General features: G+C 44.7%; 4 protein-coding genes across 12 annotated transcripts in view; 2 read left to right on the top strand and 2 right to left on the bottom strand.

Moving 5' to 3' along the window:
* Window positions 1-29,928: 29,928 nt before the first annotated feature.
* On the bottom strand, window positions 29,929-108,439 carry SLC4A8 (solute carrier family 4 member 8). 4 transcript variants are annotated; one of them, XM_082741360.1, is made up of 26 exons: window positions 108,213-108,419; window positions 101,233-101,459; window positions 95,499-95,580; window positions 83,860-84,006; window positions 83,347-83,482; window positions 81,477-81,637; window positions 78,402-78,590; window positions 77,454-77,545; window positions 76,374-76,531; window positions 75,394-75,481; window positions 74,127-74,273; window positions 73,419-73,519; window positions 66,711-66,885; window positions 65,976-66,109; window positions 64,939-65,184; window positions 60,025-60,130; window positions 59,287-59,448; window positions 56,262-56,375; window positions 52,760-52,921; window positions 51,600-51,851; window positions 48,345-48,413; window positions 46,474-46,647; window positions 43,874-44,011; window positions 38,790-38,881; window positions 36,663-36,758; window positions 29,929-35,300 (listed from the first exon to the last, which is right to left on the bottom strand). In XM_082741360.1, exons 2-26 carry the CDS (start codon window positions 101,245-101,247, stop codon window positions 35,288-35,290), a joined length of 3,249 nt encoding a protein of 1,082 aa, XP_082597486.1. In that variant the 5' UTR covers window positions 101,248-101,459; window positions 108,213-108,419; the 3' UTR covers window positions 29,929-35,287. The 4 variants fall into 4 exon arrangements, with proteins under 4 accessions (XP_082597486.1, XP_082597484.1, XP_082597487.1 ...); XM_082741358.1 differs by lacking the exon at window positions 101,233-101,459 and having other exon boundaries at window positions 108,213-108,439; XM_082741361.1 differs by lacking the exons at window positions 101,233-101,459; window positions 108,213-108,419 and adding an exon at window positions 107,931-108,013.
* Window positions 90,723-91,777, top strand: LOC309869751 (histone H3.3A). The gene has a single exon (XM_082741369.1). It carries the CDS (start codon window positions 90,834-90,836, stop codon window positions 91,242-91,244), a length of 411 nt encoding a protein of 136 aa, XP_082597495.1. The 5' UTR covers window positions 90,723-90,833; the 3' UTR covers window positions 91,245-91,777.
* A 25,698-nt stretch (window positions 108,440-134,137) lies between the features above and the next one.
* LOC309869750 (uncharacterized protein) lies at window positions 134,138-143,701 on the bottom strand. The gene is made up of 2 exons (XM_082741368.1): window positions 143,627-143,701; window positions 134,138-138,081 (listed from the first exon to the last, which is right to left on the bottom strand). The coding sequence occupies exons 1-2, from the start codon at window positions 143,679-143,681 to the stop codon at window positions 137,285-137,287; spliced, it is 852 nt and encodes a 283-aa protein (XP_082597494.1). The 5' UTR covers window positions 143,682-143,701; the 3' UTR covers window positions 134,138-137,284.
* Window positions 137,935-144,179, top strand: part of GALNT6 (polypeptide N-acetylgalactosaminyltransferase 6) — a 35,692-nt gene continuing 29,447 nt past the window's right edge. For 2 of the 6 annotated variants that reach the window (XM_082741364.1, XM_082741362.1), the window contains exon 1: window positions 137,935-138,080. The gene's annotated coding sequence lies outside the window, so the exon portion shown is untranslated. Of the gene's footprint in view, window positions 138,081-139,052; window positions 139,141-140,684; window positions 140,832-143,624; window positions 143,701-144,179 lie in introns of those variants that run through there. The other 4 variants (XM_082741363.1, XM_082741367.1, XM_082741365.1 and 1 more) reach the window with 4 other exon arrangements.

Here is a 144,179-nt window from a genome sequence, read left to right as displayed (position 1 = left end):
TGTGTATATGAACCACATCTTCTTTTTCCATTCATCTGTTGAATGGAAGCTCTGTTCCACAGTTTGGCTATTATGGACATTGTTGCTATGAACATTGAGGTGCATATGGCTCTTCTTTTCACTACATTTGTATCTTTGGAGTAAATACCCAGTAGTGCAATTGTGGGGTCATAGGTTGGCTCGATGTTTAATTTTTTGAGGAAGCTCCACACTGTTTTCCAGAGTGGCTGCACCAGCTTACATTCCCATCAACAGTGTAAGAGGGTTCCCCTTTCTCCACATCCTCTCCAACACTTGCTGTTTCTTGTCTTGTTAATTTTTGCCATTCTAACTGATGTAAGGTGGCATCTCAATGTGGTTTTGATTTGAATTTCCCTGATGGCTAATGATGAGGAACATTTTTTCATGTGTCTTTTAGCCATTTGTATGTCTTCTTTGGAGAGGTGTCTGTTCATAATGATTTTAATACAACAGTGTTGTCTCCTGAGCTATTTGGACTAGTGTTGCTATAAACATGTTCCAATGTGTGCTTTCATGTACATAGGAATGCATTTCTGTTTGGTGTATATCTAGAAGGGATGTAGTGGATCAGAGGGTATTTGTGGTTCAATTCTAGTAGGAACTGCCAGATGCCTTTCATTTGTGACAGAGTTGTAGAACAAAAGCAAAAGGATGGTTTTTAAAATAACTGAAACTTTGTCCTTACTTTGTACCATACAGAAAACCCAATTCCAGGTGAATTTCAAATCTGAATGTAAATAAAAGAATGCTAAAGCTTCTACAAGATAATATAGGAAAATATGCAGAAAATAATATAGAAAACACTTCACTTTTTAAAGGCTTTCTGATCATTAATGCAACAAACACATTTTGCTTGATTCTTCCATTGAGTAAACTGCATGGAAACATGGAGAGTTAATGTTTTTCAAAAATACCAGGTAACCCTACATTTAACAGACTTCAGGGGATTATTCTGGTTGCTCTCCTCTTCTTCCTCCATATGTAAATGACTGAAACACTTCCCTGGCCTGACACTTTTTCCAGTCCTTACATTCATTGAATTGGATTCCCTTCCAGGGTATTTTCCAGCACCAGCAGACATCAGATGTTCCAATGGAGACCCTGGTTAACATTTCTGTTTCCACGGCTGCTCTATCAGGGGAAGAGGTTTAGTCTTTGTTCTTTTTTTTTTTTTTTTAATTTTTTATTTTTTATAATCATATATTTTTATCCCCAGGGGTACAGGTCTGTGAATCACCAGGTTTACATACTTCACAGCACTCACCAAAGCACATACCCTCCCCAATGTCCATAATCCCACCCCCTTCTCCCAAACCCCCTCCCCCCAGCAACCCTCAGTTTGTTTTGTGAGATTAAGAGTCACTTATGGTTTGTCTCCCTCCCAATCCCATCTTGTTTCATTTATTCTTCTCCTACCCACTTAAGCCCCCATGTTGCATCACCACTTCCTCATATCAGGGAGATCATATGATAGTTGTCTTTCTCTGCTTGACTTCTTTCGCTAAGCATGATACGCCCTAGTTCCATCCAATTGCACTATTGGGTATTTACCCTAAAGATACAAACGTAGTGATCCAAAGGGGCACGTGCACCCAAATGTTTATAGCAGCAATGTCCACAATAGCCAAACTATGGAAAGAACCTAGATGTCTATCAACAGATGAATGGATCAAGAAGATGTGGTATATATACTCTTTGTTCTTGTCACAGTTGGATTGCAGTCTAGGACTGGAATGGTGGCCCCTAGAAGGACACCCAGGATCCAACCCAGTTCCTTCTATCTTAATGCTTGGCCCTTTGTACGGAGCCTCCCGGACCTCATGTTCCAAGATGGTGCATCACATCAACTACTTTGTGAGCAGCAGGATGGAGGAAGGGAACAGGAAAGTCTGCCCCCTCTCTTTAAGGGTACAACCTAAGAAATGCTCAGAACACTACTTCTCATAATAGCCCACACACCAGAGCTTTGTCATATGACGGTGTGAAACTGCAAGGGAGAATAAAAAGTTATCTTACGTCTGGAAGACCATGAGCCCTGGCAAAGAAGAAGGGAAGAACAGATGTTGGGGAGCAACTGGCACTTCCTGTCCTCCCTGCACCCCCATCCTGCGAGGCTCTGCTGAAATTCTACCACTTTTACAAACTTCCCCTGCAGCCTACTCTGCCTTTTAGAGAGCATGGCCCTCTGGGCCCTTTGTATCTCCCTCTCCCACTCCCCCTGCTTGTGTTCCCTCTTTTGTGGTCTCTGCCAAGTGAATACATAAAATCTTTTAAAAAAATAAGATAAAATATTATGGAGAGTATATTAAAAAGACACAAGAATCAGCTTTATGAGGTTTCTACAGGCAAAATCTGGGACATCAAAATTTTGAACATCAAAATACTCAGGGAGAGTTGTATATTATAGTCCTTTGAATAAAATAAAAATCCACAAGTCCATAGTGATGGAAAAAAAAACAGATAAGCAGATAAATAAATACTGACTTATAAATATGGAGACTCGGGGCGCCTGGGTGGCTCAGTGGATTAAGCCGCTGCCTTCGGCTCAGGTCATGATCTCAGTGTCCTGGGATCGAGCCCCGCATCGGGCTCTTTGCTCAGCGGGAGCCTGCTTCTCTCTCTCTCTGCCTGACTCTCCGCCTACTTGTGATTTCTCTCACTGTCAAATAAATAAATAAAATCTTTAAAAAAAATAAAAATAAAAATAAAATAAAATAAAAAAAATAAATAAATAAATATGGAGACTCCTTTTTTTTTTTTTTTTTTTTTTTTTAAGAGAGAGAGCATGGGGGGTGAGGTATAGAGGGAGAGGGAGAGAGAAGATATTAAGCAGACTCCTGACTCAGCACAGGGCCTAACCCAGGCCTTGATCCCAAGATTCTGAGATCATGAAATCATGACCTGACCTGAATCCAAGACCTCATCCAAAACCAAGAATTGGGTACTCAAACCACTGAGCCCCCCGGGCACCCCATAGAGACTCTGAACTATAGAGAACAAATTGATGGTTACCAGGGTGGAGGAGGGGTGGGAATGGGTGAAAACAGATGGTGGGGATTAAGGAGAGTAATTGCATGAGCACCAGGTGATGTGTGGAAGTGATGAATCACTGTATTGTACACCTCAGATAACACTGTATGTTCACTAACTGTAACTAAAATAAAAAGTTTTAAAAATACTCATTAATAAATATGGAAGGAACGAAGTTTTAAAAGTAACCCTCTTGCAACCATCATAGTAAGAATCAATTCAGGCAAGATTCATCAATGCATGTAAATTCAATGGGGATGGGTTTGATGAATGACTAATTATTTACATAGTCTCAAAATTTCTACCTACCCATTAGTTATTAATTACAAGAGATAAAATAGTCAAAACACACTGGAGAAACCGGACAACACAGTAAGTGATCACATTCACATCACCAATAAGGGGCAGATGAATTTCACAAACTTTCAGATATGATTTCCCTAATAAGAGTAGCTAACTTATGTATTATTCTAGCCAAATATGCACAACCTAAATCCAGTCACCAGGAAATATTATCAAAACCCACAGTGAAGGACATTCTATAAAATATCTGGTCTGTATTCTTCAAAAGTATTAACGACTAGAAAGATGAAGACAGATTGAAGGACTGTTCCAGAATCAAGGTGACCAAAAAGGCATGACAACCAAGTGAAATACTGATACCCAGATCGATCCTGCATAGGGAAAAAAATTGCTAAGAACATTACTGTCAACTGCAAAAATCAGAATGTGTATTATAGATTAGATCAAAGTAATATATCAATGTTAAATTTCTTTAATTTGGGGACACCTGGGTGGTGCAGTCGGTTAAGTGTCCAACTCTCTGTTTCAGCTCAGGTTGTGATCTTGGGGTCCTGAGATCAAGCCCCAAGTTAGGTTCGGTGCTGAGTGTGGTGAGTGCGGAATCTGCTTTCCCTCTCCCTCTCTCCCTTCCTCTCTCCTGCCATGCTGGAGCACACATTGTCGTGCTTTTGCTCTCTCTCTCTGATAGATAAATAAATAAATCTTTTAAAAAATTCCTTCAATTTGATCACTATGGTATGGAACCAGAAGAGCATATCCATATTTAGGAAATACACTGTAAAGTATTTAGGAGTAAAGGAACATGATGTATGCAACATCCTCTCAAACTGTTTAGAAAAATACTATGTGTATATATATGTACATATGCATACATATATGCCTATAATATATACATACATAGATAAATGTAGCTGTATACATAGCTATGTATATAATATATACATATATAGATAAATACACAATCTGTGTATTTATGAATTAAGTATTAATTATTTATGAATTAAGAATTAAGTATTCTGGGGCGCCTGGGTGGCTCAGTGGTTTGGGCTGCTGCCTTCGGCTCGGGTCATGATCTCAGGGTCCTGGGATCGAGCCCCGCATCGGGCTCCCCGCTCCGCAGGAAGCCTGCTTCTCTCTCTCTCTCTCTCTCTCTCTCTGCCTGCCTCTCTGCCTACTTGTGATCTCTGTCTGTCAAATAAATAAATAAAATCGTAAAAAAAAAAAAAAAAGAATTAAGTATTCTGGGACGCCTGGGTGGCTCAGTTGGTTAAGCACCTGCCTTCGGCTCAGGTCATGATCCCAGCGTCCTGGGATCGAGTCCCACATCAGGCTCCTTGCTCAGCAGGGAGCCTGCTTCTCCCTCTGCCTCTGCCTGCCATTCTGTCTGCCTGTGCTCGCTCTCCCCCACCCCCTCTGATAAATAAATAAAAATCTTTAAAAAAAAAAAAAAAGAATTAAGTATTCTGAGTTCCTTGTACCATTGTTGCAACTTGAATGTAAGTTTGAAATTTTTTCAAATAAAATGTCTTTTAGACCTCAAAAAATAAGATATAATGGCAAGCCAAGGCCACTGCAAATCCAAGTGGCACAGGAGTAGAACTTAAGGGCCAGCGAGAGGCCTGTGAGCACAGAGATCGCTGTGGACTCCTTGAGGGGACGTGGAGGCGGGGGCTCTGAGGGAGAGCAGTGTTTGGGCGGGGGAGAGGGCATGGGGACTTCTGAGGCCTGGGCTCCCCCAGCGAGGTTGACCATTTCTGCTTCTTGTGTGGCGAAGTCAGGAGAACCTGGGTTGCAACAATCTGGGAACAACTGTCTTGCTTTCTCTTTAGTTGTTCCCTTTAGTTGCTGGGCTGGACATGGGGTCTCAATCTGGGGCCTGCACTTGAATGGGGAAAAATATCTTTTTCTGATTAGCACCTGAAAATCAGCAGTATCTCCAGCTATAAATGTAGGCAACAAGTCTGATAGAAATCACAGCTTTGTCAGGTCACCTGCAAATATCTAGAAATATCTAGAAATACTTAGGTTCATTGCCCCTTGCAACCAAGGCTTCCGGATCTGAACAGCTCAGAACTGACCCCCTTGAGGGCTTGGGCTGTTTTCTGTTTCCCGGGCACACGGTGTGACACCTGATAGGGGTTCAGAATTGTTTGTTGAAGTGAGTTGATTTCCATACCTCTGTTAATGTCTCACTCTCTGGAAATCCAAAGACCCAAAAAGATATTTAAAAAACAAAACAACTTTTTGGAAACAGAGGTTATTTTGTTCCTCTCTTGACTCCCCAGAAAGGCCACCACTTGATCTCTTCTATCCACCATTGTGTCTCCCCTTGGCTTGCCAAATTCCTGCCAAAGTCACGTGGGGAGATACCAGTCACTGGGGAAGATGCCCTTCTTTGATGTCAATGTCAGACGTCCTGTTTCCCTGTGACAATTGTCCTTTCGGACAGGTGTTTAATTTCCTAACTTGGGGAGCTCATTCCCATGCTGGGCATGCATTCTTAGCAGTCGTGTGGCTGGTGGCCCAACAAGACAGCTGGGTGGACTCTCTCCCATGGGGCTGGTGGCCCTAAGCTGGGGACACCTGGAGCAAAGGTCACTAGAAAAATATTTTACTATTACAAGGGAAGAAAATCTCTGGGTAAGTGTAGAGCAAAAGCACTCAATAAAGCGACTTCTGTGGTCAGTGTATGGGTTACCCACCAGACAATAAGCCACCCCAAACTCAGTAGCTTCAAACACCAGCAGTTTATTATTTCTCAGTCATTCTGTGGGTTACAAGGGTAGTTCTTAGGCTGGTCTTTCCTGGCACTGCTCCCGCAACTAGATTCTGGCTGGAAGGCACAGGGTGGTTGGGGGGTCGGTTGAGTCAGGTGGAGTATCAGATAGCTGGGCTGGTCTCTCCCCTAGCTCTCCTGTCCTGGGTGTCCTCTCAGCATCATGGCCTCAGGGCAGAATCCCAAGAGGACCAAAGTGAGAGCGGCTAAGTCTCGGGAGCCTGGCTTAGAAGTCACACATCCTCTGCCATGTTCTATTGGCCAAAACAAATAAGAAAGCCAGCCTAGATTCAAGGGGTGGAGGAAAAGCCTCCATTTCTTGGCGGAAAGAGCAGAAAGAGTCTGTGGCCGTTTTCAATCCACCACAAGATGGGAACAAAGTAGAACCCCCAAACATTATAAAAGAAAGTGTCAGCATTGGGGCGCCTGGGGTTTGGGCTCAAGTCATGATCTCAGGGTGATGGTGCTACACTCAGCATGGAGTCCGCTTAGGACTCTCTTTCTCCCTCTCCCTCTCCTCCCTGCATTCTCTCTCTCTTGTTCAAATAAATAAATAAAATCCTTAAAAAAGAAAATGTCAGTATAGAGATAAAGAATGGATAGGGACACATATGGATTAAAAGTTGGTTTTGGGGTTTTTTTGGCTGTGGGGCACCTGGGTTATTTTATTTTTCTTTTATTTTTAAATTTTATTTATTTATTTGACACAAAGAGAGCACACAAGGAGGGGAGCAGCAGGCAGAGGGAGAGGGAGAAGCAGACTCCCCGCTGAGCAAAGAGCCCAACCTGGAACTTGATCCCAGATCCCCAGAATTATGACCCAAGCTGAAGGTAGATGCTTAACCAACTGAGCCACCCAGGTGCCCCTTTATTTCATTTCTTGAAATGAGAAAGTCAAGAGAAGAAACAGGAGGATGTTGGAAAGAGTTCAGAGCATATCACTGAAACACAACAGAAGGAGCTAGGGCTGTTGGTGCTGGAGAAGAGAAGGGGGGTGGGGGATTGATTTAAAATGTCTACAAGACTAGTATGTGTTATTAGACTGGGTTGTGTGTTACCAGAGACTAGAACTAGAACCCGTGGGTAGGCATTCCAGGGAAGCAGATTTTCCTTAAATTAAGAGATGGACATGAATAAAACTAACCACCGTGAGACATAAGAAGCCGCTTTTCTCTGGGGTATGCAGGCAGACATTGATGACCACTGTTCTAGAACGTGGAAGCTATTCATGCATCTGGCAGGGCCTCTGGGATGCCTCTCCTTGTGTTGTTACCTCGGGCTTCTGTGATGTGGGGATTATCAACTGTCAGTCCATCAGACCATTTCCAGAGTCTCCCTTTCCCCAGCCACTCCCTGGGGTCTGCAAAACCCCCAAATGTTAGCTAGGTGGCACAACCCAGTACCTATCCTTCCTGGAAGCCCCTGACACTTTTGCTTTTTCACTTCAGTTGTGTTCTAAGATTTCTTTCTGATCTTTTTCAAGGGGTGGAAAAGATTTGTCTTCCCCTGTCCAGGAGGGGTCTGTTTCTTGAGGCCCAGAAACAACAGACAACACTGATTCTTCTGTTCCGTTCCATTGTGGGATCATCATTGCCTTGGCAAAGTAGCCCTCTATCCCGCTTCACCTGGTACCTGGCTCACAGTTACCACCAGGAGGACCACTGACAGCGAACAGTGTCACATGGCCCTTCTACTTTGCTTTCCTTAAGAATGCCCAAGTTCAAAAATTTAAAAGAAAGAAAGAAAGAAAGAAAGAAAGAAAGAAAGAAAGAAAGAAAGAAAGAAAGAAAGAGAGGGGCGGGGGGCACCTGGGTGGCTCAGTTGTTAAGCGTCTGCCTTTGGCTCAGGTCATGATCTCAGGGACCTTAAGTTGAGCCCTGCATTGGGCTTGGTGAGAAGCCTGCTTCTCCCTCTCTCACTCCCCCTGCTTGTGTTCCTTCTCTCGATGTGTTTCGCTCTGTGAAATAAGTAAATAAAATCTTATTTAAAAAAAAAAGAAGAATGCCCAAGTTCTTCACCTAGAGACTCGTACTGCCACTGAAGCCCAGGGAGAGAGGAAGGTAGGCGCCCTCTGATTTAGGGACCCACTCCCACTGCCCAAACAACACGTTGGCGTTTTCTCTGGGCCAAGGCTTCTGTGTATTATCTCGCTTAATCTTAATAATACAGTCCCGTGTGGTAGGCACAGAGGAGAAAATGCAAGCAAAGAGAAGTCAGGTAACCCAGCTCAAGATCACAGGTGCCAAGGGGCAGAAGGGAACCCCGGACAAGTGCACCCCCTCACCCCATCACCTATTCTGCCCATCCTCCCACCACGTCCATTCTCTACAGTTAGAATCTATTTCTTGGTTTGCCCCCCTCTCTCTCTTTTTGCTTTGGTAGCAGAAAGAGAAATGAAGGTACCCATCCTAATTATAATTGCACCAGAAACAATAAGATACCCAGGAGGAAACTTAACCAAAGAGGTGAAAGCCCTATATTCTGAAAATTTAAAAATGCTGATGAAAGAAATTGAAGTTGACACAAAGAAATGCAAAGACATTCCATGCTTGTGGATTGGAAGAACAAATATTGTTAAAAGGTCTACACTACTCAAAGCGACCTACACATTTAATGTAATCTTTTCTCTCTTCTTAAAACTGGCCTCTGGTTGCCTTCACTGACAATCAAGGACAAGCCAAAAGGGTGGTATCTGAGTTCCAGACCCTGACCTTTTTATTTAAAAAAGATTTTAATACATTTATGTATTCAGTTATTTAAAGAGAGCATGAGCATGCGAGGGACGCCTGGGTGGCTCAGTCTGTTAAGGGTCTGCCTTTGGCTCAGGTCATGATCCTGGGGTCCTGGGATCAAGCCCCACATCGGGCTCCCTGCTCAGCAGGGAGCTTGCTTCTCCCTCTGCCTGCTCTGCCTGCTGCTCCCCCTGCTGGTCTCTCTCTCTCTCTCTCCCTTTCTAACAAAGAAATAAAATCTTTTTAAAAATAAATAAATAAAGAGAGCATGCGATGGGAAGAGCAGAAGGAGGGAGAGAGAGCAGACTCCGAGCTGAGCTCCGAGCCTGACGTGGGGCTCCATCTCATGACCCTGTTTTCATGACCTGAGCCAACATCTAGAGTCGGGTGCTCAACTAACTGAGCCACCCAGGCGCCCCCAGAAACAGACTTCGAAAGGACTGACATCTTGGTCTCTCAGAGCAGTGGCTGCCGAATGAGAAATCCGACACCCTGCTGGAAAGACCACATGGGGGAGGGGGGGGCTGCGAATATATGGAGAGAGGGAAGGGCCCAGCTGCGCCCAGCCTTCCAGCTGACTCTTCAATGCACCAGATGTGTGCATGAAGCCATCTCGGACCCTTCGGACCCGTGCATTTGCCAGCTGAATACCACCGAGTCACCTCAGGTGATGCCACGTGGACACAAGAATCATCCAGCCAAGTCTGGATTCCCATTTTAGGAAAGCTTGCCATATAATAAAATGGTTGCCACAACGCTTCAAGAGAGTCTGTTACAGAGAAACAGATACCGGGAGTAGTAGCGAGGCTTGGAGATGACCCCACGCCATCTGGTTTCAGAGCACATCCACTTACGTTCCAGGCTACTCAGGTGATGTCAGCAGCCATCCTCAGGCCAACAACGCAAATTCAAACCACCCATCGGCATCTTTCACGTTTTTCTCAAACTCCTGAACTGGGCCTACCTTACCAGGCTGTGACTCTGTGGCTTCTGTTTGGGGGCTCTGCCCACAGCTCTCTCCACAGTTCCAGACATATCTCACAGGTGCCGATACGGGGGAAGCCTTGACAGACTCTAGAACGGCAGCAGGGGACACATAATGCCAGCGAAGATCCAGGGTCAGAGCAGAAGAGAGTCCCTCACAAATGCCCAGAAGGAAAGGGAGCCAAGACATCTGGATGTTAAGCCTCCTCTGCAGAGATCCAACAGATCACACCCCCCAAAAGAACAGGGTCAAGTAGCAAAACACAAAATGTACAGCAGGCCTTGAGCATCCCCACTAAGAGATGACAAGATAAGAGAAAGAGCTGGAGACAGGCAGCCTTGACAAGTTCTGCTGGATTCCTGCTGTGCAACCTTAAGAAAGTTACTTAACTTTTCTGACCACCAAGAAATCTGCCTGACACACTGTTGAGGACATAGTAGGAACTCAGTAGGTGTTTGTTTTCCTTGATCCTTACCCAGGGGTTCAGAATATCACTTCATTCTTTTTATTTCTCAAACATTTCATAGTCTCTGATCATTGAGCATTTGCCGTAACTTAAAGGGAGTAGGGGAGAAGGGGAGAGAGAGAAGGGAAAAAGGTGAAATTGGAACCATATCCCTTTTGGCAGCTAAGCAAGGCAACTTACTCCCCAGTGACAGCGACGAGCTGGGCCTCAGACCTTCACCGGGCTGCCGGCCGGGCTCTGAGGCTACCAGCTCTGCCCAGCCGCCTTCTGGGAGTGCGTGGAGGTAGGTGGAGGCTCACAGCTGCTCCTGCTCGGGCCTCCCATCTCTGGCCACGGTTGCCCTGGACTTGGGTTGAGCAGGCCACTGGGCCATGCGCCCTGTCAGGGGATGCCTGCTCTGACGTGGTCTGCTTTGTTGTGCTGCTGCTGTGTCAGAAAGACTCCTAGAGATCGGGGGAGGGGGAGGGGGCTCCTGGCAGCTGCAGGGGAGCCAGGCCCTGACTCGGGTCTGGGCTCTTGCTGCTGCAGCTAACAGCAAATGGCGGCTGTGGGCCCCACCATCTGTCGGGGCGGGCCGGAAGGAGGAGGGGCCCCGGGAGCTCCTTCTTGTTCCATCTTTTTAAGGGCAAGAATTTGCGAGTGGCTTCCATCGTCTCTTACAAATCGTTGGCTAGAACCTTGTCACAGCTGCCTCTGGCTGCAAAATGCCAGAGGACGTGGGTTTACCTGGGTGACCTCTGTCATTTTGGAGGAAGGGAGGATGGATTTGGGGGGACAGCAAGAGTCTGCTCCTCCGCACTCCCCCCCTTCCTGCTCATGTCTAACATCAAAGCATAAATGTGCAAATTTTTGCTGGCGAAAAACAACAACAAAGTGGTATATGGCAGAGCAGGACTTTAAAAATATAAAGATCGGCTGCTGGGAGTGCCAGAAAGCAAGGAGGTGCTCAGAAAACAGAAGGGTATCAAAGAGACACGGGAACCAACTTGAAAAATCTCCCAGTGGCCAAAGCTGGAACACTGTGCAACAAAACAAATGGGTGTGGGTTTGGATTACAATCCAAAATATAGAATACGCTTACGTCCCTATTGATATAAATTAATGATTCAGCAAGTAGATGGAGGACAAAGGACAAATCTTCCTTATAGAAAAATTCTGAATAATATCAGTAGACACTCCACCCTTAGGAGGTAAAGCTGATTTTCCACCCCCCATACTACCCCCCCAACCCCGAGTGTGGGCTGAACTTAGTGACTCACATCCAACAAATACCATATGTAAAGGGAAAAACAGTCACTTCAGAGTGGAGGAACTTGGCAAACAGAACTTAAACCAAATAATCAAGGTTACCATCCCATCAACATCCCATACCTCCAACAGGATGTGATAAAGAGGGCACTTGACCTCTGTGGGATTCTTCCTAAGACTTATAACAACACTCTGATCAGGAGAAAAACACCAGATGAACCCTCCAAGTCTCTGGGGGGTTTGTAGATGGAGGGACGGTCTACAAAACACCGTATACCAATACTCCTTAAAATTGTCAAGGTCATGAAAAGCAAGGAGAGCCTGAAACTAGCCCAGACCAGAGATGCTAAGGCAACAGGACACCAACATGCAACACAGCATCCTGGGGGCATCCTGGACCTGGAAAACTGCAAAAATGACGGATAGTGATGTACCACTATTGGTTTCTTAGTTTTCACAAATCTGCTGTGGGTAATGCAAGATGCTAACATTGCCGGAAACTGGGCGAGAGGCATATGGGAACTGTCTGTACTTTATCTTTACAACTTTTCTATAAATTGTCTTTTCTAAAATTATTCCTAAATAAAAAGTTGGTCACCATGTATGTGTACAGCTGACCCTTGAACATGGATTTGAACCTTGTGGCTCTGCTTATAAGGGAATTTTTTTGGATACATATAGTATATACTGTAAATATATTTTCTCTTCCTTATGATTTTCTTAGTAAGATTTGGTTTTCTCTAGCTGGCTTTATGGTGAGAAGACAGTATATAATACATAGGATATATACATATGTGTTAATCAACTATGTTATCAGTAAGGCTTCTAGTCAACCATACACCAGTAGTAGTTAACTTTTAAGTATTTTGTTATACCTGGATAGGGGTTGGCACCCCTAAACCCTGTGTTGTTGAGGGGTCAACCGTATATGTATATTATATAGATTTGTGTGTGTGTGTGAAGACGATCCAGCTCCAGATTAAGTAACTTCACATCGGTGGCTTTCAAACTTTCTGACTAGGAAACCTAGTGTAAGAAATATTGTGTATGTTATGACTTGATGAATGTACACATATGTATTTGGAACAAATATTTCCCACGACGATACTTACTGGAGGTCTCATGGTGCCCTCTGATGTTTTCCTTCCTGTTGTACTGCATTTCGGTGTTTTACATGTCGATCTTCCCACACTACTGAGCCCAGGGCTCCGCTCACATGACCAGTCCCCAACCTCATTTCCCGCCAAGCCCAGCACTTGGTCACGTGTGCTGTCACTCTTCCCTGGGACACTTTCTTATGCAGATACTGGAACAGTTCAGTCCCTTCTCTGGCTACACTATCTAAAGTCATCTCCCCCCCTAATCCTGTCAGTCTCTGTCCCCCTTCCCTGCTTTCTGTGTCTCTGTAGCAGGGATCGTAACCCAGGATCACATCACATCTATTTGCCATGCATTTGCGTGTAGTCTTTCTCCCAGACTAGAAACTCAGTGCCATGAAACAGGCACTCGATCTATTTTGCTCACTGCTGTGTCCTCCTGCCTGATACAGAGCAGCTCCTGAATAAAAATCACTTTGTTGCATTCTCTAGGTTTTTATTTTTATTTTTTTAAAGATTTTATTTATTTCGGAGAGAGAGAAAGAAAGGGAGAACAGAGGGAAAGTGAGAAGCGGACTCCCTGCCTAGTGGAGATCTCAATGCGGGACTCTATCCCAGGACCCTGGGATCATGACCTGAGCCAAAGGCAGACGCTTCACCGACTGAGCCACCCAAAGGCCCCCTAGGTTTTTAGATGCAAACAGAAAAAACACTACGAAGCCTTGGATTTTCTTCTTTCCTCCCTTAACTATGGACTTAAGCCCCACCTCTCTGATCTGGTGTATCAGAGTCCAGCTCCTTGCAGCCCCACTGTGACCAGGCTCTCCAACCCCCCACTGCCTGCTCTGCCTTTATTGAATCCCTGGCCTCTCCTTGCTCCATGAGGCTATCCTTCCAGACTTCTTGGCAATCTTTTCCATCTCTAGCAAGAGTAAGAAAAGAAAGAAAGGAGGAGGAAGATGACAAGGAGGCAAAGGAGAAGGATCCTCATCACTGTCTCTCTTGCAAATTAAAAAATGCTCATTCTTGACCATCAGGCCTCTCTGGGACTCACTCCCGCATCTTCTGTGTCCTGTAGTCTATGTTGTTTCGGCATAAAATGACTTGAGCTTTTTTTTTTTTTTTCTTAAGATTTTACTTATTTGTATGAGAGAGAGAGAGTAAGAGAGAGAGAGCATGAGAGGGGGAAGGTCAGAGGGAGAAGCAGACTCCCTGCCAAGTGGGGAGCCTGATGTGGGACCCGATCCCAGGACTCCAGGATCGTGACCAGTCGCTCAAGTAACTGAGCCAGACAAGTGCCCTGACTTGGGTTCTTTTTAACTACATTCTGTAGCTCAGTGTTTTCTGACTAGATGGAAAGTTCTTCTGCCTCCTGAAGGGCTCTACATGTTTCTCCCTTCTTCGGACCATTTTTGGGGGAGAGCTGCTAGTACTTTCTTCCCAATTATGGGTTTTGAGAAGGAGATTCGGGGCACCTGAGTGACTCACTCAGCTGGACATCTGACTCTTGATTTCAGCTCAGGTTGTGGTCTCAGGGTCCTGAGATAGAGCCCCCCTCCCCCATGCTCCTCACTCAGCAGGGAGTCTGCTTGAGAGTCCCTCTCTCTCTCTCTGTCTGCTCCTCCCCACTCTTTAAAATAAATAAATAAATCTTTTTAAAAAGGAGGATATTTAACTGTTAAGTAGAAAGGACAAGGAACATGGTGGTGTAAGAAATTAATAGCTATGGAAACGGGGAAGGGGGAGAGCATGTATCCAGTTTTTGTTTGTAAATGCAGGTAAGAAATTGATGACACTTGGAAACAGGGAAACTTCTCAGTCATCTATTCCAAGCATTTAATCGTTCAGTTAGTTGTAAGGGATGGGCCCATACAGGTGGACGAGAAGGTAAATTTGCCTTTAGAGAAACCAGCAGCTTCTCTGAAGCTTTAGAGAAGCCGGCAGCAGGCAAAGCCTGTGATGTCATCGGGAGGGAAATTGAAGGGGGTGAATGAAATCGATCTTTGATAGGGCCATTTAAAAACTTTGTAAGCCCTAGGAGCTCCTACTTTTATTATGTCAAATATATTAAAAAGTGCTCATATCCTACAATAAATACAATTTTGCCCTGGAAATTTGAAAGGAGTTTTTATGATTTTGCTTTGGAAATTCTTTGGTTATGAGTAATATTTGATTTGCAATTGGTGACGAGTTCTAAGGAGTCACTGTCTCTACTCAGGAATCCTACCCAGAAAGTGAGAAAATCTAACCCACAAGTCCTTTTCATATAGAATAAATACTTAAAAGGCTAAATTTAGCAATTAATGATATTGACATAATGTTATGTTTTACTGACATGTAATTAAGTATTTATTAATTTTGTTTTACTGTTTTCTTTTGGCATTTTGTTTTTTTTTTTTAAAGATTTTATTTATTTATTTGTCAGAGAGAGAGCGAGAGCGAGCACAGGCAGACAGAGTGCAAGGCAGAGTCAGAGGGAGAAGCAGGCTCCCTGCGGAGCAAGGAGCCCGATGTGGGACTCAATCCCAGGACGCTGGGATCATGACCTGAGCCGAAGGCAGCTGCTTAACCAACTGAGCCACCCAGGCGTCCCTCTTTTGGCATTTTGATCCAATGATCTCATGTTACCATGATGCAATGGCCCCGCTGACATGTGTCCCACTCCTGTCTCTCCCGGGGTGAGTGCCTAGGAGCACTTTCTGCTTCCCTCTAATGCCCCAACCTCTCCCCAGCCTTACCCAGGCAACTGTCTTCAGAGGTGCCCTACGCTCAATGCTCTCCTCTGTTATTCATTACCCTCTTCCTTTCTTCCCCTCTTTGCCATCAGAAAACATCTCCCATAACACCATGGCTCTGAGCTCCTGGCTCTGTTAGTGTGCTAATGCCGTAAGTGGTTAATGACGCACAGAGCAAGCAACATGTTTACATTTTTTCATAGATATGTTTTAACTGGGTCTTTTTTGGAGATGCATTTGAATTCAAGTGACTGTCTTTTTTTTTTTTTTTAAGATTTTACTTATTTGTCGGGGCAGAGGGAGAGAGCATGAGCAGGGAAAGCAGCAGGAAGAGGAAGAAGCAAACTCCCCGCAAAGCAGGGAGCCCAAACTGGGACTTGATCCTAGGACTCTGGGATCATCACCTGAGCTGAAGGCAGATGCTTAACTGACTGAGCCACTCAGGCATCCCTCAAGAATCTGTCTTTTTTGTTTTTTTGTCTGTTTGTTTGTTTAAAGATTTTATTTATTTACTTGACAGACACAGATCACAAGTAGGCAGAGAGGCAGGCAGAGAGAGAGAGGAGGAAGCAGACTCCCCATGGAACAGAGAGCCTGATGTGGGGCTCCATCCCAAGACCCTGGGATCATGACCTGAGCCGAAGGCAGAGGCTTTAACCCACTGAGCCACCCAGGCGCCCCCAAGAGTCTGTCTTTAATGGTGTAAATTCAGGGTTTAGTTGTCAGAGACATTTCTGGCAATCACTCCTTTGGGAGTAAACTTCAACAAAAAAAAAAAAAAAAAAATCCTTCCCCCATGGGGAAATTAATCAGGGAAATAACATATAAACTGTATAACCATTATATGACATAAGACAGCACCTTACAAACACCTGTCTCTGCAAGATAGACAGGTAGAGAAGTGTAAATTAAGGTCTGGTGAGAGCTTACAGGAAAGAACTTGCTTCTGGCTGCAAGAACCAGGGGAGGCTTCCCAGAGGAGAGGACGTTTAAGTTGGACCCTGAAGGATGAGTAGGATGTGAGTAGAATTCTGTAATCTCCTTCGGCTCCATCCCACCAGACATGAGTCTCTCCAGCAGAGGGCAGGCTGAGCAAAGGTGGGACAGATAGTCTGGACACATTTCTTGGTCTCCATGCCCTGAACCCTCTGGACAGCTTTCTAGGCTTGCTGTAAAGGGTGAGTCCTCTCTGTGTGAGTTTTGAAATTATTTTCCCCAAGTCTGGGCTCCAGATTTAGACCCTTGGTTTTGCCTGGAATTGATACTGTGTTTCCATTTTCCATTAGTTTCCCGGACTTCGGGGCAATTTGAACCCTGGCACGACTCCTCCTTGGGCACTAGCAATGTCCTTTCTAGACAACCCAGACCAGGCAGGTTTGGGCAGTTCAGGCTGGGGGCAGGGAGAAGAATGCTTTTCCAGGCTGCCGTGGAAACAGTTCAGCTTTTCTTCCCCACTTCTCACTCTGTCCCATCTTCCAAAGCACTGTGACCCAGAGTGCAGGTTGCTTTGGTATTTGAATTGTCTCTCTGTTTTTGGTCAGATGGGACAAAGCTTCATGTGCAAGCTCAAATATTATGTCGAGGAGCCCGGTCAAGGACATGTCGTGAAGGTGGGCCTTTCTTGGGACTGTGCAGGGATTTTTCCCTTTTTCACACCTATACCAGGAAGCAGACCCTCGGCATGGACCCAGCTGAGCCTGCTCTGTAATTTGTCTACTTGGTGTAGATCCGACTTCTCCTTAAATGTCGTCATACCAATTAGCATATAGTTCTGGGTTAATGCTGCCTCAGAGTCGGGCCATGTGTTCATTTAACAAAGTTAATGAGCATCTCTTGTGCACTTTCTTGGGAATATGAAAATGGACATGATAGAGTGGGGTCCTGTCTTCAAGGCGTTTATGGTCCAGTCTCATTACAGAGCATTTGGGGACTGGCATGTATAGGATTCTTCCAGGACAACCCATTCCACAGGCAGGCAGGGGAAAGAGAGGATCATGGAGTAAAGATAACAGACGTGTGGGTGAGAAGCTCCTACGTAGGGTCAGCTCCGCCCTTTGAACCCACTGCTGCAGACCCGGAGGGACCTCCTGTGGCTTGCCTGGGGCACTGGAGAGCTGCTTGAGCAAGGCTGCCTTCTGAGAGAAAGAGCAACCAGGGAACATCAATGCTGAGCCCGTGTTTATGCATCAAACATGTATGCGGCAGCTACTGTGAGCCAAGCACGGCTTCAGGCACTTTCTAGATATCAGCCCACTACTACCCCTCGATGCAGCTGGAAGCTCCCAGCTCCCTGATGCCCGGTGCACTGTATGTCTCGGGGAGAGCAGCAGACAGCACTCGCTCTGCCCCCGAAGCGCTTCCAGATCAAGATTTCCTATTCTCACGTGCCCACCAGCTTAGTCCTCCATGCCAGGCTCACATCATCCTTGGCCTCTCTCTAACTGGTCCCTTTGCATCTGTCCTTAGGGAACCCCTCTCTTTGCCGAATATACTTCCCTATATTCTTTTCTGCACTATTATTTTATTAGAATTATTATATAATTAGAATTATTATTTTCTACTTAATGCTTCTGGCACTTTCTTCCACAGAAGCCAGGCTTTCCCCAGATACCCTGATTCCCAGCTCAGGTAATCACTGAGCCAGGGACAGAATCGGTCTGAAGTCTGAGACAGCAGTGATTCAGATGGAATTGGTCTGAAGTGTGAAGCTAGGGCAGAGATGAAGGGGGAAACAGGGATTCAGCGGCGGGTCACAAGGTCCCAGAGTCACATTTCAGTGGGTGAGGAGAGGTGAGGAACTCTAAGACACATGCCAAAGGATGATGGACCAAGGGGGTGACGGGAGGAATTGCAGGCACTTGGAAAACCCAGAGCCACTGTTAGCCTGTAGGGTATCTTTGTACAAATCTGAAAAAGGTGTTCTTACTCCCGCCCAAACACAGCGGTGTTAGGGCGCAGTTGTGCGCGTTAGCGTAGCGAGTGGAGTTCCAACTCGCATTCCCCCTTTCAGTGGGCACCTTCCAGAGCCTCAGATTGGCCCTGGGGAGTCCCAGGGCAGTAGAGGTAGCCCCGTTTCTGTTCTCCTCCCCAGGAGAGACCAGCAGACCCTATGAAGGGGGGGCTGGTAAACTTGTCCACACCCAGTACCCCATTCCAGGAGGCAGGGCAGACACAGCGGTGGAATTTAGGCTGCCATTGTTTTCAGAGTCTGGTGGCCCTCAGAGCGGTGCCCTGCAAGGGTTCTACCAGGAAAGGAAGACCTTGGGGCCACGTCCCAGAACTAGCAAGAATGAAGAAGGTGTAGGGTTCCAGCCTAATGCTGGGGTCCCATGGCTGCTGGGAGCCAAGAATAAGGGAGCCAGGCTGGCAGATCCCCATGTCATTACTTTTGGTCTCCCCCTTCCCCTGCTCAGCCCACCCTCCTTGGGACCTAAGCCCCACACCGCCAGCTCCTCAGATTCTCTTACTCTACAGCCTTTCTGTCTCTCTGGACTCAGCATCGGCTCCGCTCATACCCGGTCAATGTTTGTGGATTAAACGCTCAGACCCGTTCTCTCTGTGGATGGCATTGCATGATATTTACATACTGCAAAATCAACTATAAATACAGATCATGTACGTCATGTTGTAGTAGAGTAATTTCAAATGTATTATAAAGCAATAGGGACAGAGATGACCTTAAACTCATTGAAATGCAGCATCTTCTCTTTTCAGAGAAGGAAACTGATGCCCAAGTAGGGAAATGTCTTAGCCAGGGTCACGCAGCTGGTGAGCGGCAGAGCTTGGACAGAGAGCTGGGGTGACAGCAAGACGGGGAGTAGAGTCCGGGCCTGGCATGCAGGGAGAAGACTCACTAGTGTTCCACGCCAGGCCCTTGTCTGTGTCTCGGGTGACTGAAGTGCAGAAGCACAAGGGACAGTGCTGAGTATGAAATAATAGAAAATGCATATTGGTTTCTGCCCCCAGTTCTTGGCACAGAGCTCTTAAAACCTTATCATTTCTGGAGCCAGAGAAGCAACTGACACACTTCTCCTAAATCCCTTGGAATTTCCCAGGTGATTGGAGCATGTTTTGTTTCTAATGAGTTGACTCTGGTGGGTCCTGGAGGGCTCCTGGATGGGGGGTGGTCACCAGAGAGACTGAGCCACGATTAGAAGCTGGGATCTTTCAGCCCCACACCCATCCTCTAGAACGGGGAGTGGGGCTGGAAATGGAATTAATAATTGATCGTGGCTAAGTGATGAAGCCTCCATAAAAATCCCCAAAGTACAGGTTCATAGAACTTCCAGGCTGTGAACACATTCATCTCCTGGGAGGGGGGCACCCCTCAAATCCATAGGGACATTAGCTGCACATGGCTAATGGACAGTCTCTTCCAGACCTTACCCTGTGGCTGTTCCTTTGTATCCTTCAAAATAAATTGGCGATAGTAAGTAAACTGCTTTCCCGGTTCTAGAAGCTACTCTAGCAAATTATCAAACCTGAAAGAGGAGCTCATGGGAGCCTCTGGTTTATAGCCAAGTTGGACAGAAGTTGTGGGTAACCTGGGGACCCACTACTTGACCAGTGGCATCTGAGGTGTGTGTTGGGAACGGGGGGTTGGGGGCAGTCCTGTGGGACTGAGCCCTTAACCATGGTGTCTGTGCTAACTCCAGGCATTCCGAATTGTTGTTGTGGAAAACCCGCACATCTAGTGTCCGGAGCATTGCGACTTTGAATAGAAAAACAGAAGAGCTTTCCCTATTCACCAACATGCTTGGTACTGGCCAGAAAGTAGCCTCTCTTCTCTGTCATGTGAATCTCAAGAGAGAAGGGGGAAGCTGCCCTCCGATAAAATGATAGGTGGGGTGGGAGGGTGTTCTCTGAAACATGAAGACATCCCTCAGAATCTGGGCACAGATTTTCTAGATTTCAAAATATTTCTTGAGCTTGCCATTGACCTGCACCTGCACTGTGCTCAAACTGCGGGTAAAACGCTGACTGCTATCAGCTTCTCCAGCCTGGAGAAAACTTGTGCTTTTTGGTAAAGTTTCTGTTCAAGTCCTGGGGGCTAATGCAGGATCTGGGATACCCTACCTGTTTTGGAGGAGGTGATCAGTCTGGTGGTATCACTGAGCCAGAGATCCTGCAGTCCTGCCCACGGAGGCTAAACCATCTCAACTGGACCAAAATCAAGAGGTCCCAAACCATGACCCACACAGCAAATGGGCACGCGCGCCCCCTGCTGGGGGCATATCAGTTGGTATGCTTGGGGAAAGCAGTTGTATCAAGAGTCTTAAAAATTGCAAGTGTGCCTGGGGTCTCAGTGGGTTAAGCCTCTGCCTTCAGCTCAGGTCGTGATCTTGGGGTCCTGGGATCGAGCCCCGCGATTGAGCCCCGCATTGGCCTCTCTGCTCAGCGGGGACAGTCCCTCTCTCTCTGCCTACTTGTGATCCCTCTCTGTCAAATAAATAAATAAATAAATAATTTTTTAAATATTTTTTTTATTCATTTGACAGAGATCGATCACAAGTAGGCAGAGAGACAGGCAGAGAGAGAAGGGCAAGCAGGCTCCCCGCTGAGCAGAGAGGCTGATCCCAGGACACTGAGACCACCACCGCAGCCAAAGGCAGAGGCCTAACCCACTGTGCCACCCAGGCGCCCCAAATAAATAAAATCTTAAAAAAAAAAAAAAGAGTCTTACAAATCGCTATACCATTTAAGCTAATAATTTCCTTTGTCAAATCTATTCTAAACAAATAATGTGACATACAGAAAAAATTATGCAAAACATGTATGTCACAGCTTTGATAGTATTAGGTAAAAAATTAACAACATATTTGTCTAGCAGTAGGGAATTGGTTACATAATCATAAATATATCTGTGGTAAGGGATTATCCAGATTATCCAGTCATCAACTGACTTTCTCATTATGTAATAGTGGTAAAAACAAAACAAAAACAAGTTCAAATTGTACATACAGCATGATTTTAGTAGTATGAAAAGAACCATGCTCAGAAAAGACTGGAAGGAGATATATAACAGTGTTAGCAATGGTTCCCTTCAGTGGCAGAGTTATGGATTTATTGAGTTTTTGTCTTTTCGTCCTCGTTTATTTTATCTGTCTTTTCATACTATTGCACTTGATTGTAGTGAGCAGAATCATCAGATGGCCCCTGGGATTCCCGCCCCCGGTATCCACATTTTTGTACAATCCCCTGTCTTTGAGTGTGGGTAGAAGCCGTGAGATTAGGGGCAAGTGATTCTGACCAACGAACTATTGCACAAGTGAGGGGATGTCACTCTGTGATTATGTGACATTACACAGAGAAGTTTAAGAATTGCTCAGATGTATTTAAAGTTGACTAATCAGTTGGCTTTAAGGTAATCAGAAGGGAAGTTGCTCTGGGTGGGCCTGACCTAATCAGGTGAGCTCTTTCAAAAGAGTTCTAGAGGGACGAGCTGCTTTCCTGCAGGACTTAAAGGCACAGTGCATCATGTTGTAAAGTGCCTGTGGAGATGAGTAGCATCTAGGAGCTGAGGGCCACCGTGAACAGCAAGGGACTCGATTCTCCCAACCATTTGAATGATCTTGGAGGAAGACGATCTTGGAGGAGGAGCTGAGCCTCAGATGAGACAGAAACCTTGACCAACACTCCAGTTACAGCCTGTGAAGGCCCTGGGCCGAGGACCAGATGGCTGTGCCCAGACTCCTGATCCACAGAAACTGAGTTAAGAAACGTTATTTAAGTCACTAAAGTTGTAGTAACTCGTTACACGGCAATTGTAAGTGAATATATTTATACTCCTATGTGACGTTATCATTTTCTGTATCTTCTAAATATTTGGTACCAGCGTTGTCAAATGGGGCTTTCTGCAATGATGGAAATGCTATCTTCTGTGTTGTCCAGTGCACTCGTTGCTGGCTGCGTATGGCTAGGGAGCACCTGAGAAGTGGGAGGTGTGACTGAGGGACTGAATTTTTAAATTTTTAATTTTAATTACGTTTAAATAGCCGCACATGGCAAATGGACAGCATCTTTGACAATACAGTTCTGTGATTTCCTTTCGTGGTATATTTTTAAGATCTGACTCATGAAACAAACTGCAGGTAAGTGTCCACTCTGAAAAGACAGGGTGTGAAATTGTACGGACCTGGGCAGGAGGCAGCAAGGAAAGCATTAGCGGGCCCTAGAGCCCATTCAGAACATTCATTCTCATCTCTAAAAAAGAAAATAGGAATGATTGCTCACAGGAAGCTTTGAGGATCAAATAAGACGCTGTCTGCAAAGAGACTGCTGTGAAGAAGGCTGCTGGGGCCGATCGGTTCCCTCCAGTGCAGGACAAGCCGAGTGGAAAAAGAGCTGCTCTCTGGGGAACTCGAACTCTTTCTGACCCAGATGGCCCAAGCAAAGGAGAAAGGAAGGACAGGCTCTGTTCCTGCCGTGGATCCCCAGGGGCTGTTCTTGTGTGCTCCTGCTCATTCCAGCCCAGACACACCTGGGCTTCCCAACCTAAGGAACTGGCAGAAATCCTTTCTGGATTCACTCTTCTGGCTGAGTGTAAGGGAATTTGGGCCCTTCCCTAAATGGTATCACGCCACTCCAAGGTAGCTCATGGCCCTGGGAACCTGGGGTCCGGGTGGTAAGAATGCCTTCCTATGAATATGCCCAGCCTCCCTGGGTGGGGGGCAAGCAGGGGACAGGATACAGAGTAGAAAAAAACACGTTTAGTATTATGAAATAATTTCATATCTGGATAACAAGCGTCAGTTTAAAAGGCTTAAGAAAGGCTCCTTCAGAGGTTCTGGGTGATAGATCAATGAAGCAGAAAAAGAAAAGTGCTTCAGAGTCACATCTGACACCTAATAGCTGGGCGATCTTGGGGAAATTACTAAGCATCTTGGAGCTTCGGTTTCTTTATCTATAAAATAGGAATAATTATCCCTACTATACAGGGCACCCGAAGGTATGTTTCACTTGAAACTGCCTACAGCCCAACAGCATCCATCTACCTCACCCGGCTTTAATTCTCCTGTGAGGCCAAGAGCAGGAGGTAGAGGGGAGGGGAGCTGGAGGCAGGAGAGGGCCCTGCTGGGCTTGCACTGTGAGCGTCCACGGGAGCAGGAACCAAGTGAGACCTGGAGCTGGAGGTTGAAGAGGATGAGGCCCCTTGGTGTTCTCAGAGACATGACAGCCCTTGGCATGTTTGCCCCGTGTGAGGGGAGCCATGGGTGGGGAGAATGAGGTTGGCAGTGTGGGGAGATGTGGTGCTGGAGGAGAAGGGGATGGGCAGGACGAGACTGGAACCAGGTAAATGGACGTGCTGGATCAGTGTGGTCAATGCACATGGATGTGATTTTGAGGGGCACCTGGGTGGCTGCCTTCAGTTCCGGTCATGTTCCCAGTGTCCTGGGGTCAAATCCCAGATTAGGCTCCCTGCTCGGCAAGAAACCTGCTTCTCTCTCTCCTACTCCCCATGCTTGTGTTCCCTCTCTTGCTGTCTCTCTCTCTGCCAAATAAATAAATAAAATCTTGGGGGAAAAAAATGATGTGGATTTCAGCATGAATGTGCTTTGGATTCAGAAAGACCTAGGTCAGAATCCTAGCTCTGCCATCTACAGGTTATACGTCATCAGGCAAATTATTTAACTTTCTTAACCTCAGTTTCCAGACCTGTAAAAAAGGAATAACAATGCTTGCCTCAAAGAGCTGTTGTGAGAGTTCAATGAACAGTACATTTAAAGGACTTGGCCCACCATTTGACATATGCTAAGCACTCAAGGTATGATAGCTTCTTACGTTAGGGGATACTTCATGAGCCCAGATGCCTGCTCTACCCATCCCTCCTGCTAGGAGCAACTCCCACTCATGGCCTCTGCTGCCTGCATGACCTTGATATTGCACATCACTGGTCGGACCAGGGTCAGGAATTGGTAGTAGAGGGCAACGTGTTCCATCCTCTTCTTTGGGGAGACATGGGCTTCCAGGGAGGTGCCACCTTGTAACAAACTCTCTTCTTCTGGCACACTGGAAGACCCAAAGCAACCAGCCAGCTTTGGGAATCCATCGGCAGAGGGTGCCTTGACGCTGGGAGAAAGGGCTCCTTAGCCTGGCTCAGGATGGATAGCCCGGCTCAGCATTGCTGCCCAGAGGGCCCTGGTGGGCCAAGGCCATCAGCACATTGCAGGGGTGCAGCATGGATGGGCACAGCATGTCGGCAGCAGCAGATGACGGAGGCAGCAGCGGTGGCAGGGTCTCGCTCAGCAGTAGGCATGGCACAGAGAGCTGGAACCAGGGCGTGGGATACAGAGGTTAACACTGAGGTCACCAAGTTCACAAGCAGACAGAACTGGGCTCTGGGACCTTTTAAGAGAGCCTGGAGGTCCTATCATAGCAGGTGGGGAGGGAGGGCAGGGGACAGTCAGAAAAGTCTCCTCTTATGTCATTCTGGAACCTGATTTTTTTTTAACCCAGACCCAGACCTATGTAACCTGGGACCCAGATAACCCAAAGATGCAGCGGGGACTCCCAGGGCTGAGGCCCCAGCCTCATGCTCAGCCTCAGAAGCAGACAACCGCCTCCCACTCACTCTCCTCCCTGCACCGTTCCCTCTGTCTACTCGACTCAGACATCTGTTCCCCACCCACTCCTTCATCACCCCCCTCCCATCGCCCAGCCTCCTCCCAGGTAACGTCGTCTGTCTGCAGCTTGCGCCCTGTCCCTGTGGCAGCATCGCAGGCCCTCGTGTCCACCCTCCCACACCTGCAGCTCTCTTGCACATGGTCCCCCTTCACCCAGCGCTGGGCAGCAATCACCATCCTGCCCCGCTACAGCTCCTGGGGCAGTGAGTTTCAGTCTTGGGCAGCTTTCCCTCTAAGTCCTATCACTGAGCCCAAATCAGCCTCCTTGGAAGAGAGGTTGTCCTGCTTGTGTCCTCTGAAGCTCAGTCAGGCACATCCTCTTTGTCCCACATGACAGCTTTTCTCTCAGACATGTGACTTTAGAGAGGTGTTCACCCAGCCTGTGTCCCCCTGTCCCCAGTCAGTGATTTCTGTTCCTTGAGTTCATCTCCCTGATCTGCCCTTCCTCCGTCACCACTGCCCTGGCCCTGGTCTGGAGCCTCAGTGCCTTGGGCCTGGAGCCCTTCCTTGCTGCCAAAGCAAGCAGGATGAAGTCCTCCACACCACAGCACACGGGCATTTCCCTCTTGATAGGAAGCCTATAGGAACCCCTCGCTCCTTACCCCAGGCATTTAAGGTCTTCTTGCCTGTGTCTCCAATTTTCCGTACAATTGCTTCGGTACACAAAACCCTTCACTGAAGCAGACCAGCCAAATTTGCCATCTGCAGAACACTCCATCAGTACTCCTGCCTCTGGGATCCGGTCTACACCCTCTTCTTTCCCTCTTCCATACTGTTCCGTCTTTGGAGGCATCCCTGGCTTCCCAGGCTCTGCAAGGGTGCCTTCCTTGTCCCACAGAACCCATGGTCCTCACCACTGTGCTTTACATGTGCTGCCTTGTTTTCTAGACGGGGCCAATCGTAGGTCCTCTGAGAACTTTTATAACCACACAACCTTCCTAGGACAATGATGAGACAAGCCCAGCTGCCAGTCTCCCCGAGCCTCTTTCCCATGTCTTCCAACGTCCCTCTCAAGGGCATGCTTTGGGCATCTCTGTTTTCTAGCAGCGTCTGAAGAGGGCACGGTCCTCTCCTTGGGACCGGGTACACGGAAACCACAGCTTGCTTGCACCAAATGCAGGCCGGGGGCTGCAGGAAACTCCACCCAGACGATCTTACCACCAGCAGCTGTTTATGCCAGTTCCTGGTAGAGCTGATCAGTTCCAACCCTTCACATCTTCACAACGCACCCTGTAAACTTTCCTGGGATTGCCCAGGAGTGGTTACAACTGCCCTTGGTCATTCGTTTAAAAAAAACTTGTGTCCCTGGCCACGTTGAGGCACTCTAGCCGGAACACTGAGTTCATCTTCTCAACCACCATTTACAAGTGATGTAACTGTTATGTCTCTAATTTCCTATTTCTCGAATGCTTTTTTCAGTAAGCCTGCTTACTTTTCTGTACTCGTGAAGGTGTGGGTTTTAGACGCGGAGCGCATGGACAGGAACCTTCTGCATCTGGCAGAGTGGAAACTGAGGGCACAAGGCTCAAAATCAGCTCTAGAATCATAGAGCCCGAAGTTACTAGAAAACTTTTGATTTTGCCTGGATAGTCGAGACCTGGGCATCTTCTCTTTATCCACTGCATCTATTAAGGAAATTGGGTGATTATAATTCATTCTGTAAGTTCTGAGGGTGGGAGGAGGCATTGGAGACTATGGTAATATTAAAGACATAGCCATTACCCTTAGGGGCTTGGGAACATCCTGGTCACTCTTGTCTCTCCTCTCTGGACCTAGGGAGTTTGTACCCAAATAAGACTGATCAAGCATTTTGATCACTGGGCAAATACCGCAAAACCCCAGATGAAAGGCTCAGGTGGGAGTTGGACTAGAGAACAAGGCTTAGGTTAGGATGCCCAGTGAAGCCTCTTTCTTCCTAGGAGTTAATACCTATAAAACACACAGACAAAGGTTACAGTGCTGGGACTCCTTTACCCTTGGTCCCAGGACACCATTCTACCACCAAGCTGCCCAGCCAAGGCCTGGAGGAGCAAGTAGAGAGAGGGCCAGCCTCCCCCTGCTTGGGAATTCATTTGGCCCTCCCCACTGGCCCTATGAAGTGGGTGGCATTATGGCTGCCATTCTGCAGCAAAGAAACTGAGGCACAGATGAAGCAAGTTGCCCAAGGTCACACAGCTCTCAAGGCGGAGCTAGGACTTGAACCCAGGCAGCCTTGTTCCTGGTTTAGCTGTGTGGACACTGCTGCCTGCTAAGAGCCTTGGTCACACCCCCTTAGTCTCCTGCCAGCAGCTCTGTGCTTCCCTCCATCCATGAACAGTGGACCAGGGAGACCATGGGGACTGTGCTCAGCTAGGGACATCTGGGGCAGTAGGGAAGAAGGGAGTGGTGCACTAGCTTGCACTTTTTTTCTTGCAAACATGTGCCTGTGTGTCCTTGTTATGAAACACAACCACTGGGTAAGAGGGGTGAATTTGTGGCCAGGTCTGTAACCTAGGGATCAGCCTCTGGACATCACTAAGATGTCCAACATGTCAATTCCTGTGTCTCCATGGCCCTTGTCTCCTTCTAAGAGGGACTGACAAGTCACAGTCTCCGCTGAAGGGACACCCCTTGACTGTCATACCTTTTACTGCTTGCATTTCATGCCCTCCCGGTTGGCCCAGGTGTGGCTCCAGGCTGAGAGACCCCGATCAATAAGCCGGTCAGGGACCTACACTGTGGCTGGCCAAGGGACCAATCACGTTCTCGATCTTGAGAATCCGATTTTGGAACCAGAGAGGCAGTGAGGGTGAATGAATGTGGAGGTGGCTAATGCTGTGGCAGGTCAGGCACAGAGACACTAATGTGGCCGAAGGGCTATGGCACGGAAGAGCATTTACACCATCAAGGCTGAGGAGCAGCTGGCCGGAAGTGGCTCAGACACTGAAGAGCAGAGTCAGGCCAAGGGGACGCAGCATTTCAGTGGGTCCTCCACATGCCTGTGTGTAAGAACCAACCGGAGACAATGTAACAAATATTAGTGCCCACACTTGTCTGCAGAGACTTGATTTAGTTGGTGTAGAGTGGGGACCAGGCACCAGCAGGTTCAACATCTCCCCTGAATGAAGCTCTGGTCAAGGTGGGTGGAGAACCACTGACCTTTGGCGAGGTTCTGGCTGCTGCTGTGCCGGGTTCCTGCTGCGCTCAGGGCCGCTGGTTCGGCTGCTCCCGTGTCTGCAGCCCATACCTGGGATATTTAATCACTTCTAGCTCCTGCCTTATTCCCTGCTAGCAGAATCCTAGTTCTGTACAAGAATTAGAGCACCAGTACAGTGAGGGAAGATGGACCCACCCCCAAGAACAAAACCTCATTGATCCAAGCCGAACAAGGTCATCCCTTCCTTGTTTCCCCATGTTACAGATGGGAGGTGGCTCAGTTCTCCACTGACATCACTGGGGTGGGGGTGGGAGGTTCTCTGGGAATCATTTTCCCCTTCAAAAGAAATGCCCTTCTCTCTTCCTGCATTCAGCTAATGTGATGCCTGGAGCTTCTGGAGCCATCTTGTGACAGCTAGGAGGGGAAAACCCAGGGAGCTGCATAAACTGTGACCAGAGTCCTGGAGTCCTGATGTGATGATGGCTGCCGAACTTACTGCTCCAGGAACCCCTCCCACCAGATGCCTCGTTGCTTAACTGTGTGCTCACTGCATGCCAGGTACCATTCTAAGTACTTTCCACCTATTATTTTTTTTTTAATTTATTTATTTATCAGAGAGAGAGGGAGAGAGAGCGAGCACAGGCAGACAGAATGGCAGGCAGAGGCAGAGGGAGAAGCAGGCTCCCTGCGGAGCAAGGAGCCCGATGTGGGACTCGATCCCAAGACGCCGGGATCATGACCTGAGCCGAAGGCAGCTGCTTAACCAACTGAGCCACCCAGGCGTCCCTTTTCCGCCTATTATTTAATGGGATCCTTCAGAGCCCCGAGGCCAGTCCTCTGGACGTGAGAGTGCTCAGTGCTCCCCCACATCAGAACCAGCCCGTGCCCGCATGAACAGCTTTATAGTCCACTACCGCCAACTAAATACAACCTAAACATGTTTTTCTGAGACAAAGTGGCATTTCATGTCTACGATCAGGATATTTGAAAAAAATAGCCCAAAGATAACAAAAGTCCTCAGAGCTAGTGAGTTCTAGGTCTACAGCCCAGCCGGGCCTGGTTCTCCTTGATAAAATATCCACACTGCGGTCCATGTTCAGGGTGTTTTCGGGTGATGACTTTCTAGGAACTCCATGAGGCTTGCTGACTGCCTCTCCCTGCGCCCCTGCCTTCCCTGCTCACTGGCCTCTTCACTCTTACTCCATTCCCTCTCTCTTCCCCTTTTCTCCAACCTTCCAAGAGACGGATTTGGGAAGAAGATAAATAGGCAACCCCCCCCAACCCCGCCAAACCCAAGATACTCCTGGCTGAGCAATTTTTAAAATCTAGATTTTTATTTTTAAGGGAGGAGTAACTTATTTTAAAATTTATTTTTAAGTAATCTTTACATTCAGCATGGGGCTTGAACTCATGACCCTGAGATGAAGCATCACATGCTCTCCCAACTGAGCCAGCCAGGGGCCCCTGAAATTTGGGCTTCTAGGCAGTAGAGAGTCCTTCAGTGTTAGCAATGGCTCTCAATAGTCTGGTTGTATCTCCAAAATGGGCTCTTTTCCTGCTGTCCTGAACCCCCACCCAGACAGACATCTATGCAGTCCCTCTCTTTGGCAAGGACTGTGCAGCGCAGTACATGTGCCCCTCTCAGGGCAAGCCCAGCGGACAGCCCACTCCTCCTCCCAACAGTCTTCATGACTCCTCTTCACTCTTCTTCCATGTTCTGAAGCTGATCCGCATTGGCTCGGCCCCTGGGTTCAAGCTCAAAAAATACCACAGGTGTGAACAGTTTACACAGACTTTATTTGTCCCCTTGAGCACAGGAAGGTCTGGGCAGGCAGAGGCGCCTCAGTCACCTCCCCTGGTTCGCAGATGCGGACCGTGAGACTCGGTGGCAAGGGAGAGGGTCCTGTTCCTACCACAGATTGCTATGGGATTCTCACAACACGTTTGTTTTCGGTTCTATTTACACCGTGAAGTGTGGAGAGGGTACATTTCTTACACTAAAAATATATATTTTGGAATCTCTAAAACAAAAATATCTCTATCTCTACATGAGACCTACTAGAAAGAAGAACATAGAAAACCAGGGAAATGTACCAGCACCTCAAGCTGCCCCCTTCTGTGGGAAGGTGCTCTGCTCTCCACCTGACACCTTTAGCTTCGGGCAGCCATAGCTCACCAATCACATAGATGGACACAGATCCACGTGAGGGAGGCTTATCATCTTGGAGGAGTGAATATTGGAGGAAGGAGTGGGGAGGAGGGTTTTGGCCTCTTTTGCAAACGGAGTAATTGCACATTCAGTTTGGTACTTCTGTCTCCTACATTGTTGCGTGTGTGAGAACCTGCCCGCTGGCGTCAGTCGCGAACCTGCTAAGAGAAGCCCAAGATCTGCTGATGTCTGTGGGGCGTGGAAGAGTGCCCCGAAGGGTGGGGGGTCTGTCTCTCTCAGGAAATGTCAATGCCATCAGCTAGAAGAAAAAGTTCTGTGTTCTCCAACGCTGAAAGTGGGTTAGACTTAAGAAAAATGCTATCTTTTCTTTTCAGAAGATCAGAAACCATTCCATTCCCTTTAAGCACAGAATGTCCTAAAGGAATTATGCCTGTGGATGAATCATTCTGCTTTCTGACTTTTCCTGTTGAAGAGATCCACATAACGCTCCTTTCCCTTTCTCATGCTTCACGCAGGGATATGGACCCTTCACACCTCTTTCGGTTATGAAAATTAGCCTCCTTTCCAGTAAAGAAGTGTTAACTGAGTCAACCGCCCATTCTCTATGATTAAGGTACGAGAACAAGGGCACCAAATCAAAAGAACCTAAAAGAACAGGTTTGATAGAAAAAGCACTTTGATTTGATTTTGGGGTCTCTTTTCCTGTTGACCCTGAAAGATGGATGAGCTGGGGACTAAGTCCCAGCTTATTTCAAGATTTCAATATTTCAGTATTTCAAGAATCCTTAGTCCCTCACACCAAGTCAGGAATAATCACCAAAAAGTCCCCTTCCCAAGGAGCCCCAGAACGGTCCATCCTCCTCACCCCTCTCACCACCCCTAACTGGTGGTAATTTTGAGGACCCCTGACCAAGAACAGTCAGCTCTCCGAGGAGAACGTGAAAGGCCAGGCAGAAAGGAGAAGAAAGACTGCTGGAGGAAGCTGAGTCAGTAAAAGGGGCGGAACTTGGAGGAGGTCTCATTTGGCCGGTCGGGGCCCGCAGGAAGGATTTTTACGTCATGCAGGTCTGACAGCTGCAACCCAAAGAAAGTCAGGAAGGCCGAGAACATTCAATGCAGGGTTCCTGAATGTCCTGCCAGGATGTGGCTTGGAAACCTGAGAAGTCTGAAGAAAATGCGGTGACAAATAGAAAGATTGCTTTAAAGTCCTAGGAAGAGGTGCAAATACTGTTGCAGAAGAAGACATTTAGAGAAGCTGATACAGTAGCAGAGAGAACAGAGTGGATGGGACTTCTGATGCCAATTAAAAGGAAAGCCGGGAGCCCAGGAGTCACACCTTCTCCTATGTCTCAGGAAAACGTAGAGCTCAGGACATGGACAGTGAAGTCGATAGAGAAGATGCAGGAAGAACTGCTGATTTCTCCACTAAGAGGGAAGTCTAGAGATATGAGTAAATCGAAAATTAAGTAAAAGTGGGAATTATCTTCTTTGGATGACCAGAAAGCACAGATTCCTAAAATCAGAGACCTCTTGAAAGTCACAGCTGTCATAGCCTGAGATGTCAGCCCCGCCTGAGACTTTTGAGCATTTACCAGATTTTTATCAAACATTTATGACTAGTTTAAAAGCCAGTTGCATCCCAAACAAAGAGAAAGAGCAACTATTCATGTCATCTTTTGGAATAAATGGTTCCTTACTTCTCTATTGCAAAGGCAAATTTCTATAACTAAGGAGGTGCAGACAGGAGCCGTACGCGTAAAGACCAGATCTCCTGATGATCCCATCATCAGAAGTTGAAAATCACATATCGTCACAAAGGGCTAGTCTGGGTTTTACGCAATTGAACAGATCTGGCAAGTTCATGGCATACCGCTGGTCTCCCCCTTCTCTCTGGACCAACCCTTCCCCTCAAAGTCATGAGCTAGAAGTAACGCAACCACCCCACAACACCCACTCTTACCACTAGAACCAGCTTTTCACCTACTATCACTTTCTTAACCTCCTGGCCTCCTTCCCTTCCTACCTTGACGCAACCAGCCCGTCAGGGCACTGGCCTGCCAACATTCCCACAATCTCTACGCCTAAGTCAGTTTCTTCTTAACAACGAGTTTAAACACCTTTTCCTATAGACTAATCTGCCTATATTTGTCGTCAAGCTATTCTATCAGAGAACTCTGAGAAACCCTAGTTAGGAGAACGATGGTATTTTTTAATGTCCCCCCAGCTTAGGTACACAAAGCTACTTAATAGCAGCAAGGACATCTATGGACACACTTGCATTTGTCGATGATCATACATGCACACACACACACACACACACACACACACACTCATATTCACCTCCACTCACGGTTCCCTACCCCAAACACTGCCCAGCTTGCTTCTGCCACCATGGCCACCAGCCGTGAGCAAGGAAGCATTCGGGTAGGATGGGGGTTGAGCATTTGGTGGGAGTTGGGAAAAGAGAGACAAGAAGAGTAGGGAATGGTTTCCACCACAGAGATGCAGCAGAAATGAGGCTCGCTACTGTTTGAGAAAAGATGTAATGGCCTTAACGGATTGGCACGGGCTTCCAAATTAAATAACATTCCTATGGCGCAGGAACCTGGAGGGTCTGGTTCTAGAAGGACCAGATGTATACACGTGGTCCAGTGATTGACTGCACACAGTTAACAAGGACAGGTTTTCTGTTCTCGAGAGGCCTAGCGTATATAAGGCATCAGGAGACACCGATCATTAGGAGATTTTTCTGAGTGATGTTGTCACCTAACTTGTTGTACAATGGGCTTTTCTGCACCACATTCCTCACAGCTGTGCTGAGGCTCAGGGAACAGGAGAAGCAGTCACCAACCTGTCTCTACAGTGATGGCCAGAAATGATAGGAGGGGCAGGTTGGAAGAGGAAAGCAGGAGTGCTCTCAGGGAACAAGGAAGACAAAGAAAGAGGCAAGCTCAAGGAAGCAGCCGAAGAGAGACAGGGCAAGTCAGCAGGAAAGCTTTTCCCGCTGACAGGTTGCCTTTTGATTTTTCTACATTAAGTAGGTAAATGGGTACAATCATTACATTTCGCCCAAAGTGATAAAATGTGAAGCTTTGGCTCACAGAGATTTTAATGCCCATATAGTTCAAAGATGCGTGCCTGTTCCTGTCTGCACCATATAAAGGGAAGCCAAGGCTATCCCTGAAACAGCCTTGTGAGCAGAAATCAGGCAAGCCAGGAACAATACCACAATTTCAAGGGATGTGGTTTTAACGTTTGAAAGCAACATGGCGCCCAACCCACAGGCAGCGGCTACGCCACGCATACCTGCTTGTTTACAGCCGGCATCCGTTCTGAGTGGTTGGCGTCCATCCTGTGCCAGCTGTTTAGTAGTCTGACAATCGTCTGCGTATTGAAATAGGCATGGTTCTGGGGGATGGGGCAATGTTAAAGAAATGCAGGATTCCTTCAATTTCAAAGGACTTCAGAGTAAGACTAGACTACACTGATTTATTTTAAGAGTCGAAGGAATGCAAAATTCCACAAAGTTTTGTCACCAACTCTTCACCTACAAAAGGAGAGCAACCCGTAGGAACATACCACTGAACAAAGATTTTCCAAGATGGAAAACTGATGTGATCGAATTCCCTGGGTACCAACACGCTGACTTGTCACATTCTGCGCACAAAAGAAAGGAAAACCTAGACACACTTGATATTCATCACGTTAGAGAAGAGAAAAAACTATAAATATAGTTTTCAACTAAATACCAAAATTAATTTCACCACTTATGGTTCATTTCCCAGTGTGGCTTTTTACATCTGAGAGCCCAAACACTTGTCAATCAAAAGAAATTCACAATGATGAAGAAACCACCCGGTTGAAGGTGGTTTGGGTCCATTGAGTTGAGGATGGTTTGCTACTAAGGCAGCTAAGGAGACATTACGTAAGCATTTGGATCTCTCCTGGAGTAGAATCAGAATGTATCCTTAAGAGACAGCAGCAAAATATGGATGTTTCCACATGTCCAATAAAAACACCGTATCTCCCTTTCTACTCACAAACAACTATTATCGAACCTTTCTCAGATGTCTAGAAAGCAGACACTAGGACAAATCTTCAGGCTAGGAAGCCCTTCCTGGTGTCTAAACCAACTCCTTCTGGAACAACTGAAGCTTGTTCTCTTAGTCCATCCTCAATGAAACCAAGAGAAGCTACTTGTCCTCACTTATCATTGCTGATCTTCCCCCCAAGCTTTCTCCTGTCTGAGCTGAACAACTCCAGTGTCCCTCATGGCCCTGTCATCACCCACGGTTCTTGCCGAGTTATGTAGGCTGCTGCTAGGAAGCGACACAGATGTGTCTGGGGCAGAGGCATCTTCTGGCTCTGGTGGTGAACCCTGCCAATGCCCAGGTCACTGATCCTCCTAGTGGCGGACATCCCTGACAGCCTCTGGGGATGACCAGCCTCCCCCAGAGGAGGCATCAAACGAAGGCCCAGGGCTGCCTCAGAGCCTGCGGATTCTACGGGACTGGAGAGCCTTCCCTTTTCTCTCTGCTCTCCTCTGACTCCCCGGCCCCATCCTTCAGGAAGAGGGAGCTCATCGAAGGAATCCTCAGGGGCAGGGTGGATCCATATGGCTCTGCAGGCCAGCAGAGAGTTTCAGAGAAAATGTCTGGAAGATGGGAAGCTGGGTCTTCACGGGTGGCAGTTCTGAAGAGAAAGAGAAAGGAAGAAGAGAAGTACCAGCAAGAGGTGGTCTTCTGCTTCCCCGTTCACCTCTGGTGATGGATTGCTGGTATGGGGATGGCTGGCTGCCCTCCAGCGCACAGCACGGGTAATTGGATGCTTCAGCATGGCTTTGATGTGATGGCGGACAGGCCAGACTTGGTCTTGCTTCTTCTCTGAGAGACTCACCATCTTCTCTGTAACCAGAACTTCCCTGAGGCACCTCACAGCCCAAATCTTCCTTCCCAGCAAAGACTTTTAGTTGAAGAGACTGAATAAAAGTGTTACAATTAGACAAAAAGGGAACACATGATTCATTGCTGCTTTTAACACAATACTTTGAAGATGTCACCACAATTTGGATCTGGCTATATTTTAAGTTCATTTACAAGTAGACTAGTTCTCGACTAAAAATAACCACGTGCGTTATACATTTCGACAGCTGCCTGGATTTTCCTCTGAAGGAAACAAGATTCTATATTTCACTCACATTCAGCACAGATTTATTTTAACCCATTCGATGAAGAAAGAGCCTACCACTACCACCCACTGGTGACTTTTCAAAGTACTTCAGCTCCTCCTCAGAACACTCGTTTGAGTGAGGCAGTCAGTCATTATTATCCCCATTTTAATGCTGAATAAACTGAGTCCCAGAAACAACGGCCTGCCAGTCTATACAAGGAATGAATGGCTAGACCAAGTACCCTAATTCCTAGACTACTGCTTTTTTTCCTTAACTAGAAAAGTTGCCTTTAGTATAGACTTAAGATTTTGCTTTTAGTTTTCTGACTTCTTAAATTAAAGTGGTGTTTGGACTAAATTATTCAAGTAATTTGGGTGCATAGCCTACCTCCGTGAAGGCAAAGATGCCTCAAATCCTTCCATTTTCTTCAGTAACCTGATGAAAATTGATCTATCTATTGGCAAATGATATACAGAATTTCGTTTCTCAAATAAGAAAACTGTGATAATATTTCAAAACCTTTTCTTCACAATAATTCTCATTATGGAACGAGTTAAATGTCTGTATCAATACTATTGACACTCTCTGTACATTTTAGCCATTTTCCAGTTTGCACAGTTCCAGTAACCAGGGAGATTTTGAAATGGGTACTTTTAATGGTTCTTTTCTTTTCTTTTCTTTTCTTTGAGAGTACATGCACGAGCTGGGGGACAGGCAGAGGGAGAGGGAGAGAATCAGTCCTAAACAGGTTCTCCGGGCTATGTGGAGCTGACCTCACCACCCTGAGCTCATGACCTGAGCTGAAATCTATAGAGTTGGAAGGTTAGCTTTAACACACTGAGCCACCCAGGTACCCCTGAAATGGGAACTTTTAGAAAGAGGATTAAGGTGACTAAATAGATAAAGCAAATTTACATTCCCAGATAATCCCATCCTGACTTTGGGGCTGTGTAAATGGGCAGCTCCAGACTGCACATCTGTTCAAATAGTTAGAAAACCTGTTTTCCTTTTCTTAGGCTTCTAGCAAGTCTCATGGGGTTAGCAGCAGTCCCAGAAGTGATATTTTTTAGACAATTCAATTTTGCAACTATGATATATTTCGCTGTCAACATGATTGCTATTTTTAAAAGCCAGAAACAAATAAAAATCAGCAATTATATTCTTCTTTACCTCTTTTCCTTTGTATTGCCAGAGTTCATACTGAGAGCTTTCCAGACCGTGGTTTTCGGCATCTCATCAGATATGTTAATCTCAGAGGGGTCACATCTGAAATCAATGCTCAGGACAGTAAATGGAGGACATGCAAATATAAGACACATCTCCATCTGTAACGATCACCAGGCCACCGGACGGGAGAGAGTCAGTCTGAGGGACCTCAGCTGACAGCTCTCGGCAGTGCCAGGAGCCAGGTGGTTGGAGTGTAGTGAGGTGAGGTGGCCCGTGAGGGGCAGCTGAGGATGGGGCTGGGGTGCCAAGTGTGGGCAGCTCTGCCCCCACAATTGTGCCCTTTCAAAGGCCCCTCTGTGGGTGCTGGTGACAGCTTAGGGAGCTACCACCTACTGAGTGTTCCCCAGTGCCAGGCTCACCATGTGCCAGGCATGGTGCTCAGAAGCATTCTTCATGTGTTTTCTCACTTACATGGCCAATGGTTTCCATTTGTAGTTTATAAAGAATGCATACAATCTATTATCTTAACTACCAAATCAGGGGTTATTCACATCCTCATTTTGAAAGGGCAGAACCCAAGGCTCCCAGAGCTAAGTGATCACCAAGGTCAAACGTCAGTAAGTGGAGAGTCAAGGCCTTGAATCCAGTCCTTGGTTGGTCTCCTAGCACCCCAGAGGACTGGGAAATTTTCTACCAGCCAGAAAGTCTCATTTTAAAAGGCCGGAAAAGGAGGCAGCATCCTAGTAGAAAGGGAACATTGCTCCTACTTTGCTGCCAGAGAATTCAAAGCCTGCAGCTACTTCCTTGACAACTTGTAGACAGCTTATTAAGGTCCAAAGATTCCATTTCTTTGGGGTCAGTCACACACAAAAAGTCAAACTCATAGGAACAGAGGCTGAGGGGTGGGGGAAAAGGGGAGATGTGGATCAAAGGTTACAAACTTGTAGTTATAAGATGAATATGTTCTCAAGATGTATAAACAGCATGACCACAGCTAACAGTAATATATTGTACACTTTAAGTCTGCTAAGAAAGTGTTCTCACCACACAAAAATAGAACAGTAGCTATAGGAGGTAACAAATATGGTATTAGTTTGACTGTAACCATCATCTCACAATATGTACCTATATTCAAAACATCACATTGTGCTCCTTAAGTATGTATTTTTATTTATCAAAATAAATAAATCTAATTTTTTAAAATACCAAAGATGTCCTTCATTTCCCCTCAGTATAAACCACTATCGATTCAATGATTCGGCAATAATTATCCAGGATCTAGATGATCCAGACCCCCTCTCTCTTCCTTTTCTCCCCCGTCTCAGCCTCTGGGCTTCTTCCAGCTTATGTGTACTTCTTCCTCAGTGGAAACAAAATGCTGGCACCGAAGCCACAAATGGACCAATTCAGCGTCCTGTGATCTGTGGTGAGCAGTAACTTTGCCGGAGGTGGCCAAGATCAGTGGCAGAAGTAAGGAATTTGGGGAACCCAAGTTCAGTTCTCACTTGGCTCCTAGGCCCCCAGATGCCATGAAATCAAACTGGAGGGGCTGCCTCGTTCCTTCCCCAAAGTCTGGCCCAAGCATTCGAATTCCACACCCCCAAGCTGAGACCCTCTGGAAACAAAGGCCATATCCTAGTCATCTCTGGAAAATGGCAGAGAAAGAAGAGGGAGCGCTGACCTGAAGAATACAAAGACTAGGGCCAACTCTTAAACTTCCTACTTAGAAGCGTTGTGACCTTGGGCAAATTACCTAAAACCCTCCAAGCCTCAGTTTTCTCATTGTACAAACACGGATAATGAGACTTATATCAGAGAGTTATTGTAAACATTAATGGAGACTACCTAAATCAAGCTTCTAACACCTTCCTAGCACAGAGAAGGCGCTCAGTACATAGGCTGCCTTACCTCCGTTCTTGTGATTCCTGGCACCTGGTGTGGTGCCTGGCTCATAGCAGGTGCTCAGGAAACCATGGAAGGTAAAGGTATTTTCCCAGATTGGAGCCGGAAGGCTGAATGTTAGGTCTTCATGCCAGCAGCTGTGTTTGTGACCACCCCCCACCACAACGCCACATGTTTACAGAATAACCGAAACAGTAATCTCCCTGGTGTGCAGGGAGTTTTTTTTACCTGAAGCTGCTGTTCTTTCCAGGACTACTTAGTAACTTCCTGCTCTCCAAGGGGAACTTGTCTCCCCCGATTTCTAACATTTTCTCAGCCTCCTACAAGAGAAGAACACATTATTCTATCTTAGACCATGTAAAACCGTGAGTCTACACCACCCATCTCTCCCCACAATTTCTACCTAATTCCTCTCACATTTATTTTGAAAGAGTGCACTTATGTTCTTGCATAGGTTTGGCTCATCGCCAAAAAAGACAACCAGATCTTTGTATCTATGGAATAGTATTTTTTTTTTTAAAGAAAGAAAATGAATCTGAATAAAACTCTAGAGCCAACTACCAATTTACTAGAAATATAGAGGACAGAAGAACATGTGTTAAGTGACACCAAGGGACACAGTAAAATCTAAATGGTGGAAAATCCTACAGGTCACAGACTTAGTTTCTTCAACAGAAAGAAAAAAAAAAAGATACAAAGGGAACCCTGAAGAGATTTAAGAAACGTATCAACCAGGGTGCCTGGATGGCTCAGTGGGTTAAAGCCTCTGCCTTCGGATCAGGTCATGATCCCAGGGTCCTGGGATCAAGCCCCACATCAGGCTGTCTCCTGAGCAGAGAGCCTGCTTCCTCCTTTCTCTCTCTGCCTGCCTCTCTGCCTACTTGTGATCTATCAAATAAACAAATAAAAACTCCTAAAAAAAAAAAAATCAACCATTGTAATATATAGGTCTTACTTGGGTCCTGATTCAAACAAACAGATTGTTAAAAATAATGATAATAGGGGCGCCTGGGTGGTTCAGTGGGTTAAAGCCTCTGCCTTCAGCTCAGGTCATGATCCCAGGAGCCTGGGATCGAGTCCTGCATCGGGCTCTCTGCTCAGCAGGGAGCCTGCTTCCTCCTCTCTCTCTCTCTCTCTCTCTCTGCCTGCCTCTCTGCCTGCTTGTGATCTCTGTCAAATAAATAAATAAAATCTTAAAAAAAAAAAAACTTTAAAAAATGATAATAATAAGGCAATCAAGGAAATAACTTTCTACATTTGGATATGTTTGAATATTCCATAACAAAATGTTTTTTAAAAAAATTCTCTCGGGCGCCTGGGTGGCTCAGTGGGTTAAGCCACTGCCTTCGGCTCAGGTCATGATCTCAGGGTCCTGGGATCGAGTCCTGCATCGGGCTCTCTGCTCAGCAGGGAGCCTGTTTCCTCCTCTCTCTCTCTTCCTGCCTCTCTGCCTACTTGTGATCTCTCTCTGTCAAATAAATAAATAAAATCTTTAAAAAAAAAAAAAAGAAAGAAAATTCTCTCAAGTTAAAGAAAACAATTACAGAAAAAGAGTATGTACAAAGATGTTTAAAGTAGTATATTAGTAATAAATCCTAAAACAACTATAAATTTTAAAAAGAAAGTTTAAATTAATTATGAGAAACACTATAGAATATTATGCAGTCATTAAAACAATAAATATGATTTTTTATTATATAGACATATAGAAATACGAAAGTGTCTTATGAAATCAAATTGAGGGGGAAAATCAGAAGAAAAATACCTGTCCCTCAAATAAACAATTACTACACTTGTACAAAAACTATGTTAGGGACTTAAAGAGAACATAAAGTAATGAACATAAATATTGGATGCTGATATGAAATTTTGGGGTGAAGTCTTCATTATTTTTCTTTCATTTAGTCTTCAAAATAACTTTATAAAGTAAAACATGTATTCACAAATACATGTTTACTTAAGAAATTCTGGAAAATAAGGAGTATGTTTACCACCCATCCCCAAATTAACATCCAAAAGAGATGCTTTGAGTCTCCTTCCCAAAACTGCTTACTAAACAGCACAACTACTCATCCAATTGTTCACTCCAAAAATCTAAGACTCACCTTTGATTCCTCTCTTTCACCCATGCCCATTCTACATTAGCAAAACCTGTCTACTTGCTCTTCAGAGGAAGTCTCCGATCCTCTCCCTTAGCCTCGACCGCCTCCACCTCTTACCTAAACCACAGCCACAGACTGCTGACTAGTCTCTCACCACCTCTCTCCCTTCCAGGCTCTCTGGCTTTCTCATGTTCTTTAACAACACCAAGCTCATTTCTGCTTCAAAACCTTGGCGCTTGCTGTGCCCCAGGCCTGGAATGTTCCGACTCCCAGATAGTCTCATGACTTGCCCTCACTTTACCCAGATTTCGGATGAGATGTCTCCTTCCAGTCATTCCTGGATCACCCTAAATAAAGTAACTCCCTCACTCCTTGTGTTATTCTTCAAACATATCACTACCTAAAATTTTATATAAATCAGTAAATAAATGTATGTATGTATGTATGTATGTGTGTACGAACGTACAGGCATACCTTGGAGACATTACGGGTTTGGTTCCAGACTATCACAATAAGGCAAGTCAAATGAATTTTTTGGCTTCCCAGTGCGTATCAAACTTCTGTTTACGCTATACTCTAGTCTGTTTAGTGTCTAAAAGAGCATTAGATTTAAAACAATGTACATGCCTTAATTAAAACATGCCCTATTGCTAGAAAATGCTATCACTTGAGCTTTCAATGAATCATAAACTCTAATCACAAATCACCATAACAAGTAATAATGAAAAAGCTTGAAATATTGCCAGAGTTGTCAAAGGATGACACAGAGACACAAAGAAAGCCAGTGCTTCTGGGAAAATGGTGCTGACAGATTCACTTGACACAGGGTTGCCACAAATCTTCACTTTGTAAAGGATATAATATTTATGAAGTACAATAAAGGGAAGCACAATCAAATGAAGTATGCTTCTGTGTGCGTTCACACACATGCACATATGTATATATGATTTTTAAATTTTGTTTACAGAGTCCTTGGACACTTGAAAACTTTACATTTTATGTAGTGATTTCTATCAATCTTCTATTTAAAGTTTTCCTCCGATGTTTTTGTGCTTATAACTGTTAAAACTCATTTAATAATAGAAAAAAGACACATGTGACAGACTTAGAAGCCCAGAAATATGCCCAAGCATATATGGTTAACTAATATTTGACAAGGGAGCCAAGAATATTCAGTGGAGAAAGGATAGTCTCTTCAAAAAATGTCGCTGGGAAAACTGGATATTTGCAAGCAAAAGAATGAAACCGGAACTCCATCTGACACCATTCACAAAAATCACCTCGAAATGTTATTAGACGTGAATATAAAACCTGAAACACTAAAACTCTTAGAAGAAAATATAGGGGAAACGTCCTTTGACATTGTTCTTGGCGATGATTTTGTGGATATGACACCAAAACCACAAGCAACAAAAGCAAAAATAAACAAGTGGGATGGTATCAAACTAAAAAAGCTTCTGCACAGCAAAAGAAATAAGCAACAAAATGAAAAGGGAAACTATGGAATAGGAGGAAATATCTGTAAACCACATCTCTGGTAAGTAGTTAATAACCAAAATATATAAGCGATCCATATAACTCAACAGCAATCATCATCATCATCCAATTTTAAAACAGCCATTTTTCCAAAGGAGATATACAAATGGCTGGAAGATACATGAAAAGGTGTTCAACATCACTAATAATTAGTGAAATTTAAATCAAAACCACAATGAGATAACATCCCACACAATCAGAGTGGCTATTACCAAAAAGAGAAGAGGTAAGTGCTGGCAAGAATGCAGAGAAAAGGGGAACTCTGTTGTACTCCTGGTGGAAATGCAAATTGGTACAGCTACTCTGGAAAACAACATGGAGGTCTCAAAAAGTTAAAAAACAGAACTACCGTACGATCCAGCCACTGCACTATACTGGGCATATATCCAACGGAAAGTGAAATTACCATCTCAAAGAGCTCTCCACACCCCCATGCTCTCTGCAGCATTAGTTACCATAGCCAAGACATGGAAACAACCTAAGAGTCCATCAGGTGATGAATGGACAAAGAAAAGGTAATATATATTGTGTGTTTATATATACACAATTGAATTGAATTGAATATCATGTGGCCATAAAAAAGAAGGAAATCTTGCCATTTGCAACAACATGAATGAAACTTAAGACATTAAGCTAAGAGAAATAAGTCTGACAGAGAAAGATAAACACTATGTGATCTCATTTATTTGTGGAACCTAAGAAACATCTGAAGTTCTAGAATCGAGAGAACAGATTGGTTGTTGCTGGGGGTGGGGGAAATGGGTGAAGGTAGTCAAAGGATACAAACTTTCAGTTATAAGATAAATAAATTCTGGGGACGTAATGTTCAGCATGATGACTATAGTTAACAATGCTGTACTGTGTATTTGAAAATTGCTGAGAGAGTAATTTTTAAAATTCTCATCACAAAAAAAATGTGACTATGTGAGGTGATGAATGTGTTAACGAACCTTATTGTGATCATTTCACAATATATACATATAGCAAATCATTATGTCAGTGTTATATAGGTCAATTATATCTCAATAGAACTGGGACAAAATAATACAAGATTTTTAAAAATTCAAGATATTAAGGAAAAACGTCATTTAAAATATATTTCAAAGGATACTATTTCAGGCACTAACTGTATTTGGAAACACTTTCCGGCTCATTCATTTCTTGGTCTGGTATTTTCATTTTGTTACACATCCATTCTTGGCACGCATAGACCATTGATTGAGCGTCCATTGTGCGGACAGCAGATGCTAAGTGCTGAGGGAAATGAGGAAGGACAGAAAGTCCTGTGCAAGTTATCTTTGCATGGTGCCAACCTCGACACCATCTGCAATTAGGTACATAACAAATGATAGGTTTTGTATGGTTGTCAAATTAGGCGTTTTGGGAGAACACGAACCATGAGATCTGATAATAAGAGCAGACTCTATGTTCATATTCTAAGTAGACTGTAGACAAACAAAGGGAAAAAAGACCTGATTATTGGGACCAAAAATAAAGGACAGATAGGGACAAGAATCCTTCATCCATTCTCAGCTAAGAACACCTTTGGAGTAATCTTCCCAACTCCTGAATACAACCCTTGGGATTCCTGACATGCTAACTTCTCCTGTGGCCCTTCCTATGTTCTGTAACTTGAGGCTGCCCGAAATGTACAGTTGGTGCAAGAACCATGACCTCTTCCTCCTTGGCCTTCTTTTTGGCATCATCCAACTTCTTCTTTTTACTTTCAGGCATGAGGTCATCTAACCAGCTCAGCTCTCGTTTAGAGAAACAGAGATCCATGACTTTCCTGACAAAGACCAACGCCAATACCTGAAGAAAAATAAAGAAAGGGAATTAAAGGAGTTCATTTCCTTCCTGGAGTTAAACACTAGGACATTTCAAGGAAAAGCAAATGCAGAGTAATCATAATAGTCGCCTATTATGGAGTGCCTTCTTTGTATCAGATACTAAGGAGAGGGCTTTCTGTATAGGATTTTATGTAACTATCGTCATAACAGCCCTACAACTTGGAAAGCAACCGACTTAATTTCCTTCATTGAAAAGAGATACCGCTCATCCTCAGAGGGCCCAGGGTTGCCTTTTCCTGTGGTGGGACCAGCAGGAAGGGCTGCAGGGCAGTCCTAGGGGAGAGAGCTTTTGCCAGAGCCCAGCTATGGCAAGACCAGGCACGCCCAGCCCAAGCACACCTCACCATGGCAGGAAGGACTTTGAAGGACCATCAGAATTCCCCCTGACCCTTCACCTTTACATTTCCCCACAAAATCCTTGCTATATGCCTGCATCATGAATCGCTAGTGTTTTGTGGTTCTGCCCCGTGGACTGGCCCGACACTCTTTTTGTAATTGACAAAACTGAGGCCCAGGGAGAGAAAGTAACTTGATAGAGATCTATCAGGAGGTACACGTGTAAGAGAGGAAGGGAGAAGAGCACCACCCCCGACCCCCGTTTTCCTCACCCTTGAATATTCTCCCAAAAAGTCCTGAAATGTGCACCAAACATTACCCTCACTGCCTTTTCACCCTAGAGGCCCACTCTTTGGTCACTTTCAAACAGCCCACGGTATGCTCCACAGCCTCGTGACCCAGGGTAAGCCAGAGAGGAGAAGGTAACAGGAGGAGATGATGAGATTGGGAGGATGTCTGGTGGCAAGAATTTCGCCCTCACCCTAGTGGCAGGAAGCCCCTTGTCATCTGCGGTACCACACACAGCTGAGCTTCCCTACTCCCTTTTCCAAAGTCTCTGCTTCCGTTCAAGAGGAGGTGAGGATGTCCCAGTCACTTCTCAGTGCTGGGCCAACTTTGCCCCTCTCCCAGCGGCTGAAAACAGTGCATTTCCACCACTCCAAGCACTTCTGATCTCAATGAATTCTAAACCGGATCTCTGTTGCTCTGAAGTAACATGCAAATTATTGCGAACATGAAGAATGCCCTCCGTGTCAGAGTCATGAGACACAGAGAAGAGAAAGGAAGTTAGGAAGGGAGGGAGGGAGGGAAGGAGGGAGACAGACCAATAGACTTGGAAGTATAAAGAGGCTAAGCTGCCTCACACGTGCACCCACACCTCAAGGTCCACAAATAACGCTGCTCCTGCAAAAGCCGACCAGAAGACTCGCCACTGATAAGGGGTTAATATCCAGAATGATAGAGAACTCCTGAAACTCAACACCAACAACCAAAAACAAACAATCTGATTTAAAAATGGGCAAGGGCTTGAACAGACAGGTCTTAAGATATACAGTCAATAAGCACATGAAAATGGGCTCAAGTTCACTAGTCATTAGGGAGATGCAAATCAAAACCACAAGCTTCACACGCTTTAGGGTGGCTGATTGCCAGAAAACAACAAACAAAACTAAAAGGCCCAAAGCAGAAAACAAGTGTTGCCAAAGATGTGGACCAATTGGAACCCCATGTACTTATAACATCGCGCAGCCATTCCTCAAAAAATTAAAAATGGAATCACCATATGATCCAGCAATCCACTTTTAGGTATACACAGCAAAGAACTGAAAGTGGAACACATTTATTTGTACAATTCATGTTTACGGCAGCATTATTCACAATAGCCAAAAGGTGGGAGCAATCCAAGTGTGTACGAGTGAATGTACAGATAACCAAAAGGTGGCACGTGTGTATATATATATATATAAAAACACACACATAGGAATATTATTCAGTCTTTCATAAGGACATTCTGACACATGTTACAACATAGATGAGCCTCTTGGAGACATTATGCTAATAAGTAAAATAAAACCAGATACAAAAACACAAGTACTGGGGCGCCTGGGTGGCTCAGTGGGTTAAGCCGCTGCCTTCGGCTCAGGTCATGATCTCAGAGTCCTGGGATCAAGCCCCACATTGGGCTCTCTGCTCAGCAGGGAGCCTGCTTCCTCCTCTCTCTCTGCCTGCCTCTGCCAGCCTGTGATCTCCGTCTGTCAAATAAATAAATAAAATCTTTAAAAAAAAAAAAAAAAAAACCACACAAATACTTCATGGTTCCACTCACATGAGGCACCTGGAGTAGTCAAATTCATGGAGACCAAAATAGAATAGTGGTTGCCAGGGCCTAGGGGAGGGGCAGTAGGAAGTCCTTGTTTAATGGGTACAGAGTTTCAGTTTTGCAAGGTAAAATAGTTCTGGAAATGTATGGTAGCAAGAGTTGTACCACAACACAAAGTGTACCCTTACAAAATGGTTAAGATGATAAACTTTCTGTTATGTACATTTTATCGCGCTTTTAAAAAATAAAACATAATGCTGGAAACTCACCATCATCGGAAAGACAATGGCAGCTGGAGATGCCTTGATGACCCAGAGCAGAACGAGGCAGGTGAGCTGGATGAGGGTGAAGAGGTGCACCTTGCGCAGGGGCACGTGCCGAAGGTAGATGAAGTCTGGCTGGTGCTTTGCAGGCATCCCGAAGAGCTTCAGACGGTCAAAGAACTGGAAGGAGGGAACTGGCATTTATTTCCAGGAGGCTTCTCTGGGTCAGAAGCCTTGTGAGGCCCATTCATGTCTCTTACATCACCTGCTCTGATGAGCAGGCAGTAAGTTACCTACTGTCTCCACTGGACAAAAATGGAAATTGAGTTTCAGAGAAACAAAGGTAATTTCCCTAAGGTTGTTAAATTACAGAGGCGACATTTAAATCCATCTTTCTTTTCTTTTCTTAAGATTTGTTTTTTTATTTGAGGGAGAGAGACAGAGAGAGTGAGCACGAGCAGGGGGAGCAACAGGCAGAGAGAGAAAGAGAAGCAGTTTCCCCACCGAGCAGAGAGTCCGCTGTGGGGCTGGATCCCAGGACCCCAGGATCATGACCTGAGCTGAAAACAGCCACTTAACTGATTGAGCCACCCAGGTGCCCCTCTTTTCTTTTCCTTTTTTTTAAAGATTTTTTAAAAAAGTAATCTCTGTATCCAACACGGCGCTTGAATTCATAACCCCAAGATCAAGAGTCACATGTTCTATCCACTGAGCCAGCCAAGTGCCCCTAAATCCATCTTTTCTAATTCTACGTTCAAATTTCTTTCTTCTCTCTCACACTGGCTCCTGAGAGATCTTTCTCGGGGATTGTTGAGAACAAAATAAGCCAGTTCCACCTTTCTGCTTATTATCAAAACCTTATCTCTTACTTATTCTTTGAACAGTTTGGAGCTTTTCATTGATTATTTATAGTAAAAAGATAAAACTTCATGACATTCTGGATATAGAACATATAACCATCCTTATATTATAAAAAGGAAAACAGGGGCACCTGGGTGGCTCAGTCAGTTAAGTGTCTGCTTTAGGCTCAGGTCATAATCCCAGAGTCCTGGGATCAAACCCCCGAGTCAGGATTCCTGCTCAGCAGGAAGTCTGCTTCTCCCTCTCCCTCTGCCTCTCCCCACTGCTTGTGCTTTCTCTCTCTCATTCCCTCTCTGAAATAAATAAAATATTAATTAACTAATTAATTAAAAATAAATAAAAGGGAAACCAGAGACCCAGAGGGATTCAATACCTGCCCAAGTTCACATTAAAACTCAGTGGGTAAGAGTGACCCCTGGATATTCATCTGGGGTGCCCACATGATCTGTGGCATGCTCCTGATTTTCTATGTTCAAAGGACTCAGAGGAATGAGTTGACAGATGGGCAAAGGCAGAGCACGACAGGAAGTAGTACCCGCTGACCCGGAGCAACCCGCACTGCAGCCAGTGTCGTCTGCCCGGCTCACACCGTAGCCTGGCGCAACAGCTAGTGTGATGCATGCATGGAAGCCTGCTATCTGTCTGCTACATAGCTAATGAAGGGCTGGTACCATGACATCAAGCCAGGCCACCCCAAAAGTCTCTGTCTTCTCATGCCAGCTTGACTGTCCAAATGACTTGCCCAGTGCCCAAAGAAACATGAGCAGACAGTAGGTGACCTACGGTCTCTACTGGACAAAAATGGAAACTGAGTCTCAGAGAAACACAGGTAATTTCCCTAAGGTTGGTATGTGACAGAGGCAACATTTAAATCCTCAAATAGCTTTAAGTGGCAAGCCTAGGAAAGGGACTCCCACAAGAATGGGTTCATGTACCCCTGGGGGAGCCCTCCATCTCTGGTCAGGATGGATGAGCTCATGGTGCAAAGTCGTTGCCCAGGCCAAACCATGCAATACCTGAATTCCTTGTAGGGAGGAAACTCCCATGTAGAGGAAAACTCCATAGAGTACTGGCATCGGGATAAACTGAGGACAAAAGGACAGGAAGACCAGAAATTAAATTAGCTATCATAAACTTGTAAATCTCCAAGAAGGAAACCAAGTCCCCCAACCACGGCATAAACACCTCATTAGCTCCTGCTGCCTCTGGCATGATTTAGAAGGAGAAGCAAAATCAGAAGCTGACAATGATCAAATATCCTTTCATTCTGAGATGAAATGACTACACATAAGAGTAATCTGGTCCTAGTTAAATCACAGGCCTCACATTTTACCCTTGCTGGATCTTCCTCCTCCATAGAGATGGGCAGACACACACACACACACATACACACACACACACATCTTTTGACACTAATTACATAATCAATCATCTCAGGGATTTGGTGTGTTTTAACATGGACTAAAAAGTTTCCTTTCTGCTAACCAGAGACTTGAGGGCAGGAATGGGGAGGTATCGGGGAATGATTTGGGGAGAAAAATCAATATCATTCTACTGCACTTGAATATGCATACACACCTATCAGATCCCATCTATCAATCTCAGCTATCTTCAGGGCAACTCTCTGAGGTAGGGAAATGAGGCCTGCAGAATTAAGGCAAGGGAAGTCTTGTAGCTGAAGACTGAACTTGGCTTGCTTTTATTCTGAAGCTAAGAAAATTTCCAAACATAATTCCTCTCAGAACTAGAAAATCCCCATGAGATTTTATGTTGTTTCAACTGTAGAGTGAGCAGACATCTCAGTTTGTTGCCAACCTTGCTTGTAGAACTACTGAATGGTGTCCTGAAAGAAGCCTTCTGAGACAGTTCTAGGAAGACCAGGCAATGCCCACTGCCATGCCTTCTTGGTTAGTTTCCTGGAGGAGCAGCAACCTGTGGGCTCCTCCAGATGATGGCTAGACCAGAGGAGGGAGTGGGGGCAAGGCTGGGGACAGACAGTAGAAGTGGGGAGGAGGCATGAGGAGAGGTGGACTGGGTGGAAAGTAAGGGGCCAGGAAGATGATGCCAAGTCCTCTCCCATTTCTCTCAACTATCGCCCTTAAATAGCACTCATAGGGCAGGCTGGGGTGGCTGAAGAGTCACCAAAAAGAGGGGAAAAGGAGGCAAGGGAGCCTCGTTTCCAGAATGCTCTGGAGTGTTTGGGACTTGGCAATACAGCCAGAGAACTTTCCTTTTCACCCCATTTTTCCAAAAGCAAGTCTTATACCCACAAAACTAAAAAAATTTTTTTCTCACATTCAAGGCATCTTCTGGCTTTCCAAAAATCCTCTTTAACCCCACATCCCACACCAGCCACTGCCCATTTTCCGTCCCATTTAATATAAAAAATCTCTTGAAAGAGCTGTGTGCCCATGCTCTCTTTGTTTCTCTCCTCCTATTTGCTCTTCACTTCCCTGAAATTCAACTTCAGCCTTATCATTCCACTGAATCTGTTCTTGTTGAGGCACGTTAGGCCTCCATGTTGCCAAATCTAATGGCTTGGTTTAGTCTTTATCATTCTAGACAGACAGATTCTAACCAATCCCTCTTTCTGGAAACATTCCCCTTGCTTGGCTTCCCTGATACCACGCCCTCTTGATTTCCATCCTAGCTCTCTGGCAGCTCCTTCTGAGTCTCTGTTGCTATCTCCTCCTCTACGCGACTTCTAAATATTAGAACTCCTTGGACTCTGTTCCTGCCTCTCGGCCTATTTCTCTGTTATATCTACCCTACTCCCTGAATGATCTTATCTACTCCCAGAGCTTTCAATACCACTAAGTGCTGTTGACTCCCACATTTATATTTTTAATCCAGAACCTTCCTCTAGCTTCTTCACACAGTTGCCTGCTGAGTGTCTCACCCAAATCTGACCATAGTCCCACCACCTCTCACAAAATCACTCCCTCTGTCACGCAGTCTTCTCCATCTTAAATGTCTCTACTCTCCACCCAGATGGTCAAATCAGAAACCTAGCAGGCATTTTGATTTTTCCATTTTCCATACTTCATCCCACATCCAGTCAACCAACAAGACTTTGGATCTGCTTCCTGCTCAGCGAGGAGTCTGCTTCTCTCTCTCTCTCTTCCTCTGCCCCTCCCCACTGTTCATTCTCTCTAATAAATAAAAAAATCTTAAAAATAAAAATACTAAATGGATCATGTCCCTTGCCTGAAAGCTAACCCTTCAGAGGTGAACTTTACCAGAGTCCATGAGGCCCTGCATGAGCTGCCTGAGCCTACCTGCTCTTCACTCTCATTTCACTATGCTGTTGGCTTGACTCAATGCTCTTGAGCCACATGGCCCTCATATTTCTTAGAACACATACCATCTTTCCCATCTCGGGCCTGACTAGATTGCTATTCTCACTTCCCCCATGCCATCTCCCTCCATCCATGGTACAGCTGGCTCCATCTCATCTTTTCTTTTTTTTAGATTTTATTTATTTATTTGACAGACAGAGATCACAAGTAGGCAGAGAGGCAGGCAGAGAGAGGGGGAAGCAAGCTCCCCGCCGAGCAGAGAGCCCGATGCGGGGCTCGATCCCAGGACCCTGAGATCATGACCTGAGCTAAAGGCAGAGGCTTTAACCCACTGAGCCACCAAGGCACCCCTGGCTCCATCTCATCTTAAACACCATCTCTGTAGAAGCCTTCTCTGATCACATGAATGAAACAGCACTCCCTTCATTCTCTGTAGCACCATAGAACACTATTTCCTTTTATCATTTTCATATTCTGTATTTATCATGTTTGCTTTCTTTCTTCCTTTTTTTTGTACACTCCTCTCCCTTCTCCTCTTTCCTTTTTTTTTTTTTTTAAGTAGGCTCCATGTCCAGAGTAGAGCCCAATGAGGGGCCTGAATCCAAGATCCCAAGCTGAGATCAGGAGTTGGAAGCTTAACCAACTGAGTCACCCAGGAACCCCTCTTTTTTTTTTTTTTAAGATTTTATTTTTAAGTGATCTCCATACTCATCAACTTGGGGTTGATCACAACCCCAAGATCAAGAGTTGCATGCTCCACTGACAGAGCCAGCTGGGTGCCCCTCATGTTTGTTTTCTTGACTAACGTCTTTAACTACATCTTATCCATCTTACCTGGCTAGAGTAAGCTCTCCCAGGACAGGAATTTGTATGTGTATCTCTTTGGTATATCACTGTATTCCCAGGACCTAACAGAATTCCTGACATAAATCAGGCACTAAATATTTATCTAATGTGGGAATGAATGGTTACCTTTAATATGGCCGTCATGAAGACTGAGCAGCCCATCAGCACAAAGATCATAAGGCCTGTCACTCTCTGTTCTCTGATGCCCAAGAACTTGGGTTGTTCTCCAGGAGCAGAGCACTCAGATTCTAGCTTGAGGCTGTTCACGTGCGTGATGGAGAGGACGGTTGCAGCCACAAACCAAGGCAGACCCATGATGGAGCAGACACCCAGCATGATGGCCACCATCAGCAGGTCCAGGTGGTAGCCACAGCCTTTCTGTGGGGAAACAGAGTCTCTGTCACCACCCATGGGCTTGTGGTAGTGGGGCATAGAACAGTGAGCTAAGTTAAGAGTCCCAGGCCCAAAGTATGAAGGACTGTATAGGTAAGGAAGAAGGGGTCCAGGGATCCCAGACGAGTCTTCCAGCCCCTCCTGGTTTGGAGGGAACAGAGAAGTAAAATAGGAAACTTTAGCCTGTCCTATATATGCTATATCCATTTTTTATTCAAGCACACCCCAGATCTCACCTGGAGTCTCATCCATTCAAAGATTCACCTCTTCTTGGCAGAGTAACCAGAGACCAAGACACACCTTGACCATCCTAGTGTCTAGATGATCAACAATAGAGGATTTGGAAATTAATGGCTTCTTACAAAAATCCCCAGATTCTTGACAAATATGGATTTGTCTACTCCACATAACAAGAGAACAGAGATGAAGGCATGGAGCCTTTCACTAGTAAATGTGCTAAAATCAACCCTATATCCTTAGAACCTTTAGGCTCAAGGTTCAGTCTGAAAACCCCAGTAATGCACACCATGAGGGAGACTATCTGACTCTAGGAAACAGCACCTCAAGCCCTGAACTGAACCTCAGAAGGATAAGCCTGTATAGGGACTATAAGGAACTGTGCCCACCCCCTTCCCCAAAGGTTTGCGAGGACAATGATGGAGTCCAATCTCCCTTCGCATCTTTCCATCATGCTCTACTCTGGTTTCATCTCCAAACCAATCTTTGTCACTAGTGGAGGGATTGGAAGCCCCTGAAAACCCTTTATGAGTTCCTTCCATGACTGTTTTTGTCCAGGTTCTATAGTTTGTGGTCTAAATGGGCTGATCCTAAAATAAAAAAAATAAAAAAGTAACAGCCTGCTATTTGTTCTTCTAGGTCAGAACTTTTATTACCTTGAGCTTGTGTTCCTTCCTGTTAATGATGACAGCTGTGATCTGTTGGTCCATGAATATTAAGATAGTGCAGAGAAGAGCCGGGATAATCGCAGCTATCACAGTCCACCAGGGATTGGGGCCAATGGGACTAATAATCCACCCTCGATCATCCCTTGTTGGCTGAAGGGGAAAAAAACAAAGTTTTATTCTTTTTTTTTTTTTTTTTAAAGATTTTATTTATTTATTTGACAGAGAGGGATCACAAGTAGGCATAGAGGCAGGCAGAGAGAGAAGAGGAAGCAGGCTCCCTGCTGAGCAGAGAGCCCGATGCGGGACTCGATCCCAGGACCCTGAGATCATGACCTGAGCCGAAGGCAGTGGCTTAACCCACTGAGCCACCCAGGTGCCCCCAAAGTTTTATTCTTGTATTTTAACTGTAGTCATTAGGCCAAAGCAGATCAAAATAAATCAGAATATTCACATTATTCTTAAATGAGAATCCTTAAAAAAAAAAAAAAAAGTCATGTGAGGCATCTGGGTGGCTCAGTTGGTTAAGTGTCTGCCTTCAGCTCAAGTCATGGTCCCAGGGTCCTGGGATCGAGACCCACATCGGGCTCTCTGCTCAGCAGGCCGTCTGCTTCTCCCTCTTCCTCTACCCCTCTCCCCTGCTCTTGTTCTTTATCTCACTTGCTTTCTCTTTCTCTCAAGTAAATGAATCTTTTAAAAAAAAAAGTCATAAAATACAGTAACTCCTTAGGAAATCTATGACCTTGTTCCAAATTCCCTTTGAGTCAATCCTCAATTATCAACTTCCTGTGAAATATTCATCAATCCTTCACTTCCTTCTCTTACTCTCCAAACCCACATACAGAGAAAGCAGCTTTATCTGAACATTAACCCAAGTAAAATAACAAAATCCACTGTCAAAAAAGAATTTTAATACAATTATAATTAAGGCAAATATAAATAATTTTTACTATCTACCTCCAGATTTCAGACTGGTCTCCCCAGAAGCCATACAATACATGTCACGGCACAAATAAAGGCAAAATAGAGCTCATGGGCTCAGATTGTGTTGGTTCAGAGGCCTTCTCCCATCAGCAGTGAAACTGAAGCCCAAGTACTAGAGACTTGAGAGAAGAGCCCAAGACTATTGTTAGGTCGAGGACCCTCTCCAATATCCCTGTAAGACCACTACTGTTCATAAATCTTGTTTAGGTGTTTTTGACATACTTAAACTCTCCTAGATCCTCAAACCCCCTCCAGGGTATTCTGGGGAAGAAAAGTTCCCCTTGTCTAGCAAGTAGTAATGGAAGATAAAAGGCCAGGGATACAAACTGGCCCAGAATTGACCCAAACTCAATGAACAAAGCAAAGACTGCAGGGTGCCTGGGTGGCTCAGTCATTAAGCATCTGCCTTTGGCTCAGGTCATGATCTCAGGGTCCTGGGATCCAGCCCCACATCAGGCTCCCTGCTCAGCAGGAGGCCTGCTTCTCCCTCTCCAACTCCCCCTGCTTGTGTTTTCTCTCTTGCTGTGTCTCTGTCAAATAAATAAATAATAATTAAAAAATCTTCAAAGAAAAGACTGCTACATCCAAAGTAGTTGGGTCCATATGGGTCATGACTATAGGATTCAAATGTTAATCAATAATGCCACCAAATCCCAAATTATGAATAGGTTAAGTTCTGAAAGTTTATAGAATCCATGTCTCCTTAGTATCAATGTTCTAAGTTAAATTCTCAAGTCAGCATAAAAATTCATTAAACTCTGGCTGACATGGGGTGCCTGGGTGGCTTAGTCAATTAAGCATCTGCCTTTGGCTCAGGTCATGATCCTGGGGTCCTGGGATCAAGCCCCATGTCATTGGGCTCCCTGCTCTGCCAGGAGTCTGTTTCTCCCTATCCCCTCTGACCTCCAATCCCTGATCATGCTCTCACTCGCTTGCACTCACTCTCTCTCAAATAAATAAAATTTTTTAAATCTTAAAAAAATAAACAGGGCGCCTAGGTGGCTCAGTGGGTTAGGCCGCTGCCTTCGGCTCGGGTCGTGATCTCAGGGTCCTGGGATCGAGTCCCGCATCGGGCTCTCTGCTCAGCAGGGAGCCTGCTTCCCTCTCTCTCTCTGCCTGCCTCTCAGTCTACTTGTGATCTCTCTCTGTAAAATGAATAAATAAAATCTTTTAAAAATAAATAAATAAATAATAAAATAAACAAAAACAAACCTCTGACTGACATTAACACATTAGTAACAGTACTAGACTTCAGACCAGGTCTTAATCACTAGGGGCCATGTGGCATAATAGAGAAGGAAAGAAGGAAGAAAATTTCTTCTTTGCTTCCTGAAAGGGAGGCCTGCCAATGAGCAACATTTTCCTTGACATTCTCCAATTTTCCCTTCTCATCTCTCTCCTACCTCCCAGAGGCCTTCTTCCCAGATGTCCCAGAAATTCAGTACCTTCTGATTATCTTAAGCCTACCCATCAGGGAACCTTTCCAAGGACTGCATAATGTTCTCGAATTACTTATTTTTACACCAAATCCATTCCTCCTGGAGGGTTGACCTTAGCTAGGTATTAGAGAGAAAGCTGACTGCACTCATTCAAACAATGGTGAGAATGACATATTCTCAGAGGAATTATATTTTTAAAGAGGCTGTTTTTTTAATCCACAAATTTCTAACTGATGGCATTACAGTGCATTTAATAAAATAAAAAATTTTCAGGCACTATGGAAAAAGATATTTTTACCTAGGTCTATTTCAGGGAGGGAGAGAAAAAGAAAGGGAAGACAAAAGCGTGTGGTATAGAGATGTTTGTAAGTCAAGGGGCTGCCTTTATTCCTGTCTTCCTTCTTTCGAGCTTCTCCTGTCTTCTCATTGTATGATTCTTCCTAGGTCACTGAGTACACCAGGGCTTTCCCTCCCCTCCACTTCCCATCCTCTGTGTTACTCAGTGCCCCTAAATGATCATTTGTTTGCCTTTTTGTATACATTTTGGGCAAAATATTATAGATTATAGGGAGTTATACAAAGAAACACTGAAACAGGGCTGAAGAGCTGTGCCAGTAGGAGCGCTACCCTGTGGGAAAGGCCCTCTGGCCCGCTCGCCTCTTCCCATAGCACCATCCTTGAGGACAGGTGCCAAGTCCTAATCCAGCTTCTTAATCCCTCCTAGGGCCCTTAGAGAGTTGATGCTCCATGAAAGCGCTGTTAACAAGACTTGTTCCAGGGACCCCACATTTCCACAGAATGTGGTATGTATTTAAGCAAACATGTGAATTCCATTGTTTTAAATCTTAAGACCTTCCATTCTCTTAACCACTTTAGGGTTCTGTTCTCAGACTTTTTGGGCTTCAACTTAGCTAACCCTGCAGAGTTTGCTCTTCTAAAAGGTAAGACATGAGGAGCAAAGTTTAGATGGAAGGCACTGAGGAACACAGGATTCAGGTATGGTACGGCCTTGGGGAGTAATTTTTCTGGGAAACCACATGAGGGCACCAAGTGCCCTGAAAGCTGTTTACCTTGAACACACTGGGAACTTGAAGTTTTGGGGATGGGACTCCAATCAAAAAGTCGATGATCACCATCGTGAAGATAGTGAGGAAGACAGCAAAGTCACTCACCATGGAGCGTACCTGGAGTGAGAAAGGATTGGAAAAGCGTTTTTTTTAGGTTAAGTGCAGTAGCAAAGGATTTAGTATTATACAAATTTTAAAAGTCCTCAGAAGCATGCTTTCATTTTATAACTGAATTAATATAAGCATATTTCAACAATAGGAATATGTTACTATGCCCAGGCTGACACCCTAAAAGCATGGATATGATGGGGGAGAAGAAACTATTCACCAAGCTCTCACGTCACCGCCCTGACTAGGAAGAATTTTATTCAGAGGATTTATGCCCAGGCGGAGACAATAGTTCTGAGAACTTGGAATAAGATTTTCTACGACCAATCAAGGTCCATTTGTGCCGGCCAAGAACCTAGGCAGCAGCTTCGACTCCTCTTCTCCCTTACGTCTAACAGCTCATCTACCTGCACACAAGTCCTATTGGCTCCCCTTTAGAACAGAGCCCGGATCTGAGCACCTGTCTCCACCTCCACTGTTCCTACCCGGATTGACATGACCATTGGCTCTTGTCCCAGTAAGTACAGCAGACCCTTAATCTTGTTCTGCCCTTCTCGAAAGCGGCCAGGCTGATCGTTGAAAACAGAAGTTGGAACAGGTCACTCCTCCATGAAAACCCTGAAATGGTGCCTCATTTCACTGAGGCAAATACCCAAAAGGCCTTGGCCACTGAGGCCCCCATAGTCATCACATCCCTGAGCCCAGCTTCTAGGACTTCCCTGCTCACTCACTCTGCTCTAGTCCCGCAGACCACTGTATCATTTCTTACTCGGGCCAGACTCACTCCCAGCTCAGGGGCTCTGTGCTTGCTCATGCCTCCACCTGGAATGCTTTTCCTCTGGGTAACCTGTCAGGCAGCTCCCTCACCCACTTTGTGTTCATGCAGGCATCCCCTGCCCCTGGGGGTCTTCCCCGATGATGCTACTTGACACTAGTCACCACCCTCTACTCCAGCACCGCCTCTACTCCTTTCCCACTTCATTTTCTCTATAACACTTCTTACCGCTTTGTGCCCCAGAGGGCTTTATAGTTTAGTGTGGCTATAATAAAATAAAATGTCTCGGGGCGCGTGGGTGGCTCAGTGGGTTAAAGCCTCTGTCTTCGGCTCAGGTCATGATCCCGGGGTCCTGGGATGAAACCCAGTCGAGCTCTCTGCTTGGCCGGCAGCCTGCTTCCCTTCCTCTCTCTCTGCCTGTCTTTCTGCCTACTTGTGATCTCTGTCTGTCAAATAAATAAATTAAATTTTTAAAAAATCTGATCTCTAAAAAATAAACAAAATAAAATAAAACATCTCTAAAGTGCCCAGTGCCTGCCTTAATCTGAACTTCCAACAGAAGTTGAGCAAAATATATCTTGGCCAAAATATATCTTAACCTGACTTTGAAACCTGAACTTTCCAGCTCCCTGCCCCTGGTTGTATTAGTTCTTTTCTGAATGTTACACATATTCTCTGTACCTGTACCTGCCCATCCCCATAGCAAGCCATCTTGGATTCATCTGACCAGCCTGGTGTCCAGTGGCCCTTCTCCCCTCTGAAGTCTATGGCCCTGACACCCAACTCTCTATTACTGTCTCATAGGGGCCTGTATGTTTCATATGTTTCCCTTCCCTAGATGATGGCAGAAACCATGTTCTAAACTTCTTTTGGGGCTCCTGGATGGCTTGGTCGGTTGTCTGCTTTTGGCTCAGGTCATGATCCCAAGGTCCTGGGATTGTGCCCCACATCCCTGCTCAGCAGGGAGTCTGCTTCTCCCTCTGCCCCTCCCCCTGCTCCTGCACTATCTTTCTTTCAAATGAATAAAAAGAAAATCTTTTTTATCCCTGCTAGCACTTAACCCAGGCCTGGGCAAATAGCTAGTAGAGAACCACCACTTACTATTGTCCAGACCAGAAACAGTGACCTGGAGCTTATATGATCTGTGTTTCCCTTAACAACTATGTGGTCTTGCTGATACCTAAGAATGTGTTTTAGTCATGCTTGTGTGTACCGTAAATATCTAATCAACTGAGCTCCCCACCCATGTGGACTTCCTGCTCTGCAAATATACCTGATTGAACCCTCCCTTAACAGAAAAACCACCATTTCTCCTGATCTGAACTCCCTTTCTAAGCAAAAGTGGCCCCTTTCAGCCACTCTACAACCAGCCTTTAATTCTGTCCTACTAAAGCTGGTCGCGATCAAACAATGCCATCTGCATCAGGAAAGTGTTGAGCCTTCAAACAGTCACGCTAAACAACTCAGGAGCATTTTGCCTGCTGCAGTCAATGTCACCGCTGATTTCACAAGCTGCCACAAGGGCCATCCTTGGGAAGAGACTTTGGGGTCCTTTATATATCCAAAGTGATCATCCCAATTTATTATATTTAGGAGCCATCTCTAAGCTACATGTCCCAACATTCTGGAAATGAAACTTAACAGCATTCTGGAAATGAGAATTACCACCGACACTTTTTTTTTTTTTTTTTTAAGTAATCTCTAACCCCAATGTGGGGCTTGAACTCATGACCCTGAGATCAAGAGTCTCATGCCTGGGGGGCAAGAATGGCTTAGTTTGTTAGATGTCTGACTCTTGATCTCACCTGTAGTCTTGATCTCAGGGTTGTGAGTTCAAACCCTGGGTTGGGCTCCACGTTGAGCGTAGAACCTACTTAATAAAACAAAGAAAGGGTCGCGTGTTCTACTGAATGAGCCAGCAAGGTACCTGTCACCTGGCACTTTTAAACAAAATTTTTAAGTATTAATCCCTCATCCCCCACCACACGTTGAGGAAAGGTTGCCAGACACTAAGAGAGGAGAATGTCATAGTGTGGCTTATGGGGACATGTGGGGCTGGCCACCTGCCGCTCCACTCAGCACACAGAGAATTAACTGTTACATTATAATTCTAACGCAAAAGACATGCGCGAGCATGCTACCTACTCTGGTTGGGAAGTAGCGGCTTGTCTTAAATGTCTTTAAGGTGCTTGAGAGGATGAAGGTGGTGAAGAAGAGAATGCAGGACCAGAAGAGCACATCGGGAGTATAGGGTCCGTGATGGCCACATGCAGATCCCGTGAACTCTCCATGCATCTCCTGGCATTCCTGGAGGGACAAGCGTTCTGAGTGATGAGAGGCAGGCGCAAGGCACAAAGCCTGCCACTCGCTGGCACCACACAGTGGCCAGGGATGCGCGGGGGAGCGCAGGCCACCAGCCACATCTGCCTGACCCCCGCGGGGCTGTGGGGGGCCACTTCTAGGGGCCCCTTCCAACAACCTCTTGTCCTTAGGCACTTTTGGAAATGAAACCAGGATGATCCCAAGCAAGCACGCAGTTCTGGGAGGGCCTGGCAGTTTGTTTCTATTACAGAGCACTTGCCATTCTGAATGTTCTTCAAGCCTTACCACACTGGGTGTGCCCCCTGCCCTGCCTGGTGTCATGCCCCATATTTCCTTAGAGCGGGCACCGGATATGGGGTGTGTGGGAGAGAAGAGAAAGGCAATCTTCTTTTCCCTTTATAGACAACAGAACTTCTGAAGGGGGAAAGGGTCAGCAAGAATAGTTTAAATAAAAAAGAACTTTCTTTTTGAAAACACCAGACCTTGCTGAAGGGCTGCCGTGCTTCCCCCCTCTGCCACCCCCCGGCAGTCACGGTGCCTTAACACAGCTCCCAGACTTACACTAACAGTCAGGTTGGCCCAGTGGACTTCTGTTGCCACAATGTTGTGGTCCTTCCAGTACTGTAGGGTATGATTGTTGGGATTCTCTGGGAAAGTACACCTGCAGCTAAGGGGGAAAGAAAAAAGATTCCTGAAGAAAGTAGCCAAGTATTCCATTAAATACTTTTAGCCATGCATGGGCTAACAGTTTTGTCAGAGCCTGCCTTGCTGCTCTTTTGCCCCTTCAGATCCCTGAGATTGGTCCTGTTGCTTGAGGCCCATTCGTGAGCCCAACCACATCCTTATTTTCCAGTCAGCCATTACTAAAGACAGACACAAATCAGCATGTGGGTCTTGAATTAAATTGTGCCAACAACCAAGCTCGGCACCTCACATGCCCAGAATGAGTCCTGGTGGTTTCCTGCTTAGTTTCTTCCTCTCAGGCCCTTCCCATGAAATTCAATCTACAGAGCAGGGAGGACCTGATACCCCAGTCAGTTCTCAACAGTCTCCTCCAAGCCTGGATATCTCCTGCTCCTTATATCACATCACATTCTTGTCCTAAAAATCAGAGTCTCAGGATGCCTGGGTGGCGCAGTCGGTTGAGCATCTGCCTTCATCTCAGGTCATGATCCCAGGGTCCTTCTCACTCAGTGGGGAGCCTACCTGTCCCCCTGCTTATACTCTTTCTCTGTCAAATAAACAAATAGAATCTTTGGGGGAAAAAAATAAATAAAAATCAGTCTCCTGAAATTGTGATGCAAGCTCTTCCTGACACTGCTTTATTCCCAGAAATATCCCACCACAGCAGCCTCCACTTCCATCTAACTAGACCGGATCTGCCCACCCACTGGTCACCATGTTGCCTCCCAGTCCCAACATGCTTCATGCTTGAACTGGCTCCCAGGATACACAATGAAAACAGCCATTCCCACCAACTTTGTATCATCTGTAAATTTAATGAGCATGCCTTCTAAGGATATAGTGTTGACAAAATCAAAATACAAAAAGATCTCAACAGACTGTAAGAGGTGGAAACCAACAAAGTGAAAAGTAATAGGGAGAGCTATAAAGTCCTATATTTACATATGAAAAATCAATTCCAGCTGTGCCTGGATGGCACAGTTGATTGAGCATCAGACTCTTGGCTTCTGCTTAGATTGTCATCTAGGGGTCATGGATCTGAATTCGGCACAGAATCTGCTTGGGACTCTCTCTCTCCCTCTCCCTTTGCTCCCCAACCCCAATCCACACACTCCTTCTCTCTCTCTCTCTCAAGTAAATAAATAAATCTTCTAAAAAATCAATTCCAGGGGTGGCCCACTGGTTTAAAGCCTCTGCCTTCTGCTCAGGTCATGATCTCAGGGTCCTGGGATCAAGCCCTGCATAGGGCTCTCTATTCAGCAGGAAGCCTGTTTCCCTTCCTCTCTCTCTGCCTGCCTCTCTGCCTACTTGTGATCTCTGTCTGTCAAATAAATAAATAAATAAATAAATAAATAAATAAATAAAATCTTTAAAAAATAATAATAAAAATAAATAAAAATTAAAAATCAATTCTAAATTTGGAAGCAACGAAGATGTCCTTCAGTAAATGAATGCTGGAGCTATACTATACCTAGACAATGGACTATTATCCAGCACTAAAAAGAAATAAACTATCAAGGCATTAAAAGACATAAAAGACCTTCAAGGAGATAATAGTATGTGAACAAAGGCAGTCTGAAAAGACTATATACTGCATGATTATAACTATATGACATTGTGGAAAAGGCAAAACTATGAAGATGCTAAAAAGACCAGTGATTACCAGGGCTCAGAGTATTAGCAAGGGATAAGTAGGCAGAGCACAGAGGATTTTTTTTTTTTTTTTGACAGACAGAGATCACAAGTAGGCAGAGAAACAGGCAGAGAGAGGGAAGCAGGCTCCTGCCAAGCAGAGAGCCTGACGTGGGGCTCGATCCCAGGGACCTGGAGCCACCCAGGAGCCCCCACAGAGGATTTTTAAAGCAGTGAAACTATTCTGTATGATACTATAACGGGGGGTATATCATCAAAGATTACAGATTACAGATTCATCAAAACTCACAGAATGTATATTACCAAGAGTGAACCCGAATGTAAACTATGGTTTTTGGGTGATAATGATGTATCAATGTAAATTCACTGCTTCAACAAACTTAACACTGGTATATGGGATGGTGATAGCAGGGAAACTGCTCATATGTGGGAGCAGAGGGTAGATGAGAACTCACTGTACCTTCTGCTCAATTTTGCTATGAACCTAAACTGCTCTTAACAAATCAGTCCAGGGATGCCTGGGGAACTCAGTCAGTGAAGGATCTGCCTTCAGCTTAGGTCATGATCCCAGGGTCTTTGGGTCAAGCCCCAGGTCAGGCTCCCTGCTCAGCGAGGGGTCTGCTCTCTCTCTCCTTCTGTCCCGTACCCCAGCTTGTGCTCTTTCTCCATCTCCAAGAAATAAATAAATAAAATCTTTTTAAAAATAAAATAAAATAATCAATTAAAAATTTAAAAATCAGTTTCACAAATACCAACATAAAATAATTTAAAGAATTGGAGAGTTCTAGCTGCAAACAATGGAAGACAAATATGGAAAATACCATCTTGAGCTTTATTAACACAGAATTACAGTATCCAGATCCAAAGCCTACTCAATCCAAGGCTGGGTGGGTACTTTTGTTTGTCTTCTCTCATTAGGATATAAGCCTCATAAAGGTAGATCCTTTATCTGTCATGCCCTATGACAGGGCCTAAAAAAGTACTTGGCAAATAGTAGGTGCTCAACAAATTTTGTTAAATGAATATATGATTTTTAAAAAGGTCAAAGAATGAATGTTACCCCAATGCCAATCAGCAATCCACAAGGCTTTAAAGACCATACTTCCTAATGGTTGTTATTTTGTAATTATTAAAATAATTTCATGTTACTGCTTATGTTCCACATATGAGTGAAACCATATGATAACTGTTTCTCTGTTTGACTTATCTCACTTAGCATAATCCCTCCCTCCAGGTACATCCATGCGGATGCAAATGGTGGGTGTTCACCATTTCTGATGGCTGAGTAATATTCCATTGTATATATGGACCACATCTTCTGTATCCATTCATCTGTTGAAGGACATCTCAGCTCCTACTACAGTTTGGCTATTGTGGACATCACTGCTATGAACATTGGGGTGCATGTGCCCTTTCTTTTCACTACATCTGTATCTTTGGGGTAAATACCTGGTAGTGCAATTGCTGGGTTGTAGGGTAGCTCTGTTCTTAACATCTTGAGGAACCTCCATACTGTTTTCCAAAGTGGCTGCACCAGCTTACATTTCTACCAACAGTGTGAGAGGGTTCCCTTGCTCTGCATCCTCACCAACACTTGTTGTTTCCTGTTTTGTTAATTTTTGCCATTCTAACTGGTGTAAGTTGATATATCATTGTGGTTTTGATTTGAATTTCCCTGATGGCTAATGATGTCGAGTATTTTTTCATGTATCTCTGAGCCATTTGTAGGTCTTTTTTGGAGAAGTGTCTGTGCCCATTTTTTGACTAGGTTATTAGTTTTTTGAGTGTTGAGTTTGAGAAGTTCTTTATAGATCTTGGATATCAGCCCTTTATCTACAATGTCATTTACAAGTATCTTCTCCCTTTCTGTGGGTTGCCTCTTAGCTTTGTTGACTGTTTCTTTGCTGTGTAGAAGCTTTTTATCTGATGAAATCCCAAACAAGCAATAGCACAAAGAACCATAGGGGAAGGGAGGGAAATGCAAAGGGGGAGAAATCAGAGAGGGAGATGAACCATGAGAGAGTGTGGACCCCGAGAAACAATCGGGGGAGGAGGGGAGGAGGGTTGGAGGAGGGGATAATAGAGTGATAGGTATTGAGGAGGGCATGTGCTGTGAGGAGCATGTTATACCTAACTACTGAATCACTGAACACTGCATCAAAGGCCAATTATTTACTATACAGTAGCTAACTGAACATAAAAAATTTAAAAAGCAAAAAAAAAAAAGGAGTAATTTCAAAATTCTAACAAATTTTTTATGAATTCAGACCTTTAAAAGGTTAATAAATCCATAAGCAAAATCTATAAAGTGTATCCATAGCTAGGTGGCAGACACCTCCTGGCAGTGTGCTCTCTCTGCTCAGATACTTTCAGGTTGAAATTGTTTGTTTCACAATCAGACCCACCACATCAGAAAGGTACAGCCAGCAGGGAGTGAACTGGATGGACAGAGCTAAAGGTTGAGGGTCTCTAGTTATAATTTGGAGAATATTATTCCAGATAAGAAATGTTTTATAGGACTAGACTCTCCTAGATGGTTGAGAGCACAGCCAAATACTATGCTTCTTTTCCAGCTGATCTGAACTATCTTAAACATGCAAAGAACAGAGTCTCTTGGGTTGAAATCTAGGTAAGTAAATAGATTATTAGATCTTTAGGAAACAAAGTAAGAGGCTTGTGGATCTCTAAGGAATTATTATTATCTCTCTACTTAATGATTCCGAAGAATAGTCTATATATATTTTCAGAAAACATGCTCCAAGGACTCTCAAATCCTTGTAAAAAGTTCTTCCCAACAACTAACTTGAATTCCCCCCACCCCCGCCTTTGCAGCCCATTTTTGTCTCGTGCCTGAACCAAAAGCCATGCTCTGGAAAGCATTTCTCATGTGCCCTGAGTTTCACTCTTAGTCCATCCTCTCCATCATCACTCCTGACTGTTCTCCTCTCTGGCAGATCTTCCAGGTCTCCACATCCCCAGCCCTATTTCCCAGCAAGAGGGCCAAGACACTTCCTTATTCCTTAACACAAGCTACAAGTACTCTCTGGTACACTGCATTCAGCCCATAAAGTCAGGTTCCCTGCACAATTAAAAAAAAAAGGAAGAAAAAAAGGAAAGACAAGTAGAAACCATACTTACTAATACAGGCTAAGGTGGTCCAGCTGGCTGTGCATGTGGATGGGGTAGGTCTCTGCCAGGTGAATCAGCTTTTCTATGGCTTCATAGATAAAAATAATGCAAATCAGGGAGGCAAACGCTTCTTCTGTGAAGCGGGTAATGTAACAGACAAGGGAACTGGCATCAGTTGCCACAAGGACGATACACAGGAAGGCGGTCCACAGTCCAATACAAGCTCTCAGGGAGAGGTATGAAAGAGCGTAGTCTCTGAAACAAGACCAAGGTTCATCAGAAAGTATGGATGGATGAATTATAAGACAAAGGGTCAGAAATGTAGTTAGTTTTTCTCACAGTACCCATTCTGGTATTGCAACCCAGTTTGTCCCTAATGCTAACTGTACTTCCCTCCTCAATGCTGCCCAGGGACAGCTGTGACAAAAGATTTGCTCTGCAAGCTGGTATTTGCCACAGCAAGGACATGGGAAGCGGAGAAGGAGGGAAGAGCCCTCACGCATTCCTGTCATTTTTGGCCAACGTGATTCAGATCTTATTCTTGCAGTTAGGAAAATGGAGCTGGCCCTTGTTCCACATATTCCCACTCCTAATACAAAATGGAGAAAAGATTTTATAGGAAAAGTAAGGAGATAAGGGTTCTGCCAAGTCTCCACACATCACTAGCAACCAGAATATGAAGAGGGTGTATTAGGCCAAATTAAAAGTGGACTTGAAATAAAAAGAGAGGAATTTGAATTAGCTAGGAAAGTTTTTTTGTTTGTTTGTTTGTTTGTTTGTTTGTTTTAAAGATAAAAAGCCAAGACTTCAATAATGGCTGAGGGCCATTAATAAAGCTCTTTAAGACTGGGAGATGCACTATTTTAAGTACAGTACTACCTGGGGGACAGGACAACAAACCAAATGATATTCGTCCTTCTGGTTTTTACAATCCAGTAAAATCCAGTAATATTTGCCTGCTTACCCTCACCTAGGATCCTGGCATTCAATTCTAAGAGCACAATTAGCACATTGAGTTAGAGTTTTCAGAAAACCAAATGTCTTACTTGCAGAATTTGAACAAAATCTTTTCAAACACAAGCACTGGCCCCGTACTTCCTAGGATGGTGAGAGCCTGTCCCGCAAACAAGGAATAGGCAATCCCAGTCATGGAGGCTCCAAACAAGGATTCAATTGCACTCTAAGGGGGGAAAAGAAATCATCAGAGTCCATAACCCATCTGTAACCAGTAATGTGGGCTTCTGTACATTCCTGACTTAGATCTCTTGTGTGCCCTGACAAGCCATTTGCTTGTGTTTCATCTTAGCAAGAGTGAAGAGTACACACTGTCTAATACCCCTGTAAACGGGTACCACTGTGATGATTCAGGTGCCCAAATCCAACCATATATGATTCCTTAACTAAGTCCTGTTCTTCGGTGACTCTATTCAGTATACGGAAATATACACAGAAAACACAATGACACCATTCACACAACGAGCCATCACTGAGTCACCTTAAATGTCAAATGACATTGATGTATCATTTTCCATCCTTTGAGCACCAGGTAATTCAACTGGGCCATCAACCACTGAAATTGATATTCAAGTGGAAGAGAGTCTATTCTAAAGGGGAAACTGTGTTGCTTCACCATATGAAGTCAGAAGACCACAGTAATTCAGTGGAAAGGATTTAATCTCCTTGGTTCTAGCCTGGGAGCTTTCCTCTTCAGCAGACTTGACTGGCAACACAGTACTTTAAGTCTTGTGTAGGGACCCATAGAAGTGGTTAAAAGTCCTTACTATGCGTCCCTCAGTGGCTTCTCCGAGCAATCCCCCAAAGGTGATGACAGGCGACATGCAGGCACAGTACAGGAACAAAAAGGAGGCCAAACACTGTAAGCTGAGTGCATCCCGGTAGTCGCTCCAGTACCAGGGGGCCTTCCGCTTGATGTCCAACACCAAGCCCCCAAAGAGCCTGTGGAAACATGGCAGACAGACGGCTGACATGGTCCCGCTTCCATGAAAGGATCTGAACAGCACCCATTTGAAAAGCCCTTCAAATGTGTTCTGTACTAAGACATACTTTGGCTTCAATTTGACCCCAAGTACAAGAGATCTCTCGGGGGTCAGCACAGATTCTATTTGCAGCTAAGGGTGTGAGTTTGACTGATTATCCCAAGCCTAAAAAGGATGAATTTGGGTGTGCATGTTACCCATTCCAAAAAATTAACGTGAAATTAAGTAATAGCTTCAAATTTCAAATCCTGAGCTGTTAGGAAGAAATGTACAAAACCAACTCAAGGTATTAAAGTTGTTAGTTTTAGTATATGTAGTCTACATTAAAAGCCCCATCACATGCACTTTCCTGATCTGAACAGCTACCCACCTTCCTGTTGAGAAATTAGCATAATAATTCATTCAGGCAGTTGACAAGTAATAGCAGATAACTTCGTGCCAGGCCTTATGCCAGGGGCTAGAGAGGCAGCAGTGAGCAAGACAATACAGCCCTTCTCTCCAGGACCCACAGTCTAGTGCAGGAGATAGGCAGTGCAGTGAGGGTGCCCCCGCAGACAGCATAGGACAGGGAGGGACATTTCAGCAGGGACTCAGAGAACAGATCAGGGGTCAGCCAGATGAGGGAGAGGGGCTAGCACGGGCGCCACCTAGAGGTGAGAGCGCATGGCTGCCCGAACTATGGGGAGAGTGGGGTGGGAGGAGACTGAGGAGCCAATGCCAACAGGCGAGGATGGAAAAGCTGGAGAAGCTGGAGAAGCCAAGTCACGAAGAGCCTTATAAATTGTTTTACAGAACTAGAACCTTATGCTAATGGCATGTCACATCACTGAAGGATTGTAAACAGGAGAACAACATAAACATGCATTCTGGAAGGATCTGTCTGGCAGAGATATAATGAATGGAATGTGGAGCAAGACTGAAGGCAATAGATTGGGACGAGGAGAAGTGGACAGATTCAAGGGCTTAATCGGGAAGTAGAATCAACAGGACTCGGTGCCAGGACTTTGGGGACCCTCTCCACTTCCCAAGGATGAGACTGGTCAAGAGCAAGATATCCCACACCAAGGAGGAGTAGCGTTCTCAAATGGGGTCACTTTTCCTGAGAGTGGAGTCCCTGTATCAGAGTGAAAGCTGGTAGGAGAGTCACAAAAAGAGTCACTTAGCATTCTACAGGACAAATGGCCTGGTCTCCTCTACAAATCAGTGGCACAGAAAAAAAGGAAGGAAAGCTGTTATAAAATAGGATCATAATAACCAAATGCAACTCCTGATTGGATCTTATGTTAAGCAAATAACTCTAAAAAGATGTTGCTAAGACAATCACGAAAAGTTGAATATGAACTGAGCATTAGACAATTTAAAGAATTAGTGTTAATTGCATTAGATATCTTAATGGCATGATAGTTGTTTTTTAAAATGTCCTCATCAAACAGAGATACATACTGAAGTAGTTACAGGTAAAATGACATGATACCGGTGATTTGGTTTTAAATAATCTAGAAAACATAAAAATAAAACAATTAAGTGGGAAGAAATAGATGAAACATAATTGGCAAAGTGTTCATCACTCTTGATGGGCACACAGGGGTTCATTGTACCATTCTCTCTTCTGTCTTATGTGGTTGAAATTTTCTATAATAAAAACTAAAAACTAAAAACAAAAAATGAGCTATTCTTTCATGAAAGGAGGCTTGGCCAGCTCTTTCTTTCTCTCTGCCTGAGAGCCTGGAGGAGAACCAGGAGGCCTGGAACGTGGGCGCCAGGGGAGAAGGCCCAGCCAGCTCTCGCTCTCTCTCCATGTGAATGCCTTCTCTCCCCTAGCCAGGTGCACTGAGGGCACAGGTAGACACAGGGCAGATGCTATTCTGTCTTGCCCGTTTGCTCTTTTCCTCTGGTTTGGCTGGGTGTAGTTGGGATTTACCATTCTTTTAATTTATATCAGTAACATCACAATCTAGGTCTTGGCTTAGGGAAGAGAGGCAAAGATAAGTTTGTTTCTCGTCTATCGGGCAATCTATCTAGCTTAGGTAAGGAGCTATCTATAGGATCTAACCCGGAGTGTGAGAATTCCACCTCAGGGTTTGGAACCAAGGCTCCAATTTGTAATAAAGTGTCACTCTGTTTTGCTTTGTCCTCTAGGTAAATAAGACCTTATAGGCAACTGTGACTAGTGTAGGGCAAGATATAAGCATTTCTGGGTCTTTACCAACACAGAATCTTGGTTCCGTATAAATATCACCTCTTAATCATTGATGACCTTCCTCGGAAGGGTATTGTTCTGGGAAAATAATCTCCTTCTGCAATAATGAGCCTCACCCCACTAGACAACGGGAGATGCTGCCATGACTGCTCAGCACCCCCTTGGATGCAGGAGGCACCTTCAGTGAGGAATGTCTGTGAGTAACAGGCAAAGGATTTATGTGAAATGGATTCCTAAGAAGCCAATGGAAAGGGAGGATATCTGTTTGCCTAGTGGTGATTAAAAAGGGAAAGAAGGGGTGCCTGGGTGGCTCAGCTGGTTAAGTGTCTGCCTTTGGCTCATGTCATGGTCTTGGGGTCTTGGGCTTGGGCTCTGTGTGGCACTCCTTGCTCAGCTTTTCCCTCTCCCTCTGCCCCTCACCCCTGCTCATACACTCTTTCTCTCTCAAATATATAATAAAATCTTTTTTAAAAAATAAATAAGAGGGGGGCGCCTGGGTGGCTCAGTCATTAGGTGTCTCCCTTCAGCTCCAATCATGAACACTGCGTCCTGGGATTGAGCCCTGCATTGGACTCCCTGCTCAGCAGGAAGCCTGCTTCTCCCTCTCCCACTCCCCTTGCTTGTGTTCCCTCTCTCGCTGTATCTTTCTCTGTCAAATAAATAAAATCTTTAATAAATAAATAATTAAGGACAGAAAAGATCTGAGGCTCTTATTGGTAATATAACTATAAATTAATAATTTCTGAACACTGTTTACAAAGTCAGCCTTATATGTCATTCATGCATAAAAATCAGACCATAATCACACATCTACCACAAGATCAGGCACGGATGCTTCTCTTCACATCTGAGACTTCCTTTCCCTTTCAAAACTACCCTTGATGTTCAAGTTTTGCTGGGATAGGAGGTACACAGGGTTATGAATTTAAGCTTGATGCAAGACAGGACTTACCCGTGTAGAGGGTCACTAGGCTCTGGAGCACTGACTTAAGGAGCCCTTCTCTGGAGGGCTTTAAGGACAGGACAGCCATCCTCTGTCTGGTATGCTTTGGAAGAAACCTGTTTGAAGTGTGGGGGGTGGGGATCATCGAGATAGCAGCTCCTGATTCTTTTTCTTCATTAACCCTTCCCCAAAGTGGCAATACCCCAATAAAGTACATAAAAACACCTTGAAAAAGCCCTTTCAGAGTATCCTCCTGGTGGTGAGGCTTCTGGCCTAGGAACACTCTAGTCAGACATTTTTTTTTTAAGATTTATTTATTTATTTGACAGACAGAGATCACAAGTAGGCAGAGGCAGGCAGAGAGAGAGGAAGCAGGCTCCCTGTGAGCAGAGAGCCCAATGTGGGGCTTGATCCCAGGACCCCGAGATCATGACCTGAGCCGAAGGCAGAGGCTTTAACCTACTGAGCCACCCAGGTGCCCCTAGTCAGACTTTCCTCATTACTATGTACGGGAATTCATCAGCATCATTGCCTGCATCAACATCAGGGAGGTCCAAAGACACTGTCGTTAGCCCTGGCACAGTGGGCCACGTAATAAAGAACTCAGACTACTCCTTTCCACCTGTCTCTTTCCCACCTTCTTAGAGTCTACACTCCCCCATATTCATATACCTCACCATCCAACAAGTAGAACATCCCTGAAGTCTCCAAGTTTTGCCCGAGGCCATACAACATGATAGGCATAAAGCAGATTCTCCATCTCAAAGAAACACAACTAACAGTATGAAGAACTCCAAAACCGAGGCTGCTAATGTATTTTTAGTCTGTGCAGTCCAGGCAGGTCCAGAAAGTTCTAGGATGTCCATCTGTGTGGGTGGGTTTATGTTCACTCTTTGAGAGTGATCTCATTACTCTGAGATTGGGAAAGGGGCAAGAGTTGGCACAGAACCATAATTTCTGATGCAGGCATTAAGTCCCCTTGTAGTAGCCACTACAAGTCTACAATGGGAGAAAGGCCATGTGTCTTGAGGTCTTCTACAAAGGGTTCTAAGGAAAACTTTAGTAGGAGTTCAGGAAGAGAAAATATCTCCCTCACCAAGCAGACTAGGCTCTGAGCCTAGATAACTCTTCCTTTCAGTCTCATCAACTCCATAACTTCCTGACAAGACACAAAGGGAGAACTTCCTCAAACCCTATCTGAATTTGTGAGTAAGAGTACTTTGATGCCATGAGAAAGCATGCGATGATTCTGGCTGTATGAGATTCTCTTTTGGGATGTCCGGCACCATTGTCGAGAATCTATAATTGTTGCGATCCGATCTAATGCTCTCCTCAACCCCCACGTGGAATTGATGACAAATGACCCCCTCAAAAAGCCTGAGACTCTAGTTTGTTCTCATCTGACACCAAAAGAACCCTGAAATCTCACTCCTGCATGGATATCATTTGGAGGAAATCCTGTTGCCCTCATTTCCACTACCTTCAAACTTTAAATCCTAGGGTATGGACACCATTTATATTCAAAAAATAAATCACAAGTCTGAAATACTATCAAAGCCATTCCTAAGACTGTTCTCCCAAAAACCACCACCTCTTCCAGAACAGCCTCAATCCTGGAACCTATTCTAAGGACAGATGTTTCCCTTGAACTACCTCTCAAAACCAGGCCTCCCACCCAATTCAGGCTTCTCCCAACTGTAAAGAAAATGTTTAACTCACTTTCGGAGGTTGCTTCCTCATTTTAGTGACTCCCTTCCATCAAAGGACTGTTCCTTTCCTCCATGATCCCTCCCCAGAACCCAATTATCTTTCCCCAACCTCAAATACCTTCCTCCAGCCAGGAAACACACTTCCCCTCTGGAAACTGCTAGTTAGGTGTCTCTTCTGCTGCTTCTCAGTCTCCTTTTCCAGCTCTTCCCTGAATTTCCAAGAATGGAAAAATAGATGACTGTCTATAATTCTAAAAAAAAAAAAACCCTGAGTTTCCACTGCATAGAGTACTGAGGAGAGAAAACTAAGGAAAACAACTTCAAGCAAAGAGGGAAAAAATAAGGTGAAAGTGAGGAAGTAGAGGATGTAACAAAGCTTTTCTCAGTGATCAGAGTCCTGTCCTGAGAATCTCCACCAACGTGTCCTGCTTAGACAATTTACAGAGACAGAACTATGGTCTCAACCCTCTCCCACAATCTGGGGGAAACCCTAGATGTCACTCCAACCCAAAATATCACCCTCTTGGGGCACCTGGGTGGCTCAGTGGGTTAAAGCCTCTGCCTTCGGCTCACATCATGATCCTAGAGTCCTGGGATCAAGCCCCACATCGGGCTCTCTGCTCAGCAGGGATCCTGCTTCCTCTTCTCTTTCTCTCTCTCTCTCTCTCTCTGCCTGCCTCTCTGCCTACTTGTGATCTCTGTCTGTCAAATAAATAAATAAAATCTTTAAAAAAAAAAAAATTCCTCTTTACCACCTTCCCACCTGACAAATAAAACCAAGTCTGGAGACCTGCTTCCCTAACCTTCCATAGAGAACCTTCTCCTTGGACATCTGTCCATAGAATCCTGGCCTAGAAGAGTAGGTTGACTAATGAGAAACACACACACCTCTCAAGTACTACCTATATTCCTACTCTAAGGGAGTTTCTTAAGTTCAAATAATTACTCGGTATTTATCTATACTTAGTCCACTCATGCTACAGAACAGGGATCATTCTAAAAGTATTCATTCATAAGTTCTTCAGATATTGAGTGCCTAGTCTGTGCAGGGCACGGTGCTGGGTGCTAGGAATAGAGTGAGCACCCCGCCCTCTAGCGGCAAACGTTCCAGCGGGAAGACAACAAATTAAGCAATGATAATAAAGTATGAGAAGGGCTGGAACCTGGGGCAGGGCGGGGCTGGGCGGGGGCGGGGTGCGGGGGCGTAGGGTCCCGGGGAGGGGAGGCGGGTGGCAGACGAGTGAAGACAGAACTCAAAGCTGTGGCACCACATAGCGGGAATACCGAACCTCATCTGTAGAGTCTTAGAAGGCTTTCCAAAGGAAGTGACACCTAAGCCAAGACAAAGGACAAATGGCAGCCAGGAGATGAGGAAGAGAATGAGTGTTCAAATCGGGGAATAATGTGTGGAAAGGAGGGGAGGGGAGACAAACTTTGGTAGGTAGTTTGAGAAACTTGAATGAATGAATACAATATCTGATATATTTGCAATACTTATTATAGTCAGTGGTTCCATTTGGAAAGTCATTCCCAGGCAGTATACTAGGGAGACGAAAGCTGAAAGCAAAAAGTCCGACTCGTTCCTTTGCACACCTTCAGCCCGGTAAGCAGTACGAGCTGTGAAACGTCCGCCGACTTACCGCCCAGTGCGCTGAAGTTCCGGCCCGCTGTGGCCCCCGTGTGGTTCCGGTTCTATGTGGCAAACATTTCCGTTTGGAACTCCAGGCATTTTCCTTTTCTCCTTTTAACAAAGGACCCCGAGATTAGTAAAGTCAGCCATCTATTCTGTCCTTCCTGCTAACAGGGGGTAGTTAAGGAGAGAATCCAAAAGCAGGCCGAAATACCCAAGGGTTTGTCGTTTTCAAATGCATTTACTGATTTGGGGCAGTTTATTTGATTTTGCTGAAAAACAAACAAGTACACAGAATTTCTCCCCCTCTCTACTAGTACCTGACTCCTAACTCTGCCTTGTCCAGAAACAGAAAAATGGAAGCTTTGGCGTCAGCTCTGTCCTAAGTTCCCTTTTCAAATCTCTCTCTGTGTAATCTTACTTTCCCTTAAAACTTTGAAGATAGTTTTATCTATTTGTAAAACTAAGGATAAAAATACAGATTTGGGGATGCTGCCAGCAAGGCTGAGCTAGCATTTGTAAAGCACCAAGTGCAGTGGCTAATGTGCAGGTGCTCCCTTTCCACTCTAGTCAGGCCACAAGCCTGGGTGACTGGCTGCGACTCTGCACCTTGCTCCTTTCATTGCATGTCCTCATCTACAATCTATTCCCAAGAAATGTCCTTCCCTCCCCTCTCTACCGTTGGGAAGCCTTGGGGATGCTAATGTGCATACATTACCTGGGAGGGAACATTTTTGGGTGGCTCGATTCTAATGGAGGGGTCCCACTCCCCTGGAGGCAGCACAGTGACCTGATCCAGGAACTCATCAATTCCCGCCAGGAGATCATCTCGTTCTTTTGCCTTATATGCCACGTCATGAAATATCTACAGGGAAGAAAAAACCCTCAGGAAAGTTGAAAATAACTTAAAACAATCACCAGTGACTATGGTGAAGGACAGATAAACCCTCATGATTTTTATCTGTCATAGGGATCTGAAATGTGGAAAACTTTAGCATTTAAAAAAATGCAAAAATAAGAGGCCCCTGGGTGGCTCAATTGTTACACATCTGGCTTCAGCTCAGGTCATAATCCCCGGGTCCCGGGATTCTCCCACTCCCCCGGCTTGTGTTCCCTCTCTAGCTGGGTCTCTCTCTGTCAAATAAATAAAAATCTTTACCAAAAAAAAAAGTAGAGATAAACTGATAAAAAACATAAACCCGAAGATGAGCTAGTCAAGAAGGACTAGCTATGTGTCTGTTAGTACAAGAAGAGATAAGACTCTAACATTGTATCGTTGTCATCCCTCCAAAGAATGGAACAAAAGGCAAAAGGCATGGGAAATTTTCCTGATCATAATAGTTGGAAAAACTGGGTGGAATTACTAATGAAGTTCTCTCCAAGAAATAAGTTTCCCAGTCAAAGAGAGATAAGAAAACACAACCCCCCACTCGCTCTACCTGCTAAGACATGCCTTAAAAACATTACACTGAAGCTTACATGAGCAGTGCAGGCCTTACTAAGGTATATAGTGGGGATCCAGCACCATGGCAGCCAAAATATCCAGTTTTCTTGGGACATTCACATTACAGTGCCCAAGTTCATACCCCTGACCTTTATGCAAACTATTCTCGTTTACATGGAATAAGAGTGAGGTTTCTTTATGTAAATAGCCTTTATGTACAGAATTAACCATCCTCTCTAGAAAGTTGTCAGCCTTTGTGTCTTTCTCTCTAGGTATCCTAATTGGCAATAATAATTTTCCCAGAAAAGGAATTCTCTGAATCCTTGATTTCTCAAAAAGGGAGAGATAACATAGGAAGAAATACCTCCAAGAAGGTTTGGTCCTCCTACAAAAGGCATTCAGAGAAGTGACCTGAACTGCTTCCCTGAAGATAATTACCCAGGATGGTAATTATTTTATCTCCAAAAAACAGCATAGGACTTGGCACAGAGTAGATACTCAGTAAGTGTCTGTAGAATGAATGGGAAGAAGTGGCTCATACCTCATCTGTCATGATGGTAGCCATGGATCTGCCAATCTCATGGTACTGTTGACCTTTCCCTACTGGACCCAATAGGATAAACAAAAATCTGGCAAGACATACAGAGGATGAAATTATAAATTATGTCAGTAAACATAAAGAAGTGTCATCATATTCCTCTCTAAACAACAAAACATTTCTCTTTCCTATCAAACAGAAATCACTGTCATAACTTCAATAAAACATGACAGGCTAATGATGGGGCAATAGAAGTTGCCTTGACCTAAAAGCTCCGCTATGAGCATTGAAAGCTATTTCAATACTCCATTCAATAATATGGTTACCATTCTTAGGGTTTCCATAGACACAATTCCTTACAATAGAAAAAAATGCTTTTTTCAAAACATACCATTGTAGTGCAAATTCAAGGTTTTCTGAATCTCTTTCATTGCTCTAATAAGAAAATCATGGGGAGAGGAGAGGGATAAGGAAGTTGAAATGATGAAGACCAATAGAGGGGTCTAAACTGTGTTCTGGACATCTGGGTACTCTGTAATTAACGGGGCTCTGAATCACCTGAGTCACCACTTTCAGAGTGCATGAATAGCCTTATGAAGAAATGTGGACATATTTGCAAACCATTACAAATCCTGCCAGAACTGTGGAAAAAGACATCAATACCTTTGCTCAGAGACCTTTCCCCAAGACACGGCTCTGTGGAACTGGGAGACTAAGACTCAGGCTTCCCATCCTAACAAGTAATTAGCCCATGGTCTGCCCTTTGGATGCTCTTCAGTTCTCCATTCCCAAGACTGTAGATACTGTATAGTCACAGCCTTAAAACTCTCTTCTGCATGGAATTAATCAAATATACCCCCAGTGAGAGCACTGCTGAATTTTAAATAGCATTCCCCAGTTAATCCTAGATTTTGGCATTAGCTACTTTCATCCACCAGTGCTCACACAAATTTGTACTGGAGTTTTGCAGTCCTTGTCTTTACCTGGTAGGGATGGGCACTTCTGTCAGGCCTGAAAGAAGAACAGCAGGAGACAGCCTCACAAAGGCAACAATGGGGCGGTCCAAAGTATCCACCTCTCCAACCAGGACATTTGAGGCCTCTGCCCCAGTGGGAATTTTTTTCATGAAATGAAGATCCACCTGCAAGTCCAAAAGAACTCTCTGACAACCTAGGAGCATCCCCTCAAACGTCATTCACCCTCTCGTACCTGACGTTCATCTGCTATTTTATGATTTAACAAGTGTTTTCTTACACTAGTTCACATAATCCTTACAATAACTCTGTAAAGTGGATAAAACAGGCCTTGTCAGCCCCATTTTTTTATTTTAAAAATGAAGCAGCTGAGACCCAGAGAAGCTGACTTGCCCAGTGGAGCTTTGAAGAGAGGGAATTTAAATCCAGGTGTTCTGATTTGAATCCCATTACCCCACTCTTTCTCAAAGACTGTTGTTGAAGCGCTAGGCCACATTTTTTTCCATTTTAAAATACTTGAATGCTTTGTCAGAGATTTCAGCTTTTCTGAATAAAACAGGGAGCCTTACAGGCAGAGGAGCACCATGACACCATGCGTGTTCTAGCTCGTGTCAAGAATAGACCCAGCCAGCAAGAGGCTGGAGGCGGGGATATTAATGCTTACATCAGCAGCTCCAAGGAGGCACCCAAGTCACAGTCCCGAAAAAGAGTCCCAACTGCCAAGTAGTTTTAGGAGACAAGAGCAAAAATTATCGTCCTAACAAAACCCTTGGAGGTAAGAAGGAGCTGCTGAAGAGCAAGTACCCCCCAAAAATGGTGGAAAAATCAGGAAGTCTGCATCAGTAAGGATTAGCAATTGCTCCTCTCAGTTCCAGCATGCTGAACCTGGTGGAACAGAGTGGGCCCCGCCCAGGCTGGAGAGAAAGGGAGAAGACCTGAGTAAAGGGGCCTCCTCTCCTGCAGAGGGGGTTCTGGTCTTAGACAAAGACCGAGGAAATACCAAAGCTTACCAGCTTCCAGCAAGAGGACTTTCATTTCCACTAGGGCTGCACTTAAGCCTCTAAGGCAAGTTCCCATGTCTGTGCTCACCTTGCTTAAATCCACAGGACTGTGTTCACAATTCACTCCATTTTTTACTTCAAGACTTGTCGTGGGAACAGACTGAGGAGACACAGTTTGACCTATTCAGAGGAAACAATTCCCTGAGTGTCTGCCCTTTCCCCTTTGACACACCCCATCCATCACGGGTTGGCTAAGGCCATGTCTCCAGCAAAGCCCATATAGAGAAGTCCATCCAGATGACTATGAAGCTAAGACCCACACATACATATCACCTTACCCACTAGTTAGCGGTAAAGGGAGGACAGACGTCTTACTACTTCTGCACCTTCTTCCTGAACATATTTCTGATCATCTTTCCTTCCTCTAGTAAGGTAGTGATTCTTAACCAGCAGTACACCTCAGAACTTTTCAAGTGTGTGGATTCCCAGGCACATCCCTGAACGCTGGGATTCAGTGTATGCAGGGGCAGGGAGACATACAGGTTAGGCCCTGCCTGGCCAGAGAAAAGGAAACCAATCAGCAGCTGAAGTTCATTGAGTGTTTATAATCTACCATGCACCTGGTTAAGGGATTTACACGGATTATCGCATTGAAGGCTCACAATAAATTTGCTGTTCGATGCTATTATTATCCTTATTCCACAGAGGAGAAAGGGAGACATAAAGAGATTTAGGAGGGTGCCCAAAATCATACACTTTGCAAGTAATGAAGTCTGATTCTCAAGCCTGGAAGTCTGACTCAAGAACCTATGCTACTGCACTTGCCTCCCTGATCTAAGACCTATCTGCGGTCTTTCTGAGGCTTGCATCCCTAGGTCCACAAGAGATCAATATCATCAGCCCCAGCCCGCCATCTTCCCTGTCAGCACGGAAGCTTGTTAGGCAATTACAGCCTGTACCCTCTAGTCACTTAGCACCTCCAACTAGCTCTTAAATGTCTAATTAATGAGAAAACAGTCACTCCTGATAATCTTACCGTTCTTATCCATCGAATGTGGATCAGACTGCTTCTTGCCAACCTCAGCAAAGGAGCGAACAATGGGAATGAGGTTATTTCTCTTTTTCTCATTCTGATGGTGATGCTTTTTGAGCAGAGCTTCTCGCACTTTAACCCTCATGCTGTCATTCAGGTCACTGAACAGTTCTTGCTGGTCCAGGATCAGGTCTGGAAAGCAGGCGCTAACATGAACACTCCAACTGACAGTCCGTGAACTCAAAGAGGCCAGCATCAGGTGGGGTGGGGGGTGAAGGGCACAGAGTAGGGGAAAGCAGTTCCATCGGGTACAACTTATGCTTCAGTGTCCCAAAGAGTTATCTGAGGACAGCAACCATGGCAAGTTATACTTGATTCATGCAACAAATCGGTTTTATTAGAAACTATTGAGCACTTAATAGTGCCAGAATGGTACTATGAACTTTCCACTGATAATTCAATCTAATCCAAATAAATACTCTAGACTTAGGTGACACTGTAACAATTTGTACAGATCAGGAAACTGAGGCCCAAACATTACAGAATTCCCCAGAATGTCTCATCTAGTAAAGTTGCAGGACAGTTCAAAACCAAGGCTGTCTGACTCAAAAGCCCACATTAATAGCTACTTTATTCTTTCATTAGCCGAAGTTCCTCTGCAGTCCCTTCCTCCAAGATTTCAACATTGCTCTGATTGTCAAGAGGAGCTATAACTGTAGAACACTCCAAATGACCACTTGAAGGTAGAAGCTAAGCACATGGTTAAGCTAACTAAGCACCCTGGCAACTGCCGCCAAGCATCAACCTATAACCTGTCAAGTCCAGCGCAGTCTGAGGGGGAGGCAATCCCCATACCTGCTATTAATTGTGTGTTCTAGAGCTAAAGGCCCACATTCTACCCCACTTCTACCACCTTCTGTGTGATCTTGGGTAAGTTCCCCAAACTTTCCATACCCCAGTTTCATTATCTGTAATACAAAGCTAATATTACGAGCCATCCTCAAAGCTTGTTATGGAAAATTAATGAAATGATAAACACAAAATGCTGATTCTCAGCTGATACACGAGCCAATTTATCTAACTTTATCACTGACAAGAATCTATCAGGTCCCTAACGTAAAGAATGAGAGCAGTTATACTGCAATCCTACACACCTATCCTTGAGCCTCCCCAAAACTTCAACCTATTCTCAACCCCAACTCCATCCACAACTATCCAAGTACTAGAAACACTAAATAAAGAAAATATATTTTGAATATTCAAGCTGAGGATCCATGGTTTCTTTCTCTATCTTTAACCTTTATATTGATTGGCTCACTGCCCCCACATTGTAAACATGCTTCAAGATCCTGTATCTTGAAAAAAAAGAATTTAATAAGAAAAAGAATGTTGGGGGGCACCTGGGTGGCTCAGCGGGTTAAGCCACTGCCTTCAGCTCAGGTCATGATCTCAGGGACCTGGGATCCAGTCCCGAATCGGGCTCTCTGCTCAGCAGGAAGCCTGCTTCCTCCCTCTCTCTCTGCCTGCCTCTCTGCCTACTTATGACCTCTGTCTGTCAAATAAATAAATAAAATATTTTTTAAAAAAAGAAAGAAAAAGAATGTTCACCCCAGGTCCTCCCTTATTTAACCCTCTCTCTCTCTCCTATCATTTAAAGTTCTCAAAAAAAAAATTTCTCAGTGCCCTACAATTTGGCTATCTAATTGAAATTGCTTTTTTTTCTTTTAAGTTTTTATTTATTTATTTATTTGTTCGAGAGAGAGAGAGCACTAGAGAGAAAACACAAGCAGGAGGAGCAACAGGCAGAGGGAAAAGCAGGCTCCCCACTGAGCAGAGAGCCCGATGCAGGGCTTGATTCCAGGACCCTGAAATCATGACCTGAGTTGAAGGGGGACACATAATTGACTGAGCCACCCAGGCATCCCTGAAATTGTTTTTGATAAAAATCATCAATAACTTTTCTATTGCTAAATCCGATGTTTACCTGACCTCTCTGCAGCATCCAACACTGTTGAGTTGAAACTCTCTCTCCTCTTGGCTTTTGTAATGGTTTGAATGGTATCCCCCTCCCAAAGATACATCTATGTACTAATCCCCTGGAACCTGTCACTGTGATCTTATTTGTAAAAAGGTCTTTGCATACGTCAGTAAGCTAAGCATCTCAAGATAAGATCATCTTGGATGATACTGACAAATACCCTTAAAAGGGAGACAAAAATGAGAAGTCCACATGAAGACAGAGACAGACTGGCGTTAGGCATTCATGAGAAGGAACACATAGAGCAGCTAGAAGCTGAAAGAAGCAGAAAACAGCTTTCCCCTAGAGCCTTCAGAGGGGCCACTGGATCTCATCAGAGCTGATCCCTCCCCTGTTTCCCCACATGATCCCAGAGAGGCAGAATAACTTGGATACTTGAAGAAAAGTCTGAAGAAATCTATTCAACCAGTGAAAGCTTAGCTGAGGGAAGAACCCTCACGTGCGCACCCAGGTGTTTCTCAAACTTCATTCCAAAACATGGTAGCAATACTCAACTATGTCAGGAAATCCCATCATATATCACCCTTCACACCCTGCTGAAGCCTGGGGTGCCTTTGGCTCAATTTCCTATGGTGTCTTCCCTGGTGACCATGTTTAAAAATCTTTCCTTAACACCTTTTTCTCTGCACAATTCCCACTTGCCCCTTTCTCTAGTTATTACTGAGACATATTTCTGTGGTTGTACTTATTTAAATTGTCCCGTGGCTATTTCCCCACTAGAAGGTGAGTTTCTTGAAGGTAGGAATTGTATCTTATCTTTATTCCCCTGTGTTTAGCACACTATCAAGCATAAATAGGTACAAAATAAACGTGTGCTAAATGAACAGGCAGATGGAAGACTGAACATCTTGTGTTTGAATAAGAAGGCTGTGAAATAGGTAGAGTAGTTTCTTAGTTTAAAACCCAACGCCCCTAACTGAAGACACTGAGGTCAGGAACTTTCAGTGACAGACCTGAGTCAACACAGCTCCTTTATTCTTTCCTCCATACCACATTTAATTTACACAAACATTCCTTTGTTTTTCCGTACCTAACCATACCTGAGATTTCTTCTATGCTATTTGCACGCATATCCAGAAGGACTGTTCCATTAATAAGGCAGCTCCTTAGCTCAAAGAGACTGTGCAGTGAAAGGGTTGCCACATAAGGCTTGCTCCAGCGTTCACCTCCATCCTCAACATCCTCTTCAAACTTCAGCCACCTGAAAGCATTTACAAACAACTAGATATCAAAGGGAGAAAATGAGGAAGTTCCACGAGAGAATTTTTAATATAAGCCACAATGAGAGATACCTTAATAATCACACTGAACGTTATCATTTCATCATATGCTCAGGGTTCATTGATAAGCGAAAAAACAGGTTATAAAACAGCACAAAGTTGAGTACAGTTTGATCCCATTTCTATTTAAAGAAAATTTTAAAAATGCAAACACATGTATAAGACACCAAATGGTGTCTTCCTCATTATCTTTGAGGTAATAGATTTGTACATAATTTACATCTTCTTTTTGCTTATCTTCCTTTTCTTTTTTTTATTAAAGATTTTATTTATTTATTTAACAGAAAGAGACACAGCGAGAGAGGGAACACAGGCAGGGGGAGTGGGAGAGGGAGAAGCAGGCTCTCCGCTGAGCAGGGAGCCCGATGCGCGGCTCGATCCCAGGACCCTGGGATCATAACCTGAGTCAAAGGCAGATGCTCAATGACTGAGCCACCCAGACACCCCTTATCTTTCTTTTCTAATTCATATAAAGAGCACATATTATTTATGCAATTAAAAAGATAGATCTAATCAATATCATTTGGATAGATTAATAAAACGGTAACGTTTTTCTTTTTAAAAAAACCTCTATGCATTTATAAGTTGGCAAAGACGGAATAACAAGACTAACTGCCTTTTCACTTGGCATCAGAGTGATTGGCTTGCCTAATCCTCTCCACCCATGGCAAACATCCAAGGATATAGCAAGGATCCAGAAAGAGATGTTCCAGTGAGAGCTAGAGCCACAGTTTGCTAGTTACCCACCTTGCCTTCTTCCCAGAAGCTCAGGCATGCTAGCTTTCTATCACCCATAAGACTCACTAGTCAGGGGCGCCTGGGTGGCTCAGTGGGTTAAGCCACTGCATTCGGCTCGGGTCATGATCTCAGGGTCCTGGGATCGAGTCCCACGTCGGGCTCTCTGCTCAGCAGGGAGCCTGCTTCCTCCTCTCTCTCTGCCTGCCTCTCTGCCTACTTGTGATCTCTGTCAAATAAATAAATAAAATCTTAAAAAAAAAAAAAAAAAGACTCACTAGTCAATTACTGGAGGAGCCCAAACATGGTCTTAGCTAATCTGAGGGCTCTTCTGGGGCTTGAGCCTCGGGCAAACATGGTCACTCCACAGCTACCCCAGGAAATCGACCATTAGGCTACCTATACCCGTGGGTCTCCATGAGGTAGGGCTGTCCCATAGGACATCTCAAAAATTATGAAAACATCCAATGAATCAAAATCCAAATGAATTAAAACACTATGGTTCACCTTCAGAAAATTCTTCACCTATCCTACATTCACCTATGCTTGGTTGCATGGTTCCAAACCAAGATGGCCCCATCAGTCATCTTCTAAGCCAGACCTATAATAGCAAGATGATCCATGAGCAACTCTTGGTCCTAAAGAAATGAGAGGACTCTGTAAAGCTTCTGTTTCTGTCACCTATCCCAGGCTAAGGTCAATTGTATAGTGTCACCAGAGACAACACAAAGAGGCCAAGATCAAGACTTCCCACAGAAGGCTCTGGAACATCAATCCCCATGTCAGTCATCACTTCTGCCATGAAGAAATAAAAGACAAGCAGACCTGTCACTTGCTGAAAGGTAGACGTTTGCCTACCCAAGCAAATCATGACCCAGGATAGATTAGGGCCCACCTAGCTGTCTCCTTCCACTCAGCATCTTCTCCCTCCTTCATGCAGATCTCATCCAGCTCTGTGAACAGCTCATGAGGAACATGCTCTTCATCTTCCTCAGTGCCAAGAATGAACTGAACACGCTGAGATGGTGTATCTGGAAAATTGACCACAGAGAAAGGTAGATCAAAAAGATTTTAAAATGCTATTCTGTGGAAACAGTTAAGTGGAAGGAAAAAACTAAGACAACTTGAAGAAAAGCCACAATGAACTTGAAATCTGGTTAATCTGATCAAAAAGAATTAATTTGCTAATAAATGATTTCAGCTTATATGGTAATTGATTTGGGGGGCCAGAACTAAGAGTTTTTCATTGTCCATTCTTAGAGGCATTTCTTGTTCATGGAAGCAAACTCTGGAAACTCTATTAAAGGGCTAGAGAATCAAAACTGCTTAATGGACATCACATATTCCCTCAGCCTCACCAAGGTCCCAGCCATGGACCCCTGCCCACCCTCTCTCCTGAGAATGTTACCATGGGCCAGGGCCTCTGGGCCTTCTTCCCCCTGGCTGGCTCCTTTGCCCCGCCCTCGTCTCCGGTGCTTCTGGCCATGTGCTCGGTGATGGCGATGGCTCTGCCGGCCCAGCGGCATCCGAACCCCCACATACAGAGTTCTATGACCTGGAATGAAGCAGATGGACTTTGTTTTTGTTTTTGTTTTTTATGTTTTTATTTACTTATTTTTTAGTCATCTCTACACTGAATGCGGGGCTCAAACTAAGGATCCCGAAGTCAAGAGTTTCATTTCATGCTCTTCCAAATGAGCCAGCCAGGCACCCCAGAGAACACTTTCAGTAAAAGGAATCAAGCATATTTGAGAGAGGAAAAAATCATAGCTCTCTGGCCAGGTCACAAGTCTGTAATGGCAAAACTTCAAAGACTCCAGGACTAAAGACGTAGAGATTGTGGAGTTGAAGCACTCCTTCCTCCTGCATGGGGCTGCAAACCTCACAGGAGCATTAAGATCAAAGGAAATAATGTGCATGGACTTGATTTGCAAACCATAAAGGCCAACAAGGATCCTAGTTGTTGTAACGACAATTTGAGCAATTGAAAAAAAGCAATATGGTCACTGTGCCAAGTTCTGGCAGGGAGGGGGTTTAGAGAAGTAGCTAAATGCTCAGGTCCTGCCTGGGTCCAAAACTTGGCCTCACCATTCATTTAACATGTGACCTTTAACAAGTTAGCTAATCTCTCTGTGTCTTTAAAAAATAATATCAAAAGCTTATTATTTAAACTTGGAGGGTTTTCATGAGTAGTACATAAGATAATGTATGTAAAATGCTTAACATGATGCCTGGAATAACTTTTAGCAGCCACTGCATTCTAGGACCAGTTTCTACTACTTTTCCTTCTGCACTGTAGAATACACAATCTAGAATAGTAGTGAGAGACTAGTGACAAATCCTAAGAAGCATGAGTCTGGGGTTACAGGGAGAGATAGTAAAAGTACAAAAAGAGAAGAATGTGGGAAGATAAGTGATCCAAGCATGTTCCTGCCCGATTCCTCCTTTTCTACTCATTTGTTCCTTCTAGAAGCCTTATTTTGTGCTGCTCAAGACTGCCAGGCTTCTCTCTTGCCTCCACCTGGCTTCCCTTGTCTTGCTGTCAGCCTGAAGCCTAGAATCAGGGGCTGCTACAACCCTGGTGCAGAGATACTCTGCCCCCACTACTGCCCAGTTCCTGCTGCTAGTGTCCTAGAACTCAGGCTGACTCCCCACTTCTTCCACCACACATGCACTCCAGTCTTCAGTCACTGTCTTCAAATCCACAGCCCTGAGCCACACTTCCTCCCTCTGAGCAGGTGACCTCACTTCATATTTTACTAAGAAGACTTGGGCAATCTCATGTGACTTCCCTCCATCTCAGCCTGGCTTGCTTTCCTCCCCCAGCTGCCCCTCTTTTCCAGGCTAGTGAGTATGGCTTCCCATGACTCTGGAGTCCTCTTTTATCAGCTAGCCTCAGTCTCTCCTTTCCATCCACCCCTTCCACAGCTTTCTCCTGATTATAAATCTCTCTTACCTTTTTTTTTTTTTTTTTAAAGTAAGCTCTAGGCCCAATGTGGGACTCATAACCCTGAGACCAAAGGGTCACATGCTCTACCAACTGACCCAGCCAGGTGCCCCATGTCTATCTCTTAAAAAGAAATTTTCCAATATACTGCTACTCTCTAAGCTTCTACCTGTCCATTCTCCTTCTCCATCAAACACTTTCAAGAACAATCTACCCACCTAGCTTCTGTTCCTCACCATCTCCTTGTTCCAGAGCCTCTGCATGTGGTTACTTCCCACTCAAAGTGTTCCCATTAGGGACCACATAGTCACCAAATCTCTATAATCTTATGTCTCTCAGTTCAACTCCAAAGCCTTTCCTGAGAGCCCACCACGTGCCAGACAGTATCCAAATCCCTTGACAACCTCCTCCCATTGGTGGTCCAGGGTCCCTTAGCTCCTATACCTTTGCCCTCCCTGGCTCATCTGCACACTTCTGACTTGTCTTCTCCACCCCTTTCACAGTCCACCAAAGGAAAGCTCCCAGGATTTTGGTCCTGGCCCCTTCTCCTTTTTTTACTAGTATCTACTCTCATGATTTGAAAGTTTACTTCTACAAATGAACCCCAAACCTTTATCTATAGTGATTCAACATATCCCAAAGCAAACCCTATCCTCCATCTCAGATCAAGCTCATGCCCATTTCTTCCATGTTTTCATTCATGGCATCACCATTCTCTCAACTTTCCAGGCCTGAAACCTCAAGAGCTACTGTAGATTTCCAGCTCTCCCCATACCCCTTCAGTGCTACATCCTACAAATTATGGAGGTCAAGGATTTTTTTCCTTGCACTTTGACACCAGCAGGAGCCTCTTTCCTGCCTCCCACACCAGGTCAGTCCTACAGACAAATCCTCCTGAAGCACTGCTCTGATCACAGCTCACGTTTGTGCAGTCAGGACCCTTCATGTTCCTGCATGCCCAGGTCCAGCCTCCTTTCTAGTTTTTCTTCACTAGGACAAATTGTACATCCAATAGGAAAACAAAGGGAAGGGCCTCTAAAAGAACAGAGCTATCAGCTCGAGCGAAACTGAAGTAGAAATTTCACATGTGCTCACACCAATTAAACATTCCAGGGGCAGAGAGAAATCTAGAGATGTACGCCTTTTGCATCCATCCCAGCAATGCTGTCTCCTCCCCACAGCCTCAGGTGCTGCACCCACCATCATCTTCTTTCCTCTACCCAAACCAACCCCGCTATTCCACAAATGTGCCAGTGCCTTCCAGACACGGACTTGGTTTGATCCCTCAAGATTCACGGCAATGCACCATCCTTCTTGGTATTATGTCTGAGCTCCCTGATCAGAAGTGCCGCCTTCTACCTCTAACTCCCAAGAGCCCTTGGCTAGCATTCTCTTACGCACTTATTTTATGCTTTACACTAAAATTAATACCTCCACTATTCATCTGCAAGTTTCTCAAGGTCCCAGGTCAGACCTCTTGGAATCCCTCACACAAAGCACAGTGTTTTACCTATTGTCATCATTCCACAAATGTTCAGAAAATGGAACATCTCCTAAGAGCCTCCCTCAGGAACATAACACCTTTGAATCTCCTCAGGAGTTCCTTAGTCTGACCTGAGAGGGCATCTCATTTGAAAGGAGCCACAAAAGGAATGTATAAACAAAGTGAACATGTTTAGGGCAGTTGACTCATCAAAGCATAAGACTCAGACAATCCAACCCAACCTGAGAATGGAAAGCTTAATCCAGGAAGACTTCCTGAATAAGGAGAATTTATGGAAAGAGTTGCCAACTCTTCCTGTTTCCATTGCAATGGGTTTTCCTAAGACTCTGCTCAACTTCTCTGAGGCTTCCTCAATAAGTGCTCTCCACTTACGAGTCAGTTAGTTAATACAAACTGGAGTGCTGCTCTACGTTCCTTTCTCTACTTCTCTCTCCTTTTCATTGTCCTCTCCCACCTTCCAAAGTCCCAAGTGATAAAGAAAAATAAAAAGAAAGGATTATATATACCACATCCTCTTTATCCATTCATCTATGGATGGACACTTGGGTGGCTTCTATATCTTGGCTATTGTAAATAATGCTGCAATAAACTTGGGATGCATACATCTTTTGGAATTAGAGTTTTCATTTTCTTCAGGTAAATACCACTAGTGGAATTACTCGATCATATATATTTCTGGACCATACATATTTCATATGTAATTCTATTTTCCATTCTGGGGAGAACATCCATACTGGTTTCCAGGGTGGCTTTATCAATTTGCACACAAAAAATGAAATATTCCTCAGCCATCAAAAAGAATGAAATCTTGCCATTTGCAACAGCATAAGTGGACCTAGAGTATATAATGCTAAATGAAAAAAATCAGGTAGAGAAAGATTAAATACCATATAGTTTTATTCCTACGTGGAATTTAAGAAATAGAACAAACGAACAAAGAAGAGACCAAACACACACACACACACACACACACACAAACTCTTAAAATAGAGAGAACAAACTAGTGGTTCGCAAAAGGGAGGTAGTGGGGGTAAAGTAGATAAAGGGATTTAAGAGTATACTTATCATGATGAGCCCTGAGTACTGTACAGAATTGTTGAATCATTATATTGTATATCTGAAAATAATATAACACTATATGTTAATTATGCCTCAAGGGAGAAAAAGGAACAAGATTAGAGGGAAAGCTGATCAGAGATTTATTAGAATGTTGAGAGGCCAAAGGATAAAACATTTAGTATCTGGAGAAATCACACCTCCTGTCCTCTTCACCCTGTCTTAGGGCAATCCTATATTGACTCACGCACATCTCAGGACATTACTGACAGGCAGATCTCTAAACATAATGTAATCATGTTACAACTTTATTGAAACAGAAATATAGAGCCAGAAGAATTCATCTGCTAAGAGGTAGGATTCCAAACCTCTGACATTATCAATGAAAATCATAAAGTGTGAAAATGACTAAATTGAATACTGTCTTAATAAAATACCATCTGTTAACTAATAATGTTCCACTATAGTATGTTAATTAGTTCCCTGTAGTACACCACTGAGACCAACCCAGGCTTGAGTCACCTAACTGTGCCAGGTCCTGCCCCATGGGCTGAGGATACAGTAGTGAACAGCACAAGTTTCCTGTCCTCCAGACATATATTCTAATTAGGGGAGACAGGCATTATGAAAACAATAACATATTATTTCAAGTAATGATAATTATTCTGAATAAAAACATGGTAGAGGCACCTGGGTGGCTCCATCAGTTAAGTGTCCAACTCTTGATTTCATCTCAAGTCATGATCTTAGGGTCGTGAGCTCAGCACTGGGCATGGAATCTGCTTAAGATTCTCTCTCTCTCTCTCCCATTGTAACCCCATGCCCCACTCTTGTGCACATGGTTCTCTCTCTTAAAAAAAAATGGTAGGGGACCTGAGTGGCTTAGTTGGTTAAGCATCTGCCTTCAGCTTAGGTCATGATCCTAGGATCCTAGGATCAAGCCCCCACTAGGGCTCTATTCTCTACGGGGAGCCTGCTTCTCCCTCTGCCTCTGCCCCTCCCCCTGCTTATGCGCTCTTGCTCACTCTCTCAAATAAATAAAATCTTTAAAAAAGGATAAAGTGTCTGGGGTAGAAGGTAGGGTGGAGAAGGGAGACTATAGCTAAGATGACAAGGGGCAACATCTAAGTGATGAAGAGAGGCCATGAGAAGAGCATTCCAGGACAAGGCAAGATCAATGCACAGGCCTTACAGTGGGAATGTGTGAGTTCCAAAGCAAAAGGATGGTCAGTAGGGCCAAAGCAAGGTAAAAGAGGAAAGAAGAGGAGGGAGGAAAGGTCAAAAAGACAGGCAGGGGCATATCATGAAAAACGCATGGGCAGTTAAAAGCATAAATTGTTCCCACAGAACCACTTCAGCCAGCCCTTAAAACGAGTGTTGTAAAATCAGGTATGTCTAGGTAGAGCTGAGACTTAGATAAAGAATAACCTCACTGAGGAGTAACTTTTTTAGTCCTTCAACAGAGCCATCCCAACCATGAGCTTCCTCTTCCCAACAAATCCCTCAGGCAGTTATTGGCCAGGTTAAGGACCTCTACTTCTTCTTAAGCACATTCCAAATACTTCCACAGGGCTTTTGTTAGTATATTGCTAATATTATGTAATTTTAAGTATTTTCTAAATAGAAATTGAGGTATAGTGATTAGATATTAGGACCTGTGTTATTAGATCTCATTTTCTTGGTTAATTTGCTCGCTGTCACCATTAAAGTAAAACGAGGAGGTTGGGCCAAATGACTTCTCATGTCTAGCCCAGGTTCTATATACAAACTTAGGAAAGGCTCAGGCAAGATCATTATTTGGAGAAGACAAGATGATTTGATTGTTCCCACTATTCTTTCTTACTGCTGCAAAAAGGGCTTATAGCATGGGCTCGGTAAATGTTAGTGAATGATGTATGGTTTTGTCTCATACTAAAATTTCCACTAGGCCATTATCAATGGGGAAGACATCCTTCACCAAAGCCTTTGGTGGCTTTGTAGGAAGTAAGGTAAAGCTCAAATCCTAGGGAAAGAAGACTCTTTTTCTCTAAGAATTTTTTGGTCCAGTCAGTTCTCCCAAACACTAACCAACCAGAGTGCCTGCCTTTTGAAATGCTGGAGACAGGCAGAAATGAAAACAAGCCCCAGCAGGGGTCAGAGCTAAGAAGGACCAAAGTAGCTGGCAGAAAATTAGGCCTCAGTTTCTTTCTTTTTTTTTTTTTTTTTTTTTTAAGATTTTATTTATTTATTTGAGAGAGAGAGCATGAGCGAGGAGAAGGTCAGAGGGAGAAGCAGACTCCCCATGGAGCTGGGAGCCTGATGTGGGATTTGATCCTGCGATTCCAGGATCATGACCTGAGCCGAAGGCAGTCGTCCAACCAACTGAGCCACCCAGGCATCCCTAGGCCTCAGTTTCTAAGCTGAGGACTCCAAAGCAGGGACTTGGATTTTCTGAGTGAAATCAGCAGAAACAATGACAAACAAATGGACACCAGGAAATGAATATGGCATCAATAAAATCTAGTCCGTTGAACCTGATTCTGGCAGTCTGGGACTTCACAAAACTCTTCCTGTGGTCACTTTGCTGCTCTCCCACCAGGAGTCTTCTTCCCCCTCATCTACCTCCCAGCTCACCCAGATTCCTCCTTCTCCCCATCTAATTCCCTATTCTTTCTTTCCAGCCATTGTCAAACCTGCGCTTTGGGATCTATCTGTGTCCAAATACAAGTATTCATTCAGTAAAACTTATGGGAGAGATGTAATGTTTCTTTTAAAAATAAGTATATAGGTTCGCAGCCGCCGCCGCGCCGCCGTCGCTCGCCAACGCCAGCGCCGCCTCTCGCTCGCCGAGCTCCAGCCGAAGGAGAAGGGGGGTAAGTAAGGAGGTTTCTGTACCATGGCTCGTACAAAGCAAACTGCCCGCAAATCGACCGGGGGTAAAGCTCCAAGGAAGCAACTGGCTACAAAAGCCGCTCGCAAGAGTGCGCCCTCTACCGGAGGGGTGAAGAAACCTCATCGTTACAGGCCTGGTACTGTGGCACTCCGTGAAATTAGACGTTATCAGAAGTCCACTGAACTTCTGATCCGCAAACTTCCTTTCCAGCGTCTGGTGCGAGAAATTGCTCAGGACTTCAAAACAGACCTGCGCTTCCAGAGTGCAGCTATTGGTGCTTTGCAGGAGGCAAGTGAGGCCTATCTGGTGGGCCTCTTTGAAGACACCAACCTGTGTGCTATCCATGCCAAACGTGTCACAATTATGCCAAAAGACATCCAGCTAGCGCGCCGCATACGTGGAGAACGTGCTTAAGAATCCACATGATGGAAAACATTTCATTCTTTAAAAAAAAAAAAAAAATTCTCTTCTTCCTGTTATTGGTAGTTCTGAATGTTAGATATTTTTTTTCCATGGGGTCAAAAGGTACCTAAGTATATGATTGCAAGTGGAAAACTAGGGGACAGAAATCAGGTATTGGCAGTTTTTCCATTTTCATTTGTGTGTGAATTTTTAATATAAATGCGGGGACATATAAAGCATTAATGCAAGTCAAAATGTTTCAGTGAACACGTTTCAGCAGTTCAACTTTATAACAATTATAAATAAACCTGTTAAATTTTTCTGGACAATGCCAGCATTTGGATTTTTTTAAAACAAGTAAATTTCTTATTGACGGCAACTAAATGGTGTTTGTAGCATTTTTATCATACAGTAGATCCATCCATTCGCTATACTTTTCTAACTGAGTTGTCCTACATGCAAGTACATGTTTTTAATGTTGTCTGTCTTCTGTGCTGTTCCTGTAAGTTTGCTATTAAAATACATTAAACTATAAAAAAAAAAAATAAGTATATATACACATACAGAGAGTGACTGTTAGTGAACTGGGGCTGAATCTTCTCGATTAGGACAGAAATCACAGCTGCACCCTACCTGGCAGACGGAGACTGGGCCTACCAACATAGAGTGCCTGTCATAAACACTGTTTACCCAGAACACATGCAGAACTCATTAGCACACACTGAAAATTATTCCACCCCCCTGGGCAAAAGGTTAAACTCAAAGTCAATAACCAGAGGGGGGAGTCAAACACGCAGAGCAGATGCAAGCCTTTTTTTAATAACTTAAAAATAAGATCAAAAGGCTCTTACCTCTGTTAAAAACTTATTAGAAGGCATTAAACCTAGTCTAGGATTTTTAAAGCTAATAGTTAATCAGGAATAATGATCTGCCAAAAAACAACAACAACAACAACAGAAAACAGCAGTTCTGTAACAAAAGCAACTGTTTCATATCCTTCTGGGAGCAGGGGAGTCCACCAAAGCACATCATGGACTGTTGCTCTTTGTGAGTTTATCTTTGGAAATCTGCTCTAATACTTGCTTTGGACTCCTCTCATACATAAAAAGAAGCCACGTCATGGTTTTATGCACCTTCTACTGATGGAATTCACTTATGCAAAAAGACTGCCATTTACAAAACTCTGTAACAATGTCCAGTTCTGAAAAGGGGGGAGGGAGTGTGTTATGTGGAGCAGAGGGTACAGAATAAAGGAAAAAAAAAGACCCTGAGATTCGCCCACAGCCACAGAACCCTCTGTCATGGCATACACTTTGAATCAGAATACAATTTACTTCCACCTTCTATCAAAGTGGGACTGACTTTATTTCACGCCTTCAAGAAATAACATCACCTGGGGCGCCTGGGTGGCTCAGTGGGTTAAGCCTCTGCCTTCGGCTCAGGTCATGATCTCAGGGTCCTGGGATCGAGTCCCGCATCGGGCTCTCTGCTCAGCAGGGAGCCTGCTTCCCTCTCTCTCTCTCTCTGGCTGCCTCTCCATCTACTTGTGATTTCTCTCTGTCAAATTAATAAATAAAATCTTTAAAAAAAAAAAAAAGAAAGAAAGAAATGACATCACCCTAGGGGTAGCCTGAGTCCTAGGGCCTGCCTCACAGTGAGTCAGGGTACACTCTCCCAGCATGGCCAGGCCTACAGAGAATCCCAACACTCTCTTCTCCTTTCTGGAGCTGCTCTAGAACCACATCAGGCCTGAGAAGTGGGCACCATTGGCCCTCCCTGTGCTGCCAATTGTGCTTTATTTAAAAAGTGCTCACCCAAGTAAGATTCAGTTTTCAAAAAGCTCTATGTGTGAAGGACAAGGCACTGTCCCCTCTAAACAACACTATAGATAGCTTTCCTTTATGGCAAAATGGTGAGAGCATAAAGAATAAATATGTCATCTTGAAAAGATGCTCTGGCTGCCTATTACTCAGCTGACCTCTGTGAATGGAACCCAATCCACAGGATCCAAAAGAGTCTGCCCGTGTCCTACTCTCCAGCAGACAAAAGTGTTCCTAAGTCGTTACCTCCCTGCTGAGGGCAAAGGTCTAGTGGGCCAGACACCTAAACTGAAAGCAACAGTAAGAGGGTAAGAGGCACCAGGATTACCAGGGCAGAACGGGGGACAGGGCAACATGATAGATAATCACATGATGTTTATATCATATAAAAATCTTTATGTGATGGAGCAAGAAGTTGAGGTTGGGTGGTTGATACTCAGGACTGTCTTCCCCGGCAGACAGTGTGGTAGACTAGAAAGAGTGGAATTCCATCTCAGTCTCACCTATTAGGCTAAATGACCCCAAACAACTTCTCCACATGTAAAATAGAGAGGATACCTACCCTCCCCCCACCAACCCCCACGCCCAGGCTGCTAGGAAGATGAAAAATGCGAAATGCCTAATCCAATGCTTACGGCACAGGGGGCATTCAACAAATGTTAGCCTCCCGCCTCCACACCGGTTCCTTCTCCACTTTCTCCCCGTTGCCGAAACCCACACTGGCTCCTCTTCCATCTGGTCAGAATAACTTGGAAAACTTGACCTTGAGATATCCAAACTCCTCTGACCTCCAGAAGCCACCCACATAAACTCTCATGGTAACAGACCTAGAGGCTGAGTCAGCCTCTACAGATTTCACTCTCCCCAACCAAAGGACAAGTTTTCTCTGGGGATTATACAACTTTGATGAAAAAAAAAGTCACGGGAACAAGCAGTACAGACAGAACATTTTACATGCAGTCTCAGTCATTACAAAGTTGCTGTATCATAGCCTTCAACATTTCAGGGGCTGCAGAGATTTCACAAAGGCTTTGAGCAAAGTGTGGGTTCTTATTAAAGCTATGATGGACATGAGCCTTTCTCTCACATCACCATTTATCAGGAAACCAGGCCCTATGGAAAAAAGGAAAGCAGAAGGACGTCATCAAGGATCATGTGGGGACCTAGGGGTGGGACGGGGAAAAAAGAAGGTTAAGGGAACCTAGATAGAGAAGGTCAATAAAAATTACTCTTCTTTCCCTTCCACTTTAGCTGGGTGTTTTTTTAAATACAACTCTGTGCTATGAGATCTTAAAGAATATGTTACAGGTGTGTAGGTTTTCTCTTGTCTTGTGTAGATGAGAACACCAGGCAGAAATGGGTATAATTAGAACGGGAAGAGCAAATATTAGAGATGGGGCAAACCGAATAATACAACCAAACAACCGAATAATATAACCAAAACGAATATAACCACACTGAATTTTATTTTATTTTTTTTAAGATTTTATTTTTTTTATTTATTTGACAGAGAGAAATCACAAGTAGATGGAGAGGCAGGGAGAGAGAGAGAGGGAAGCAGGCTCCCTGCTGAGCAGAGAGCCCGATGCGGGACTCGATCCCAGGACCCTGAGATCATGACCTGAGCCGAAGGCAGCGGCTTAACCCACTGAGCCACCCAGGCGCCCACCACACTGAATTTTCAATTAGCAATAATCGCGCCTCGGATAAACCTCATTGGCTACGATACTGCCACTTTTAAAAAGTTATTTGTATTTCTTTTTTTTCTAAATTGTGTACATATTTACATTTATATTTGAAGGCAGTTGCCAAGAATTGACAAACTGATCAGAGGACTTTACATTCTCAAGGAATAGATCATTAGGCTTCACAGTGCTCAAAGCACTGTCTCACATGCTATTGGATCCTAATAATAAGGTATTAATACCTCTACTTTTTAAACTGAATTATAATTAACATCCAGTGCTGTGTTCATTTCAGGTGTACATGATGATTTAACAATTCTATGAGTTACTCAGTGCTCATCATGGTAAGTGTACTCACAATCTGTCACCAAACAACATTATGACAATATTATTGACTCTATTCCTTATGCCATACTTTTCATCTCCGTGACTTATTTATTTTATAACTGGAAGTCTGTACCTCTTAATCCCCTTTATCTATTTCCCCAATTCCCCCCACCTCCCTCCACTCTGGCAACCACTAGTATGTTCTCCGTATTAATATCCCTACTTTTGTTTAACAGATGAGGACATAGAGCCTAAGAGAAATGAAGTGACTTTTCCCCAAGGTCTTACAGCTAGAGTTAGAGAAAGAGTTAGAGAACTCAAACCCAGGCCTCCTGATGGCAAAGCTCTCCTCCCACACCAGGCTGCCTCTCATTAATTCTACACACAACACACACACACACACACACACGCATGCACAAAACCACAGTTCTTACCTTCTAATTCCTCTTTCTCATAGTGAATGTTGAGAATTGTACTAGTCCCACCCTGGTCCACCACAGCCTCTTCATCTGGTCTCTGTTGAAATACAAAGTGGCAGCAATAGTAATATACATATGTTCATTCAAACATTCACTTAAGTCCGACCTGTATGTCCGACCCTTTTTTGCAACCCTTAGAGGAGAAAACACAATGGTTTACATACGTTTTTCATTGGAACTTCATTGTAACTTTGAGACACAAACATGACTGCCATTCTCTTTCTCATTGTATAAAAGAGCAGCCTGGGAGTCAGAGAAAATGAAGTAATTATTGCTCAAGGGCACAAATGTGCTAAAAGGCAGAGGTGGGACTGTAGTCCTATGGCTGCAGTTCTCATACAAGTGGATAATAGGTCTGCATTTTGTAAGTGGTGTCAACCACATCATTTCATTTGGGGTAAATTGGTCTCCTTGACCTCTCAACAGAGTTTGAGCCTCTTGTCCTTGAAATTCTCCATCCTGCTCCTCCGATGAGGTCTCCTCCCTCTCAACCTAAGGCTCAGCTTCTTCCTTTAACCATAATTCCCAAGCAGGAGCACTCTACCTTTTGTTTCCCTTGCTTGAGTCTTACAATGTCAACAGCAGCCTGAAACTGTTGTCTCAGTATTTGACAAACCATTGGGATGCTGACCACAAGATCCACATGTCTAAATCTTTCCAAACTAATCTTTCCAAAACTAGTACCTTGTGCTCGTTTACTTACACTCACCCATGTTACCACCATTTGAAATTTCAAATGTATTGACTTATCCATTCCACGTATATTGAGTGTCTATTGTATGTCTTCAGGGAAATCGTTTTCTCTCCTTTCTTATCAAGGCCTCCTTTGTCCTTTTTCTTGAATCCACTCTCATGTCTCATCCACTCTAGGCCAGACTCTCCAGCCCTTAAGGTCATACTGGACATGTTTTCAGTTCTGGAACCACACTTACTTTCTTTTTTGAGTGTTTCTCCCTCCCTGAACTATCAGCCTCTCCCGATCCTCACCACCAGCAGCCAATACTTATTCATCATTCCACAGATCTCAGCCTCAATGCACTTCCTTGAAAGGAATCCTTGACTACCTCTCATCTGAACTAAGCTAGGTCCCCCCATTTATATGCCCTCACAGCACACTGTAATTCTCCTTCGTAAGGAAATGTCTCTGCTCAAGGGAGGGACCCTATTTGTCTTCCTCACCACTATTTCCCCAGAATCCTACACAGATTTTCACGTAACAGGTACTCAATAATTCTTTGGTAAAATAATATAACAGCACCTACCTTACCAAGACCCTGAATTATTGTTTTAAAAAAAAAAAAAAATCTGGGGGCACCTGGGTGGCTCAGTGGGTTAAGCCGCTGCCTTCGGCTCAGGTCATGATCTCAGGGTCCTGGGATCGAGTCCCGCATCGGGCTTTCTGCTCAGCAGGGAGCCTGCTTCCCTCTCTCTCTCTGCCTGCCTCTCCATCTACTTGTGATTTCTCTCTGTCAAAAAAAAAAAAAAAAAAAAAAAAAAAAAAAAATCTGAACTCATTTTACTGCCAATCTATTTCTCTTATCAAATCTGCAGCTCCAGCCAAGTTCACTGATCCGATGGGCATTGTGCACATTCACACTTTCATGCCTTTTCTCACATGTCCTGTCATCTAATGTGCCCCATCCCCAACTCTCAACCAAATCCTAAGCATCTTCTAGATCCTCCTCAAATTTCCAGCTTACTGTCCTAATTTTACTCTTTTCCTTTCCAGTTATCATCAATGTCCCTAAATAAGGCAACCCTGAATGTAAAGCAATTTATTTGCCTAATGAGAAGACTCAAAAAACGGGGTTTTTTTGGAAAGATTATATTTTATTTATTTGAGAGACAGAGAGAGAGAGAGAGACTGAGCACAAGCAAGGGGAGTGGCAGGCAGAGGGAGAGGATGAAGCAGGCTCCCCACAGAACAGGGAGCCAAGTACCAGGTGGGGCTCAATCCCAGGACCCTGGGATCATGACCTGAGCTGAAGGCAGAAGCTCAACTGACTGAGCCACCCACGTATCCTCAAAAAAGTTTTTGAGGACAACTTGAATAAACCAACTTTTAGGGAAGTAGATGAAAGTCAAATGTATACACACACAAATGTATACACACACACACACACACACACACACATATATATATATGCTATTTTTTTACTCAAGTGTATTTCTGCTATTTCTTTTTTTTACTCAAGTATAATTAACATACATGTTAAATTAGTTTCAAGTATACAATATAATGACTCAACACTTCCATACATTACTCAGTGCTCATCAAGGTAAGTGTATTCTTAATTCCCTTTATCTTTTTCACCCATCCCCCTGGCAAGCACCAATTTGTTCTCTGTATTTAAGAGTCTGGGGTTTGGGGATGCTTGGGTGGCTCCATCAGTTAAGCAGCTCCATTCAGCTCAGGTCATGATCCCAGGACCCCATATATATGTGCATATACATATTTTAAAAAATGTTGGAATATAAGCATCTGCTTATCCTTAAAAGCATATAAAGGAAGAATAAGCCATGAACAATTTTTTTTAATAGTTACCTACAGACGAGTTAGGGAATTGGATGAGGATACAAGGACAGAAAACTAGACTTCTTGGAATACACCTGATTTTATAAATACCTTACATAATTTTAAAACAAAACTAAATTTTTTTTTAATTTTATTTATTTGACCCAGAGAGAGAGATCACAGGTAAGCAGAGTGGCAGGCAGAGAGAGAGAGAGAGAAAAGAAAAGCAAACTTTCCGCCGAGCAGAGAGCCCGATGCGGGGCTCGATCCCAGGACCCTGAGATCATGACCCGAGCTGAAGGCAGAGGCTTAAACCACTGAGCCACCCAGGCGCCCCAAAACTAAAAATTTTTAAAGCAATTCCTATAAATGAGAAACAAAATGAAAGCAAAGGTCGAATTGATGGCATAACTATTCCAAGAGAAATTATTCATGTAACTTTAAGATATAATAAATTGACTGAACATCCTTAGTGTATGCATATACCCTAAAGATAAAAAGAGTTTAAGAAGTTCTTAAACCGGGGGCGCCTGGGTGGCTCAGTGGGTTAAAGCCTCTGTCTTCGGCTCAGGTCATGATCCCAGGGTCCTGGGATCAAGCCCCGCATCGGGCTCTTTGCTCAGCGAGGAGCCTGCTTCCTCCTCTCTCTCTCTGCCTGCCTCTCCGCCTACTTGTGATTTCTGTCTGTCAAATAAATAAATTAAAAAAAAAAAATTTAAAAAAAAAAAAAAAAAAGAAGTTCTTAAACCGTAAAAAAATAAAAATTAAGTGGTCACCATTGGAGGATAATGCTAACAAACCAACTCATTATTTTGAAAACCATTAAAAATTTATCTTGGCTTTCCTATATAAATTGTACCATAGAGTGTATCATAGAAGAGATTAAAGAAGTTTCTTATTATAGAAAAGAATAAATGAAAAAGTTATGTTAGAATTAGGACATCACCATTTTGCAATCCCTAATGGATTGCATTGATTTTCAACAGCCAGTAACATCACAAAGAGAGACAACCAGACATTATATGTCTCCTAATGGGAGGCCATATCACCACCCATTAGGTAATCTTAACAAGTAAATTGTCCCAGAATCTGATCAAGCCTCTAAATTCAAATACCAATTTACTGAAAATACAGTGAAACACAGTTCCATGGAAAAACACCAGCATGAGAATACAGTCAACAAATCCAGACTGTGGGAAACTATAGAACAAATCCTCTCCCTCCCCGTACCCCTTTTCTAAGATAAATAATTGCAAGAAGAGAAAGACAGAAATGGAGACAGACAGAGAAAGAAGAACTTGAAAAGAGTAGTTTAAAAAAGACAACAAACCAATCTCAATGTGTGGATTTTATTTGAATCCTGATTCAAACAAGCTGAAATGATATTTTCAGGGTTTTTTAAATAATTTTTGAGATAATTGGAAATCTGAATATTGAATAGATCTTTTATCATATTAAAGAAATTGCTATTTTTCCTTTAGGAGATACTATACTCATTTTCTAAAGAATTCTTATCTTTTTTGTATGGAATTATTGAATTGCTGTCTTATATACCTGAAACTAATATAGCACTGTATGTTAACAATACTGAAATTAAAATAAAATTTTAAATTAGAAAAATAATTCTTATCTTTTATTTATTTTACAGATAAAATATTTACAGATAAAATATTTACTGAAAGTGGGACGCCTGGGTGGCTCAGTTGGTTGAGCAGCTGCCTTCGGCTCAGGTCATGATCCCAGCGTCCTGGGATCGAGTCCCACATTGGGCTCCTTGCTCGTCAGGGAGCCTGCTTCTCCCTCTGCCTCTGCCTGCCATTCTGTTTGCCTGTGCTTGCTCTCTCTCCCTCTCTCTCTCTGACAAATAAATAAAATCTTAAAAAAAAAAAAAATATTTACTGAAAGATTAAACTGAAAGATAAAAGATAAAACTGAAAGATTACAGACATGGAAAATAATATATTAACTTAGAAAGACTACTTTTTCACATTTTATAGTTATTTAAAAGTATTCAAAATCTTCAAACACATCTTTAACATCAATGTAAAAGACTCATATAAAGCAAAGGAATAGCTTTTAGACAGAAAGACTTGTCTTTATTTCAGATTTGTTATGTATCTAGCTCATCTTTTAAACCATGGATTTCCTGATGGCAGCACCCACAATTTGTCATCTTTATGTTCTTAGAGCCCAATACAATAGCTTACCACTATAAGTACTTTGCACTCTTGTAAGTCCCAGAAGGAGAGGTGCCGTGCCTATGTTCACCACTATGTTCATCTAACAGCTAGTATAATGTCCATTATGTGGTAAGTATCCAAAAGTTGTGATGAATAAATATTTATTAGGGTCCGGAACTCTTTTATCATATAGTCATATTTTCCAATAAAACTTCATATATACGTATATTTATGAATACTTTTTCATGCTGGCTTCGCCACAGGTTTATAATATCCGAAGGATAGGATCAATTAGTTACATTGCTTAGCACTGTCCACAGATACCTGGCACAGCATAGAACACAGCAGGAATCTGGAGGAAGCAGGCAGGAGGAGGGTGGGATTGTTGATTTTATGATTCTAAGAACTATAAAAACTAAATATGGAGAGCAAGGTCAAAAATCTGAAATATTCAGATTGAAAAATCGACTTGTTTCCTTAATTTAGATTAGTTAACCACAGGCTAAATTCATTGAATAATCGTTCATCCACTTCCTTTGTCTTGCCAAAGAAAACAGAGCCACAGTCAAACCCCATTAGCCAAAGCATTTGAAATGTCAGGCTTGAAAGTGAATGTGCAAGCTTTGTTTGGATCCCTGTTCAAAGAAACCAAATATTAAAAAAAAATTACAAGGCACCCACATCAACTTAAACAACTAAATGGATATTTATTATATTAAGGAGTTATTGTTAATTTTTTAAAAATAATAATATTATGATTTGGTAGTTACATCATTTTAAAAAGTCCTTAATCTTTAGTGATACATACTGAAGTTTTTACTGATGAAATTATATGATGTCTGGGATTTGGAGAATGGGCAAGGACATAATGAAACAAAATAGATATGTGTTCACTGTTGAAGCCAGGTCACGGGTGCATGACAAGTCAATTTAACAAGTCTTTTTATTTTGTTATCTGCTTGAAATGTTCCATAAATTTTAAGTATATACAAACCTTATTTAAAATCATAAAAAGAAAAGAAAAGAATAGCAAGTCTTCTTGGTACTTGCTGCCAAGTCCTCACTTGCTGGCTGTTATTTCCTCTGATACCATCAATTTTTCTGGCAGAGAGGACTTCTTATCCATAGATTTCTAAGGTTCCCATGAAGGCCTTCAGGATTATGTGTGAATATGCATTTTTCTTGAGAGGGTCCATAACTTTCATCAGATTCTCAGGGAAGCTGTGACTCAGAAAAGATTGGAATCATGAGAACCACATTATGTAATTTTAGGAGAAAAGGGAAAGAAAGGAGGGAAGGAAAGAAGAGTGAACTAGAGAAAAGGTGGTGTTTCTAAGTCTCCTCTTTTCTATACTTCCTCCCAGCTCACTGACAATGACCCCCTATGTAAATGTGAATTGATCTGGGTGCCTACCTCAAGGACTAGAGAAGAGAAAAAGAACTAAGGAGGTTAAATACACATTAAAACACTGAAATTGCAAGGCATGTCTTGTAATGAGTCTTGAAAAATGAATGAATTATACCTGAGTAGCAGACCAGATTCTGACTTACAGTTAATGGACAAATGAAAAGGCAGGGGCAGGGCTGAGCCTTACATAATGGCTCCAGCTCCTGGAAACAGCCCCCTGCAGGGGTGGGGGAAGGCCGCAGACAATGGAGCCCACCTTGAGCACTCTCCCTGACTCATATAGCACCACTCTGGACCTGTGGGGTGGTGGACCAGTCAAACTCAACTCCCTCTCCTTTCCTACAGTTAGTCTCAGACTTTTCACCTCCAAAGACCCCTTTTATCTTTTTTTCCTAAGGATCCAATGTTTTTAGAGATTGTGAATAACACCCTTCCACCCCTCCTCTCTCCCATCCTCACCCCCAACAAAAAAGAGTCAATAAAACAACAAATATAGAAGTGACTTCCAGGGTTCTAATCAGCAAACCGAGTTGATACAATGAGTATCAGGTACAAATATTTACTGAGTACTTCCTATATACCTAGTATTGTGCCTTACATATATTACCCAAATTAATCCTTACAGCAGTCTTAAAACAAGGCTAAGTAAGGTCTCACAAGAGCTAAGTGGGACAGGAGAAACTAAAATTCAAGCCTTTCTCTATTCTTATTAACCTTGTATGCTAATATTGCCAAAAGCAAACAACCCAGTCATTTCAGAGAACTCAGGTCACCTAATCAGGACATTAATCCACAGCTCAAGATCCGCATTATTACCACCTTAAATCCTTAGTGTGCCAGACCCTGGTACTTGACACTTGTACTTCGCTCTTTTAGTGAACAGACTTCCAATAGTTCTCCATCTCATTCACTTCCATCTTCCTCTTCAGCCAGTGAAGTCTCTCAATTCTGGCCCCTTGTACACCCTTGTCAGTGAATCTGGCCCACAGATGCCATTTGTCTAATGCCCTCTATTTAATATCCTCACTGAATTCAGACTGCTTTAGTGAGGAAAAAAAAAGGTTCCATAAGGACTTGTACAGCTGTTCCAGACCTCCTCTCTGTGGCCGTGAACTCCTGAACACCCAGGAGCTTCCTATTCCAACTCTTCAGCAGCCTGAGGGGACCTCCAGAAGCTACCTCCAGTAGCTCTGGCTTCTTTCTCAGTGATTCTTTTCTTGAACCTCACCTACAGTCACTCCTGTTCAGTATTCAGATTACTAATTAGTTAGTACATGGTGGTAGGCCGAATAATGCCCCCTCCCACCAAGTAAGGTTGTGGTAGAAGTAAGGTTCCTAATCAGCTGAATTTAAAATGAGATTATCCTGGATTATCTGGTGGGCTCAACGTAATCACAAGGATCCCTAAAAAGGAGAAGAGGGGGGTGGAAGACTAGAGTCCGAGAAAGAGATGTGATGCCAAAAGTGGGGTTGGAGACATGCTGTGCTGCTAGCTTTGAGTGGAGGGAGGGAACTAGGCACCAAGGAATGCAGGTAGCCTTTGGAAGCTGCAGAAGTCAAGGAAGCAGTTTCTTCCTTAGAGCCTCCAGAAAGAAACACAGCCCTGTCGGCATTTTCGATATAGCTCAGTGAGAGCTGTGTTGGACTTGCAAAGTACAGAGCTATAAGATAATCAGTTTGTGTTGTTTTAAGCCACCAAATGAATGGTCATTTGTTATGGCAGCAACAGAAACTAATACACACATTATGGTTCCCTAACTACCAAGACCAGAGTAAACTTATTACTACTTATAGGAAACAACCAACCTCTCCATTATCTAAGATTTGTTGCTGTTACCTAGCAGCAGATCTAGAATAAACATGGCTGCTTTCTGTGTCCTGATTAGCACTATGGCAGTCTTGACTAAGAGCCCTGTCTACCCTGCCAAGGCAAACCTGAGCCATGGCAATTATCTACAGATTTTGAAGGAATTAATTTGCAACCTGAATCATCCCGCAGACTACCTCTATTTCTCTACTTGGCAGAACAGCCTGCACTGCTCCTACTGAAGCTCCCCAGTATAGCTGGGAAAACCGGGACAGAGGATGCTCACACTTTCCCCCACTCCCACATAGGAAAACACCTAGTGGATGTCGGGAGAGGGTGAAGGGATATGGATTGTACGCTGCAGTGTGGCGAAAGGAGAAATTCGGTAACATCCAGCCAATGTTATCTGGGCTCCAACGCATGCCTGTCATTAGGTGCTAGCATTCAGGTCTCCCGCAGGAAGTCTTGGTTTGGACGAGTTTATCCAGGTCCACAGAAGATATGGAATGTGATTGCTTTCTCATCAGTCCTTCTCATCAGCCATCCTTTCCAATTATCACCCATTTCCCAGGGCTTGGTATTCTGAAGATTTCTGCAGAATTTTCCGTTCTGAGCAGTCCTGACTCACATAAAAGCCTTGGTAATTACCCAAACTCACTTGCTCGCCTGCCACTTATTCTGAAAGAGGTGATCAGGAAAATTTTGAAGACACAAGATGTCCTCAGTTCCAGTCCAAACTAGAGGCTCTCCCTAAAGCTTTCTGCTCTTCCTCCTCCCTTACTACCCAAACCCTTTAAGAGCTCATTGACTCAAAATATCAGTAACCACCTCCAGAGATCTCATTAAAATTCCATAATGCAGACCTTCGTTAAGTCATCATACATTACAAAAAAAAAAGTGTCATCCTAAACTATAGCCTCCTAGCTGGCCTCCCTCAGTCCAGTCTCTTCCCAATCCAACACATCCTTTGTATACCTTGCCACGTATCTTCTCAAACACTTAAGTGCACTCCAAGCCAGGCGCTGATGTAGGTTTCAAAGACACAAGCTACCGTAATACAGAGTGATTAAAAGCACATACTTTGGAGATAGTAATAGCTCTTAGTGGGCATTGTGAGCAGAGAAGACCGAATGATGAATTCTGATAGTGATATAGAGTCAGACCTTGAAAGTTAAATGGAATATTCCAGGTGAAGAGGAGGGGAAAGATTTCACAGCAGGAACACCCAAGCAAAGGCACAGCAGCACACAAGGGAGAGATTTGTGTAATCAAGCAACGGACACCTGATGCTCTGTGCTAATCCTGACAAGACCAGGAGCTCCTTGAGGAGAAGCACATTAGCTTTGGATATAAGAAAATCATTCATTCACTCATGCAACTAAGCACCTATTTTATACCAGGAACTGTGCTGTATAATAAGATTTCCGCCTGGTCCTTGTCCCCATGAAGCTTCCATTCAAAAAGATAATATAGAAGTCAAACAAGAACACTTCAGATGAGTTGTAAGTGCTATTAAGAACTTAAGGGGCGCCTGGGTGGCTCAGTGGGTTAAGCCGCTGCCTTCGGCTCGGGTCATGATCTCAGGGTTCTGGGATCGAGTCCCACATCGGGCTCTCTGCTCGGCGGGGAGCCTGCTTCCCTCTCTCTCTCTCTGCCTGCCTCTCCATCTACTTGTGATTTCTCTCTGTCAATAAATAAATAAAATCTTTAAAAAAAAAAAAAAAGAACTTAAAATAGGGGGCGCCTGGGTGGCTCAGTGGTTTAAGCCTCTGCCTTCGGCTCGGGTCATGATCTCAGAGTCCTGGGATCGAGCCCCACATCAAGCTCTCTGCTCAGCGGGGAGCCTGCTTCCCCCTGCCTCTCTGCCTACTTGTGATCTCTGTCTATCAAATAAATAAATAAAAATCTTTAATAAAAAAAATGAACATAAAATAGGATCATATGAAAGAGAGTGACTGTGGATGGAGGTCAGGGAAAGGCACTCTGAGGAGGTAGCATTTAAGTTGAGTCACAAAAAAACCTGGGTAGAATCATATCCTACACAGAGAAAAGGACAGGAACGAAGGTCCTAAAGCATGAAGGAGCTTGCCATATCAAAGAAACAGAAAGAAAGCCAGTATAGGGGTCCATGGTGAGAGAATGGAGGAGACGCAGTCAGTGCTGAGCACACTGAAGCTTGGTAAGCCATGATGAGTTTGGATCTTATTCGAAAATGCACCGGGAAGCCACTAAAGGGTCTCAAGATAGGATCAGGCATGATTTGTATTTTTTAAAGCTCTCTCTGGCTGCCATGTGGAAAGTGGACTGTAGAAGGGCGAGAAAGAGAGAGCAGAGGGAAGTGTAGGAGGATAGTGCAGTAGTCCAAATCAAAGAAATAGCCTAGACTTATGACATTTAGATGTGATGCCTAGAATCTCTGTTTACACCAAGTTACACAATCTCCTCGCTCTGCAATGTCCATCCCCTTGCCCAACACACACACACACACACACACACACACACACACAGCCTAACTAGGACATAGGAGCCTTCATTGGTAATTTTCAATCGGTTGACTCCAGATCATCTCTATTTCCTTTCCTCCCCCTACCCTCATTTCTCTTCCTCCCTATATCTCAAGTGCCCATCTGCCCATCACCTGACTCAGGTTTCATGAGGTCCTACTGTTTCTGCTCTATTCCTTTTCCTCTCCTCACCCCACCACTCATGAAAGTTACATGAACTAGATATAAAGGAGATAATTATTTTCTATTCTACCCAAGAAGTACTCAGGAATTATCAATTTCACAGAGCACTAACAGAGGCTTATTGGTTATTATGATCTTGACAATATAAACAGTACACATTCTGCATGTTAAGGACCCTGTCTCCTCACACTCGTTCCAGCCTATTCTATTCCCCCACTGCAGCCAGAGAAATCTTTCAATAGGAAAATCTGATCATGATCTCATTGGTGCTTGCTCTCTCATCCCCCCTCCCTCTCTCTCACGCACTTGTGCTCTCTCTCGAACTCTCTCTCTCCCTCTCCTTCCCCTCCCTGCTTAAACCCCTTCAGAAGCTTCCCCTTGTTCCTCAAATAAATCCCAACTTTCTTGGGATGGGCCATAACTCCCTCCATTGCTCTCTCTGTCTCCAGCCACACTGGCCTCCTTTCAGGCCCTCTAACTACATGTGTCTCATTTCTGCTATTCTCTTTGTCTCCAAGGTCCTTTGATCTCCCTCTTCTCTCAGTTGACACTTTCTCTTTAGATCTTTTATTTTCTTCCTTAGCAAACTCTTCTCTCATCTAAGACCAAGGCTGGAACCACTCAGAGCACTGCCTCTCTTTCTTTTGAAATACTTATCACAGTTCATAATAATTCATTTACTTATGGGATTATTTGCTTACAAATGGTTATTTCTCCCCACACCAGCCCCAAAACAGGAAGCTCCAGGGGGGCCAGGACATTGCCTATTTTTGCTCATCAGTGTATCCCCAACATACATTGAGTACACTTAGTAGGCCTTAGGAGGATCAGATACGGAAAGATTTTCCAAAAGCTTAGCTAGCATTCCTTTTTTGATGGAGCAAGCAAACAAGGAATCGTGGATTGTCTAGTGGCAAACTATTACCAGGGAGAAGAAGAGTCAGTGTCTGATGCCCATTTTGCTACAAACTCAGACTGTTTCCCTTTGCCTCCTTACAGAAACCATCACTGACATCAACGTGGTATTTATTTCCAAGACCCATCATCCTTCTCATCATCCTCTCCACACCCCTCCACTTCAGACTTGAACCACCTCCCTACAATCTCTTTCCAGAGCAGTAACTAGAACACCTGACTGCACAGGAAAGGGGGGAGTGAGAATTCATTGAGGTACTACCCACTTACTGGTTGTCACACACTAAAGCCTTTCACAAATAACACCTCCTTTAGCCCTCAAAGCAATCCTGTGAGGTAAGCTAAGCAGGTATTACCCATTCCCATTTTACTAGACGGAGAAACTGAGGTTCAAGGAGGCAAGTGACTTACTCAAGGTCACAAAGCCAGTGCAAAGCAATTGTAGAATTTGAGCCTATAGTCTCTGACAGCTAGTCCAATGTTTTCCCTGACATTTGCCACCCCAACAGATGAGTTATCACTTACTAAAATCTGGTTTCCTCATTCCCTTAATTAAACACCTGTTCCTGACCTCTCAACACTTCCCCAGCCCATTTCCCCTTCCCTTCCCAGAAGTTGCCAGCTGTCTGCTTAATGGGATGGAGAAAGTCATCAAGCTGGTCACACTGACGGGGTCTGGTCCCAGCCTCCAGTCTTTCCAGCTCTTTCTCTGAGCCACGGAGGAAGCAGAAGTCTCCAGAAATAAAAACACAAAGAGGAAACCTGCCCCACCAGAGCAAGGTCCTTGGCCACCCTTCCTCCCACCCTCCCCCCACCCCCCATTCCAACAAGACGCCGCGAGGCCAGAAGCCAGCCTCCCTCCCAAGAGGGAGTACCCGAGGAGAACAGAGGTCACCGCCCGCCGCCGTCCGGGCTCCCCGGGCCGGCCGCGCGAGGGATGCGGCAGTGATCCGCCGGATCCCGGGTTCGGCCCAAGGTCACCCTCTCGCGGCCCCGGCCCGATCCCCAGCCGCCCGGAGCGCCCCCTGGTGTCCCGGGAGGGCCTCCCCTCGCCCTCAGGGAGTGGCCTGCGGAGCCCGGCTCGGGGGCAGAGGCAAGAGGGTGGGCAGAGGATGAGGAGGCTGAGCCCCGGGGAGGGGCGGGAGGCGGGGCCCTACCTGATAGCTGAGGACGCCGTCCGGCTCGTTACTGCCGGCCGGCATGGCGGAACCCAGCCAGTTCTGGCGCGAGGGCTCGAGGCCGAGCGGCAGCAGCTTGCGCGCTCCGGTCCGCTCTGAGCCGATGGCCCGAGCGGCGACCCCTACCCGGAGCCAACGGTCAACCATCAACCGCCGCCGCCTCCATTGCCACCGGCCCGCGAGGCCTCGCCGCAGCCAATCAGCGTGCGGCCTGTGCGGCCAATCAGCGCGCGGAGCACGGGAGGACGCTGTCCGGCGGTACCCCGGGCTACCGAGAGGCGGAGGAGGAGGAGGGAGCCTGGGGAGGCTACCGCTCCGGGCCCGGTTGCCTTGGAAACCGCCTCCCTCCCTTCAGGGGCCTCTGGGCTTAAAGGTCCTTCCAACTGCTTGCTAGAAATTGAAAATCTCATGCTTCTATTTGCGGCTGCACCTGACCCTGGAAAACTGAGAAAGCGTCGGTTTTGTCTAATTCTGATGTTATTACTTAGGTAATGGTTTTCAAATTCTGAGGAAAAGGCCCTTGGGATTGAAGAAGGAAGTACCAGAGGATGAGAGGGAAGGGCCTTCTAAAATTACCTGGTAATCTCTGAACTAGTGGCCAGATGAACGTGCGTTGAAGAGAAGCGGGCAGGCAGTGATCAGACCCCCTCCACAGACTCACTAAGACTTCTTCTTCTCCCTGGGTCTTAGGTTGGCAGAAAAAAGCACAGAGTTGAGCCCAGGCTGATTGTTGAAATAATTCCACAAAAGTGCTTCCAACTTTTCCGAGAAATGGCTGAAGGCAAATTATTATTTAACAACAGTACTACTGATCGGAGGCTAGGTTAGATAATCATGAGTAATGCATTCAATTTGATTTGGGCTTCAAAGCAAAAGAGAGGTTGGCCACAATCCAACCAATCCTCTGTCCCCAAGAGGAGGCAAGGGGCCTTTTGCCTTTCATGCACCGTCACATCAGACTATAGGTGAGTCCATATTATTAGAGGGGGAAAAAAACAGTCCAAATGATTCTTTGCCTCAAAAGAAACTACATTTGGAGAACATAGTTGGATTTATGTTAAATTCATACGTTCATACATACCACAACTTGCGTTGGCCCTGAAATTTGACAAAAGGTTCTGCTTTAGTGTCCCTGGGGCAGAACCATATTTCTGATCTAAGGCCTCTGGTCCTGTTTCTGAGTCTTAGCATTCTTTGCCATCGTCTCTGTTTATCTTCTGGCTAACCCTTGAATCCTTGAATTTGGAATTCACCACCACCCATTTTCGCCCATCAAAAACCATCCTTCAAAGTCAAACTTAAAGGCTATCTCTTCCAAGAAACCTTTCTTTTTCCCACTCTCTCCAACAGCTCTTAGAGATATCTCTCCCTTCTCTCAAGCCTCACGGTGCTTCATATGTTTCTTATATTAGTTACCATGCTGTAGTTATTCAAGTACTTTAATTGTATGTTGACTTAAACTTATTATAATGTTAAGTATTTAGAAGACAATTTTTTTTATGTCCTTCTGTACTCCACAGAACCTCAAAGAATTCTGGGCATATAGAAAGTAGTTAACAGGGTGCCTGGGTGGCTCAGTGGGTTAAGCTACTGCCTTCGACTCAGGTCATGATCTCAGGGTCCTGGGATCGAGTCCCGCATCGGGCTCTCTGCTCGGCAGGGAGCCTGCTTCCTCCTCTCTTTCTCTGCCTACTTGTGATCTCTCTCTGTCAAACAAATAAATAAAATCTTTAAAAAAAAAAAAAAAAGAAAGTAGTTAACATATATGTGTGCTTTGATTTTTTTAAATTTTTTTTAAGATTTTATTTACTTATTTGACAGAGAGAGACACAGCGAGAGAGGGAACACAAGCAGGGGGAGTGGGAAAGGTAGAAGCAGGCTTCCTGCCAAGAAGGGAGCCTGACGTGGGGCTTGAGCCCAGGACCCTGGAATCATGACCTGGGCAGAAGGTAGACGCTTAACAACTGAGCCACCCAGGCGCCCCTATATGTGCTTTTAATTCCATCAAAAACATAATCAACACCTACTATATACAGGCCCAAATGTCACTGAAGATGCAGGTAAATTTAAAATATAATACAAATCTCCAAAGAGCTTATAGTCTAATCAGAGAAACAGAAGACATGTGAATATGATGACAAGATAATAAAACACAGAATAAGAACCATATGAGTCACATAGTCAACAAAGATTATAATTCAGAAGAGAAAATGATTTTTATGACTTAGGACACTTCAGGACCGTGACACAGAGGACATGGGTTAAACCTGAATCTGCAAATAATTGAGCCAAGTTAAGGAGAACAAGCATTTCAACTACTGGGGGAAAACTTAAAAATAGGAATGGGGGCACCTGGCTGATGCAGTCGGTTGAACATCCAGCTCTTGGTTTCAGCTCAGGTCATGATCTCATGGTCTTGGGATCAAGCCTGGTGTCCAGCTCCATGCTCAGCAGGGAGTCTGCTTGAAGATTCTCTCCCTCCCCCCTTCCCCCAACTCGTGTGTGTGCATGGAAGTGCAAGCACTCTCTCTCTCTCTCTCAAATAAATCTTTTTTAAAAATGGGCACCAGGGTGACCATCTGCCTTAAGCTCAGGTTGTGATCCCAGGGTCCTGGAATTGAGGCCTGTGTTGGGCTCCCTGCTTAGCACCTGCTTCTCCCTCTTCCCCCTCTCCTCCCACCTCATGCTCGCTCATGCTCTCTGTCATTATCTTTGTCTCTCTCTCTCTTTCAAATAAATAAAATCTTTTAAAAATAAAATCTTTGGGGGTGCCTGGGTGGCTCAGTGGGTTAAGCCGCTGCCTTCGGCTCAGGTCATGATCCCAGGGTCCTGGGATTGAGGCCCACATCGGGCTCTCTGCTCAGCAGGGAGCCTGCTTCCCTCTCTCTCTCTCTCTCTGCCTGCCTCTCTGCCTACTTGTGATCTCTCTCTGTCAAATAAATAAAATCTTTAAAAAAATGTTTTTAAATAAAAATAAAAATAAATAAAATCTTTAAATAATAATAATAGGAAGACATATGGCCCATTCAGAATAGTCATGATTTGAGCCAAAGGCAAAAAGTTATAGAGAAGACCAGTAGTGAAGTACAAATTAAGGTTTAAAAAAACAAACAGGGGCACCTGGGTGACTCAGTTTCTTAAGGTTAAGCGTTCAACTCTTGATTTTGGCTCAGGTCATGATCTCAGGGTTGTGGTACAGAGCCTTGCCCCACCACCATTGGCTCCAAGCTGTGCCTAGAGCCTGCTGAGGATTCTCTTTTCGCCTCTCCCTCCTGCCCACTCAGGTACACGCTGTCACTCTCTCTCTCTAAAAAACAAAAACCAAAAAACACCAATGGCCACATCCTGGAAAAATAGCTAATTAATTCAGATTTTACTTTTGTCCTATACCAGAAAGACACTGCTGAAAGTTTTGGAGAACACTTCCTTGTACCAGGACCCGAGCCTTATTGTATAAATGCATTGTGTTATGTAATAGTTATAATACCTCCATTATTTCTCCATTTCACTGGTAAGAAAAAGGGGGCTTAGGAAAGTTTAGCATCTTAATGTCAGGCAGTCATGCAGCTGGGCTTTGGCAATTTATTAATTCAAAATACGTTTACTGAGCACCTATGTATTCAGGTTGCATGTTGGGGAAAGAACAGTAAAACAGGGTCTTGCCCTCTTGAGCCTCACAGGCTAGTGGGGAGATAGTAAACAAGTAAATAATTACAGATTATGATGGCTGCTAGGAAGTCAGTAGCAAGGTCATGTGATAGAGGTTAATTGGCATGGGGGGTGGGGTGAGCTTCTTTAGATGGGGTGATCTGGGAGAGCTCCTCTGAGGGGGTGAGTGGAGGCTGAGGCTGTCTGACTCTAGAGTTCTTGGCCATTATTGCAATCCTGCCAAAATCTGCCACTGGGGCAAGGTGGGATACAGGGAGGAAAGCCGGGCAGGGGGTGCAGAAAGAATGACTCTGGCAACATGGTAATTCAGGAGAGGCCAAGGATGGTGTTCAAAGAGAAGGTGTGCCCCGAATTCCCCAGTCCCCAGAAAGATAGCTCCTAGCCATGGGAGTGGGCAGGAGTGGGCAGAGGAGGGAGTGGGCTAAGGAGATAAAGAATTCTGGGGAGCTCGGGTGGGTCTATTTTCCACCACTTCAAATGTAGAGAAAGTCAGAACTTCCGGCCCTTGACTCCAAAGTCGAGAGCCCCATCTTCTGGTCTATTGTGCAAATTACAAAAGGAATTAGGCTGCAGAACTGGCCTCTGAGGCTGCCTGAGGCAGCCATTGGAGGTGCAGCAGAAGACAGGCTCTTCCCTCACAGCACAGTTTTGGTCTCTCCTTCCCAAAGGAGGCTGGCTCACTTGGCTCCATGCTCCAGCCTCTGATGCTCTCTAGATGGCTTGGAAACTTGCAAATATGCAGCTCTCAATCTAGCCAGCAAGCAGGCCCTGGAAGAGCTGGAAGGAGGATACCCAGCTGAGGACACTGCCTCACAATGATTATTCTTCTAAAGAAAGCAGAAAAAACAGATAGTGGAATAGAATGCAGAGCCCCTTGATGCCTGTACAGGATGCTTGGCCCAGAAGGAGGCATAAAATGCACAGGAAAATGCAAAGTACCCGTAGAAACAGAGACTGTACTCGCCTGCACACGTCAACAGGGAGGCAGGGAGGCATGCTACGTGGGTGACCCCAATCCTTGTAACAACTTTATGAGGTAGGTTTCATCATCGCATCCCAAATTAAAGATGTAACTTGCCCTTGTCACACAGTTGGCACAGTTAATAAATGACCACTCTGATTCCAGGGGACGCATGGTTAACCACTCACTGCCTCCCATGGGTCTGTCTGGGGCTTCCATCCTTCCCTAAATTTTATAAGCTCCGTCCTGTCCTCATAGCTTCCAAATGTGGCTATCCTTCCAGATTTTGTCTCCAGATCTTTCTCTAATACCAGTGGTTCTTAAACTTTGGGGGAAGAGTGTCTGTCTTGAACCGACTGGGGACACGATAAAAATCAACTCTCTTTTCAGATAAGTACGCAAAGCCCCAAATTTTGCATTGAATTGTAAGGGAGTGTTCACAGCCTTCCCAGGGAAACACAGGCACCTTACATATATTATCCTTAAATATTGGCTAAAAACCATTGAAATTCTTTTATTCAGCAACAAGAAGGCGAAAACACAAGAAACTCAAAATGTCTGAGCAAATGTTCTCATATAATTGCAACCAATCTTTTCATCAAAAGCATCTTAATTTCTCCATTTTACCGTATCCTTTGCTCCATTTAAACTGTCAAAAGAGCCGCCAGAACAGAGATTTTAGTCTTTCCTTGCTATTAAGTAGCTCCCAATTCCCAGCTGCGTCGTATACCTGATTTTGTTCTCCCCCACCCTTCCTCTTAATTACACATCTAAACCCAAGGAAAGGTTAGAGGAAAAGGCTTCAAAATCCAAGGGAAGACTTAATTAGGGCTTGTTGGTGCTGCCTTCTGGGAGCATTTCCTGTGAAGGGAGGGGGAGAGCCAAGGTTCTTTGTCAAGCTAACAAGGTTGTGCAGGTGCATGATTTGCCTTCAGCCCTTTGCCAAGTGACAGCATATCCAAAGAGAATACCACATGCAATTTCTTTGGGCACAGCAGGCTGAAACACTACACATCACAGGGAAGAACAACAATGCGTCACAAAAGCCGACTCCTGGCTGGGAAAATCACTCCCCCTCCATTTGTCCTCATCAACATCACCCACAGAAATTCCCTAGACTGTACTCATCCACACCTTGTTCCGGACTAAGGAAGGCTGTAGTAGATGGAACCCACATACGATGGCAAAAACCCACACTCTGTCTTCTCTGGAATCACAAGGAAGATATTTGGACAGAGGCAGAGGTAAGGGGAAGGACCTACAGAGGAAGCAGAATGCAAGAGAAAATCAGCCCTTTGAGGAAAGAAGCCTTCACACTTTTTAAATCCAGGAAGGCAATCATTCAGGAATTTGGAAGAAGTGGGTGTTAACCAAGCCCTTGGTATCAGATCCAAACACCATTTGTATTAATTAAATACACCTATCTTATCCATTTCTAACCAAACCTAGTCCTGCCCCAAGATCAGGTGGTTTCATTCCATGTCTTACCTGCTTGGGCATAAAGACCTCTTGAATTTGTTAAGTGATGTATGGCAATCTTTCCTTCACTTTTAGCTGTTATGCCTAGGATATTCTTAAGGGGGCAGCACATTCAACACCTCACATTTATATAATCCATATCCCCTTAACTTTTTTTTTTTATCACTTTATCTCATTTCCCTTCAACGGATCTGTAAATGTACACAGAACATTTGTTAGACTAGGAAGCTGAACTGTGGATGGAACAGGGACTTGCCCAGGCCAGTTAATAGCAGAGCCAGGTCAAGAACTACTAATACTTTCCACTTCATGGTGTGGCTTCCAAGAAACATAATTCCACTCAGCCACTTCCTACATAAAATTGATTTCAATTGAAAATGTGCCTCTCCTTTAGAATTGACATGAACTCCCCGTAGCAAAATCCCAGAGTTCCTCCTCTGTTACCCTTTCCCCTCAGATGACAGTTTCATATAATTTCCACTTTGGAAAGCATGTCAGTGATACCAGTCATTAGTTTACTTAACAAACTTCCGTGAAAATAACTTACTGCTTCTTATCTCTAGAAGCACGTTATGTGGCATAGATATAAATTCAGTCCAAGCTACTCTTACTCCCTGGGAAACATCCCTTGAGGTCTTTCATTTCAGTTAATAAAAAAGAAACCCATTCAGACATTTGGGCTGGCACAAAAGGGAACAGACATAGAATTTGAATGTATTTCCCTGGTTTATCTTTTTACCTCTAATCTTTTGCCAAATTGAAAAGGCCAGCCTCCTCTCTGGTCTTTACTTACAAAACTAAGAGAATATTTGCTAGATTTACCAAGAACAACCAGAGCTATGAGATGGGCAGCCAATGAATAGCAGAAAAAAGAGTCCAACCTTAAAACAGATATAGAAACAATCAGCTTTGTTTGGGATAGGCAAAATGAGCTAAGGCTGGGACCCCTGGGTGGCTCAGTTGCTTGAGCAGCTGCTTTCTGCTCGGGTTGTGGTCTTGGGGTCCTGGGATTGAGCCCCATGGCAGGCTCCCTGCTCAGCGGGGAGTCTGCTTCTCCCTCTCCCTTTATCCCTCTTCCCCCCCCCCCGCCCCCCTTCATGCTTTCTCTCTCTCTTTCTCTCAAATGAATAAAATATTTTTAAAAAAAGAATTGTCAGAAGTGACTTAAAAGACCATAGACCAGTTTTCTAGCCAGTACAATCCTTCTTCACAACATTTCAGAGAAAGAGCCATCCAATTTCCCTGGATACTTCCAGTGACAGGGAATTCACCACTGAACGAGGCCACCTGTCCCATTCCAGATTTAGTTTTCCTCCTTGAAACACCCATTTTTTAATTCCAGGTGTTCACTTCTGTACTTCCAAAGGGAAATCTGCTTACTTTCCCCCACGACAGCCCTTCAAATACTTGCAGTTTGTGATATCTCCCCTTGTTCTTGTCTTCCTTAAAGGGCATGAGCAGGATGGGATTACCATCTCCAGCAACCTATTTGCATCCCTCTAATTTTAGACTACTAGGAGAACTTCCAGCAATGAAATACAGAATTTAAAGAGACTTCCACCATGGTTAATGTTTGTATGCGGTAATGGTTTGTGGGTTATGTAAGAGATAATTCTTAGTCTTAGAAGATGCATGGTTCGGTGTTTGGGGTAGAATATATCATGGTGTCTACAGATTACTTTTAAATAATAAATCAGTATAGGCATAGAAACCGATATGTCTAGGTAGAGAGGAATAACGTAAATATGGCAAGACGTTAACAGTTGTAGAATCTAGTAAAGGCTTTACAGATGTTCATTGTCCTTGTTTTTCATATTCTCTCTGTATTTGAAAGTTTTCATAATTAGAAGTTGGGAAGTAATTATATAATTGTTGAATCACTATGTTGTACACCTGAAACTAAACTATACTTCAGTTTTTAAAAATATTAAAATCACACTGTTCTCTCTCTCTCTTTTTTTAAAGATTTTATTTTTAAGTCATTTCTACATCCAATCTGGGGCTCAAGCCCACAACCCTTAGATCAAGAGAACAGTCACACGCTCCCCTGACTGAGACAACCAAGTGCCCCCAACACACTGTTATCTCTTACAACAAAACAAAACAAAACTTTTTCCAGAAAAAAAAGAGAGAGAGAGAGAGAAACAGAGAAACAAAAAAGGTGGGGGAGACCTCCATCGGGGTGCCCGGGTGGCTCAGTCCGTTAAACATCTGCATTCTGCTCAGGTTATGATCCCAGGGTCCTAAAATCAAGCCCCAGCAGGGAGTCTGCTTCTCCCTCTTCCTCTACTGCTCCCCCACCCCACCCAGCTTGTGCTCTGCCACTCTCACTCTCTCTCAAATAAATAAATAAAATATTAAACAGAAAAGAAAAAAAAGACCACTATCAAACAGGCAAACTCCCAGGCCAGTAGACACTACTTTAGGACATTTCTGCCCTGAGCTGGTCAAATGCCAAAAGTACAGATTGGCCCCAAAATATAAGAATCATGCCTAAAGGAAGATGACTCTGTTTTAAAGAAAAAGGAAGGGCGAAAGCATGCCACAGAAGTGAAAGAAAGAAAGGAGTGAGGGGAAGAGGAAGGAATAAAGAAAGGAGAGAATAAAGGAAGGAAGGAAAGCAGGAAAGCATGATCTTACCTTCTGGTAATACAGATTTCAAGGCAAAAATTACTGGCACTTCATAACAGTAAAGATTCAAGCCCTTGAAAACATATATTTTTTTGTTTTCAACAGAGTTCAATATATATTGATTAGATCAATCGTATCAGTTGTATTACTCAAGTGTTTATCCTTGTGTTTTCTCTTGTTCTGTCGCAAACTGAGAGGAGTAAAAGAAACTCTTATTATAATAATGTGTTAATTCTTGTATTTCCAGAGAACTTCATTGTTATGTAATTTGGTTGCACAGGTATTCGTTAGATCCCCAGAGTAAAGTACATCTTTCTCTCTCTCTCAAAATGAATAAATAAAGGGCGCCTGGGTGGCTCAGTTGTTAGGCATCTGTCTTCAGCTCTGGTCATGATCCTGGAGTCCTGGGGATTAAACTGAGTGGGATGGAGTCACGGGGAGCCTGCTTCTCCCTCTCCCACTCCCCCGCTTGTGTTGCCTCTGTCCCTGTGTCTCTCTCTGTCAAATAAATAAATAAATATGAATAAATAAATAAGTCCCTCTCTCCATCTGCCTCTGCCCCTCACTTTCCCTCTCTAAATAGTAATAATATAAAAAAAATAAGGCTACAAAAGCTTAGAATCAGAAATATTTTATTGAGGGGCGCCTGGGTGGCTCAGTGGGTTAAAGCCTCTGCCTTCGGCTCAGGTCATGATTCCAGTGTCCTGGGATCGAGCCCCGCATCAGGCTCTCTGCTCAGCAGGGAGTCTGCTTCCTCCTCTCTGCCTGCCTCTCTGCCTACTTGTAATCTCTGTCTGTCAAATAAATAAAATAAAATCTTTAAAAAAAAAAAAAAGAAATATTTTATTGATTTAAACAATAACACATATAAATGTGAAAATGAAAATAAACGAATTACACATTCCACTCAAAAAGTTTAAAAAGATGGGGGCACCTGGGTGGCTGAGTCAGTTAAGCACCTGCCCCCAGCTCAGGTCATGATCCTGGAGTCCTGGGGATTAAACTGAGTGTCCAGCTTCCTGCTCAGCAGGGAGTCTGCTTCTCCCTCTGCTCCTTCCCCATCCCCAGACTTGTGTTCTCTCTCTGTCTCTCAAATTAATAAATAAAAGTCTTCGTTTTTTATTTAAAAAAAGAACCACAGAAAAACTAAATACTTCCTAAAAGATAAAAAAAAATAGAAGCTATTAGATGAGAAAACAGAAAAACAATAGAGCTTATAAATATATTCAAGAACTTTTCAAACTATATCACAAAGCTATAGCAATCAAAACAGTGTGGTGCTGGCATAAAAACAGATACATAGACCAATGCAACAGAATCAGGAACCCAGAAATAGGGGTGCCTGGATGGCTCAGTGGGTTAAAGCCTCTGCCTTCGGCTCAGGTCATGATCCCAGGGTCCTGGGATTGAGCCCCACATTGGGCTCTCTGCTCAGCAGGGAGCCTGCTTCCTCCTCTCTCTCTGCCTGCTTCTCTGTGATCTCTGTCTATCAAATAAATAAATAAAATCTTAAAAAAAATAAAAGAAGAAGAACCCAGAAATAAACTCATGAATACTTAGTCAACTAATGTTTGATAAGAAAGCCTAGAATAGGGACGCCTGGGTGGCTCAGTGGGTTAAAGCCTCTGCCTTCAGCTCAGGTCATGATCCCAGAGTCCTGGGATCGAGCCCCACATCGGGCTCTCTGGTCAGCAGGGAGCCTGCTTCCTCCTCTCTCTCTGCCTGCCTCTCTGCCTACTTGTGATCTCTGTCTGTCAAATAAATAAATAAACAAAATCTTAAAAAAAAAAAAAAAAAGAAAGAAAAGAAAAAGAAAGCCTAGAATAGGGGCACCTGGGTGGCTCAGTGGGTTAAAGCCTCTGCCTTCAGCTCAGGTCATGATCCCAGAGTCCTGGGATCGAGCCCCACATCGGGCTCTCTGGTCAGCAGGGAGCCTGCTTCCTCCTCTCTCTCTCTGCTTGCCTCTCTGCCTACTTGTGATCTCTGTCAAATAAATAATTTTTTTTTTTTTAAAGAAAGAAAGCCTAGAATAGGGGCATGTCAGTGGTTCAGTTGGTTGAGCAACCAACTTCTAAATTCAGCTCAGGGCATAATCTTGGGGTCATGGGATCAAGCCCCACTTTGGGTTCCACCCTCAGCACGGAGTCTACTTCTCTCTCTCCCTCTCCTTCTACTCCTCCCCCTGCTCATGCACATGTGCTCTTTCCCTAATAAACAAATCAATCTTACCAAACAAACAAAAAAAAAGCATAGAATACTCAATGGGGAAAACAGTCCCTTCAATAAATGCAATTGGGAAAACTGGATATTCACATGCAAAAGAATGAAAGTGAACCGTCTACACCACTGACAAAAATTAACTCTGAATGAGTTAAAGATTTAAATGTAAGACCTAAAACTGTAAAACTCCTAGAAGAAAACATAGGGAAAAGTTCCCTGACATTGGTCTTTAGCAATGAATATTTTCAATATGACACCAAAAGCACAAGCAACAAAAGCAAGAATAAACAGATGGGACTATGTCAAACCAAAAAAGCCTCTTTGTACAGCAAAATAAATTATCAAAATGAAAAGACAACCAATGGGAGAAAAATTTCCCCAAAAAACTAAAAATAGAGCTTATGGGAATGGGAGGAAATATTTGCAAACCACGTATCTGGTAAGGGGTTAATATCCAAAATGTATTATAAGGAACTTATACAATTTGATAACAAAAATAATAATAATAATCCAATTTAAAAATGGGCAAAAGACATGAACAGATTTTTTTCCAAAGAAGACATACATATGGTCAACGGGTGTATGAAAAGATGCTCAACAATACTAATCATCAGGGAAATGCAAAGCAAAACCACAGTAAGATATTACTTCACACATGTTAGAATGGCTATTATCAAAAAGATAGTAAGTGCTGGTGAGGATGTGAAGAAAAGGGGACTCTGTGTACCATCCCTGGGAATATAAATTGGTATGGCCACTATGGAAAAAGTATGGCAGTTCCTCAAAATATTAAAAATATAAGTGCCATATAAGTGCCTGCAATCCCATTTCTGGATATACGCCCAATGGAAATGAAATCACTATCTCCAAGAAATATCTGAATCCCCATGTTTATTGTAGAATTATTCACAATAGCCAAAACATAGAAACAGCCTGAGTATCTATAGACAGATGAATGGATAAAGAATATGTAATGTGGGAGCGCCTGGGTGGCTCAATGGGTTAGAGCCTCTGCTTTCAGCTCAGGTCATGATCCCAGGGTCTTGGGATCAAGCCCCGCATCGGGCTCTCTGCTCAGCAGGGAGCCTGCTTCCTCCTCTCTCTGCCTGCCTCTCTGCCTACTTGTGATCTCTGTCTGTCAAATAAATAAAATCTTAAAAATATATATATGTAATGGGCACACACACACACAGAGAAGCATATTATTTACAATATTATTAAATAGTTATATATTTATTAAATAATATATAACATATATTTATATATTATATATTATATAAATATATAAATATTTATTATATTATATTGTATATTATATACTATACTTGTATATTATATATCATATTATTATATTTTATTTTATTATATAATAAATATTATTTAGGAATATTAGAATAGTATTATTTATAACAAATAATATTTATTATATAAAAAAGAAAGAAATCCTGCCATTTGTGACAACATGGATGGACCATGAAGGTATTATACTGAGTGAAATAAATCAGACAGAAAAAGAAAAATACTGTATAGTATCACTTATATGTGGAATCTAAAAAAGCCAAACTCATAGAAACAGAATAGAATGGTGGTTGCCAAGGGCTGGGGGTGAGGAAAATGAGGATAAGTTAGTCAAAGTGTACAAACTTCCAGTATAAAGTAAGTAAGTTCTGGGGATCTAATGTACAGCATGGTGACTATAGTTAACAATACTGTATACTTGAAAATTACTCTACCTCTGAAACCAGTAATACATTATATGTTAATTAATTGAATTTAAATTTTAAAAAAGAAAAAAAGTTATGTGAAGTGACAGATACACTTGTTAACTAACCTTATCATGGTAAGCATTTTGAAATACACATGTATCAAACCATCACATCCTATACCTTAAACTTGCAAAAAGGTGTATGTCAATTATATCTCAAAAAAGCTGGGAAAAATAGAGTCAAAACTAATTCTTTAGGGGAAAAAAAAATGATAAATCATCAGCTAACCAAATCATAGCAGGGGGGAAGGGCAGGTAAAGAGAAAAAGCATAAATGCAAGAAATAGTAAATGAGGACATGTAAATAACAATATCTCTTTAATGCAAAGGAAATTTGCTCAACTCTATGTAAGTAACTGAAATGTTCGATTAAATGGCAAATGCTCTACAAAAAGAAAGATTAGGTAGGGGGAGGGTGGTCGGGTTATGGGCATTGGGGAGGTTATGTGCTATGATGAGTGCTGTGAAGTGTGTAAACCTGGTGATTCACAGACCTGTACCTCTGGGGCTAATAATACATTATATGTTAATAAAAAACATTTTTTTAAAAAATGAAAGATTATTAGAAGAAACAGAAAAACCAAACCAAGGAGGACAGTGGGGAGAGGAGGGACAACAAGATTTAACTAACTAACTAAAACAATTTAACTAAAAAGATAAATGAATTCAAGCCCAGATCCAATCATAGGTGACTCTAACCGGAACAATTAAAGCCCCTTTATTCCTATCAGGATAACACTACAAGTATTCCAATGATCACAACCACCTCTACTACTTAATGGGTAAGAAGGAATTAGCTAATGGATGTTGATAATAGAAAAAAATAAAATATACAAAAATCAGAAAAGAAGAGACTTATAAATGTAAACCTGGAAAAGCTATAAGAATCAACTAAAAACTATTACAAAGAATAAGACAATTCAGAAAAGTGGCAGGGCACAAGATTATTATACAAAAATCAATAGCTTTCCTATAACACAAAGCTTAATTGATTGGGTCATAGAACAAGAGAAGATTTCTGTTACAGTAATAAGCAAAGAGATAAAAGGTTTTGGCAAACAAGTAATATGCAAAAACTATACTAAAAAAAAAAAAACAACTAAGGCTCAGTGGCACAAAAGCCTAGAGTATATCGAAAGACACACCCCGTGTTTGATAGGACAAACTCTATTTTATTAAAGATGTTAATTCTCCGTTTACTCATCTATAAATCTGAGGACAATAAAATAACCCTTTGCGTTCATTTATTTGAAGGGTAAGCAAAAATATTCAGGGAAACTCAGAAAAAAAAAAAAACCCTGGTGGCTGATTAGATCTCTTCCTCACTCCTTACCTGTTCCGGGAAGGAATATGCTCTAGAATGAGCTTTACGCTGGGAGCCTCTTTCACTGAAGAACAGCTGAGAAAGGGCCTTGCAATGGCTCCCTTGACAGGAACTCAAGTCTACCCCCTCCCTCCAGACCCACACCACTTTTCTGGCTCTGGCAGCCCCAGCTCCCTGTGCAGCCCACACCTTCCCATGGACACAATCCTGGGCAGCCTTGGGTCTCTAAACAGAGATGGAAACTCCAAGTTCCTGAGCAGCCACTCCCCAAGGGGCACTTCAGAGCCCTGGGGGCTCTGGTCCTTACACCGTCTGAGAGCTCTGCGACATGTTTGAGAGATGCTGTAAGGGATTTCATTGTGCCCTCCAAGCCCTCCCCCAGATATGTGGAAGTCCTAACCCCCGGTAGCTCAGAAAGGGACTTTATTTGAACAGAGTCGTTGCAGGTATAATTACTTAAAATGACGTCATATTATAGTAGAGTGGGTCCCTGAGCCAATATGACTGTTGTCCTGAGAAGACAGCCATATTGAAGACACAGACAGAAACAAGGAGGCGGCCATGTGAACACAGACAATTGGACTGTCCTGTCTACTGTCCTAGGAGCCACCAAGATTGCTGGCAAGCCACCAGAAGCCAGGAAGAGCCAAGGAAGTGTTCCCCTACACAGGTTTTCAAGGGAGCGTGGCCCTGAAGATCTCTCCAGGGCTATGTGACAATGCATTTCTGTTTGAAGGCACCTCGTTCATGGTGTTTTGTCATCACAGCCCTTGGAAACTAACACAGACATCTATGATCAGAATCTGTGCCCTGCACATCAATGGGACAGGAAACCGAGCGCCTGGGGAGAAAAACAAGGGGGCTTCCTCATAGGATTCTCACCAGTTCAGCTGGGAGTAGGCTTTCCCAAGCAAGGAGCCCAGCCTGGAGAGACATACCCTCAGAGCCCGGCACCGCCCCAGCATCTTTGTCCTTTCAAATGCCTCCAATTCTCCCAGCCTCTGCCTAAGGGCTGACTGGTCTGGGCTCCCAGTCCTGTGGGGCCACAAGCCTGTGGAGCCAGCCCCGCAAGGGCTCTGTGCTTCCTCAACACTCCTGAAGATAGGGGTCCTGGCGAGGGGGTGGAGCCTCAGGGGACCACAGACCAGACTTCTGGATTGGATTTCGCTGCACACAGGGCCCCAAGCACAAAATCCTGAGGGCCAGCTGGACACATTATTTGTACTCCAAATTGTGAGGGCCACCTGGGTCACACTTATGCCCCTCACTCTCCCTGCGTCTCTCCCACTCACCCACCTGGCAAACTTCTCATTCCTCACCAACCAGGTCATGTCGCCTTCTCCACCAGCAGGTGAAGTTAAGGCCTCCCTCCTTTGTGCGCACCCCCTGACCCCCGGAACTCCGGCATACGTTCCTCTGTGACTGTTGTAATTCTGTAATGTTGTATATACTCCAGGGTAAAAGGCAAGAGGAATAAAACCAAGAATCAAGTCCGACGAGGTTCTGTCCTGCAGAAAGGCTTACATAAAGAAAGGGGCCGGCTAACGAACCTGGTGGGGAAGGACCACTTGGACAAATAGGGGATAAAAGCCCCAGGACCAAGATACTAAGGACAAGGAAGAAACGGTTTTTAAGGAGAAAGAGTCCAGTGGGATCACTGCAGCAGATGCTGCCGAGGCCACAGGACGGCCCTGTGGTCTCTGTGGCTTGCCTCATTCTCTTTCTTGGACACTGTAAAGAAATCACAACAGAACAAAAAGAAATGGTTCAGTAGATAGGGACTTCTGTCTTCCAACCCTTCCATGGAGGGGGACCAGGTCTTCCATCTCGGCCTCCCTAGCACATGGCACTGTGCTCTGCACTGACAACACTCTCTGCCTTCCACCGTGTTTTCAAATGCACTAAGCTCTCCAACCGCAGGTAGAAGTTTAGAATGTTCTTGCTGGTTCCAGGACGAAATCTCTCTCCTGAGGTCATTTTATTTGTAGCTGGTGATCTCATTAAATGAAGAGTTCCCTGGGAGAAACGCTTGCTCTTTGCCTTCCTCTGGCCCTAACCCCCTTTAACACTGAACTTGCCCTCCATAAATGCAACCTTAGCAGCTGCCCCCGCCACAGTTCCTACTTTCAAGGAAGCATGCTGATAACCCCATTACTTCTCTCTGGTGCTTTCTGGCCCATGTCTCCCGGGAACCAGGCCACCCAATTTGTTGAATGCCACATGATTGGCTGCATCCACAGCACATTTTATGGTCTTAACTTAATTTATTATAGACATTGTGACATGAGTCTGTTTTTCAGAAAAACAGGTCACCTCTTAACGTTACTTATTTAGCCATCGGCCCTCTCCTCGTGGACAAGGGTGGAACCGTTTTATGTCTCTTTTCTGGTAATTGATAATATTTCCTCTTGGAATAAGAATCAAAAACCTTAATAATATTCATAGCTTTTGACCCAGCAAGTTCCACTTCTAGAAGGTTACCCTAGGAAAATGGCCAGAGCTGTGCACGAAGGGGGTTTCCAGCAGCACTACTGACATGTGACAGTGGAGGCCCTACAGGGGAATTCGGGTGTAACCTTTCCAAAGCAAACATGAGGGACATGTTCAGCCACAATGGGCCTGGGCCGAAGGTTGTCACGAAGTGAAGAAATGGTGATGTCCCCAGCTGAGCCGGCGCTAACAGGGACTGGGGTGCAGCATGCCCTGAAAGGTTTGGAGATAGACCAGATAGTTGGCCAGGCTCTTGCCTCTCTAGGCTTGGGGTCACCTCACCTCCCAAGGGCAAGTCCACCAGTTCCCCTGGTTTCCCATGTATCTCTAAGCCTTACCAGGGAGATGGCCTGGTTCAAGGGCATCTCATAGATGAGATAGTCTAGAAGAACAGGTGATCCATTCCTCCCAATCCAATATGTCCTTACCTCCCCCACTATGAGTCACCACTCAGCTCCCCTTCTGTACTCCCTAGAGATCCAAAGGCACCATCTTCTAAGTTTTTCTTGGAGGTTTCTCTCTGCCTTCTCCCTGACAGTCCCAGTTTTCAGTGACCGCAGACAGCCCTTTTACTTGCTCCCACTCACAATAAGTTAATTCAGTGCACATACTATCTGTTGGTCAGATTCTTTGGGTTGCAAGTAACAAAAACACACTCAAAAAATTTCAACAAAAGGGGCACCTGGGTGGCTCAGTGGGTCAAGCCTCTGCCTTCAGCTCAGGTCACGATCTCAGGTCCAGGGATCGAGCCCCGCGTCAGGCTCTCTGCTCAGCAGAGAACCTGCTCCCTAACCCCCCCACCCCGCCCAACCCCGCCTGCCTCTCTACCTACTTATGATCTCTGTCAAATAGTAAATAAAATCTTTAAAAAAAAAATTCAACCAAAATAAGAAGGAGAAAAGGAAGAAGGAAGGCAGGAAGGAAGAGAGAGGAAAGAAAAGAAAGTTACAAAAGCGAGATATCCAGGAATTAATGACTTCAGGCACAGCAGGATCCAGGAGTCCAAGATACATCACGGGAGTCCTCTTGCTCTTTACCTTTATTCTCTGCTTTCTCAGTGTTGGCTTACACTCAGGCTGACTCTCCTTCCTCGTGCTATGGCCAAGCTAGCCATTAGCAGCAAGCAACTGACATCCCTTTCCCAGCTAACGATTCCATACTAGTCCTGGGGGTGGGAGATAGGAAGTGTGGGCAGGGAGAGGGGTCATTTTTTTCCCCCATTCTAGTTCTAAGAAATATCTCAGAGAAGGCTCTGAGGAGTCTGGCTTGGAGATGGTGCCTAACCCTGAACTGCTTGTGGCTGAAGGATCACAGGTGCACTCTTGGTGCTGGGGAGTGCATTGGGCCTCATCTGAACTTCATGGATGAAGAACCAAAGGGAGGTAGTCCCCTGATGCTCTGCTAGATAAGGAAGGTGGTTCTTTATACTTGACCGTCCCCATCCCTGTGTGTCCTCGTGCCTAGTTAAGTTCCCCAGTCTCTCCAACATCTGGTCTGGAGTCAACTTCCAGAGACTGACAATGCTAAACTCAGCAGACAGCCCGAGGTTCCAAAGCTGTCCTCAAGTTCCAGGCAGCTCCCGACACCAGCTTTGGGTCTGTTCTTAGAGACACAGCAACAGTGGCTAAACAGCAAGAGTCCTGACTTTCGTCCATAAGTCAGGCTTCACCCTGAGTCAAGTCCTTCTTCCTTATCTACCGGAAGGCCTATGGCAGGCCCTGGGCAGAAAGGGGGACTCCCAGGCCCTGCAGCTGTGGCTGGCATGCGTCATCATGTAGCCTGTGTCCTGACCCAGGTCTGCATCTGCCCAGAGGAAGGGGGACCTTTGGACGATTTTGACAGCTTTCAAGAATTCCTCAGGCTTCTGACAGGCTAACAGCCCTTCACATGCGGCACAGGGATACATAAGGGGTGCTTGCCGCAAGGCTGACACAGGAAGAATTTCAAAGCTTGGACTTAGACCCAAGTGGAATGGACTGGGTATCAGCATGATTGCTTTATGAGATCTTTGCTGTTCCTGGGTGTGATGTGGCTGGGGTAGCAAGGTAATGAACCCACAGTCCCGTGCTGCTCTGGTCTGGACACCTTGCTCCCGGTCGACTGCCAATGCCTTCAGACTCTGGAGTGGGGTGTTTCTCTATGAACTGACGCCCAAGGCTGCAGGGAGTGGCAGTCACCGCCCTCCCCACACCCCGACACCCGGCTTGTGCCTTTGTCTCATTTCCATCCTGGGCCCAGCCTTCGGCAGGTTTAGGATTCAGCAGCTTTAGGAGTAAACCAAAATGAAAGAACTTTGAACTGGATGCAAGTGATCATTCTTGCCCATCCTCAAGCCCAGACCAGACTTTGTGGTTCAGTCAAGTTCACGGAGCTGCAAGGCTCCTGCCCAAGCTCTGAAAGTGAGTAAATAAAACTTTCAGGTGGAGTTACAGGCTCAAACCAAGAAAGCTACACGTGGGCTCCACTCACCTTTCTACTCAAGCTTGTAGAATGCTTTAGTAGAGTTCGGTGGCTCTCCTTGGTGGCAGACAGGTGTGGCCTTAGGGGCCTCTGTTGTTGCTGTTGAACCTGGAGTATCTTCCTCTCTGAGCAAGTTAGTGATCTGTATATGTAATCTCATCTCGATTTCCCAGCTGACCCTCCATCATCTCTGAGGTGAAGCAGGGTGCCTGCTTTATAGAATTGCCGGCTACTGAGGGACCTCGTGCAATCACTCTCGGAATCTGTCCTTTGACTGGAGGGAGTTCTATGAGGCCTCTGCGCCCCGTATACTGAGATGTCCCTCTTCACAACAGAGTTGTGGGGTGACCCAGGCAAAGTGACTTGGCTCCTCTAGACCATTCCCTGGACTCGAACTCCCTGCTTCCAAGGGCAAGAAGTGCATGAGCTCCAGCTGCGGGACCTATCCCTCTGCAAGGTCTCAGAGAAGCTGCTCATGTGGGCAGCAGGCCACAGTTCCCATTCAGACACGGCTTTCTGGGTCACTTCTAAGGTTCTTTGACTCCCTAGGTAGGATTGTTTCCCCTGTTGCATTCTGAGTTCTGTAGAAAATTCTAGTTCTGGTAGACTCAAAGCAAAATCTTAAAGCCCTTAGAAAAATTCCGAGCCCCTGTACGCTGGTGCCCCCTGTTTTCCCCTAATCCAGTCAGCCCACTGAGCTCTGTCCCATTAAGAGACACCAGCGTGGGGTGGACCTCATGAGAAGTAGAAGCTTTAACTCAGCACTGTGCCCAGGTTTTGTTGTCCTTCTGCTCCATCCTGTCCCTGTGTGGGCTTTATATTCTCAGGGAGGCTTCTGAGGGGCTTATTCTTGAATCTGGTTTTTGTTTTGTTTTGTTTTAAAGGAGTGAGAGCTTTCTCAGAGGTCCCCAGCAGACACTCTTCTTTGCCCATGTCTGGCAAGGCGAATGGGATCACCATGTTGAACTTCGACTAATCACCCAGGGACCAATAAATGCCAAGGGGTAAGCACCCCTGACCACTCCAGCCTTATGAGAAGTTATGATTTATTAAAAATATATATATTTGGTCTTCACCCATGGTTCCTGGCTCACAGCTCCCCAAACCCTTGCCATTTCTGGAAGTGTGGAGAGCTTAAAGGTGTCTCTTGTGTTATGTTAATAAGATGACTTTTGGACTGCACCTAAAAATGGGGGCTGGTTGCCAGGGGAGCCAACCATGTGATCAGGAGGGTTAGAACCATCAGTCCTACCTTATGACCTCCAGGGAGCAGGGGATGAACCAGAGATTAAATCATTTCGTCAAGGGTTGGTGATTTTCAATGAATCATGCCTGTGTAATGAAGCCTACATAGGAACTCAAAAGGACAAGGTTCAGAGAGCTTCCACGTTGCCAAACACATGATTTGGGGAGAGGGACATGCCTGGAAATGACTTGGAAGCTCCATATCTCTTCCCACATACCTTTCCCTATGCATCTCTTCCTTCTGGCTATTCCTAAATTAGATCCTTTTATCACAAACCAGTAATCTAGTAAGCAAAATGATTTCCTGTGAGCTGTTCTAGCAAATTAATTGAATCCAAAAAGGGGGTCTTGGGAACCTCTGAATTATAACCAGTCTATCAAAAGCATAGGTAACCATATGGGCTTGCAACTGGTATTTGAATTGGAGGCGGGGCCTTCACACATGCACACATATATGCAAGCATGTCAGAAGTGGGTCCAGAACTTAATTTACCTTGAACTTTAGAACATGAGTGTTCCTCAAAGTACTGAATGCCAGGACAGGACAGCACATGATAGAGCCTGTCGGGGTCCTAAAACTCCATCCCCAGTTCCCTACAGAGGTGATGCTTCTATTCTCGAGACGTCCTTGTTTTGTACCTGGTAAGCCTGGAGTAGTTTTCATACACCTCTGAGAAGAGCTGAACCCCAGGATATTTTAAGTCTTGATAATTCATGAGTGGAGCCAGTATCTTTTCGAAGTTCAATTTCACCCTTTGTTGTGGCAAAAATACCTGTCACTTCTTACTGTAATCTGGCAGAATGGGGAGACCTCAAGTCACCACTTTGGGTGTGCCTTCTCCTGGTAGCTAAGATATGAAGGAGTTCATTCCTGTTCCTCTAAGGTTCTGGTAACATCATTAGGTCATGGAAATGAACTAGATACTCCATGCCTTTACCATGGAGTAGTTAAAGGGATCAGGGGTCCCCGAGATGTTCTGGAGTGTTCCTTCAAGTTGTTAAGACACCATGGACAAGTAAGAATATGTTTTTTCTTTCCCTCACTAAGCATAGATTTTTTTGGTACCATGCCTCATCAAATACCAATTCCCTGCTGGAAGTAGGTCCCACCTCTGAGAAAACCTATGCACCTCCCGACTGTGTCCAACTGTTACACCCACTACTTCTGGGGAATTTCTAGAGCCCATATTGCTCATCAGTAGTTCTTCAAAGAGCTTCTGTAAATCTCTAATTTTTAACAATAAAAGCTATTTTAACCTGCTATCAGCAAATATGAGCCACAGTCCTTTCATAGAGAGAGAAAACGTTACTCTGGTTTAGGGCTTTCTTTTCAGTCTCTCCTCCTGATCTCTGGGTCGTTAGAAATCGCTGGAACCAAAGCCCTCTGGATTCATCTGCTGGTCCAGGTAGAGCAAACCCAGGTGAGAGCAGAAAGGTGGTGCTTGGCTCCGTGTGTCCTCTGTCCCCTCTACCCACCACATCTGGGAAGGAAGGACCACTTCATACCTACACACTGCCTTTGGAGGGTGCTACATTTTGTAAAGGCTGGATTTAAAAATCAGACACCTGGTAGCTGGAAGAGCCAGGATTCAGCCTAGGTCTCGCTCCAAAACCGTTTTCACTTTGCCACAATTATATGTTGCTGATATGTTTGTCCACTTAGAAAACCCAAGAGAATCAATTAAAAACCTATCAGAGGGACACCTAGGTGGCTCAGTGGGTTAAGCCTCTGCCTTGAGCTCAGGTCATGATCTCAGGGTCCTGGGATCAGCCCCACATCAGGCTTTCTACTCAGTAGGGAACCTGCTTCCCTCTCCTTCTCTGCCTGCCTCTCTGCCTTCTTGCGATCTCTGTCAAGTAAGTAAATAAAATCTTTAAAATAAAAAAAATCTATCAGAGCCACAAAGGTAGTTGACTGTTGTTGACTGCTTTTAAAATAACTTTAACCATTTCAGACAATATAATGAAATAATTTGCTACTTAAGGTACCCACTAAAATCAGGGTGACTCCTTCTCTGGGCTATGTTTCTAGAAAGAATCAAAATAAACCAGTAACAGGGATGCCTGGGTGGCTCACTCGGCTCAGGTTATGATCCCAGCGTCCTGGTATTGAGCCCAGCAAACAGCTCCTTGCTCAGCGGGAAGCCTGCTTCTCCCTCTGCCTGCCACTGCCCCTGCTTGTGCTCTCTCACTCTCTGATAAATAAATAAATAAATAAATAAATAAATAAATAAATAAAATCTTTAAAAAAAGAGAGAGAGAGAGAAGAAAAGAAACCAGTAACAGTGGCTGGCCCTGGGGAGGTAAAAAACCAAGCGACCGGAAATGGGAGTAGGAGGAAGACTTACACCTCACTAGTCAACATTTGATTGTTTTGCCATATGTATGTGCTATCTATTGAAAATCAAAATTCTGTGGGATTAATAAGCAGTGAGGCAAAAATTTCAGGATATCGGAGCACCTGGTTGGCTTAGTCCAAGGAGTATGCAACTCTGGATCTCAGGGTCCTAGGTTCAAGCTCCACTTTAGCTTGTTCCAGGTTTAGACCCAACTTGTCCAGGCTTCTGCTCCATTTACTGCAGAAAATGCTGGCATCTTTAGCCTCTGTGAAGCCTAGCACACCACAGACTATATCACAGGTAACGGTGTCCCCTCTCTGTCCCTTGCTGTAGAGGGTACTAGGAACCCCCTCATTTTTACAAGTGAGCAGTTCATAAGCTCAACAGGTGCCTGTGATGCCGGGGTCTGAGGTCTTTGACATTATCTTCATTTATTTATTTATTTATTTATTTGACAGATAGAGATCACAAGTAGGCAGAGAGGCAGGCAGAGAGAGGAGGAAGCAGGCTCCCCGCTGAGCAGAGAGGCCAATGTGGGGGCTTGATCCCAGGTCCCTGGGATCATGACCTGAGTGAAGGCAGAGGCTTTAACCCACTGAGCCACCCAGGTGCCCCTTTGCCATTACTTTCTGCAAGTCCCTCCATTTATTCAAGGCCCTATTTTATGACACTCAGATTTTTTTTTCTGGTGTTTTCCCACCCCAGTCTGCACAGTTCTTAAAATGATTTCTTGGTCTTTTATATTTTAGTTGCTGATGTACATATTATCTATTCCAGGGGACGCTTGGTCAGTTTCCTTTTGTATAACAGAAGCCACCTTCTATGTTACAATGAATAGTTCTTCCTTCCTTGGAAAATCACGTAGGATTGGCAAACTGTGACTATGGACTCTTCTCTTTAAAAGCACTCGGGATGTCCAGGATCTATGTGTACCTTTTGCAAGAGAGAACTTTAATAATTGGAAAGAATAAAGCACCTAAATGCTCATGAGATGGTTTTTTTTTAAGATTTTATTTATTTATTTGACAGAGAGAGATCACAAGTAGGCAGAGAGGCAGAGAGAGAGAGAGAGGAGGAAGCAGGCTCCCCGCTGAGCAGAGAGCCCAATGTGGGGCTCGATCCCAGGACCCCGAGATCATGACCTGAGCCGAAGGCAGAGGCTTAATCCACTGAGTCACTCAGGCACCCTAAGCTGTATTTTCTAGCAGATTCTTCATACTTGCCCAATGTCCACAGTCTCACCTCATGCATGGCTGACATATTAGTCAGCTTCTCTAGAGAAGCAGAACGAGATATACAAAAAGAGAGAGAGATTTATTTTAAGGAACTGGCTCATGTAACTGTGGGGGCAGGCAAGTCAGAAACCCACAGGGCAGGCCAGCAGACTGGCAACTCAGGCAAGGTTTCTGGAGGGAGAGCTGATTCTTCCCAGGAAAACCTAGGCTTTGCATTTACAGCCTTCAACTGATTGGATGAAACCCACTCATATCAGAGAGGAGAATCTGCTTTACTTAATAGATGTTAATGACATCCATAAATACCTTCACAGCAACATCTAGACTAGTGTTTGACTGAACAGTTGGGCACCACAGCCCAGTCAGGTTGACACAGAAAGTAGTCATCACAGCCTCTTCTCAATACAAGTGGGTCTCCTGGACCCACCACTCAGCCATCACCTCATTCAAATTATGACATCATCAACTTAAGATACATTCTGGTTTACGGGCATCTGGGTGGCTCAGGTGGTTAAGCATCTGATTCTTGATTTCAGCTCAGGTCATAATCTCAGGATCGGGAGATCAAGCCCTACATTGGGCTTGTGGTTGGCTGGGAGTCTGCTTGAGATTATCTCCCTTTCCCTCTGCCCCTCACCACCCAGCTCTCTCTCTCTCTCTATCTTAAAAAAAAGTACATCCTGGATCCTTTTGTAGTTCATAAGCATGATGATTGGGTGTTCACGCTTTTGTGTGACATGTGCCACCCTTTAAACCTTGTTACGACCTCGGCACATTACCCATCTGACGTGAAAAAAAAAAAAAAAAAAAAAAGTACATCCTGATCTCAGAAATGTTAAAAAGTGAAAAAAACGTGCATCTCAGAATTGATAAAAAATACATATGTGCATGTGAATTATATATACATAGAAAAAAAAACAGAACATTTTACATTTAGGTATCCTGAATAGCTTATTTTTTGCCTTTGTAATTTCTCTGCATTTTCAAAATTTTATATGTTGGACATACGACATTTGAATAATTAGAGAAAACAATACATACTATATTACCCACCCCTACAGCTCTTCTAATCCTTCTCTCTCATATGCCCTGCTCCATTGTCATCGGGTTCTTTGCCCAATCCCCAGTCTCAGGCCATGCTGAGCGAATGGGAGCCTGAGGGGAAAGGAAACTGGCTTTGGTGCAAGCAAACTTATCAGTGATGTTTTCAAAATCTGATGTTTTTCCTATTCCACTTCCCCCTGAGAGAATGTCTTTTTTTTTTTTTAAGATTTTATTTATTAATTTGACAGAGAGAGATCACAAGTAGACAGAGAGGAGGGCAGAGAGAGAAGGAGAAGCAGGCTCCCTGCCGAGCAGAGAGCCTGACACGGGGCTCTGAGCCCCGCTTGATCCCAGGACCTCGAAATCATGACCTACCTGAAGGCAGAGGCTTTAACCCATTAGCCAACAAGGCAGAGGCTTTAACTCACTGAGCCACCCAGGAACCCCGAGAGTATGTCATGTATGACAATTTCTTTTGACCAGGGAATCATCTCAAATAAATTTTAATTAGCCTCCACTGACGTGAGATCATAGTAAATTCTCTTGGTATAAATTAAATATTTAAACTGAAAATTATGTGAGTTTTAATACACTACTTCTCAATTTTTCAATGATTTTAATGTTCTAGAAAAAATAACACTGAAAAACATATTTTAAAATGTGTATGGGGCACATGCGCTTTTTTCCTTCTTCCGCATGAGCAAAGAGTCTCTTAGGATCTGGATAGTGAAAAGAAGCCTGGGCAGACACCATCTCCACAGCCATGGGCAGCATTTTATAGCAAGATATACACAGGTCTTTGGCTTTATTTGATAAAATTTTATACAGAAGAGAGAAGATAGGGTATCTTTTCTTTAAGAGCTTTTTCTCAAGAATTTGGTTGGGAGTTGGAAGAAGGGGTTGTTAAAGGATAAACTGAAATTTTCTGCAATATTAAGCTGGTGCTTTGGGGCTCCTGGGTGGCTCAGTCACTGGGCGTCTGCCCTCGGATCAGGTCATGATCCCAGGGTCCTGGAATCGAGCCCCGCACTGGGCTCCCTGCTGGGCAGGAAGCCTGCTTCTCTCTCTCCCACTCCCCCTACATGTGTTCCCTCTCTTGCTGTGTCTCTCTCTGTCAAATAAATAAATAAAATATTTTTTTAAAAATCTGGTGTTTAATAAGAATAAATAATTATTTTAAAATTTCTAATGTTTCAAAAAAAACAATTGTTGATATTTTGTCCAAGACACAGCTTTTGCATTACTTTGGGTATATTAAAATATTACACTAAATATTACTTGATTACTGAGATTTTCAGTGTCCCCTTCAATTCTGCACTTAAGGCTAATACCTCACTCACTTTACCCTAGTCCTGGATCTTTTTACATTTTTTTCCTGTCTCACTAACAAAGATCATTTTTTATAAAACCGTTTTGTAAAATGGTTTGTGTACATGTGTACATTTATCGGCCTCCCTTCCCATACTGTGGGTGTCCTGAACAGAGAGATGGGTTTATTTACCATTGTATCTCTGTGTCCTACCCCATATGGATGCTGGCATGTGGGTAAGCTTCCCCGTCGTTTCGCTAATGGTAGAACAAGAAGGAAAACAGCTAATGATAGTGGCTAACATTCTACTATTGACTGAGCACTTATTGTGTGCCAGGCATTGGGTTAAACATTTTACTTATTTAATCTAACAGCTCAATAATAAAAATAATATTTATACCCATTTTACAGGTAAGGAAATTGAGGCATACCGAGGTGAGTGAATTGTAATGCATGAGGTAGATTATGGCAGAGCTTGGGTCAGCTCCGCTTGGGTTCCTAAAACATTTTTTGCCTTGAGGGTTTCTCTTTGGGGCCTGAGAGAAATTCGATGAGAAGGAGGAAGGGGAAATGTGGGTAAAGAAAAGAAACAGATGTCATAGGAGAACCAAATTATCGCACTTTCACATCAGTTATCTGCTCGTGCTTTACAACAACACTAGGCATCATTAACCTCACTTTCCAGATAAGAAAGGGGACAGAGAGAAGCTCAAGGAAAGCATTCAGTTCCTTCTGCTGGCCAGCCACCTGCGGGTGGTGGAGGTGGGGCGGCATGATAGCTAGGGTGGGCGGGCTATCGGGCAGGCCAGCTGTATCCCCACAACCACCTGCCTGGAAAACTCACAGCAGCTTCCTCTGTAAACTTTGTCTACTCAGCGGAGGCAGCATCTCAGCCTAATGGGCAAGTCTCCCTCCTTCTGCCCCATCTAGAGTTGGGCGTCCCCTCCTCTGGGACTACATGTGGCAGGAAGAGACTTGATAAGGACCAAAGCTGATGTCAATAGACTTACAGAGCGGCCCTTGTCTCACGTGCTTCAACCGATCTGTTCCCCACCACGTTTCCTGCCTTATGGGGAAACCCCCTAGAACACCGAGACACAAAATCTAAAACAACCAAGAAATAAAAATAAGACTTTGAGAAAACATTGAAATGCACAGGACTTCTCGAGGAGAAGGGAATTCAGGCATGTTCTGCAGAAGAACTTAATGATGGGAGAGGTTTTGGTCATGCATATGCACAGATGATTTCTGGAGAGCACTAAACGTCTAGGGAGGGAGAAAATGTTTCTTCCTTTTTACAGTGCTTGAAAAAAATTTTGACCACATGCCGATATAACTTCTTCAATTCAAGAAAACTATTATTTTTAAGTGGCTTGCCGTCAGTGACAGGCTGAGGTCACCATTGTGCTGTGGTTCACCTCCAGACCTTCCTGGAGTGGAGTGGAGGGCAGGGAGCCCAAACTGTCCTTCCAGCTAGCAGACAGCCCGGTGTATGACACATCAGGGGCAGGTCACATATCCTACACTCCATATAACCCCTCCAAATTAGGAAGCTAATTATTCTAAGGACTCAACGTCATGTTTAAAATTTGAGTCAGCTGAAGTGAAATGAGATGAGTAATTTGCTTCCGGAACGTGAGCACACAACCCAGACAGATGCAGCTTCCTTGAGAAGCCGGACACCACCCTCTCAGGAACCCCAGGCTAGGGTTGGTGGTCATGACTCTGCCAGGACCTGGGGAAGATCGGAGGCTGAGTCCAGCCTCCCCTGTCACCCTCAGGTCAAGATGGGTCCTGACTAAAGCTCAAGGGCCCGGTGGGGATCACACAACCCCAAGGGTCCTAGAGGGGAGCTGGAGAAAGGGCTGAGCAAAGACTGTAAGGCTCGGACCATACAGGAGTGTCTAGCCCCCAGGAAGCGAAAACAGGTGCAGCAGCCCACAATCTTCCATAGGAAATGCCCTCTGTCTGAGTAAGACAGCTGTTGAAAAGGCCAGCGACAAGAATGGAAGCAGCTGGAGCTGTGAGGGTCTGTAACGGGGCTAAAAGGGATGATCCGGGTAAATTCTGGAGAAGGTCTCTCTCTTCAGGAGTTTACACCCCAGAGAGAGTCTAGTGTGAATGCAAGGGAGCTGGGCATGGCATGGAGGGATTGGTGTTATGGACACCTGTCTTTTCTCCTCCTTTGAGGAGAGTTCGTCCTTCTAGGCCCCTTGATCTAAGGTAGCCAGGCAAGGTCTTCTCTAGGCTCCGCTGGCCTGCCTCCTCTCTCCAGACTCCGTCACCAGAAAACCTCTGGCTTTCTGAATAAACAGCTCAATCCAACCTCGGGGTCCCAGATTAGAAAATAAGATTACTTCCCTGAGGCCAACTGTGGAGCCCCCAGTTGGTTTCTCTGCCCTTCCCAGTTCATGTGAGGGCAGTCTCCTGGCTCAGATTTACCCACCCACACACGTGCTCCCTCGTCTTAGAGACTTAGAAATACACGCGCATTTAATAACGCAAAAAGGAAAACCGAATCAGTGGTCTAAGCTTCTACCATAGAAAATTTCCAAATTGCCATCTACTTGTAGTCACCCCCATTACTCCTCGAGGGCTGAGATAAGGACCTAAAAGATGACATCCCAGAACTGTAGAGTCGAAGAGAAGCAGTGGGCAGCCCGGGGCTATGGCGGGAGACTTCAGAGCCCGGGCTTCGGCACTGGATTTACTGATTCTAATTCTAGCCCTGCCACTACCCGTTCAGTGGTTCTCAAAGTTGAGTAGGTACCAGGATCACTCGGAGCTCTTTTAACAATGCACATTGCTGGACCCCATCCCCAGAGTTTCGTGTTATTCAGATCTGGGTTGAGGCCCAACCATTTACGGTTCTAGAAAGCATCAGTTGGTAATGATGCCGCTGCTGGCCCGGGAACCACACCTAAAGCCATACTCTAGCTGTGCACTCAGCCGTCCCCCACGCATATTCTGGCTAACAACCGTAGTGTTTGCTGGGCCCGGGGGTATACTAGAGACCTGGCGGACGAAGCCCTTCTTTGGGTCCGCGGCACGCAGGTGCCACCTGCTCTCGTCGTCGGATGGGTGGGAGGACTCATTTGCCCAAGACCACCCCGCCAGTGAGAAGCAAACTTGGGACGGAGCCCCGGGGCTTCTCACCCGCCGGCCGCCTTCCTCCCCTCCAACGCCGCTGCCCTGCGGCTCCCAGCGCTCTGAGCCCACGCGCCGCCCGCCGCGGTTCCCTGCACACGCTGCTCCGCGCCGCCCGCGGCTGGGCTTAAAAGCTCTCGTCTTTGGGGTGACGACGTCGCTCCAATCTCCTTCGGCGCGGAAAGCCTGGCCGCCCGGACTGCACCCCGGGTGGGCTGAGATCTGGAGAAGCTGGAGAGGACTGGCTCCTAGCCGCGGTGGGGTGGAGGATGCCTGGGGCCGGGGGCCCCCTCCGCCCGGCCGCCAGCCTCCCGGCGGCCCTAGGCGTAGTCCGGAGTTCCGCCGCCCGCAGCAGCGCTCTGGGGCGCGCCGGGTGGCCGCCCGCACCTCGCCGGGGAGGGGCGCGAAGGGCGCGCCCCAGTGGCTGTGCAGGGCCCGCCCCGGCCCCGCCCTCGCCCTCCAGGACGTCCCGTCGGGAAACCCGCGAGCCGCGCGGCCGAGCGGCTGCGGCTCTGTCTTGGCGCGACAGGTAAGTGACCGAAGCAGCCGGCGACCCTCGCAGGCCCCCTCGACCGACCTCCCCCCGCCCCGGGCCTGGAACGCAGAGCTCTCTCGCTTCTCGGGACTTCCCCCTACTCGAGCTCGCGTCTACCAGGTCGTTGCTCCCCACCTCACTCCTCCGCCGACCTTCTCCTCTTCCACTTCCTCCTCACCACCCCCCGTAGTGAAATGAAGGGGTTGGGCCAGACTGCTCCTATTCCGTCGTGGTGGCCTCTAGCTCCTCCCTCGGTAGGACCCCCGCCCCCTCCATCTTTGAAGATGAATGAAGGACTCAGACCTCTGGGACTTGGAGGAGTAGGTAGGAGAGGGACAAGCCGTAGCCATCCCTCCAGGGTTCTACAGCCTTTTCCCTTTACCCATCCGTGCTCCCGCATCCCTTCTGTTCCCCGTCTTCCCAGATTGGGCCACTCCATGTGCTCCGTACAGGAAATCTTTCATAGAGATATGCTCCTGCCAGTGCCACGTTGCTCCTGAGTAGAGATAGGGTCTCAGATGACCTCTCTCTGGTGTCGTGGGCCTTTTGGGAGTGGGAGCTGTGTGGCATTGTGGGAAGGGAGTTTCATGGGTGTTCATGACTGTGACTGTCACCAACTTCCCGATTTCCCCGTCACTTGTTCCGACAAGCCCCAGGCTAACTGAAAGGAAAAACCGTTTGTTACTTGCCCCCAGAGCAAGTCATCCCAGACTCTGACTTCTGCAGAGGGTAGGACAGGGCTCTTATGTGTGTCTGGCTGAAAGGGGGGCTCAGTTTGTCAGCAGAGCTTAAAACGGACCCCTCTATTGGCTGACGCCCATTGCAACAGCCCCAGGGTTTTAACACTGTCCCTCCGGACCCCACAAATGCAGTTTACAGGCACTGGATGAGGTTAGCAACTCTAGACCACTAAAGAGATGTGTAGGCTTCTGCTCATTTTACCAAAGATGTGTATGCACTGCACAGGCGCTTTTCACCTCTCCAACACATGAGCCCCATCCCTACCCATCAGAGGAAGGGTGAAAAGGATGAGACAGACAAATTCACGGACAAGGTAAGGTGAGGGGTTTGAAATATACTTTGGTTCCTATTATCCTGCAGAAGCCAGTATCACGGCACGCAGAAAACTACTTCCAGGGGCATCGGGACGGAAAGGGTGGGACTGTCAAAGAAAAGAGGGAGTCTGGAGCCAGTAGAACCATGAAGGAACCCCCGGCTGCCCGAAATGGCCTCGTTCTTGGTAATCACTGCCCGCAGTTGACAGGACAGCTCATACCCATCCAGAGCAGCATGGAATAATTCACGCCTGGAAAGGGGAGGTGCTGATGCATGTTGGATTCCTTCTGAGATCAGAAACATCTTAGCCCAAGTTCAGGTGTCCGGTTCAGGACATAGGACCATAGGCTTAGTCCCGGTAGCCATTGCCTAGAATGGAAGTCAGGAATAGGAGGGGTAGCTAACCCTAGGAACTTGGGAGGCAGTTGGGCATCGTAAATCGAGGCAGCTGACTTAGCTCTGTCTCTCATTTAGCTGTCTAACCTTGGCCAAATCACATAAACATTCCCTGGGTGGGGAGCAGATGAGAAGGTATCCATGAAAATGCTTTGGTAAAGCTCCAAGCAACAGCCAAGTAAGAGGCAGCATGGTGTCATGGTTAAGAGAGGGGGCTTTGGACAGACCTGGGACTGAGTGCAAATCCGACCTTTGCTACTTCCTTGCTATGTGACCTTGATTAAGTTGCTTAACCTCCCTGTGCTTCGGTTACCTTACTTGTAGAATGGAAAAGATAATGGTCACTTGATTTGCCAGGGTGAGTAGTGATATCAAACGTGGTGGTGGTATTGCCCCAAGCCCCCTTCAGCTCACACAGAACTCCTCAGCTCTGGAAGTGAAGCTGAGGGTCAGAGGCCGTGTCTGTGTACCTGAGGGAGCCAGCAAGGGGCCATGCCAAAGACATGCGGGTGAACTTGGTCCTTCACACGGCATTCTGTCCCACTCTGGGAAAGCCCAAAATGTCCGCTCTCATTCAATGAGAATGAGAGTGAGGGTTTGAATAAATGAGAGGTCAAGTGCAGGGCAGTGCCTGTCTCTGTGTTGAGCTCAATGCTGTAATTGTGCTGTGTAAAAAGGCTCACACAGTGAACAAGGTTGGGTTCAGTCTGGGGAGAAAGAGGACGGTTAGAAGACTCTTTTGTGGCACCTGAGAGCCCCATGGGGCCAGGTTATTCTCCTGTATTCCGTGCAATCTGGTCCTGAGCCCTCGGTAGGTTTGAAGGAAGGAAGAAACCCAATCCTCATCCTCAGCTCTACCTCTAACAGAAAACAAAGGACAGACGGACCAAGGCAGTGGAATAGCAGGCCCAAATTCCTCAGGGCTGTAGGATGCTGTGGGGCTGAGAAGGCTAGGTGGGTTGGTCGGAAAAAGCATTCTGGAGGCCAAAGATGGAGGATGAGGAAATTTAAAGACAGGGAAGGAGAAGGCGAACAGGATCTAGGTAATCTGAGTCTAGACCTGTTGGTTCTCCCGGTCTCACAAAATCTAGTGGGGAAGTCCCACACAGGGGGGGAAGTGTGGGCGGTGAAACTTAGTAACAAATACACGGGGGGATCCTGAGGACAGGACCAATGCACCTTAGTCTAAGAAGGCTTCTTGGAGGAGGGGAGGAGTCTGAGGAAGAATTTGAAAGAGAAAAGAACACTGCTTGTTTAGCAAGAATATAAGGGAAAGGTGGTAAAGAGGAAAAGGTAAGGCAGGGAGGGTGAGTGACAACCGGAAGTCCATTGCTTAGGCCAGGGTTCTACTACGGATCAAATACAGACCCACTCAGATTGTGGAAGGGAGAGGGGCAGGAGGCAGAGGAGGCTGGCAGGCAGCTTCTGCTGAGCCTCCAGATGTGGGGAGATAAGGATGTGGTCTGGGATGACGGTTTTGAGAGAGAGAGGAAGAGGAGGATCCAGGAGGCAGGGAATGAATCAGCAGGACCTGGGAGTGGGCGTGGAGTGAACCTGACCTTGAGAAGGCACTGAAAACTACCGGAGGTGCCTGGGAGTGGGGCAGGAGCAGGAGCTTTTTCAAGGATTTCCGGGCTGGGGACGGGGACCGCGGGAAGGGGGGAGGATTGGGAAGACCCACCAACTTAGGGGGCGGAGTGGAGACCCTAAGCTCCAGGGCTTGGCAAGTTGAGTGTGGGTGGTCCTGGGTAGCTGTCCTACCGCGGGGAGCAAACTATGGGATAAGGAGAGAAGGAAAACCACTATTCTGCCCTACCCCCTCACCACCCCCTCCTCAAATCTGGGGCCCTGCCTTCAGGAATACGGTTGGGGCCACTCCTCCCCGCTTCCGTTCTCCCCCTACCCCACTTGGGCACGGAGGAGCCAGCAGTCTCTGAGCCTTCCTTTGGAGAACAGTTACCCATCCCTGCCGCACCCGACCCAACGGGTCTGGGGTCCTCCAGTGAAAAACCTGTGAGCTGCTGAACTTTGTTTGGTCCCGTATTATTTTGATTTTCAGTGGTCTTTGCGGACTTGGAATAAATGAGCAAACCTTTATCGAGCACTGACTACATGCCAAGCACTGTTCTAGGCGTACCTTGTGAGCAAATTTGGGCTGCGTTTTTCAATGGAATATCCGTGGGTAACTTTGGCTTAAAATGTTATGCAAACATAAAATGAACCTAGATACCAAGGTCGGGAGGGGGGGAGGGGGGAGGAGAACTGGAGAGACTAGCTACAGAAATAACTTTCAGTACATCTTTCTGGGGAAATAGGCCACAGTCCTGCTGCCTGAATCTTGAGGAAAAGTTGAAGTGTCTTGAAGGTGTAATTAAAAGGAAAGTGAAAACCTCCCAGCATTCTGTAATCAAAAGGGTGAGAGGGTGGGAGGAGGGGTTTGCAGGAGAGAACTCACTAAGCTTGAGAACAGAGGAAGTGGAATGAGTGTTGTGTTTGATGGAGAAGTGCTGGTCACAGAAAGAATCCTCTGGCCCCAAAGGGCCTCTCGGTGCCTCCCCTCCTTCCCCAGACCAGTGGCTTGAAATTGACCTGCCCCTCCCCAGCATGATGTCTCGCTCCACACACCTGCGCCCTCAGTGAGATCGGTCTGACAGTCATCACTTTTTCGAAGAACCTGTAATTGAGCTGTAGTCTGAGTAACTTGAGCAGACATCCCCGTGGTGGTGTCGGCTGCTTACTTCCTGGCTGCCACGTCTCCCGGAGGTGAGCAGCTTAGCAGATAAACAGAAACTTTGTTACAAAAAGGCCACCTGGCTGGCAAGGGCGTGTTCTGGGGTGGGTGACTCGGGTTGTCACGGAAGCTGAAACTTTGCCTGGAACTTACAATTTTGTCATTGTTAAAGGCTCTGGGGAAGGGCAGGCGCCAGGGAGGGGCGGGGCTGTGTAAGAGTGGCATGGTGGGTGGTGGGGAGACTGGGGAAAAGAGCCTGGCCCCAGGCTCACAGGAGCCTAACCCAGTCCCCACCCACCCAGGTGACCTCCAAGAGGGAGGTAAGAATATGAGAACAGAGCAGTGTCCTGGGAATTGGGAGACTGGCATCTGCTTCTGGGAGCCACAAGCTGTGTGATACTAGGGAAGTCACCTAACCCCTCTGGCCTGTCCTGTAAGAGGAGGGCGCTGGACTCATGGACAGACCCAGTCAAAGGGGCCTGCCGAGGGTGTGACAACAGAGTGTCACGGAACTCAAATGCTTGCTGCTCTAAGAGCATTCAAAATATCGTCTAGTGAAGCCAGCGTTTACCCCTGTAGCTTGGAACAGCTCACTTGAACCGCTTGGGCTTCATCTCCTTGAACAAGCATTTATGGAATATCTACTCCCTGAAAAACCTGGGCTAGACTTTGCAAGAGACAAAACGGGTAAAACACCCTGCCTCTCTGGCCAGGCGCTCACAAAGGGGTGAGAGAGAACAGACTCCTTTGAACCTGAGGCGGGCAGTGAGGAGCCCAGTGTGGAAGCACTGGCACAGGAGGGACAGGAGGGTGGAGAGAGGAATTCTGGGAGATCTGAAGGGGCTTCTTGGAGGAGGCTATAATGTAAAAAGGAGGGACAGCACTGGGTCACTGGCTTTCAACTTCTGTGACTGGGCCAAAATAAGAAAGACCTTTTACAGCAAGACGTGGTGACAACTCACCTACAAGGGTATCCCAAAAATCTTAGGGCGCTTTTACACTTGACTCACATCAGAGGTATGAATTCTGCAATCAGACAGAAAAGCATCATTTGAAAATGTAGGAATTTACATTTCTTTCACTTTTATTGAGTTTTATGAATTTTATTTTACTTTATTTTTAAAGATTTTTATTCATTTATTTGACAGAGACACAGCGAGAGAGGGAACATAAGCAGGGGGAGTGGGAGAGGGAGATGCAGGCTTCCCATCAAGCAGGGAGCCATAGAAGGAGCTCAATCCCAGGACCCTGTGATCATGACCTGACCTGAAGGCAGATGCATAATGACTGAGCCACCCAGGTGCCCCAGTTTTACAAATTTTAAACAACAAAATTTTCCTTTTCATTTTGTATCTGGACATGTTTATCATCTCTAATGGGCAGAGACAAGCATAAAATAAAAATTTGTTCATCAGAATTCATAAAAATCAGGTAAAAGAAATTTTAATAAAATTTTCAAGTGATGTTCTTGAGTCTATAGTGTTTACACTTCTGAAGTTATTAATGCTTAAAACTGCTAAGACTTTTGGTACACTCTACATATGTATATCTAATAACTGATATGAAATTTAAAAAAAAAAAGCACCCATATTGCATGTGATCCACTTTGGCATTTTCTTTTTTGTTCTATTCTATTCTGATCTTTTTTTTTTTTAAGATTTTATTTATTTATTTGAGAGAGGGAGAGTGTGGGCATGGGCAAGAGCCAGGGGAGGGGCAGAGGAAGAGAGAGAAGCAGGCTCCCTGCTGAGTGGGGAGCCCCGATGCTGGGCTCAATCCCAGGACCCCAGGACCTAAACTGTAGGCAGACACTTAACCAACTGAGACACCCACGTACCCCTCTATTCTCATCTTTTAAAGAATATTTTCATGCTGATTTGCAGCACTTTAAATTTAGTACACAATCCTAC

This window comes from Mustela nivalis (assembly GCF_964662115.1).
Source record: "Mustela nivalis genome assembly, chromosome: 7".
NCBI classification, from domain to species: domain Eukaryota; kingdom Metazoa; phylum Chordata; class Mammalia; order Carnivora; family Mustelidae; genus Mustela; species Mustela nivalis.
This window is presented reverse-complemented; position numbering and strand designations above follow the sequence as displayed.

Excerpts from the sequence above, each read along its gene's own strand:
- LOC309869751 (XM_082741369.1), top strand. The coding sequence starts at position 90,834 with ATGGCTCGTACAAAGCAAACTGCCCGCAAATCGACCGGGGGTAAAGCT.
- SLC4A8 (XM_082741358.1), bottom strand. The coding sequence starts at position 108,380 with ATGGTTGACCGTTGGCTCCGGGTAGGGGTCGCCGCTCGGGCCATCGGC. Across the intron at positions 83,483-83,859 it reads CCCAGAGGCCCTGGCCCATG|ATACACCATCTCAGCGTGTT; the intron begins GTAACATTCTCA and ends TCAATTTTCCAG. Across the intron at positions 46,648-48,344 it reads CCTCCCTACAAGGAATTCAG|TTCTTTGACCGTCTGAAGCT; the intron begins GTATTGCATGGT and ends CCCTCCTTCCAG.
- LOC309869750 (XM_082741368.1), bottom strand. The coding sequence starts at position 143,681 with ATGAACAAATTTTTATTTTATGCTTGTCTCTGCCCATTAGAGATGATA. Across the intron at positions 138,082-143,626 it reads ATTAGAGATGATAAACATGT|CCTGTCGCGCCAAGACAGAG; the intron begins CCAGATACAAAA and ends TTCGGTCACTTA.